The 144,179-nt window shown below is 36.8% G+C and overlaps 1 long non-coding RNA gene across 2 annotated transcripts; it reads right to left on the reverse strand.

The window, feature by feature from the left end:
* Positions 1-5,966: 5,966 nt before the first annotated feature.
* On the reverse strand, positions 5,967-95,976 carry LOC121012842 (uncharacterized). 2 transcript variants are annotated; one of them, XR_005782354.1, is made up of 6 exons: positions 95,875-95,976; positions 86,140-86,308; positions 76,557-76,692; positions 12,466-12,544; positions 6,471-6,504; positions 5,967-6,172 (listed from the first exon to the last, which is right to left on the reverse strand). It is a non-coding gene; the product is annotated as an uncharacterized LOC121012842 (long non-coding RNA). The 2 variants fall into 2 exon arrangements; XR_005782355.1 differs by lacking the exon at positions 95,875-95,976 and adding an exon at positions 95,766-95,846.
* Positions 95,977-144,179: the final 48,203 nt, after the last annotated feature.

Here is a 144,179-nt window from a genome sequence, read left to right on the forward strand (position 1 = left end):
GGCATAACATACTTATAAAAATCAATTTCAGAAGCAAAATTATGGCTGCCTTTTAACTCTAGTATTTTCTTTAGCACACTTTTTACAGAAATTGCGGTTTCAAGAATAATAAAAATAAACATTGACTAATCACAAATCTATTTACAAGTTGTGGGTATATTGTAGAACCTGAAAATGAAGTCATATTTTATTTTCATTATTTAAGGAATCAATATGCTGCACATAAAAGTAGAAAGTCCTGTTTTTTAGACAGCACATAAGGCAAAATCATGTTATTGAATAGAGATTTTTTAATCTTTTCCTTTCAGATCATGAAACAAATAGGATGTAAGGCTAGAAGGATGTTTTTCAGCTAAAGTATATTATTTTCAATAAATGGTATTGAACAACAAAGCGAATTGATGCTTCTGTGTTTCTGACTGAAGAAATTATTGATTATATCAAAGAAGGATTCTTGTAACAAGATAATCTTCTTTCCCTGTTGACAATAAATGAGCTAACAAGTCTTGTAATAGCTTTCTGTTTTTCTGCTTTCTGGTCATGATCTCATCTTTGCAAGGTGTGTCATCCTCTAGGAGAGCCTGCCTCATTTCCCAGAAGACCACAAAAGGAAGAAACCAGGTACTGATTTGTCTTTTATCATTTAGGGTTTGCTCAGGTCTGGTTTCTTCCAAAGGCACTTTAGAAGCAACAACAGCAACAGGAAGACCAAACCTCTTGCTTGGCTTTGGTTTTGTATTTAGAACTCATTCTTTTATTTAAAAAATTGCTACTTATTAGAGGATATTTAAATAAAGGTTCATTAATCATATTTGCAAAAATAATGACTGTTTCCCTGATTTTAAGGATCCTGCTTGTGTCCCTGGTATATTTACATTCTAAATAACAGTAGAAATATAAACGTAATAGAAAATATCTATATAATTTCGCTCTATGTAATCTATTTATTTATTCTCTTCTCCACTAACCCTGAGCCATTTGAGGAAAGACACTGTCTTTTTCTTCTTTGTGTCCATTATGTAATGAGTTATAATACCCACTCAATAGACTTCTATATACATAAAACCCAGTGGTTGAAGTTTATGAGGAGACAAGCTGTGGCAACTAGCAATACCACCCCCCCCCCCCCGCCACCATCCCCTCATGCACTATACTCCTGGGAAAGTATTTGTTTAGTGAAAAGGATATGGTCTTTTTTTTTTAATGTTTATTGAATTTTGAGATAGAGAGAGGCAGAGTGCAAGCGGGGGAGGGGAAGAGGGGCAGAAGAAGGCTTCAGACTCTGAGCTGTAGCATAGAGCCCGACGGGGGGCTTAGTCTTGGGAATGGCGAGATGACACGCTAGGCGGAAGTCAGACGCGTAACCAGCTGAGCCACCCAGGCGCCCCAAAAGTATATGGTCTTGAAAAGCAAACAGAACCCTGTTAAAATTCTAATGTAGACACTCATTGAGCAATTCAATCTCCTTGACCTTTACTGTTTTATATGTATAAAGCAAGGACAATACCTCCTATGTTATACAGGTGTTTTGAGGATTGAATGAACAAATATTCACACAGTGTATCATGATGCTTGCCTGGCACATAAAAGGCACTCAATAAATACTGATCCTCTATCTTCCTCTAATATCCCAGACTTATCCTCTTCAGACTGGGTCCTCAGCAATGTGTCAAGAGGGCCACAAAGCCACTGGATAAACATGATGGTCATCCTGTTGCATATGCTTTTCTGGATGACACATAATTATATTAATATAAAACATTTATTCATGGATGCATTTACTCAACAGATGTTTTTGAGCACCTGCTATGGAACATAAGTCTGCTGGGTACAAGGGATAAAATAATAAGATATGAATCCTCTAGTCCAGTGGGAAGGAAGGAAGGAAGGGAGGGAGGAGGGAGGAAGGAAGGAAGTTACAATTTTTGACAAGTACTGTGAAGGAAACAAAGAAATTACAGAGATAGAAACTAGTAGAAGGAGGGGCCAACCTCTTTAGACAGAGTGGACAGAGAAGTCTTTTAAAAGCAGTGGCATTAAGTTGAATAATGAGGAGACAGACATGGGAAGACTTAGGGATGAGCATTTGAAGCAGAGGGAACAGCAATGCAAAAGTCACATGACTTCTTCACATAAAACAAATTTCATAGTTGCTGGTTTAGCAATCTCCCTGTTATTTGGAGATTTTTGGTAAATATTTGGGAAGTATTGCAGCGGAGACTTTGAATGCCAGCTGCAAGATGTAGGAATGGCAGATAAAAATCACTCTCTTCCCCCCCTATATTTAAGTTAGCAGCTTGCAAAGCCTGTAACTAAGTGTTCAGAATAAACTGGCATTGCTCAAATATAGAGGGAAAGATTATGTAGCTAGATTTATATTGCTTATGTGGCACTTGCAATTCAGGATAGAGATTCACACTAAAATAAAATAAAACTAAGGTTCCTCTCAGCGCACGCGTGCTGTCCTTTTGCCTCATGTGGGCATACTGCAACAAAATGATAATTGTTCGTCTTTATACAGATAAAGGGACTCACAATTGTAAAACTTATTAAATTATTATAAATATACTGAAAAGCACTGGTTTCACTGAAGAAATATTTAGAGAGAGGATTAAGGTAGGTAAGTTTCTTGAAGGAGGAATAATTTTATCTTATTTATCTTTGTGTTGCTAATACCTTGCATAGTGCCAGAGACATAGTTGCTCAACATACACTTGATGAATTACAATGAAGTTATAGTTTCTAATTCGGATTGGTGAGGGATACCAAGACTCTCTCAAGCTCAGGCATTCATCATTACAATTAATTCCAGTGAAATAGAAAAATACGTACATTCCATAGTATTCATTTTTGCTTGCAATCATTGGGTTTGGCCATACTTTTGACTCTGTGCATACTCTGTATCTTCAATGCCTGTGGAATTCTGTTTGTGACAGATCCTTCATAACCTTGATAACAGGCCTAACAAAACGCCATAACACAATGAAGCTGAGGAGGCAGAAAGTAATTACAGTACTTGCAGAAAGGACGAATAGTTATGGCCACAAAACTTCTTTTGAAACTGTTCTTAGAGGAGTTATCCCTGTTGCCCTAGTGAAATTATGAAGAAAAAAAAAAGCAAGTTTTTTTTCAGAAGTGATCCTCTTTTCCTTAGGCTTTAAAACTGTTTTCTACATGGAAGAGAAATGTATTATAATCTCAAAGCAAAATATGTACAATATACGCTAAGAATAGCATACCAGTGCAAGAATCAAATATTTTTGATAGTGAGGAACGCTGGAATTTGGCTTTGCTATCCTATTTACAAATTTAAAGAAATGAAAAATAGATACAATGAGAAACTAAATTTAAAGACAGATTAAGTCAACCATAGCTGTATGAGTTAATTTTTAAAGTGTATATATATATATATATATATATATGATATATACATGTACATATATATGAACTTTTTTATTTTTTTACTTTTTTAATGTTTATTCATTTTTGAAAGACAGAGAGAGACAGAACACAAGCAGGGGTGGGGCGGAGAGAGAGGGGGATGCAGAATCTGAAGCAGGCTCCAGGCTCTGAGCTGTCAGCATGGAGCCCGACACGGGGCTTGAACTCACAAACCCCGAGATCATGACCTGGGCCTAAGTCAGACGCTCAACCGACTGAGTCACCCAGGTGCCCCTATTTATGAACATTTATATTCACTTTTAAAAAATAAATTTTCATTCCATTACAGAATCCATTCCATAATATGTACTATGTATTTCTATTTTGACTTTTTATCCAACAAGCACCAAAGGATGATAGGCATGAACTCAGAGAATTTACTGCACTGTTACCATAGTAAATGTTTTTTTCTTCACTAGGCTGAGATCTCTTGGTCCTAGTGGATAGTTTAAACTGTTTTAAAAAAGAGTATGGTTATCTTGTGACACTCTCTCTTAATCTACTAGTGAAAGCAATAACAATGACTGGACTTTAGGCCACATCATCATACCTCAGCTTTTCTGCTCAAGATCGCTATTCCATTGGGCTCCACATTTATCCCTTACCAGTGACTAAAACCACAGGAAAGCGTGGATCAGGCCATTTTAACACACAAGAAAGAATCATCAGAAGTCACCTTACAAGGGCAAACAATGAGGCTGGCTCACAGCCACATCCTCCTCCTATGTCATATTACACCTTACATCTGTATATATTAAGCAGCCACCAATATATCTTCCATCTGGCTGCCCTATTACATCTTTGGTAAAACATACAGAGAGAAGCTCCTAGATACTCCAACCAAGAAGCTATTATAGAAAGCAAAATTAGAAGCAAGGGGAGCCCATTCCATATTTTACAAATGTCAAGAAGGAGGGATCATTAAAAATTTTAATTGTGAAAATAATTTAATTTGAAAGATGAGATTGGAAAAAAAAAAAAGAGGACAACTTATCATTGAAACACCCCAAACTTATGGACTATGTTACATTCTCAGGGAAATTTGAATTAGGCTTCAAAAATTCTCCTCTCATTTACATGTGCAGAAAAATTGTTCTCAGACATCCTTCACCAATATTTCCTACTCCCAGAGTGTTTTCCATAAATATTTATGTGAGAAGTGATTTGACTCTTTTCTAGTTTCTGATGGCCTCCTTGCCTATTCAATTTTTTTTTTCTGTCAAAAATGACACCAGCTGGCAGAATTGATAAGCAGCTAAAAATGTAGTCTCTGGTAGATGGAACCCCCACTGTGTGATACCTGAATCGTAGATAAACTCCACATCCACACTGGTACTTTTCACCACATCAGAGCCACTAAAGCTGAACTTCCTCATTGGAGATTTGTTAGAAAGCTACATGTCATTTCTTTCTGGGAGTTGACCGTGTTGTTTTTCTATTTGCTCCCTTGACTATAGCTTTTACATGATGGAAATTATCCTAAGTTGGATATGCTTATGATAAAAAGAAAACAGATCTAACATATTCTAGTTATCAAATATCCAGGGGAAACACTTTGTCTAAAACTTTCACATGCTGTTCATTTGTGTAAATTTCTCACTTGGACATTTCTGGAGTGAAGCACTTTCTTTGCTGACGTGAACGTAGTATCGACTCCTTGAATTCGGGTTGGAATTTCAACACGAGAGGTGAAGCACAGAGCTTTCTACTTATGGCACAATTTACTATTGGGACACATTCACATGAACTTGAAAGAGGGCTTTGCTTACACTCCACTGAGGTGGCTGAGGGTTCAGTACTGTCAAAGTCTCAAATAAAGAAGTGAATATGGACAAAATTATGTATACTTGATGCTACTAGTATTTCGCAAAATAGCAGCGATAAAGTCTGTTGGTTTTAGTGGCACAGTTGCTGGGCCCCACTGTCTCACTAAAGACATTTTCATTACAAAGTTCCAGCCAGTCACTTTGCCTGGTGGTCCAGTGTAAGAGAGAGACTCCTTGCAAATCTCCCTAAGAGATAGAGCAGCAGATGACAATATCCCAGAGATCTAATGCTGATACTGATCCAATTTGACTGAAGCTGAGATCTTGTGTTTTTGAATAATAAACTAAAACTGGTTCTCCAACAATTAAAGAAAAGGGAGCATTAAAAAAATGGAAATAATGGGAAAATGGACATAATCATGGTCACCCAAACAAGGACAGCATTAAAGGATTATAATTAGTGGCATTATTTGAGAGGGTTATTTCCAAAACATGCTTTAAAGATATAAACTTAGAGAAAAGAAGCTTTAAATTTACATTTGAACTCCTCTAAAAGCATATAATCTTCAATATAAGAAGAAAAGTATAGTGGAAAATCACATAGTTTTTGAAGTGGTTTTCTTCTATGTACAAGCCTTTAAATGGCCATATGAAGTAAGGAAAAATGAGAAAGTTCAGAATGATGTGTCCACAATGACTGCTCAACTAAAAAAAAATACCGTTGAAATAATACAAACAGCTACTACCTAGTTGGTAAGAAGTGGTGGTTCAGGGAGTTGCCAGCTGTTATTTTATGTAGTTATTTAAATAAGAAATTAAGTAAAGTAAGGTGCAAAACATACTGATTTACACAGAACATTTCCAAATATGGAAGCCATACAAATAAAAATGGCTACCTTTCATGATTGTCAGGAAGACTCATCTTCTAGGCAGTTGTTTCCATATAGGTGTACTCTATATGGAATCTACAGTATATTTTCAAGATAAACACTGGTTCGACAAAGGGATTTCTTTCTGTGTAAAAACTATCTCTTCAAAATGAGGATTAAACCCATAATATGGCTGAATGACAACTAGCAGAAAACTAAGTGAACTGATCCAGTCTTCAGGATGTAGGACATATTCTAATTTAACCTTACACTGTGACTATCGATTATTCTGCAAAACTCGTGTCATGCTTAAATTTATAGTGATGAGGCAAGACTCTTCAAACAACTTTGATAAGCAAATAGAGTAAAAAAATCCTTCATCAAGGAGACTTACCTGCTCTCTCTTTGCTTCGTTTGCCAGAGAGCACCTGCAAGGAAAAACCACAACTATCTTAATATCTCAAAATTCCACTGCTTTCATCAAAAATGACATCATTAAGTTTGAAAAAAAAAACCCATCAGATTGTAAAATTAGAATTGAATGACCTCCAGAAATGAAAATAAAATTCCCACATGGGTATTAGGATTGAATGATTTTAGGCTGGACAAATCATTTGGAATAATAAACATAATTAAAATAGTCATTCACAAGGGAAATGTGTTTAACTTTTTCCCTCTGTATTTTGTAATCCTATGCATCCATTTAGTAGCCAAAAGAAGACTGAAGTCTAGTTTTTATCTTTTACTCTGCTGCCCTTGTGTCACCTCCTAATGCTAAAACCAGTCCCTACCTCACTTTCTCAGTTAACAGTCCAACAGCTAAGGCAGTTGAGCACTCCTCCTTTCTGAAATTTTATTTTTCTGGGCTTTTGTTCTCCTACATTGTCCTTGCTGTATTTTCTACCTCTCTAGCTGTTCCTTCTCATTTTCTCAGTGGGCTCTTTCTTTGCCTGTGCCCTTCTTATATGTTGATTTCATTTACTTTTGTTTTATTTTGTTTTGTCAGGCATTGGTCAGGGCCTTCTCTTCTCACTCTACACATTTTCCAGGGTGATCTCATCTACTTTCCATCCATATTTTGATAGCCTCCAAATTTATACCTCCAGCCCATATCTATTTCCTTGAGCTCCAGGCCAATAGAGGAAACTGTTATTGGACATCTTCACTGGGACATTTCACAGACACCTCAAACTCCATGTGTCCAAAGCTCAACATTATCTACCCCCCACCCCACCCCACCCCCACAGTCTCTTGCTGACCCTTTTTCTGTGTTCCCATCTTAGTGAATGGCTTCACCATTGCTATGGACTGATTGTCTCCCTGACCTTCCAGTTCATATGTTGAAGCTTAATCCCCAGTGTGATAGTATTTGGAGATGGGAACTTTGGGAGATATTTAGGTTTGGATAAGTACATGGGGGTGGATCCCCCAAGATGGGAGTAATGCCCTTAAGATGATGAAGAGCTCAGAGCTCTCTCTCTCTCTCTGTCATGTGAGGACATAGCGAGAAGACGGGCATTTGCAAACCAGAAAACAGGCTCTCACCAGACCCCAAACCTGCCAGTGCCTTGATTTGACACTTCCAGTCTTCAGACCTAGAGAAATAATGTTTGTTGTTTAAGCCATCCAGGTTATGGTATTTTTGTCATAGCAGCCTGAACTGACTAAAACAACCATCTACCCGGTTGCTCAAATCAGAAACCCAAGGATCATCCTTGACTCTTTCCTGGCCTTCTAAATACATTGTTGATGCCTATTCCCAAATCTTCCTTGAATCCATCTACTTCTTTTCATTCCTCCTTCCACCTATGAGCAACATTCAGGTCTTGCTTAGATAACTGTAATGGCTTCCTAACTTCTAGCCTGATTCTAGTCTTAGTCCCCTCCAAACTAGTCACACCCATGTGAACTTTCTAAAATACAATTTCATCAGGTCACTCTTCTTGAAAACTTTCAATGGTTCCCCATTAATCCTAAGAATAAATACAGTCTAGAGGTGAAGATCATACGCTTAGCAATCAGAATGATAGTAACTAGCCGCATGACCTTCAGACAGTTACCAAATTTCTTTGAACCTCATTCCCTTGTCAGTCATATGGGGTTGCTTTATGGAGTAAGTAAAATAATTCATGTGAGGTGCTGAGCAGCAACTGTGGCATGGAAGAGACATACAATGGATATTTGTTGATTTTTCTGAAGGAAATTCTGAAAAAGAGACCTAAATTTTACTGACTTTTTCAAAGCATCAAGTAAATGATACTCCATGGGAGTCAGGGATGAAAGAGGCAAACTATTGATGCAGTTAAAGCTTTGTCCTTGTTACCTCAGTTCCTACCTACCTTATTTTTTATTCTCCTTCTCTCTGTCTCTCTTACCTTATTCTATACCTCCACTTGAACTTACCCTGGATAAAACAAATCCACAAAAGAGTTGGTGATTGACAATAAGAAGAGTCACTTTTCCCAAGGATCTTCACATTTTAAAGGGTACCATCTGTAACCCACACCAACAACCTGAGATGTATCTTTCTTTCTTTTTTTCTATGCTCATATTATCATAAAAAAGTATATAAGCTCACGTACATACATACATATATTCACAAACACATAGGATTTTTGTCATTATTTATTAAAAGGTGATTATATTACCAAAAAAATAAAAATAAAAATAAAGGGTACCATCTGAGAGCAGACAACAAGTATTGAACCTCTAATGGTAAAATTTCAGACATGTGAGACCGAGGAGAAAAATCTCTCTCTACATTTCTCAGGTAACATCCACTAGGTGACTACTCACTGCTCTAAAAAGAATCCAACCTGACTATAGATAGCAGTATAGCATATTTAAATGGTTCTGACTTGGTTTGGAAGCAAATTTATTTAATGACTATTTGACTTGGAATAGCAAGTAGAATAAAATTAGAAAGTAACTTTTGTTATGTGAACATAATAAAATATTAAGAATTATTTTCTAAATATCATAATAATATTTAATCATCATACAAAGAAATAATCATCATAAAAAGAGACAAAGAAATAAATGATTTAATCATCATACAAAGGAATCATCATACAAAGAAATAATCATCATACAAAGAAATAAAGCAGAATTCAAGCTCAGCTGTTTAAAAACTCTGACTTATGACAACAATTACTGCAGAGAAATTTCAGCCTGAGGGCTTAAAAAGAAAACAAAACATATTCAGTATTCTTCCTCCACCACTCCTTGAGATTGAATGCTAACATAGCCACTCATACATTAATAACAAATAATCCTTGACAGAAGAACTGAAAGTCAGATTACCTGATTCCAAAATAAATCAATGCAACCCAGATGAAATAGGGATTCTTAGATAAAATAGACCATTTGACAAAAGTATGGTTGAGTATTATTTAGTCTTAAGTATAGAACGTTATTTTAAAAGGTATATAGAGTTTACGTTCGATAAATACATAAATTGACATGGAAATACGAAAAACATTAATGCTGAATGACATGATGAGAAAAAAGGTAGAAATTAAGTGCCTGAAATTAATGCAACAAAAGTTAGTGTTTTTGAAAACTGAAGATATTTGGAAGAGATTACTGAAGTTCCAAGATTTTAGATATATTTAAAATTGAACCCTTAACACATGTAACCATCTAAATAGTACATGAAAAGTTAGAAGTAGAAGTAGGGACACCCATTACCTCAGAAAACTGATGTGGCAAAAAATAAATATATCATATGTATTTTCTGTAATCCGTCAGTCCTAAACATTCATAAATGTGATGGTGAGCATAAATATCCTTATAGATATACAGCAATATTTTAGCATAGTAATTTCCACTAAAAACCACTAGATTGCAGGGGCCCAAAGGAGGAGGAAATGGGGAGTCATTGTTTATTGATGAAAGAGTTTCAGTTTTGCAAAATGGAGACAATTCTGGAGATGGAGGCGGTGGGGGTTGTATGACAATGTCAATGTACTTATGCCACTACACTGTACACTCAAAATGGTTGAGATAATAAATTTTATGTTATATACATTTTTTTCACAATTAAAAAAGACACATAAAACTCTCTAGATACATGCCTTCTATTGTAACTCAAACCCCTCTATTTGGAAACCCAAATGATAGGGTAGAAGCACTGTAGACCCTAGATTAGAAACATCACATGAACAGAATAGGTCTAAGATCTAAAATGTGACTAATGGACAGATAATAAAGGAACTGATACTAACTTGGAGACAGTTATTTATACTCATCTAAAGTTATCATTAGATTATAGTCAGTTTCAGAAACATAAGAAAGAAAAGGGGTGCCTGAGTGGCTCAATCAGTTAAGCATCTGACTTTGACTCAGGTCATGATCTTGTGGTTCGTGATTTTGAGCCCTGCGACAGGCTCTGTGCTGACAGGTCAGAGCCTGGAGCCTGCTTAGGATTTTGTGACTCCGTGTCTCTCTGTGCCTCTCCTTCCCCTCTACAAAATAAACAAATATTTAAAAAATTTTTAAAGGGGCCCCCCGGGTGGCTTAGTCGGTTGGGCGTCCAACTTCAGCTTGGGTCATGATCTCGCAGTCCGGGAGTTCGAGCCCCACGTCGGGCTCTGTGCTGACAGCTCAGAGCCTGGAGCCTGCCTCAGATTCTGTGTCTCCCTCTCTCCCTGACCGTCCCCCGCTTATGCTCTATCTCTCTCTCTCAAAAATAAACGTTTAAAAAAAATTTTTTTTAAACATAAGAAAGAAGGGTGCACTTGGGAGCAGAATGTGGGATAATGCCATTCACTGATGCCAGGTTAGTTAATTAAATGTCTCTAGACCAACAATGGGTTTTTTTTCTCTGAATATTTTATTCAGTAAGTATTTGTTGAGTGCTTTATCAATATATAGAAATACACATTTCTAGCATTATGCTGCATGTTTGACACTTTATCTCTGTTGTATAGATGGCTGGGGCAAGTAAATCATTAAAGTTGGAGATTTAGGAACTCTAGAACTGTTAGAATTATCTCATGGATAACTCATAGTAAATTCCTTTGAACTAAGTTGAAGAATCATTTGCCTCATTTGGTGAGATCTTCCACAAGGTATTAAGTTTTTAATACCTCTAAAGCCATGGTAATTATAAATCCATGTTCACATGGTTTAAGAATAACAACATTTTAGGAATTGTCTTATGATATGGCTGGATTTAAAGTGCAATTGCTGGGGCGCCTGGGTGGCGCAGTCGGTTAGGCGTCCGACTTCAGCCAGGTCACGATCTCGCGGTCCGTGAGTTCGAGCCCCGCGTCAGGCTCTGGGCTGATGGCTCAGAGCCTGGAGCCTGTTTCCAATTCTGTGTCTCCCTCTCTCTCTGCCCCTCGCCCGTTCATGCTCTGTCTCTCTCTGTCCCAAAAATAAATAAACGTTGAAAAAAAAAAATTAAAAAAAAAAGTGCAATTGCTTCTTGCAGCAAATTTACCCAGACACGTATCCCTTGCCCACATAGACAAATACGCAGATTAAATGAACAGAACAATACCAGATAACCATAAAAATATCCAGATAATTTTTATTGGGAGGCTATCGTCCTTGGGGCATGTAATGATCAATCAAGTCAATAAATACATTAACTACTATTGTCCAAGTTAAACTGAAAAGCTGTTTCAACACCTGCTGCTCCTGAAAAACAAAGGGCCCATTTGTTCCTAATGCTCTCATAGTAAACCTTTAAAACCCAAAGCAGCAGATAAAATACCAAAGAAAATAAACTCTTAGGTAAACATGTAAGCCACTTTACTATTTGCTCTTTACTTTTCCAGAATACACCTGCTGGTTTCAAACTCAATAAATAATATTCAGGGGTGACCCTGATTTAAACATTACAAAATAATGTCTAAGTAGCAATGAGCAAATAAGACTAATCACCAGATCACCATTAGAAAGTTGGTTTCCTTGGACAAATAAATACAAGAGATGAGTATTAAACACTGACTTTGGCCTAAGTAATTTAAGGCTGATTGACATTGATGTAGGTGAATTTACATCTCAAAATAACTTTCCTAATCTTCATGTTAGCTACCTAATAGGTCATGTACAAACTATATGCAAAAATGAAAGAGAAAAGAAAATATTCAAAGCATTAAGCTCTGCAATTCCAGAATCATTTCAAGGAGCCCTGCTAAGAGAGGTTCAACCAAAGTATCAAATCATGAAGAAAAAAAATGAATATGTAATGTTCCTTAATCACCATGTTAAACTCTCATTATTGACTTTAAATTTGAATCCAAAATATTCCAAGCATGGGCTTGCAGAGAAATTTCCCAAAACTCTTTATTTCTGATTTCTGCAAAAATTCTATCTAGTAGTTCTCAAAGCTATTCCTTCCCTGACTCGGCTTGAGAAAAGGCTGTAGGAACTCTTACTTGGTGAGGAATGTGGAGAAACAGAAGAGAATAGATTTCCTCACAATTACGTTTGTTATGAAAGCCAAAGAAAAGGCTGCTAAAAAGGATAGAGAAAATACATAATTTTAGAGCTACTGTTTATTTTTATTCGAACTTCTCTGCTTTCCTCTAGACCTGAGATACATAAAGTAATGCCTTTTTCATGCATATAAAAATCTCAATAAATCTTAAACATAACAGCCAAATGAAAATCTACTTTGCAGATTTAAAAATATTTTGGTCAAACCCATGATGTATAAATCTTTCCACTTCTAAATTTAAATTTTGGTATATATATATATATATATATATATATATATATATATATATATATATTAGCATTCACATATTTGGATAGATCTAGTAAGTAATACATAATTTCAGATGCTTAATCTAAATGCAAAAAAACCCCACCAGTCTTTACTGGCTCAGTGAGTCTAAAATGATGTTATTTAATAAACCATGGCATTTTAATAAGCATTCTTGACATCTGGTGTTAATAAAAAGGATTTTATATTTTATAGTTAACATTTAAAGAAAAAACATGACTGCAGTTTTGCTATTTATCACAGAGCACAGATGGCATAGGCCACATTTGGGTGGCTTCATTTCCTTCTTGATTAGTTTATATAAAGAGGCCACTTGTTTTCTCTCTTTCTGTGTATATTTTATATAAGTTTTGGACCAAGTCCCAGAAATGAATAAATGAAGGAAGAAAGGAATGCCTCAAATAAAAATTCATTTCTTAATAACAAAACTGATTATAGAATTTTCCTGGATCCAGTTTAGTTAATAAAGTTCATTTTAAACAATGATCCAAGGAATTTTACATCTGGATAAATATTTGAATTAAGTTTTCCAGAACTGAAAAAAAAATAAGGACCTAAAAACTTCCATCTTTCATACAACCATAGCGTCACTAGGCAAAGCTGACCAATCCTTTGATTCGAGGCAGCCTGTACCAGGAGTCTGTATGAAAGCAGCAGCTGAGCACAATGCTCCTGGGACAACCAGACTGGCATGGAGCCTCCAGATGTTCCTCTTGTCTCTGGACCATGAACCAAAAATATGGGTCTTGTCCTGCTTGCTCAGACTTCCTGTGTTCCTTCCTTTAGACCTTGTACTGAGTGTCCCCTTCCAACTTGGACATTGGACTTGGGCTGCCCCAGATTGACCCCAACATACCAGTTCCTGACCCTTTCCTCTAGAAGATGTCACTACGTATCTGGGAACATCAATGCAATACTATAATGCATCATATGAATTTTCATTACATTTTGTTAGAAAATTTGAAAATTAATGACTATACTTACACAAACATTTACCAGATAGTAATAACATATTATGTTATGAGTAATAATATCATGTTATGAGACACTCAAAGTAAAAAACAAAACTCTGACCGCAAATCCAATGAATTAATCTGTTAAAAATGGAGAAATGGCAGTATGAATTAATCAGCTCAAAATCAAACATTTTTTCTCCTTATTTAGTTTGGAATTATTTAATAATCATAAAAAATGTTTGGTTTCATGATTTAAACACAGATTTCCTAGCCAAGTAATATCATAGGCTCAGTGAGAAATACTTTGAATGTGTTGGCCCAGCTATCTAGCTTTATAAGAGGGCTGATTCACTCTAAGACAATTTGTGGGTGAGTAAAAAACTCCAAGATTTGATAATCTAGAAGATATAAGACATACACACATAAACTAACTAGAATGCTATTCTGTGAAGAATTTATTACAGTACATAATTAACTGACTTAGATAAGTGAGGTTAACATGTTTAAGAACACCTTAAAGTTAGTAGTAAAAAACTTTCACTACAATTGGGTGTGCTGTTGGACATCCAGTTGGATTAGGAAGAAACTATATTCTCAACTTGAATGAGATTGCATAGAAATGTAAAGATTAAATTAAAAATTGTGGACCATCTCTGATCCACAGTATCTAGGATCAGACTGGGCACATAACATGCTTACTCAATGCATTCTAAATAAACAAGTAAAGTGAACACTTATGTGTGTCTATATGAAAATATCTTTCTGTCCAACTACTATACTCAGTTTCATCTCTAACTTTAAAAATATTTCCCCCCATTAAGAAAGTTATGGAAAAGCAGGAATTCTACCACACCCCAATTCTGTACCATCGTAATCATAACCCCACCTCGCTTTTAGGTGTACATAAGTGAGAAATCAAAATCAGGAGTTTGGTCTGTCTGTTACCACATGGCCGGCCTCCTTGGGCAACCCCTGGGTTTGACTGCTTCATAGGCCTATTTGCATTGGCTTTCTGGTTTATTTTTATAGACCAGCACTGCCAGCTTTTACGATTATTCAAAAATTATAGTGGCATATTTTATTTAATGCTTCACTTTCTTTATAAGAGTGGTTTTGGGTTTAAAAATACGAAACATCTCATAAGCCTGATGACTTAGGCCGTGACATGTTCAGCTTAATATAGGCCAACGGAGAAAAATTGGGTCACCACGTTCTGGACACACAGCCCTGGAAAATGTCAGAAGTTGGATGGTCTGTTCTTCTGTCTGGCCTCAGCTCAAGTAACTTCCTGAATAAATCCTAAGTACTTTAAAAAACAAAAATGACTCTTAAGAACATATTTTCTTCTGAGTATGGAAGAAACACTGGTGATATTGGCTTTCCTGGAGCACCCTTTTCCTTCTGAATTTGAAAGTCACAGAAAAATCAATAGTTTAACAAAATGAGAATAAGAGATGAAATCTAGGAGATAATAATAATATAGTATCACTAATTTTGTTTGTGCTAATGGAGGTCTGGGACTTCAAAACTATTATGTATCAAAATATAATTAAACATCATCTTTAGACAAAAACACTTGTATAAACACTTTGCTGCATTTTACCACTAAGGGAAAGGAAGGAAGGAAGGAAGGAAGGAAGGAAGGAAGGAAGGAAGGAAAAGAAAGAAAGAAAGAAGAAAGAAAGAAAGAAAGAAAGAAAGAAAGAAAGAAAGAAAGGAAAGAAAGAAAGAAAGAAAGAAAGAAAGAAAGAAAGAAAGAAAGAAGTGGAGGGAAGAAGAAAAGGAGGGAGGGAGGAAAGAAGGAGCTAAAGAAAATAAAAATGGGGGAGGTGGGCTATTTGGTCCTGCTATTTGTTGAAAAAATGGTCTGAATTCTTGCTTCTCTGTTCCTGCAACCTCTGAATAAAGGTGTTGGTGAGTAGTGAAAAGGATGAAAGGAACACAGCAGGAAGAAGGAACTTAAAAGGCAAGGCTGATGAGTTTATGATATGAAACCCCCAAGCTAAGCAGACAGTCCTTGAACAACTACTGAATGACGCCTTTTTTTTCTTGTGTTCAGTTAATGCCTCCTCTCCTAACTTCAAGGGGTTCCTACTTGTGGCAATTATAACAATACACTACTCTGATCTTCTGCTCAGGGAGCTAATGCCCCCCTGGAACCACCACCCATTTAGTGCTGATGCTGCACTTCACAAAGGCTGTTCTGACCCAGTGAATGAACTTTGTAGGGGTATTGATATAGGCCCTTTCCAGCCGGGACACTCTCTATGGTCCCGGGGTCTCTATGCTCCAGGATTTCCCATTGGCCTGGCTAAGTCTTTCTTGGAACTGCTCTGTGGCTCCTTATTCCCTCTCTCCTCCCACTGGTATCAGACGTCCGATATTGTATGGAGGCTCTTCCCACATTTCCCTGCTCCCTTTCTCAATAAATCTCTTGCATGTCTAATCCTACTTGGTATCTGCCTCTTGGAAGAAATTAACTAAAATATTCACCTACTATCTTGCTTTTGTTTTATGGTCATAAGCAGGTATTTACAAACAGAAAAGCTGAAGCAAAGACAGATTTAATAAACTGCCAAAGAGGATACTATAACTCAATGGCTTGAGGCTCCTGATTCCCACAATCTTTGATTTAACAAATATTTATTGAATGCCTTCTATATGCCTGGTTCCAGGCCTTATCTTAAGAATAAAGAGCACTTCTTTGGGTGGCATGCTCATATTTGTGATATAAGATTGCTTGCTGCAAAGTGAAGAATGAATTGAAGGGGAGCAAGGGCAGATGAGAGGGGCCAGTTGGGAGACTGGTGCAATCGCCAAGGAAGAGATGATGGTGGCACGTGTGAGAACAGTTTCAGTGTAGATAGAAGAGATGGGGAAGTATTTCATAGGGAAAACAGATTTTTGATTCAGCAGGTATTAACCCTGGGCCAAGCTCTGGGCTACGCTCTGGGAAGACAGAAAACAAGACACATTCTTAATTGTCCAGAAGCATTTGGTTGACTTCCATTCAAAGATGTGTGTGTGTAAAGGATCTTTTACTGTACTTCAGTACCTTAAAGACCAAAGACATAATGGGAAAAAAGAAAAAACCCAAACCCTCCACCACCAGTATAACAAGAAGATGGCCATAAGCCTAAACCACAGACTATGAAACACAGAAGTCAATTACCATGGAAAGCTCCGCCAACATGAGGGCGCTGAGAGTGGCCCCAAACCTCAGACTCTGAACAGGATGCAGACTTCTCCAGAAATAAGCGTCACAATAGTGGAAGGTCTAGCCAATGATCCTTTGATTAGAATACCCAGTACTAGGCGAATTTGAGACAAGCAGGGAGTGCTCTTGTGTGCAGTTCCTTATCAGGGAAGGAAGGCAGGAGAAGAGGGCTCATGAGCACAGGTTAATGTGCCATATTAACTTCTATACCCAGAAGTGAATGAGGGTAAAGGACCAGGGGGAATAACCAATCATCAGATCTTAACACAAAGGTTTGTGACTCACTAGGCTTCACTCTGAATCAACCTTCCCTTTAGCATAGGGGTTGCATTTAGTACCTGCTGGTCAAATCCAGCCATTGCTTGTTTTTGTTCCATGAGCTGGGAATGGTTTTTATATTTTTAGGTGGTTAAAAAAATCAAATGAAGAATAATATTTTGTGAAACAAGAAAACTTCTGAAATCCGTATTTCAGCATCCAGGAATAAAGTTTTATTGAAACACAGCGATATTCATATTTACATGTTTTCTATGGCTGCTTTCAGGCTATTTATTTATTTATTACGGCTGCTTCCATAACAAAATATCACAGTTTGGGTAGCTTAAACAACAGAAATTTGTTTTCTCACAATTCTGGAGGCTGAAAATTTAAGATCAAGTGCTGGTAGAGTTGTTTTCTCTTAAGGCCTCTCTCCTTGGCTCACAGACCACCTTCTCACTATATCCTCACATAGCCTTTTTCCTGTGTATGCACATCCTTGGTGTCTGTTCCTCCTCTTTTAAGGACACCAGTCCTATTAGACTAGGGCCTCACATTGATGGTCTCATTTAACCTTAATTGCCTCCTTAAAGGCCCTATCTCTAAATACAGTCACATTAAGAGTTAGGGCTTCAACCTACGAATTTAAGGTATACAGTTTAGTCCATAACAGGTTACAACAGCCAGGTTGAGTAGTTGAGAGAAAGACTGTATGGCTTGCAAACCTAAAATATTTACTATCTGGTCCTTCACTTAAGAGGTTCTCCAAGAATATCCAAAAAATTGAGAGGAAATAACAGATTTGGTAACAGAGTATTTATTATAAGACAGCAGAGTCCTCGGTTTGTCCTCCACCTCAGTCTTAGGCTCATATTATTCTTTGAAATCAGTAGGTAATATTCAAATATGAGTAACAATCACAGAGGAACCACTGAGGGACATGTACAAAGAAACTCAGAAGAAAAAAGTGGAGAGGGGGTAGCAGATTAGGGTAGGAGGATGAGAACATAAGTGAACATGCATCTCAAAATAAATTACATGAAGAACTCAATAAAAATTCACAATGATCATTCTCCATCATTTCAAAGAAATTATATTCCACATGATCTTTTCTTACAAGTGTTTAAGCTAAAGAAAAGACATATACCTATTAAAACAATGTATTATGAAACCGCTTAAAAGCTAAGGCCTAAGCTTAGAAGAGACTCTCTTAGAAGAGAAACAGAATAATGTTGAAGATGTTAAAACTACATCTGAAGCCACAAAACTAAAATTAGTTTAGACAGAAAACACAGGCAGTAATTAGGCTTGAAGAATTTGAGAGGTGGAAAGTGATTGTGTACAGAGTATGAGGATAAATATGGAAGAAAAAGAAAAGCGTAACATACATAGAATTGGTGTTCTGGAGAAGAGAACAATAAGGACACAGAATTCAAATAGTAGCAGAAAAGTTTCTGAAATAAAAGAACAACTTAACTTTGCTACTTGATAGGACATACTGTGCTCCAGAAAATCTACAATGTCAAGTGTCAGTGAACCTGACTGATATTGCCCTTTAAACAAATCATATAGGTGTCTGGATGGAAACACTCGAACCAGAAAGCAATGAACATTTGTTTACAGAGGTGTTAGTAAAATAAAATGTGAGCCCCAAAACATCTGCCTGATCAAGTTGTTCTGTAAGTATAAAAACAACAGGTAGGATTGCAAGAATTCAAGGAATATCCAATGCACCTCCTTGAAAAATATAGTTTGTTAACAAAGACTACCAAGAGGAAGATAGAAGTGAAAAATCATCAGAGCTGGAGAAACCATGATACAAGGACAGGTAGTGGACACCAAATCCATTTAAATACAGAATCTAGGTATTTACACAGGCTTACATAGTTTTAGTTTTATAACTATAATTCACACAGTTAGGTTTTTATCCTGACAATGCCAAAATAATCATATAAAAACCATAATTCAAAAAGTGTGGGGAAGGGCATGTAAGGGGAGGTACAAATGTGATTTCCTTATCTTTTATAACAAGAGTTAGCAGATACTAAAGTTGAAATATGTAGTTTACAAAACCATAACAAACCCAATCACTTAATGGTTTTCATGTCTTCTATTAACTTTAAGGAATCTTTATGACCTGCTTTCTCACGTGTATAGAAACTTTTAAGGTTAGCAACTCCATTTCTCTCACTGGATTCTTTTTCTTACCATCAAATAAAATTGAACTATAAAAAATTATGATGATGATTACATGTAGATTTGGCAAGATTGCTGCAAACACAAAGAGAACTTTTCCATGAATTAGAAAAAGGCAACATCTGCTGAAAAAAAAATTACACAAAGAGGGTTCCTCTGGGTTTCTAAGTTACAAAAGACCCACCTTCCTCTTGATAGATGACCCCAGGATTTCAAAGCCTAGTCACTCCCTTGGAAGGGCTCCTCTGAGCAGGGAACAATCTACAGAGCATGTTTTATTATTATTATTATTATTATTATTATTATTAATCTCATGACCATTTCTTCAATTTTACAACTTTGTTGAGGTATAAGTGACATAGAATAAACTGGTAATTTAGTTTATGTATGTAACTATATATATCTATATGTATGTAAATATATTTACATAACTTATAATTATGCAATTATACACAATTATTACAATCATGCATTATGTTATATTGTAATTATTATGTTTTATCAGCAATTTATTAATATTAATTATTAGTTTATTAATTATACTAATATTATAATTATGCCATATTATTTATTTATATAGTTATATATTTAAAAACATATAAGTATATATTTATAAATATATAAATATTTAATATTTAAATAATATATGTTATATAAATATATAAATAAAAATATATATGAGATATATAAATATATAAAATATATATTTCTTTATATAGTTATACATTATGATGTATATATTTATATATACAAATTATATAAATGTATATTTATATAATTATACATTATGATGTAGTTTATAATTTGATAAATTTGGACATACTCACAAAGCCATCATCCCAAATAATTAACATATCTGCCTTTTGAAAGTTCCCTTGTCCCTTTGTAATCACCACTCACACTCTTTCCTGCCTCCTACCTCCAGTCCTCAGACAACCACTGATCTGACCATTATTTCATGTAGTATCTATTTTTTCTGGTTTCTTTTATTTAGCATAATGCATTTGAGATTCATTCGCATTGTTTTATGTACCAAGCTTTTGTTTATGGGATGCCTGGGGAGCTCAGTCAATTAAGCATCCGATTTTTGATTTCAGCTCAGGTCATGATCTCAAAGTTCGTGGGTTTGAGCCCTGTGTTGGGCTCTACACTGACAGTGCAGAGTCTACTTGGGATTCTCTCTCTTCTTCTCTCTCTGCCTCTCTCTCTCTCTCTCTCAAAAATAAATAAATAAAATTTTTTTTAAAAAAGAGTTCTTTTTCATTTTTATTGTTGAGAATTCCATTATATAGAAATATCACTATTTGCTTATGCATTCTTCTACTGATGGACAACTTAATTAGTTTTCAGTTTTTGGCTTCTACAATTAAAGCTGCTATGAACGTCCACCTGTAATTCTTCTTATTGATATTTTCTTCTTTTCTCAAGGAAGTGGAATGATGAAAACATGTGATATGTATGTATTTAACCTTTTAAGAACTGCCAAGCTCTTTTCCAAAGTGTACCATTTTACATTCCCACCAGCAGTACAGAAGAGCTCTAGCTACTCCAGATCCTTACCAACACGTGGAATGGTCAGTCTCTTTAATCTTAGCCATTCTAATAGGTATGCAGTGGTTTTAATATTTTTTATTTTAATTTGCATTCCCCCAATAATTAATGATGCAGAGTCTCTTTAATGTGCTTATTTGTTATCTCTATACTTACTTTGATGAAGTGTCTTTCAAAGTATTTATCCATTTTTTATTCATATATTTTTTCTTTATCCTTTTTATTTCTTTTTTTTTTTTTTTAGAGAGTGCATGCAAGCAGGGGAGAGGGACACACACACACACACACACACACACACACACACACACAGAATCTTAAGCAGGCTCCACACTCAGCACAGAGTCCAATGTGGGCTCAATCCCTTGGCCCTGGGATCATGACCTGAGCTGAAATCAAGTATTAGAGGTTCAACCAACTGAGCCACCTGAGAGCCCCTATTTGTCTATTTTTAAAATGGTTAGTTGTGGGGCAGCTGGGTGGCTCAGTCAGTTAAGCGTCTGACTTCAGCTCTGGTCACGATCTCACAATTTGCGAGTTTGAGCCCCACCTCAGGCTCTGTGCTGACAGCTCAGAGCCTGGAGCCTGCCTTGGATTCTTTGTCTCCCTCTCTTTCTGTCCCTCCCCTGTGCTCGCTCTCTCTCACTCTTTCTCACTCTCAAAAATAGATAAGCATTAAAAAATCTTAAATGGTTAATTGTATTCTCATTATTGCATGTTTACAGTTCTTTATTATTGATAAAAGTCCTTTATCAGATTAATGATTTGTGAAGATTTTCTTGCAGTCTATGGTTCATCTTTTCATTCTCTCAGTGAATCTTCTGATGAGCAGAGGTTCTTAATACTGAAAATGTCCAATTCATCAATTTTATTTTATAGGTTATCTTTAGTGTCATGAAATCCTTGTGTAACCCAAGGTCATAAAGATTTCTCCTGTGTTTCATTCTATAATTTTTATAGTTTTAGATTTTCCATTTCTCTATGATCCCTTTTGAGATAATTTTTGCATGTGGTGAGAGGTACAGACACAGATTTGTTTTTTGCATATGGACATCCAGTTGTCTCAGCACCATTTGCTGAAGAGACTATCTTTTCTTTACTGAATTGCCTTTGTCTCTCAGTCTGCCTTCTTTTGCATTACATAAATATTCTATGGTGTCATTTCATCTCCTTTGTTGGCTTATAAGCTATAACTCTTTGGGGTTTTTCTAATAGTTGTTGTCATTGATACAGCTCCTAGTTCTTGCTCTAGGGTTTACAGTCGTCATCTTTGACTTACTAATCTATCTATCTTCAAGTAATATCATACCACTTTATGTATAGTACATAAAATTTACAGGACTATACTTCCATTATCCCTCTCTTTTTGGACTATTACTGTCATACGTTTTACCTCTGTATCTGTTACAAATCTCTAAATACATTGATGTTGTTATTTGCTTTACACACTCAATTATTTTTAAAAGGATTAAAATTATTTTCACTTGCATTTCCCACATATTTATCATTTCCAGCACTCTTCATTCCTTTCTGTAGATCCAAATTTCCATCCAGTCTCATTTTCTTTTAGCCTGAAGAACTTTCTTTAATATTTCTTGTAGTGCAGTTCTGCTGATGATGAATACTTTTTTATGCATAATATAGCTGTTATTTTACTTTTATTTGAAAAATATTTTTTCTGGGCATAGAACTCTAATTTGACAGTTTTTCTTTCAGTACTTAAACACCGCTCCATTGGTTTGCATTGTTTCCAGACAGAAATCTGAGGTCATTCTTATCTTTGTTCCTCTGTATGGAATGTATCTTCCCCACCCCGGCAGCTTTTAAGATTACCTCTTTATCATTCATTTTAAATCATTTCATTATGATGTGCCTTAGTGTAGTCTTCAAATTTCCTGTGCTTGGAGTTCACTGAAGATCCTGGTTCTGGTGGTTTGAAGTTTTCATCAAATTTGGAAAATTCAGGTCATTATTTATTTAAATACTTTTCTGTTTCCACTTTCTCCTTCCCTTTGTAAATTCTAATTACCTGTATACGTGGATGCTTGAAGTTATAGGCAACTGACTTTTTTAAATAGATTATATTTTTCAAGGCAGTTTTAGGTTTACAGCAAATTAAGTATAAGGTATAGAGAGTTCCCACATACCCCTCTGTCCACATACCCACAATTTTTCCCACTATCAACATCCCCCAATGAAGTGGTATAATCATATAACTGATGAACCTACATTGACACATTGTTATCACCCAAAGTCCATAGTTTACATTGGAGCTCACTCTTGGTGTTGTACATTCCATGGGTTTAGACCAATCTATGACATGTGTCCACAATTATAGAGTTATACAGAATGTCATATAGTTGTAACCAAACAGCATGCAGCTTTCTCACATTGGCTTCTTTCACCTAGAAATAGCATTCAAGTTTCTCCCAGTTTTTTCATGGCCCAACAGGTCACTTCTTTTCAGCATTGAATCATATTCCATTGTCTAGATGTATCACAGTTTATTTATCTATTAATCTATTTTTACTATCTACTGAAGAACATCTTGGTTGTTTCCAAGTTTTGATAATTATGAATAAAATGGCTTTAAACATTCATGGGTAGGTTTTGAGTGCCATGAGTTTCCAACTCCTTTGGATAAATACCAAGAAGCACAATTGCTGGATGACAAGGTAAAAGTATGACTAATATTGTAAGAAACTTCCAAACTTCCTTCCAAAGTGACTGTACCATTTTGCATTCCCAGGAGTGAATGAGGGTTTCTATTGTTGCACATCCTCATCACCATTTGCTGTGTTGTTGTTCTAGATACTGACCATTCCAGTAGGCACATAGTGGTATCTCAGTTTGTTTTCACTTGATGACATAGGTTGTATGACATCTTTTCATATGTTTGTTTACCATCTGTATAACTTCTTTGGTGAGGTGTGCTCTTTCTTTTCCCCCAACTCTTCTTCTGTGTGTTTCATTTTGGATAGTTTTTATGTCTTCAGTTTCACTCACTGATATTTTCCTCGGTCATGTCTCAACTGCTATTAGTCTCATGCAGTGCATTTTTTTTTTTATCTCATTCATTACTAGAAGTTCACTTTGGATATCTTTTTGTATCTCTTATGTCTCTGCTTAATATACTTAATCTTCTAGCTTCATGAACATATGCAGTGTGGTTACAGTAGATGTTTTAATGTCCTTGTCTAAGAATTCTATTATCTATGACATTTCTGGGCCTGTTTCTATTAATTAATTTTTTCTCCTCCTTATGGGTCTTATTTGCCTGCTTCCTTGCCTTCTTCGTAATTTTTAATTGAATGTCAGTCTTGGTGAATTTTTCCCTGTTGAGCACTGAATATTTTTATATTCTTATAAATATTCTTTAGCTTTGTTCTGGGATGTAGTTAGCTTAGTTGGAAATGATTTAATCCTTCCAAAGCTTGCTGTTAAGCTTTTTATGTGAAATCAGAGCAGTCTTTATTCTAGGGCTCATTTTTCCCAATTATTTAAGCAATTTCCTTAGAGTATACTACCCAATCTCCTGAGAATTACAAGGACTTTTTTTTTTAACTGTGGCTGAAGAGAGCACAAACTATTCTCAGCCCTGGGTAAACTCTGGGATTGTTACCTCTGATCTTTTCTTGTGGTTCTTTCCCTGGGTTTGGGTAATTTTTTCACCAGTATGTGCTGATCAGTACTCAGCTGCAGATTTAAGGCTCAGGGTCCCCTACCTCCCCCGCCACCCTGAGGGGGCTCTGTCTCTCTGTGAAGTTTTAGTGTTGTCCTTTGGATTCTAGCTGCCCCGGCCTTCCTGTGTGGCCCAACACTGACTCCTCAAGTCAGGCAGACAATCAGGCTCTGCTTGGGTTCCCCCTCCCTGCACCTGCTAGAAAGTTTCCTCAGGAAGTAAACGGGAGCAACTGTCAGGCTCAACTTACTGATTTCCCCTTTTCTAGGGTTCACTGTCCTGTACTGCCAGATGACCCATGTCTGAAACCACTCATATATTTCATCTGTTTTTGATGTCGTTATTGTTGTTATCTAAAATGGGAGGGTTTATTTAGCCAGCTCCCATTATTCTATCTTAGCTGATAGTGGGAAGTCCCAAATGTGTTTTTGCAAAATTATTTGTTTCCTATCTATCTGTCAAGAGATTTATGGGATGAAGGTCAACAATATTAACGAAAGTTGTTTCTGGGTCATGGGGTTGGGCTGATATTTTATTTCCTTCTTTGTGCTTTTCTGGATTTCTTAAATTTTCAATATTGACAATATATCACTTTCATTTTTAAAACTAACCGCTGGCTCATTTCTCCAATAGAGCATTTACTATCCCAAATTAAAAAATAAAAATCACGAGCATGTTTATTTTTTTGCTGGATTTCTAAAGCATCCTGCAGAATCAACTAAAAAATGGTGAACAAAAAGAGCAATACCTTTTTTGCACTAAACTAAAATTGCCAGTTATATACTTTAAAACTGTGTTATGTGATCTGAAATCCTGGCAATTTTAAGCCTGCTTAAAAATGTAAATATGTATGATAGACATACAATGGCATGCTCTCAGCAATAAAAAGGAAAGAACTGCCAATACATGCAGCAACAAAGATGAATCTCAAGACAATCAGGATGAGTGGCAGAAATCAGACAAAAAAGAGCACATATTGAATAATTTCATATTTGTAAAATTCTAGAAAATGCAAACTACCTACTATGACAGAAAGCAGGTCAGTGGTTCCATGAGGATGACAGTAATGAAACTACCAAGGGGCGTGAGGAAACCTTCGGTGCGAAGGATATGGTCACCACCTTGGTTACAGTGTTGGTGTCCTGGGTTTATACATATGTTAAGGTTTATCAAATTATACACTTTAAATGTGTGCAGTTTATACGTTGATTATACCTCAATAAAGCTGCTTAAAAAACACTGATTTTAAAAGTGAAAAAAAATCCTGTGACGTGTATCTCTCGTAAATTCATAGAGAAGGGCATAAAGGATACATCAGGCACCTGCTCTGTGCCAGGCAGTGGTCAGTGCTGGTACTAGGTTTTGTCATCCAATCCTCATCAACCGTGTGAGGCAGGCATTATTATTATTCCCACATTTTACAAATGAGGAAGCCCAGACTCAGTGAAATTAAAGGCCTCTCAGCGGGAGCCTGAAATTTGAGCTAAGTCTTATTTCAGGGTTTTGCCTTTTCTACAGTAGTACAGGTCTCTTCCGGCTTTTTTGCTTACTAGCATCTTAAGTATCATCCACCCCTGATGGGGTGTTAGTTTGTAACAATACCCTTGCTTATCACGGGTTTTTGTAAAGTTATGTTATGGTTTAGGCTTTTTAGATTAGGATGATTTTTACAGACTACTCAAGATTGCGATGAAATATTTAAATATGTAATACTGGTTTTTCTTTGTTTACATGTGTCATGATATGCACATTTGTATGAAATTTAAAACCTAGAATACAGACATTTTGTAGGATGTCCAGTAGAATCATAAATAAATCTACCATGTAGACAACATCACATGTCCACCTTCTGTTAAAGTCCGGATAGTTTAATTAGCAGCCATCTCCTTGTAATTTGCTTTGCCATAGAATGAAACTATAATGATTTTTTCTAATTTCTCTTTGTGTTATAAACACAACCACAATAAAAGAAGAAATAAATTTGAATATTATTTCTCTTTCTGTTCCAGCCTACCACCCATTCTTCTCTGTCACAAACCTGAATGCTGCCTCATCTGCTCTATCACCTACTTCCCTGTCTATATATTCTGCCTTTTTTCCTCTGAACCTGTATGTATGTTACTCTCTCTTTCAGGAATGAAGTCCACCCTAAAAACTTTAATATTCTTTAAAGATATGTTTGAATGCTGCTTCAGCCCTGGTATCTTTCCTGTTCATCCTGACCAGAAATGATCAACTCCCTGTTCCCAATTCTTAGAATATTCATTGTCCAGACCATTCACTTAACTCTTAGAGACCACATACCACCTTATTAGTCTGCATACTACCTGTACTCTTTCACATTTTAAATTATGATTGGGCAGGAGTCCTGTTATACACTTCTATGCCTCTCCTTGTACCTAGTTGAGTGCCTTACCCTTAATAAGTACATGGGCAGCACGTTTGGTGAATAAAGGAATAAGGAAATGATTTTCAAGTCTCCAGAAGTGCCAAAGAAAGTCAGAGAAAGCAGAACCAGCTGCATAGAACTCAGTATGGTACAACAGAGATCTGGGCTGTGCTAACCCAGGCCTGGAGGTACAAAACAAAACAAACAGCAATGTGTGCAGCCACATATTATATTGTAGGATCCTCAGGCAACCTGGTGGGAAATTGTGTGTTATCCCTATTAGATGTTAAAATGTATGCATAACGATAAAGTAAGGTCAGTGGTTGTTTAAATACATATCAAATGGTGTGACGTCTGGAATTTACTTCAAAATGAGCTGAAAGAGAATAGTGATGAGACAAAACTAGTTTGTTGGTAATTACTGAAGCAGAGGGATGGATACATGAGGTTTTACTATACTAGTCTATAATTTTGTCTGTATATAAATATCTCAATAATAATTTTTTTAAAAAAAGATTTAGGGTTAAAAAGGTAAGATGTCTAGTGAAGCACAAAATATTCTCACTCAGGCAAGTCCACTATTTTTACATATGTGTCCCTCCAAAACTTATTTTGGATAAACAATAACACCAAGGTTCACAGCTGGAAGGAAATCTGTGTCCATGCCGCAATGCCCTTAAAGCCATAACTGAAATACTGGAGATCTGTGCTTGTCTGATTCTACTTTTGCATAATCATACCATATATTTCTTTATTCATTTAAAAAATGTGCTGAAGGCCTTCTATGTGCTAAATGCCACATTAGATGCAATGGTCCCATCCTGCTAGAAGTGCTCAGTCTAACAGGGAAGTCAGATTGCAGATAGTCACTAAAACCTTCCATCTTCCCTACTTTGGTAAAAACATAATCTCAAGTCAAAAGCTGGGGATCTGTCCTTGCTTCCTCTCTTTTTCTCACTCCATACATCCAATTCATTATCAAGTCCTGTTCACTCTACTTTCCCTCATGTCCTCAGTTTTCCTCTTCCATCCTGATTTCTACAACCTTCACTTCTATTTTCTTTATTTCTACCACTCACCATGATCTATCTCCTAGCAGTCTCCTAATTGGTCCTCTTGCATCCATTCCTGTTTTTCTATAGTTCATCCTCCAAAATAAGCTTCAAATGTAGATACATCGGATAACACTCCTCCCCATAGTTGGTTCCCATTACAATCAGGATGGAACTTACAGGATCTGGCCTGCAACAGTTCAAATGGCCTCCCTGAAGAAATGGCATGTGTTATCCCACATATGTGTAACCAGGCTGGTTAGGGGGGAAAGTCTGCCAATTATTTTCTATGTGACATATTATCCTTCCAAAGGAAATACAGAAGTACATAACCTGGCACTGCCATAACCAGATTCCTGTCAATCATTAGGTTAATATAGTTGACATTAAGGGGAAAAATGAGACTAAAATATAACTATAAAATTCCCCTCTTCTCTTAGCAAGCAATTTTAAAGTATTTTCAGACTTCCAGCCTCAAAATTATACCATGAAATAAACGTGCTTACTATTTGTTTATACTTTATTATGTCTCACCAAGCTTTAATATGCTTGCATACTGATATCATATAAAAATGTATAGGCTGCATAGAAGTTAAATGAAAATATCCACATGAAAACAGTAACCATAAACAAAAATACTGCTAACAAACAAGCTAAGTAAGGCTAGATAAGTAGCCTAATATTATATCATTAGTTGGTATTTCTAAATTGCTTTCAAAGAAGAAAATGCAGCATAAATGTAAAGTACTCTAGGAATCAGAAGACTTCTGTGAACTCGAAAGTCTTAAATACAAATTTAAGACAATCCAAAAGGGAAACACATACTTGTCAAGTCTTCCTGACCCCTGATCTACATCATAGCAAAAACAAAAATAAAAATTTTTCCAAGAGTAAAATCAGTGCATGGTTTGGGTAGCAGGTATTTTTATTTTCCATGAGTACACTAAACAGAAGGGAAACCTCCTCGTGAAAGCTTGCTATTCTGTAGAAAACTGGAAGGATCATATCAGAAGTTGATGTTGAAGTTGGAAGTCACATAAGTATAGTACAAGGACTCTCTTCTTAAGGCAAAATGAGGGCACTTATTAAAATCTGTCACAGGTCGGATATTTTTGGGTTCTGTATTCAGGCTAAGGGCATAGTAATAATAAAGAAAACCGTTTGGAAGTAGGTAAGTAGGATGATAGAACTTATCATGTCCAAGCACTAGATACTTTACATGTACCATCTATTTTAATCTTCACAACTAATGAGGTAGATGTTTTCAATATCTCCATTTTATAGATGGTAAATATTTTTCATACTATGAATGTTTTTGTCTCCTTAATCTCTGGGACTGATGTAAGGGTGTTTTTGAACTACTGTTCAAGGGGATGGTTATTAAGGTCTTTACATTCTAGTCACTTTTTGGAAAATTCTAATGAGTCATCAGACTTATGCAAAGCTAGTGGCAAGGGTGCCAGAAATAAGGGAAGTTAAAATGGTGCATTATCTTTTTAGCAACTGTTTTCAGTCACATTGGTTCTATGTGAATGACTCCCAAAAAAGCCAGCACCACCCTGAATTCTTCGTGCCAGCTATAATCCTACATCTCTAAATTCCTGAAGGACTCCCCTAAGTGGATACGCTTCTGGACATCTAATTCAATATTCTAAATCACAATTCATAATTTTCTACTTCTAGCCTACTTATCTTCCTTCATGCCTAATTGATACTAAAAACACTGATATCTCTACAGGCATTTGAAACATTTTTATCTTTAGCTTTGATCTCTTATTGCTTATTCCATTGATTCAGCTTGTAATACTTAGCAACCGTCTGTTCTTCCCACTCCCTGTGAGTAATTCTTACCAATAGAATAAGAGCAGAAGTGATATGGTAATTTCCTGGCCAAGGCCCTCTCTACTCTTCCCTTTCTAATTTTGCAGATGAGCCACGTGCTAACCAAAAATATATGCCTCAAACTAATATGCTGAGTCATCATTTATTTGGGGCATCTATTTGTTACCACAGCCTAGCATATCCTAATATACATACTTAGTATCTGTCAGGCATTGTGCTAAGCACTTTATATAAATTACCCTCATTTAATCCTCAGAATAACACTATGAAAAAAATGGGGCATCTAGGTGGCTCAGTCAGTTAAGTGTCCAACTTCAGCCCAGGTCATGATCTCATGGTTCGGTGAGTTCAAGCCCCACATCAGGCTCTCTGCTGTCGGCACAGAGCCTTCTTTGGATCCTCAGTCTCCCTTGCTGTGCCCCTCCCCCAACCTCAAAAATAATAAACATTAAAAAAATATTATAAGGAATATATTATTACTATTCCCCTATTACAGGAAACAAAACTGGAGCTTATATAGTTCAAGAAACTTGTGCAATGTCACAAGTAAGTTTCAGAACCAGGTTTAAAAGCAGGATTGCCTAATTCCAAGCCCCAATTTTTAACCAATACTATATGACCCCTTTCACAATTAATAAATGAACAATAATTTTAAGCTTCAAAGTTGAGGTGCCATTGTTTCTTTGTCTTGGGACCCTTTTGAGAGACGTTTCAACATTTTGGCTTATTGAATTACTGAAAGTCTAGTTCACATGGAATACCCCTCAACCTGAGTATTTGTAGGAATTTTAAAACTGAAATCGTTTATATTTCATTCAACAATTATTTAATGAACAATGTTCCATAGACATTGGGTACATGAATGGATATGCTGACAAAGAGGTAATATTAGAGCAGAGGGGATAGGAATATTTAATAAAGGTATTAGGTACACACGACAATCTGTAAGACAGCAAAATAATGCATTATTATTCCACTTTATGTAAGAGGAAATTGAGACATTTGGCTTAAGATTAGTCCAATCTTATATAATGAGCTAATGATAGGGACAGAAGTAAGACCCTAGTCACTTGACCACAAAAATCTCAAAGAATCTATTTCAAGAAGGGTGTGGATGAGAGGAGATTATGTTTATAAGACACTAGCTGTATTGTTTTTAAAGAGTTACTGCTAAGATAATCTTAAGATATGCATAAGGTTTTTAACCAAAAGCTTCTGTTATTTTTCATAGGAAAAGACAAAAAATATGAAATTGCCCTCACCATATAGTCATACAGAAAAAGGAAGAGATGTGCTCCTAGAGATGTGCCACAAAGATGTCTCTGCATGATGCAAAAATAGAAGCCAGTCATGTAGAGCAGCAGCACACAATTCCTGTGAATGCATTACAGAGATGGCTGAATCACAATATTTCACCCTTAGCTTCCAAGCACACAGATCAATTTAAGTAAATTCCCAATTCTTTTTTATTTGCTGGATTCACAAAGCAAGTTCTACTTCAGAATGGAAAGGAATACTTAATAGTCCCTCAGAGGGCTCTTTCCATTCTAAAATATACCATGCGTATGGCTGTGTTTCAGAAGTAATTGATTACCAAAGTGGATACATTCACCATCAGTCACATTAGGCTCCCTGCTTCTTTTCGCTCCTTGGGGAAAAAGCCATGTGACCAATTGATTTTTTGCCTATCTGCAATGCAGACAAACATATTTTCATTTCTTAAAGCAAAACAAAGTGACCTTCCTGAGAAATGTTCAAAGATCCTTTCAAAATGAACACAAATCCTTGCACTATAAATAAGCCACACAGCATTAGAGACACGTTTACAATTTTCTACATAGCTGAAAAAGGAAATGAAGTTAACTACACAGAAAGAATATTCTTTCATTATAAATTCTTTTTTTAAGTTTTTTTTTTTTTTTGAGAGACAGAGAGAGAGAGCCAGCTGGGGAGGGGCAGAGAGAGAGAGAGAGAGAGAGAGACAGAGAGAGAGAGAAACCAAGCAGGCTCTGTGCTGTCAACGTAGAGCCCAAAGTGGGGCTCGATCTCATGAACCATGAGATCATGACCTGAGCCAAGGTCAGGAGTCAAATGCTTAATTAACTGAGCCACCAGGTGCCTCCCCTTTTTTTTGAAAAAAATAAAAAAAAAAATACATCCTTTATATAAAGCAAATATTCAGAGGGAGATACAATATTTATGTACATGAACTCACTTCTAAAATAAAATCCTGGCAAATGAAATTACATAGTATACTTACCTTGTTTTTCATCAAATTATAAAATGGATGGTGCCTTTCTTTTCTATATATAATCCCCCTAAGAATGTGGATTTAGCCACTATTTAAAATAAATTAAAAGTTTTTAAATTTATTTTTATAACAAGTCTTTTTTCTATAGAGCTTGTCATCAGTTTGTAATTATTTTTCCAAAATTCAATTATAAAAAAGAAAAACATATGCCAGAATTTCACAATCTTGACACTATTGACATTTGGGGCTGGAAAATTCTTTGTCATATAGTGGTAGGGGGTATGGAGCCCCCCTGTCTGTTGTAGCATGTTTAGCAGCATCTGTGGTCTCTACCAACTAGACACCAGTAGTGTCCCCACCCCACCTCCGAGTTGTGACTTTTAACAACCCAAAACATCTTCAGACTTTGTCACTTGTCCACCAGCTGGCTGGAGGGCAGGGAACAAAACCACCCAGTTGAGATGCTGCTATGCAACTTAGCGCAGCTTTATTGCTCAATACCAGAAAGTAAAACATGCAACAACCTATCATACAGCATAGATGCACCTAGGAAATGCCCTGAACTATTCAGCTTTCCAATCCATTTAGGACATTGTAGAATCATGTGTATTTGAGGATGGGACCTGGGGCTCTTTAAGTGAAGAGGAAGTTTAACATTGAAAGGAATATCTGTAGACAAATTATTACTCATCCTATGGTTTCTCCATGCCCTTGGGGTCCCATTTAGTCCTGGCCAAGTCCAAGAGGATTGTGAAATTGTTTAGATTTTAGAATATCTTTGGCTCTTTCGTAGTTCAAAGGTATCTGGAAAGGCCATACTACTCCAAATTCAAGCAGCTCAGCTATTTCTTGAAAGGATCTGGCTTGGCCTCAGGGACTCTATTCATGGGTGATTTCTCCATAAACATACACTAAAAGAAAAGTATAGGATTTTTTTAAAAATAAGGATAAAAATACATAAGATTCAGAAGTATCTTTGGACTTGCTGGGTGGCTTGTTGATTTACAATTCATCAGGTGTGTTGCACATGTTAGGTACAGTTGTAGACATCAGGGATATGGGTCTGGTGTCCAGAATGCAAAGAACACTATAATTTATTAAGGCCCTACAATGGACCTTTATGTAATACAAAGTCCAGAATAGGTAGTGTCATCCACATTTTTTAAAACAAGGAACTAATACTCAGAGCTGTTAAGTAATTTACTCAGTTTTACAGAGTTTCTAAGTGTCAGAATTCACATGTGAAGTCATATTGTTTGATGTATTCTTAGACACACTTATAATTAGAAGAGAATGTGCTAACCACACCAATAAATATAAGTTTCAGCAATAATATGGAGAAAATGGAGGTTAAATCTGCTTTGGAGGGTAAGAGGTAGTTTCATAGAAGAGTGGGTATTTACATGAAACCTGTAAGGATAAGTAAGAGTTATTTGTCATCTCACATTTACTTGTTCCCATGCCCAAAAATAAAAAAAATATTGAAAGCCAATTATGCACAAAGGCACTGTGCTGAGAGTTATCAGGTGCTTCTCATATTATGGTCCCAGGACTAGCAGCATCGTATCACTGGGAACTTGTTGGAAATGGAAATTCTCAGCGAAAACCCCTGCCTTGTACCTTCTGAATCAAAAGCTCTGGGGATGGAGCTCAAGAAACTGTATTTTAATAAGCCCTTCAGGTGATTATGATGAATGTTAACATATAAGAAGCACCAAGCAATTCATTATATAACAGTTTATTAAATAAAAGGTAAATAAAGTTAAGGGCCACCTATGTGGTTCAGTCAGTTGAGCATCTATTGATTAAGGCTTAGGTCATGAACTCACAGTGGTGAGATCAAGCCCTACATCTGGGTCTGTGCTAGGCATGGAAACTGCTTGAGATTCTCTCCTTCTCCCTCTGACCCTCTCCCACTTGCTTGCACACACATGCATGCTCTCCCTCCCTCTCTCTCTCTCTCTCTCAAAAGAAAAAAAGGGTAAATAAACTTGAAATTAAAGATTTAAAGCAGAGTTTTGTAACAAGTGTGCCATGAATGGGTTATAGGTATACCAAAATCTTAATCTCCTTGGCCTCTGCAACCACCTGGTAGTTTGGGGGTAGCCAAAGCCCCAATTCATTACATCTACCTATGAGGATCCCCATTCATACACCCCAAAATGCTTTTAAAAACATCTATTTTCCTGAGTACCACAAGGTGAAAAACTTTGGAAAGCTCTGGTATAGACAAAAACTGCTGTCAAATTTCAAGAGAGACAGAAGACACTTTGGATCGAACTACTGGAACAACATTCTCTGGAGTGATGAAGTATGAAAGGGCCTTAAACTTGTCACATTCCCTCATAGTGACAAGTCACATTTTCTCTTCCCTCCTTAATCACAATAGCCCCAGTCTGGTAAGAGCCTTTCCTTTAATTAATTTAAATAAATAAACATAACAAAGATTTTAGAGGAAAATAGAGACTATTTTCATGATCTTGAAGAAGTAAAAGTTTTCTTAAACAGAGCACAAAGAGCATTCAGTGTAAAAGAATAAAAAATTGATAAATTTGGCTTTATTAAAATTTAAAACATTTGTTATCAAAAGACATCAAGAAGGGAAAGTCAAAGAATAGGAGAAGATACACACATAATTTATAAATACATATTTGAAAAGAATATTCTCATATATCTTACACAACAAAAGGAAAATACAGACCCAATAAAAAATGGACAAAATCCTTGAAGAGACACAAAGGAAAATATCCAATGACCAAAACACATATGAAATTATGTTCAATATTTTTGGTCAGCAAGGAAATGTAAATTAAAACCACAACGTGATGCCATTACGCATAATGACTGAAAGTAAAAAGACTGACAACAGCAAACGTATTTTGGTGAGATTCAAGTGCAAACTGGTATACAAAGAACAGCAGAAACTATTTGGCAGTATCTACCAAAATTGAATATGTATACATCCACTCCTACAGCACCTCCACTCCCAGATGGACTGAGAAATGTACCCATATGTGCTCCAAAGCTCTTGTTGTAATAGCCACAAGTTAGAAGCTACAAATACCCATCTATAGTAGAAGGGATAAATAAGTCATCGCATATTCACACAATGAGATACTATACAACAAAGAAAATGAATGAGCTATGTCTCACACAACAATTTAGATGAGTCTCATAAAAATAATTTTTAGTGAAAGAAGTCAACACAAAGGAGTGCACACTGTATTTAATTTAAAGAACAAAAACACAAAAAACCAATCTAATAAAAAAAACAATTTTATTAGAAGTTGGGAAATACTGGTGACTTTACATTGGGAATATAAACTTTCTGGGGGGCTGGTGATATTCTATTTCTTGATCTAGATGCTGACGCTATGGGTATATTGAATTATATCAAGGTGTGCAAAGGTATGTATCAAGGTAGACACATACAATGTATATTTTGGTTAAAGTACATATGACGCTTTATCAAAAAGCTTTAAAAAAGTGGACCAGGTAAATCCCTCCTCAAAGGTGATCAATCTAGACACATAAACCAGACATCTGTCCTTTTGCTGTACCTTCTCCTACACTCATTCCCTCCATACCTTTTGCTGATCAACAAATTCTTGGTTCATATTGTCAGTGCTTTAGTTCAGGTTTTAATTATTACTGCTCAGTAAGTAATTGTTGAACTATTGAACAAATGAATGAATGAATGTATGACCATGAAAGCCTTGTGTGCAGTTTCTTTTCCAATGAACTCTTGACGATGAAGCCAAAATGGTCTCTGGACAACACAAGTCTGATGACAGAACTTCACCATGAATTCCAGTTCCTCGGCAGTGCCTGCTCATCCGTCCGTGTCTGGCTCCAGTCTTCATGTCTAGGCCCACCTCTTGTCACTCATGTGCATGTACTGTTCTAGCCACACTGAAGGAACAGCAGCTTCCAGGTTCTTTCATTCTTGAATGTTTGCCCATTCTCCTTCCTCTTTCAGAATACCCCCTCCTCATCTAGCCAACTTCTATATGTTCTTTGTATTTTACCTTGTCATTATCTGACTGGGAAACACTCTTTGACTATCTCAAGTTGAATTAAGAGCTCTGTGCTCCAGCACCAATGCGTGTATACCTTTGCCATAGCAAAGTAAGCACAGTACTGACTACATTTGTTTGCTTGTTAGTGTCTCTTATTTCACAAGTAGAAACTTGAGGGTAGGGATCATGTCTTATCTCTGAATCGCTATACCCAGCATAGTGCCTGCTATACACAAAATACATAGAGGCATATTATTAAATAAATGACTGGCATTCCAAACATCACCATACCAGCATGCAATAACTTTTTTTTCTTTTAGGGGGAGGGTCGTTGGCTGTGAAAAGAAAGCAGAAAAATCAGGGAAGTAATTTGACCCTAGATAACTGATAGTCTGGTAAGGCAAACTATGCCTTCATTTCATTAACAACCTGAGCAGTGTGAAAATATTTATGGTCTGCTATGTTTTAGACACATCAACATTATTACTTAATCTTCACAGTGACCCTCTGTGGAAGGTATATTATTGTCTCCACAGATTATATATGACGAAATTTGAAGCTCAAATAGATTTAATAACTTGCCTGTACCAACTAGCAGGGTTTGGACTTCAACTTTTCAGAATACAAAGTCAGATAATCTTTCCTGATACTGGCACAGGCTGTTTTGGAGGCGCCATACTACTGAAATTACTGGTGAGAACCTCATATCTTCAAATATTGTTCCTCAGGAACCTCTTCAGGGACCTCCTAAAATAATTTTGGAAAACATACTTTTTAAAGTTGATATCCAAAATTTTTCAAAATGCATTTAAATGGCAGTGGAAGATGTTAAGTTCTGGCATACTGTAAATATTATATTTTATAATAAAACTGTGACACAATTTTTCCATGTGTCCAATGGAATTAAACTTATATAACCAAGTGGTTTCCACCATCACCCACTTTAAAAAATGAAGAAAAATATAAGGATGACAAATTGGAAAAAAATGTTAATATTCAAATATATAAAGAGTTTCTAAAGGTAGAGAAAGGTCTGACAATTCTTAAAAAATGGACCACAGAAATGAACACAGTTTCTAGAAAACTGGCGCATAATGCTTTTAACGATCTGAAAAGATGACAAGCCTTGCACATAGTAAGATAAATGCACATTAAAAGTATACTAAGGTACCATTTATCACCTATTAAATTAGTACACCTCTAAAAATTCAGCAGCATTCTCTGTTGGCAAGAGGAAAGAGGCACTGCACACTGCTGGTGGGAAATGCAAACATGGTACAACCCTTATGAAGAGGGGGTTGGCAATATCTGGCTAAGCTGTCAATATATCTATCCTTGGATCTAAAAATACATTTATCCCACTATCCCAAATATACTCAGGCCAAAAAGCAGAAGGACAGATGCATTTCCTGGGTTTGAGCATCAAAAAGAGAGTAGGGGGAACACAGGATAGATGCACATTGCATTACAGCATTATTTGGGTGGGGGAGGTGAACACTGTTATTCAACATAGTGTTGGAAGTCCTAGCCTCAGCAATTAGACAAGACAAAAAAATAAAAGGTATCTAAATCAGCAAGGAGGAAGTCAAACTTTCATTCTTCCCGGATGATATGATACTCTATGTGGAAAACCCAAAAGACTCCACCAAAAAACTGCTAGAACTGATCCATGAATTCAGCGAAGTTGCAGGATATAAAATCAATGCACAGAAATCAGTTGCATTTCTTTTCTTTATTTTTTAACATTTATTTATTATATTATTGAGAGAGAGAGAGAGAGAGAGCGAGCATGAGTGGGGGAGGGGCAGAGAGAGACAGACACAGAATCTGAAGCAGGCTCCAGGCTCCGAGCTGTCAGCACAGAGCCCGGCGTGGGGCTTGAACCCACAAACCAGCAGATCATGACCTGAGCCAAAGATGGACACTTAACCAACTGAGCCATCCAGGCACCCCAAAATCAGTTGCATTTCTACACACCAATAATGAAGCAGCAGAAAGAGAAATTAATGAATCAATCCCATTTACAATTGCATCAAAAACCATAAGACACCTAGGAATAAACCTAACCAAAGAGGCGGAAAATCTATACACTGAAAATTATAGAAAGCTTATGAAAGAAATTGAAGACAACAAAAAATGGAAAAACATTCCATACTCATGGATTGAAAGAACAAATATTGTTAAAATGTCGATACTATCCAAAGCAATCTACATAGTCAATGCAATCCCTACCAAAATAACACATTTTTCCCAGATCTAGAACAAACAATCCTAAAATTTGTATGGAACCAGAAAAGTCCCCAAATAGCCAAAGAAATCCTAAAAAAGAAAACCAAAGCTGGAGGCATCACAATTCTGGACTTTAAACTGTATTACAAAGCTATAATCATTAACACAATATGGCACTGGCACAAAAACAGACATATATATTAATGGAGCAGAATAGAGAACCCAGAAATGGACCCACAAACATATGGCCAACTAATCTTTGAGAAAGCAGGAAAGAATATCCAATGGAAAAAGAATGGTCTTTTCAGCAAATGGTGCTGGGAAAACTGGACAGTGACATGCAGAAGAATGAACCTGGACCATTTTGTTACACTATACAGAAAAAATAAACTCAAAATGGATGAAAGATGTAAACGTAAGGCAGAAAGCCATCAAAATCCTAGAGGACAAAAGAGGCAACAACCTTTTTGACCTCAGCCTCAGCAACTTCTTACTTGACAGGTCTCTGGAGGCAAGGGAAACAAAAGCAGAAATTAACTATTGGGACCTCATCAAGATGAAAAGCTTCTGCACAGTGAAGGAAAGAAACAATCAGCAAAACTAAAAGGCAACTGATGGAATGGGAGAAGATATTTGCAAAAGACATATCAGATAAAGGGTTAGTATCCAAAAGCTGTAAAGAACTTATCAAACTCAACACCCAAAAAACAAATAATCCAGTGAAAAAATGGACAAGAGACATGAATAGACACTTTTCCAAAGAAGACACCCAGATGACTAACAGACACATGAAAAAATGCTCAACATCACTCATCACCAGGGAAATACAAATCAAAACCACAATGAGATACCACCTCACATCTGTCAGAATGGTTAAAATTGACAACTCAGGCAACAACAGATGTTGGCAAGGATGCAGAAATAGAGGAACCTTTTTGCACTGCTTGTAGAATGCAAACTGGTGCAGTCACTCTGAAGAACAGTATGGAGGTTCCTCAAAAAATTTAAAAAAGAACTACCCTATGACCCAGCAATGCACTACTAGGTATTTCTCCAAAGGATACAGGAGTGCAGTTTTTATGGGGCACATGTCCCCCAGTATTTATAGCAACACTATGGACAATAGCCAAAGTATGGAAAAAGCCCAAATGTCCATTGACAGATGAATGGATAATGAAGATGGAACCAAGCATTAATCCTGCCTTTCCTATATGAATTGTACCAAGGCATAACCAAATAGTAGATGAAAGAAAGTTAATAAAAACAGAATGATTGGAATATAATAATGATCAATTAGAATGTGCTAATTCTGTATTTTACCATAAGCAACCCCTAAGGAAAAAAATGGATCTATGCCTCTCATAGCCCCTGCTGCTAACATCACAAAAAAAAGGGGAGATAAACAGATATTGGATGCTTCTTAACAGAAGAAGACAATGCCACCTATGAGGTAGTTTTACCAAAAAAATATTGGTAAACTATTTACACATTTAGATTCAGCTATCAATTCACAGGAAATACAGAGAACAAAAGAATATGTTAAATGCAATCATAATCATCCGAGTCCAGTCTATGAAACTCTATAGAACACACAACCCCACTTTTTCAACAAATAATTTGACAAGGAAAAAAAAATGAGAGAAAGAGAAAGATAGAACCTATAAATTCAGGGACTTAAGAGTCCAGTTCTAACGTGAGGACTTTATTTGGATCCTTATTTTTTTTTAAATGCCAGAAATATAAGCACTGACTGAATATTTTCTGATACTACATTTATTGGTAATTTTAGGTATAAGACTGATTTGTGGTTTTTTTTTTTAAGTTCTTAATAGTTACAAAAATATTTACTGACGAGTTGACACAATGATTGGATTTTGCTTCAAAATAATATAGGTCAGGGAGATGTGGGTGGGGATATAGATATTGATAACTATGGAAGCTAGGTAATGGATATATAAGGGGTCATTGTTACTCTTCTTTTTTTGTTGTTACTCTTCTTCCTAATCTTTTACATATTTAGAAATTTTCATAATAAGACAAAAACATCCATCAGTTGGAAATACTATAGTGTTTCTTTTTCTCCTTGAAATCCATTCCACTTACCCATACAAATTTTATCCTAATGTAAACAGACATTAATAAAAGCATTTTACTAATCACCTATTCATATTTCTGCAACAAAAATAAGTATACACATGTAGATTTTTGATATTTAAAAATTTTCTGGGAGTGATATGAGTCTAAATGTTAAAATCTCATCTCATTTTTTACAGTTTTTGATAATATACAATTGATTGAAATTTTAAACACAATAAATGTTAATAATTATCAAAGATAAAAGTAATATTTTATCTAAATGCATCATTTAAAATAATGTGTGGAAAATTTATGGAGACTTGGTTATGGAAGTCTTCATTTTTTAATTGTTCGTTTGGTGTACCAGACAAATATATAAAATGCAAGTAGGATCCAGTTTGAAGTTTGAAGTCTAGCCATAATCTAACAAAGAAAGGTTTCAGATAAAATTCTCAGACTAGTTTCTATTTTTTTAAATTTTCTTCTTCTTGGGGCGCCTGGGTGGCGCAGTCGGTTAAGCGTCCGACTTCAGCCAGGTCACGATCTCGCAGTCCGTGAGTTCGAGCCCCGCGTCAGGCTCTGGGCTGATGGCTCGGAGCCTGGAGCCTGTTTCCGATTCTGTGTCTCCCTCTCTCTCTGCCCCTCCCCAGTTCATGCTCTATCTCTCTCTGTCCCAAAAATAAATAAATGTTGAAAAAAAAATTTTTTTTTTTTTTAAAATTTTTTTCTTCTTCTTCTTCTTTTTTTTTTTAATTAAGCACATGGGAAGGAAGTACAAATCATATGGGAGGGAATAAGATGATAACCTTAAAGCTGACCAAAGGGTATAGCCATTGATCTGGGGACACCCTTGACCACCATTCTGATTAGAGTCTGAATTAGGATTAGTTAAAACCTTTCGAATGCATTTCCATATAGAATTGCCCCACTGGCTCTTCCCTGGCAAGACAATAACAGGATTCAGAAGTGAGTCAAGGTGGTGAAGTACTTTGGAGGTAGTTGGAGGGTTCTCTGATGACACAGAATCAACCAGAACCACCTAGAGAACTTTTAATAACAATACAATTTTGGAATGAATTTTAACTGTGGATGAAAATCTAGAACAGATGTAGATCTCTTAAGACTGTCTGGTCCAAACCAGGTGGCCTCAGAAGACATTTAAAAGTAAAATAATGATAGATATGTTATATATCAGGGCCCACTAAATAAATAATCAGAAAAAAAAGGAGGGAGAAAATTAGGGCTTGAAAATAACTGATAATCACTTTTGGCCATAACTCAGCATGTTTAAAAATAACTACAAATTATGGCTGTATATAAGGTACATGATTTTTCCTGGGAAAATGAAACGAGACATTAACCTATAGCAAGGGTATTCTCAGTGTTTGAGAATTACATAGGAATAAAACTACTGAAAAAAATTCCAATATGGTTAAATTCAGTATTTCACCACTAATTAGGAAGAAGTCATTTACAAGTGCAGGCTGGGAGCTGGAGAAGGAAAAATGAGAAATAAAGTTCATGTAGCCTCATAAGATAATACTTCAACAACTCAATTTATGTTCAATTTCAAAGTCTTAGGTCACCTAAACCTCAAAAAATCAGTTTAAGGAGACACTTTCCTCCACCTCTGGCTTTCTCTCTTTTTACCATTCATAACCTTAAAGACTACCAGCTGATACTTGAGACAAGCAGACTAAGTAAACTACTGCAATATAGGGAATGCACAAATGCACATACTAAAGAAGTGATCCCTATTATTCAAAATCAATTATTATTGACAGATTTATGAACTAAACCTAAGAATATTTTCTCCAAAATAAGTGCAATATTTTGCACTTTAATTGGTAAAGTGCAAATGCAATTAGTGGAAATGTATCTAGATTGCCTTAAATTAAATGAATGTGAAAAATAAGTAAATGATTAATAATTTTACTGTTTAGTTCTTCTGAAATTCAAAGGTATTTTTAATTACAAAAGTGAAATGGTCCGTGATCTTATAAAATGCTTTCAAGTGAGACCAGTTTAAAAAATAAAACATGTTTGCTTTTATAATATTTCTAACTTAACCAAAAATGCTCCAGGAAAATAAAGAATTATGTCCGTATGTATAACATACCCACAATGTTTGGTTCTGAAATATTTATAAAAATGCTTTGTTGACAGAAATTCCTTAGAAAATAAATAAATATTGATGTATTGAAAGAAGAACAATATAGATTATAAAACAATTTCCAAACCTGGAAAATTTCTTATGCTGTATGAGGGTATTGGGGAAATGGCTGAATGTCAAGAATTTCCTGAAAAAGAGCTCAGAAATCTGTCTTCCGAGGGCACAGAATGTCCATTATTCACTTCAAATGGAGTCAAATTACTTTTAATTATATGAATTTGTATACAAATATAAAGTACTATCATTATTACCAGTAGTTGAAATTTCATAAATCTTTCGATTTCAAATTATTGAAAGGACAAAACATGCAGAGATGCAAGAAGGAAATAAGGGTTAGAATAGCTAAAATATGATGAATTAATTGTCAGGTATATTTTGTTGAATTGGAAAAATTAAAGTGTGGAATGTAGAAAGTGTACCATTCAGAGTGCTAATTATGAAAAACACTTATTGTGGCCCCTTGACTGCCCTACTTATAAATCATGATCAAAGAGTTCCTCGGTGATTTCACTCACATTTTTTTTAATTTTTTTCAACGTTTTTATTTATTTTTGGGACAGAGAGAGACAGAGCATGAACGGGGGAGGGGCAGAGAGAGAGGGAGACACAGAATCAGAGACACAGCCCAGAGCCTGACGCGGGGCTCGAACTCACGGACCGCGAGATCGTGACCTGGCTGAAGTCGGACGCTTAACCGACTGCGCCACCGAGGCGCCCCCACCCACATTTTAAGATCAACCCTGGCCTAGAGCAGCTCTAAGGAAAAAAGATCGGAATCATCTCTTGGGATTTGGACCCCAGGACCCCAAAAGGGGACACTAATAGAAGGTGAATCAGCTTTGCAGTATAAATATGGTTGCCAGGCAGCAAATATAAAAGGGTTAGGGTGGGAACCACAAGAGGAGCATCTGCTTAGTTGGAAGCTTCAAATTCTTTGTTTCCTACATAATAATACTCTTCCCATCTTTTATCCATGATTGTTTCTGTGTATGGGATTTGCATGGCTTATGTCTTCCACAATTCTACCTACTGACACATCACTTAACTTCACCAAGGCCACTCCTCTCACCCACTAACTATTCCTCCCAAACACACACTCTGGCATTTTAATACAGCCTATCTTTTGTCTTCCAGAAAGAAAAGTATTAACATTTGGAAGAGTACCTCCACAGTGACCTTTTAGGACTGAAGTAGGGTAAGTAGTTCATTTTCCCTGGAAAGACTTCTTCCACAGAAGTAGTGCTGCTTGCTATGTTTCACCACTGGCAACCTGAATTTTCTGTGGGGGAACTAGTTATTCAAACAAAACCATTTTTCTTAACTCACCACTAGCCAGGAGTAACCATTTATTAAAACAATGACCTTTACAAAGTATAATATCAGTCTCTGTCATATTCTTTTACCTTTTACATCTTTGTAAACTTAGACAACTTAACCTCCCTAAACAGGATTTTGTCATCTGCAAATGGTAGACATTAATTGTCACCACCTCATAAAGTTATAGGGGGAGGGGGAGATTCAATGAAATAATCCATGGAAAGTTCTTGGCACTGTCCTAGCACAAAGTAAAGGAAATCTTAACAACTGCTGCTGCTGTTGCTATAGTAGTATAGTAGACCCTTGAACAACAGGAGTTTGAACTATGCACGTCCACCTAGACATGCTCCCATTCTGTGCTTATTTTTTTAATTAATGGCACATCTATGAACCCTAGGTTTCCAGTGTAGAAATCTCAGTAGCATCTCTGGTTGGACTTATGTAGCGATCCCACATAAACTCAACCAGCAAACCCAATTACTTCTGTGTCTGCAATGTCTCATTTCCAATATCTGATTCTTTTCTCCCCAAAAATCTCCAAAGCATCCCAATTACCCCTAGAAAATAGAATGAAAACTCTTTAGAATAAGATTAAAAGATTACCAGTAGTTGGCACTAATTTTTCTTTTGAACTTCAATCTCCACTATCTTTCTTCATGAACACTTTGCTTTTTCTACTGCTAGACATTTCCTGATAACGTCAAACACTTTCAAGCTTTTGAATCTTTGCTCATGATATTGCCTTAACCTGGAATATCCTTTCCTTCTTTCCATCTACTGAAATCCTACCAATCTTTTAAATTCAAATACCATTTTCTCTCTGTAGTCTTCTTTGATACTGGTTCACAGAGTAAATCGCTCTTTATCACATGGGATTTTGTGTTAACACTTATTTAAGGAGTTTAGGTCACACTTCCTTAAAATATTCTCCACCCAAATTTCAGACTCATATTTAATTGCCCAACAATCATCTCACTGGGTTAACCCTTGAGTCCATCAAATTTAATACGTCTCAAGTTGAATACATCCTTTCTTACCAGACTTGGTCTTCCTGCTGGGCTCCCAGTTAGAGAGAAGTCTGAGTGTCATTCTTGATCACTCCACCTTCTCATCTCTCACTTTGTCTCATTGATTCTAGCTTCTAAGTATCTTTCAAATATATTCACATCCCTTTCCCCACTGTTAATACGATGGTTCAAATCATCACATTTTATTGTTCAGTTTCTTCCTCTGATCAATTATTAATCAACTGATTAGAATTTCTAATAAAAAATCAAGTCTCAATTTAGAAAAATAAACATAAGTTATATAATCCATAGGTAGTCAATTAACTGTTATGGTTTTATTTTCTCTTTACACTTCCATAAGACAACTCACTATAATTCCTTCAGGGTATTATTGAAAATGATCTCTTGGTAAACCAAACTAAAAATTAATTTAGTGGTTTAGTGGTCAGACATTTGTATACTTATTTGTAATAAAGCTGAGAAGACATCATGTTATTTTTCATTTTCTTCCTTGGACCAATTTCTAATAAATGATTTAGAGAATTAAATGTTACTTTTATTTGTGTCAACTGTGAACCAATTAAGAAAAAACAGGATGAATATAGACATCTGAAAACAATTTCGCTATTAAAACTTCCTTTTACATTTCTTTTTAAAGTATTTAAATCAGTAGTTGAAAGTACCATATAATTTACTTATACAGCTTCTTCTAGGACCAGAATTGAATGTGTTAATTTTATTAATCTGAACAATGGTGACTTTGCATTTTAAAAACTCAAGAAACAGCCATGGGTCATAGGGCTAATCACTTCAACTTCTCTTTTCTTCATTTCTGCCTACTTTGCTAGTTTTCATTATTCATATGAGGATTCTCAGCAAATTATCAAACTAAAAATGTGACCTATCGTATTCCTTCTATTTGGAGGGTAAAAATAATTTTTGAGGTCAGAACATTGGTGAAAAGAAAAAAAATCAAATAGATCGATAACAAATTTAAGAAGGAACTTTGTGTTAAGCAAGGAATGGAAATGACATAAATAATATTACCCATTAAAAATACTGTTTTAAACTTTTAATAACTTTTAAATAATCATGACAATAATTTTATCTGATGTGTAAATTATAAATTATAACTTGATTTTAATTATAATTGACTTTAATAACAACAGTTTGTCTTATTTCAAAAGTTTGTGTTTTTTTGTTTTGTTTATGGAATTCCACATGTACCTTTGGTCTGGGAAAATCATTTCAAGTCATACATTGAAGGATGCCTGTAGGTATTAACTATGCCACCTGGCCATGTGACATGCTTATAATATACTGGAGAATTTGCCAATAGCAGATGGGCAGCCTGTTTGGAGTAAAAGATTAAAATGAAAGTTCTAAGCTGAACCTAACTGGTGAAAAGGGAGCAGACCTTGGAAAAATGCCAGATGTAAAATGGAAAAGCATTCCTCCATCGTATTCCTGGTATCTGGCACCACAGTAGGCATTCAACACATATTTTTGAATAAATGAATGAAAGAAGGCTGAGTCAGCTTAGAAGACATTAATTTGAAATCGGAAATATTAGTGATTTGATTGTCTAAGATCTGAGGAATCCTAAAAAACTTTGTTGAAAGAAATCCTAATAATTTATTAAAAGAGGACATACATATTCTAATCTGGAGAAATTTTTAAGTGTTTTGTTTTGTTTTGCTTTGCTTTTTTAAATCCTATGAAAGAATTTAGCAACAGTTCCAAAGAGTATGAAGTATTCGGTATATGAGTCAGTGATCTGTTAGTTGTAGTTAAATGCTAAAGTTGTACCTTAGAAATTTAAGAGCAAGGTCTAACCAAGCAAAGAACCTAGGCCCACTATACTGTAGACTTTATAAGACACAATAAAGGATCATTGTCTAAAAGCAACTTCTCATAGAAAAATGGTTTATAAACTTTATTTATACAGTGAAACTCCAATAAATAAGTTAAAAATGCGAATTTGGAGTCCAGCCCATTTTCTCTCTCCATGACACTCCACACAATCCAATGAGGAATCCTAGAATTCTCAGGAAGGAAGTTTAAAAACCATTGTATTAAGAGACTTTTAGAGGAACCTAAAGGCAAGAGCTCCTTCGGGTGAGGAAACGATTAGAGTTGGATGGTATAATACTATAGTTACCATTCACTGACTGTCTATGCTATCTCAGTACTTTATGGAGTTTATCTCATTGATGCTGAGTTTAAGTATCATAATACCTTTTTATAATGAGATGGCTGAGTCTCAGAGAGATTAACTTGCTCAGGTCAATCAAATGCTGAATACATCCTGTGCACGACAGACTGTACCAAACTGGCTGAAGTATGTCCCACCAAAGGAACCGACATCTGTTCCTGCATCATTTTCTGGGGTATTCTTCTTTTGTTAAATGAAGTTTTGTGACCCTGAGGGACATAGGTACTTATAAGCACGTCATATCTCCCAGAGACTATCGGCATTTAGTGTGGAGGCAGGGTGGGATACCTAAAAAGTTTACCATGATCACCTGACCTTTAGGAACCATAGCTTATTACTTCAACAAAACCTCACTGTGGAACCAACTCTCAGACCCCCACACAACTCATTACAAAGCAGAGCTATTGTCTGGGGCCTGACCCACCACATTTAACACTCCTCTCACCCTCCCACAAAGTCCCAGGATGAACACAGATATCACATGATCAGTAAAGCTGATTATGCATTTGTCAAAACCCCTAGAACTGAACGACACAAAGGGTGAACCCTAATGCAAATGATGGCCTTAGGTAATAATGTATCAATATTGCTTCATCAACTTTAGCAAATGTACCACACTAACACAAGATGTTAACTATAAGGGAAACCGGGTTGTTGGTGCATGTGGGGAATACTTAGGAACTCTCTGTACATTCTGTTCAATTTCTCTGAAAACCTAAAATTGCTCTAAAAATTAGACTTTATTAGTTTTTTTAAGTTAGTTATTTCCTAATATATTCAGAAAAAGAAAAGTTAAAGTCAAAAAAAATCCAAATCTAAGATTTACTCAGCCTCCTATCTCCTTAGCCCCCAAACCTACAGTTTCTACCACATTCACAGAAAGTGGCCCATGGTTGGCTGCATTGTCAAAGGGTAGGGCTTAATGGAAGAGGTCTGTGAGAGAATTAGGCTGGTGCCACATGGATGGCCTGCCTCTGAGACCTGAATGAGTTGGTGTAGGTTCCTCAGCAGACCTTTTTGGGTAAATCCAGAGAGACTTTAGGGATGCCGTATTCACCAGAATATCAGATTACCAGGGTTAACTGCTCACCTCAAAGGTTCCTTTACAACTGTGTCAGAAAGAGCTACAGTTCTTTCTAGAGCACTAGTCCTTAGTATAGGAACACCGCAGATACTTCCCATGTTGATGCAAATGCCATCTTTTCAGTGCCACATTCATCAACTACCCAATCCAAAACTGCAAACTCTCCACTTCTACTATCTCTTTACCCCCACTTCTTGTCTTTTCTTTCTTTATTTCCCCCAGTGCGCTCATTGCCATTCAGCATACTATACATTTTACTTGACTTTATTGTTTTCTTGCCTCACTAGCATAAGCACTAAGAGGGCAGAGATTTTGTTTTTACTGTTGTATCTCTAGCCTTAGAATGGAACCTGGCATTTAGTATACCTCCCATACATATTTGATGAACTGAATGAATGAATGAATGAATGTACACTCGGAAGAACAGAGTCTAATGGCAGCACAGACACTGGAACAGTAAGGTGTGCCAGGAGCCCAGGTTATGGGAACCTGAGCAGTGACAGCCCTGATGGAGGCAATTGTCAGAAGGCATGAAAAAGGCTTATACATAGAATCATTAGAGTTTAAGGGTCGCTGCTATACCTCCCCTGCTACTCTGCATTAGCTTTTGCAGTTTACTTTTGACACATTGCACTGGGTCACTGTCTACTACCAGAGAGAAGAACGCTGAAGATAGAACAGTGGTCAACAGGATTTGCTGATAGAACTGTAATCCCAGTAAAACTGAAAGGAGCTTGAGCAAAATAGCTTTTTGATTGAAATGGAAGCCTTGGTTTTTCTCCCCTATAGTTAGCAAAATAAGACTAGGTGGCCACTTAGGACAACAGCCCAACAGAGAGCTTATGTGACACACTCTATAGAGGTTATCATTTCAAGGTTTTCTTTGCTGCCACACCAGAAAAAGAAATTACTAGCCTAAGCCACTTAAACACAGTAGGAAACTTAAAAATAAATGCACCCCAAAAGGGTAGGAACTCTACTTAGGGTTCCCACGACAAATCTTCCAAAATCAACAGTGTGGTTTAGCTAAATGTTATCAAAGCTCACTAGCCATACATTCCCATGACATGACTCAGTGACTCTCTATTTCCTGTCTACACTTCCTTTAGCTCTGGACCTCACTGTGAGTTTGTATTTCACATGTAGCTATGCCAGATAGCTCTAGTTCAGCCTGTGTAGACCATAAAAAGTGTTTAGAGAATATACAACATGTGACAATAAAAACGGTGTAATTGTACCAGCCATTTAAAAAACATTCAGAATTCTATTACATCAAGTTTTCTCTGATATCACTTAAAACCTGGGAACAAAGTACTTCTGTTTTACATTAGAGAATTGTTATGGAAATGCTAACAAATAATATGAGCTCCTCTATACACAGTACTATTTAAGAAGCCCTCAACAATAAATGATAAATGTTTTTAAGGGCAGCATGACTTAAAGATAAAAGATTGAAAATCTTCAACACTGTCTTTTTGTGGATCACTTACTTTCTTATTGTGTTGAGTAAAATATTTTAAAATATCCATGCCTCAGTTTTCTCCCATCTTCTTTATTTTTTTTTTCTTAATGTTTATTCTTGAGAGAGAGACAGAAGAGACAGAGTGTAAGTGGGGGAGGGTCAGAGAGAGAGGGAGATACAGAACCTGAAGCAGGGTCCAGGCTCTGAGCTGTCAGCACAAAGCCTGACACGGGGCTCAAACTCACAAACTGCGAGGTCATGACCTGAGCCGAAGTCGGTCGCTTAACTGACTAAGCCACCCAGGAGCCCCAGTTTCCCATCTTCTATTCCCAAGAAATACTTGCTGTGTATACATTACTTTTGAATAAAGCCAGCAGGAAGGAGGAGGAGGTTACGGTTTCAAGTTGTTTTGCATTATTCTCCATCTTTTATACTTCTATAATGGTGATTTAAATCAATTTTGATCTTGGGCTCACTATCTTTCTACAGTTAGTATATTTTATCATTTATTTCAGGCAAGGATAAATGTCTTTGAAGCAAGTTTTAACATAAGAAATTAAGGGGCGCACGGGTGGCTTAGTCAGTTAAGCATCTGACATCAGCTCAGGTCATGATCTTGTGTTCATGGGTTCAAGCCCTGTATCTGGCTCTCTGCTGACAGCTCAGAGCCTGGAGCCTCCTTCAGATTCTGTGTCTTCCTCTCTCTGTGCCCCTCCTCTCAAAAAATGAATTAACCTTAAAGACATTTTTTTAAAGGAAAAGTTTAAAATAGCATAGTAAATATAATTCCATCCAAATTAGTGCTTATAATTACTACTATTAAAATTGTAATAATAATAATTATTATTAAATTATTTAGAACGATTTGTCAGTTCCTAAAATATGTTCATGGTAGAAACTTCCTTCTGGTCTTGCAGATTTTTAATCTGCAAATCTCTCCCTAACACATCATCCTACTCTATTATGCAATTTCCTTTCTTCTTACACAGAATATGAATATTATTATTCAAGTATTTATTTACATCAGACACTTGTGTCATATTAATTACTTTGTCTGAATCACCTGTATGTCCAGGTACATATAATAAGGTTTTAAATGTTAAGCAACCAAAGGGCTCCCAGGTTTGTTCACTCCATACCATACCTAGGACAGTGGTACATGTAGAAGAGTGCTTTTAAATTTCATAATGCTGCTGCTGAAGATGATACAGTTTCTATATACTGACTGTTGTTTTTTTGTTTTTTGTTTTTTTTTTTTAGTTTTAAGGCTTTATTGCAGTTATAATACATAGACGTTTCATGTGTCAAGTCAATATAACTATCCATAATAACTAATCAATACTATTGCTACTAACTTGCATTTATCCTTTGCAATTAGTACAATTTATATTGACTAACTACACCTTTTATTTTTTCAACAACGATGGGAGATAGAACATGGACCCAAGTCTACACTCTAGCACAGCAGTTCTTAGTATCTGAACCATGTATGTTTGGTGTACCCAAGATGCTTTCAGATATATAAGGAAAAAGTTTTTCTACAATGATACTAAACTATCATTTACCTTTTTTACTGTGTTGATATTTGGTCTCAAGGCACAAAAGCAGGTAAAAGTATTGGTCTGACTGTTGTGTTTTGTTTTTTTTTTTTTAATTTTTTTTTTCAACGTTTATTTATTTTTGGGACAGAGAGAGACAGAGCATGAACGGGGGAGGGTCAGAGAGAGAGGGAGACACAGAATCGGAAACAGGCTCCAGGCTCTGAACCATCAGCCCAGAGCCCGACGCGGGGCTCGAACTCACAGACCGCGAGATCGTGACCTGGCTGAAGTCGGACGCTTAACCGACTGTGCCACCCAGGCGCCCCTGACTGTTGTTTTTAAATAAAGAAGGTATATGAACCATTTTGTCTCAGTATCAAAAGGCACATTTTAAACTTCAATTTTTTAACTCTATAGTCTCATTTCAGGATAAATTTTGGTTACATGATAATCTACTCTGCTTTGTTGCCATTATCCTATGAGTGTTGTTTTTCCCAATTAAACAGATATATAAGAAACAGATGTTTTTTAAGAGCTGTTTGGGCTTATTTTCACACCAGACTTCCTTTGTGGTTATCCTTTTATGTCAAGAAAAACAGACCTTGGCTTTCCTTATTAAAGCTTTCAGTATATATATGTATATACACATATATATACATATGTGTGTGTATATATATATATATATATATATATATATATGCTTAGCTTAATTATAACAACCTCAAATAAGTCCCATCATATTCTGAAACCTTCAAATTTCCAAAATTTTTAATCTAATTCCTGCCTAGGAAAATCGACGTATGTTGCTGATGTTATGTGCTGGCCACCCAGACATAACCAAAAAATATACAGTCTACTTCCTTTCCATGAAGACTAAACGTGCAATTTGTTCTATGAATAATGTCAGTTGCCTTGAAGACTACACTCAGGCTGCATTTCATTTCCCCTATCAGCCAACAGAGTTACAGCTACCATTGTGTCAATGAGTATCTCATCTTCAACTACAGTCTAGCTTGGGTTTTACTACCTATTACCTTAGGCAATCTCCATATTGATAAAGAAGTGAGACAGGTCTTCCAAAACCTGTAGTAAAACATGTAGTAAAAACATGTAGTAAACAGGTGGGAATACTAGTTTGTAGTACTAAATCACAGCTCAACCACTGAGTCCCTCCTCCCATTTACCTTTACATTGATCTCTTTGTTTATCTTGTCTCTTCAATATGAAAATCTTTCAAGTTGATTTGATGGCCAAATTAGCTGATTTATTTATTTTATGTATCATCTGTTATCAAGACCATAATCAGTCTTTCCTTCTCTATTTAGAGCTAGCTGTCATGTCATGCTGTCACATCCACAATTAACAAGTATGTTGGACACTGTTGTGTCTTCTCATGGGCCCATTTCCCATGAGCCCCAGTCACTGTGGAGAGGATTGGATTTGGTGAAGATGGAGTTAAATGTGTGAGGGCTTCTTGGAATGTATAATCCTTGAAACTCTGAAATGATAAATGATTTGGAGCATATGTGGTTATTATTGTGGTTCTTTAGCTCATGTTACTTTAGTACCATGGGAGTCAAAAAAGTACACATATGCAAGGCTCTGTAATATGAACTAGAAAGTCCTTTAACCATATACATCAACAGCAACCAATTTTTTAGTAGTATAATATAAGTCATTAAAATAGTGTCTAATAAAAAAGAGCTGTGGTATCAACAGACTGATTTCAGGAAAACCAACTAGAATGCCACCGATATCTCCATATATGTGAACTGAAGTTTTAAAAGCATCTATTTCTTTGCAAACAGAGAATAATAACACATTTACTCTCAAGCCTTAAGCCAACATAAAATATTTACAAGAACAGCATACCAACTGATGTGCTTTAATTTGAGCAAGTTGGAATTATCCTCTGCTAAGTTTGTACTCCAGAGTAAAGTGCTATCCCAATGTTGATAAAAGGGTTATGATGGAAATGATATGGTGGGAGTTAAAATAGATCAAAACTCAAATTTCTCTGATCACTTTACTATAAGACTTCTTATAGTCCCTTTATTTCAGAATATTGTTGTGTATTTAAAAATCCAACATTTAAAAATATTTGCATTTTTGTGACAGTCAAGAGATAAGATGATAGGATCTCTACTATTATAATGAGAAAAAGATAAGATGGGCTTTAGGTAAAAAGATAACCAATAAGATTAAATGAGTCTAAATGCTTTCTATTAAAGGAATCCAAATAATACACATAAAATAACAATCTCAAATAACTTCCTTACAAGATGAAAAACAAATAATTCTTGTATTAAATAAATAGGAGTGCAAATTACAGAGAAAGATCATGAGGAATCAGAAGTAAATACTTTATACAGTGTGATCCAAAAGTTATAATATAAGACATTAATTGTGCCTCCTTCATATTTTCATACACAATGCTTCAGAAATACTAATTAATTGAGAGAGGAACTTTGAAATAGTCTTGAATTCTCCCTACTGCAACTAAACTATTTTGAGTACATTACAGTTCAAATCCTAGCACATGAATTAATCTCAGAAATTGTTTAGTCCAAAACACTTATTCTTATGAATGACAGAAGTAAGGCTAAGAAAAGTTAACTGATTTGAATGAGTAAAAAAATTTTTAGAGTGAAAGTAAGGACAAGCATCCAGGCTTCTTGAAACCTTGGCCACCCATCTTTTCAGACCAAATTATGAAGCCATTTTAATTTAACATTTAAATTTAATTATGCAATTTTTAAAAGAAAATAAAGCTAAGAATTAGAAAACCATTTGAGAAGGGAACTAAGATGGACAATTTCTCATAGTTCTGTATAGTCACATGTATGAAGATATTTTTTATCCTGTCACTTAGCTATGTTCCTTTTTAAAAATTGTTTTAATGTGTATTTATTTTTGAGAGAGAGAGAGAGTGCTTGCGCACAAGCATGAGTGGGGGAGGGGAAGAGAGAGAGACACAGAATCTGAAGCAGGCTCCAGGCTCTGAGCTGTCAGCACAGAGCCCGACGCGGGGCTGGGACTCAGGGACTGCAAGATCATGACCTGAGCTGAAGTCAGATGCTTAACCAACTGAGCCACCCAGGCGCCCCTGTTCCTTTTTAATTATTAGCCTTAACAGCACCTGAACAGAATATTTTAGAGATGATCAATGAAAAATTTTGCTTGCGGTTAAATAAATCCATTCCAGGTGCTCTTTGCCTTGTTATTTCTTCAGACACAATCGATTGAATGCTTGATGAAACCCTTTCTGTCTCAGACTGTGACAACTTTTTCTAACATTTTGTTTATATATTTAGCAGTAAAAGGACTCAAGGACTGCCAAGTATTAATCAAGTAGAACCCAGTACAGTAGGGAGTCTATCCTGAGGGGAACACCACTCATGAAGTCAGGCAGTAAGAGAAAACATTCTAACCATAATTCTAGTTTCTAACTACATGATATGAAGGCATGGATTTTCTTTTATCAAATTTGTATGACGAAGATGAAAAACTTGTTTTACGGATTACCAAATAATGCTTCAGTGTGAATGTTATATTTATAGGATGCCTGCTTGTTTAAGGATAACAGTATTAACTACAAGAAAAAATTTATGGTGTTAAAAAAAGAACTTGAAAAAGTAATGACAACTACAAAAGATTACCATGACACCACACTTCCCTTCTCTACCTGCCCTAATTCCCTCCCTAATTTTCCGTAATTATCCTAAAAAATAAATTATATCAGGAGGATGGAAGCAGTTGTTCCATCTGAGAAATTTCTAGAAAGGCCTTACTTCTGTGACAGTCCTTCGGTTATATCCTGCATCATGGTCTGCCCCAAAGAAAGCTGGCTCTTGGAAGCTGGGGTCTTCAGTTAGAACTGAATGCAGGAAGACCAAAACTCCCTTCCTGATGACCTGAATCTGTAATCAGTGCTTGTTCTTACAAGTATGGACTGGGGGACGCCTAGAGGGCTCAGGTGTTTGAACATCTGCCTCTTGATTTCAGCTCAGGTCACGATCCCAGGGTCTGGGGATCCAACCCTGCATGGACAGGCTCCAAGCTGAGCATGGAGCCTGCTTAAGATTCTCTCTCTCCCTCTGCTGCCCCGTCCACACACACACACACACACACACACACACACACACACGCGCGCGCGCGCTCTCTCTCTCTCTCTCAAAACAAACAGAAAACATGATTGGAGTGGGAAAGTAAATGGACAAAAAGAAGGAAATGAAAACTGAGTGCCCTCTATGTGGCAAACAGTATTAAGTTTCACATCTATGATATCATTGTATCACTCATCCAAAATGCCCTCAATTTCCTATGAGTGAGGAAACTGAAGCTTAGGAAGGTTAAAAATCTATCATCAATTAGTTGGTAAATGGTATAGTTGGAAAGCAAACTCGAGTTTCTCTATTCCTGAAAGACATTTCAGTATGTAATTAAATAAGTAAATAAAAATTCATACAGAATTAACTCACACATTTTTTTTAATGTCTATATTTATTTTTGAGAGAGTCCAAGCGGGAGAGGGGCAGAGAGGAGGATAGAGGATCCAAAGTGGGCTCCGTGTGGACACCGGCAAGCCCGAGGTGCGGCTCAAACTCATGAACCACAAGACGATAACCTGAGCCAAAGTCGGACGCTCAGACACCCAGGCACCCCTCACAAGTGTTTTTAAAGAAAGACATAGTCATTTCACAAGCATGAAATATCATATACAGTAGGACAAAATGAAATATTATAAACCCAAAAAGCTGTTTATGGTTTTGATAGATAGAAAAATATTATCAAAACATTAATATTACCCCTTAAAATTATTATTTTTTTTTTAAATTTTTTTTCAACGTTTATTTATTTTTGGGACAGAGAGAGACAGAGCATGAGCGGGGGAGGGTCAGAGAGAGAGGGAGACACAGAATCGGAAACAGGCTCCAGGCTCTGAGCCATCAGCCCAGAGCCCCACGCGGGGCTCGAACTCACGGACCGCAAGATCATGACCTGGCTGAAGTCGGACGCTTAACCGACTGCGCCACCCAGGCGCCCCCCCTTAAAATTATTTTTAAGCAACAAAACATTTTAAATAAAAATAAGACCATTTTTAAATTTCTCTGGCAAACAAGTGTGCTAAGGGCCAGTATCCTGACTTAATACTTCTTCTATTAAACTGACTTTCCCCCCTTAACTCTCAAAAGACATTCAGAGCACAGTATTTCAAAGCTAGTTTGACATGTACTGTCACAATGACAAAAATGACCGATGAAAATCAATGGACATGTCAAAACAGCAGCTCATGTTCATGGGTCCTTTTATGACGGATCTCAGTAAAATGTCTTTATTTCAGTGCTTACGAGAATAGCTGCAGCTCTCAAAGTGTGGCTGGCAGATCCCTGGGAGTCTCTGAGACCTTTCAGGACATTTGTGAAGTCAAAATTAATTTCTTTAGAAGGCTAAGATATTATTTGCCTCTTTCACTATATTGATACTTGTACTAATGGTGCAAAACCACAGAAGTAAAACTGTTCATGGTGACTTAGTACAAAGTGGCCCCAGATTATACCTGCAATCATTGTACTCTTCAATGCCATGCACTAGCAGTGGAAAAACAAAGCACAAGTTTCACCTAAGAGTGTCCTTGATGAAGCAGTAAAAATTGTTTTATTACATTTCAACCCTGAATATACATCTTTTAAATATTCTGTGTGACAACATAGCAAGGAAGCAGAAAGCATTTTCTTTTTTTTTTTTTTAACGTTTATTTATTTTTGAGAGAGAGAGAGAGAGAGAGAGAGAGAGAGAGAGAGAATCTGAAGCAGACTCCAGGCTCTGAGCTGTCAGCACAGAGCCTGGCTTGGGGCTCAAACTCATGAATCGTGAGATCATGACCTGAACCAAAGTTGGACACTTCACCGACTGAGCCCCTCAGACACCCCAGAAAGCACTTTCACTGCATAGGAAAGTATGATGGTTGGCTTAAGGAAAAGCAGGTACGATTGAGTTGCAAGCTGAAACAGAGGCTTTTCCCATGAAGGATTATTTTTACTTGAATGAACTGACAGACTATACTTATTCAGACTTGGGTATCTGACAGACATCTCAAAAATTAACAAAGTGATGGGGCACCTGGGTGGCTCAGTCAGTTGGGCGTCCGACTTCAGCTCAGGTCATGATCTCATGTTTCACGGGTTCAAGCCCCACATCGGGCTCTATGCTGACAGCTCAGAGCCTGGAGACTGCTTTGTGGATTCTTTCTCCCTCTCTCTCTGTCCCTGCCCAGCTCATACTCTGTCTCTCTCTCTCTCTCTTAAAAATAAATAAAACATTAAAAAAAAAATTAACAAAGTGAGATTATCACTTCAAGGAAAAGTGACAGTATTTTTTGCCAATGATAAAACTCAAGCTTTTAAGAGAGAGAATTAGAGTTTTGGAAAACTTTTATCTACCATTATAAGCTTGATAGCTTTCAAAGGCTACTGAGAATTGTGTGGCGTAAATGAACGTGATTTTTGGAAACTATACAATGAAATGTGTCAACATTTGGAAGATCTACATAAACCAACATTTTCCAAATGACCAAAACATAATGTTATAAAATCATGAATAAAAGATACATTCAAAGTCCAAATATGCCCAGTCAATTTCAATGTAACACAATATGAAAAGCTCACTGATACAGTTTCTGAATCTCTGAAACTACTGCTTGCTAGGTTTTGGTGTAGTATAAAAGAAGCCTACACACAATTATCTAAAAAGGCTATTAAAATACTCCTTCTTTTCCAACCACATAATTATAGGAGGCTATACTTTTTCATATACTTCCACCAAAACAACACAGCAATAAATTGAAGCAAAAGCAGATATAAAAACCCAGTTATGGGGCGCCTGGGTGGCTCAGTTGGTTAAGCATCCGACTTCAGCTCAGGTCATGATCTCACAGTTTGTGAGTTTGAGCCCCGCGCTGGGCTCTGTGCTGACAGCTCAGAGCCTGGAGCCTGCCTCATGTTCTATGTCTCTCTCTCTCTCTGCCCCTCCCCCACTCATGCTGTCTCTGTCTCTCAAAAATAAATAAATATTTAAAAAATTTAAAAAAATACATTTGTCTTCTATTAAGTCAGTCATCAGAGATTTGCAAAAAATATATTTTAAGAAGTGGCAAAGCAGTCAGTTTAAAATGAATCTAAAACTCTTCTCACTAAATATTTTTTTTTGTTTTGGGATATATAGTAATGTTTCACTTAAATATTCTAATTATGTTAAGTAATAGGCTTATTGTTATTATTTGTACTAATTTATGAAAAATAACTTTAAATTTCTGTTCTAATTCCTAATACAGAATTTTTTTCATTTCTAATATAGTAAATATCAATAGTTGTAACCCACATAAACAAAAGCTCTTTGGAGTCCTCAATAATTTTTAAGAAGAGCTATGGTGTCCTGAGGCCAAGATATTTATGAACCACTGTGCTTTAGAAATAATATGTTCAATAATTAGTTATATGATGGTATATAGCCAAGACTGAATTTTGTTCAGAATTTGCCTTCCTTTTTTTAAAGATGAGTTTCTCAATGTAGGAGATATAAGCTTTCTGACTTAGCATCTCTTCAGGAAAACCACCCACCTGCTATTTTCAGTACAAGTGGCTGGTCCTGTTCTTGGATCAAGAGGACATAAACAACTTTACCTGTCAGAGTACTGCAACCCCCCTGAGGAATGGGAAGATGACTCAGACAGGCCAAAAAAAGGAATCTCTGCATTTACAATTTTGGCTATGTTGCTAGCTCTAAGAATGATGCAAGCCCAGAACTGTGGGTGGATATCTTTGCTAAAAAGTAGGGAAACTATCAGAATGCAGCCAACACAGGAAGTAAAGACAAAAGGAAAAAAATGTGTCCTGATGACACTGAACCTCTGTAACCAACGTGCTTGAAGATGGATACATCTCTGGCCTTTCTGGTTATGAAAGACAATTAACTCCTTCTACTTCAGTGTTTATAAACCGGATTCCTATTGCCTGCACCAAAATGAATCTTAATACAGAATCTACTACCTGGAAATGGGCACCTAGGTGGCTCAGTCAGTTAAGCATCTGACTCTTGATTTCGGCTCAGGTCATGATCTCATGGTTCATGAGTTTGAGTCCTGCATCAGGCTCTGTACTGAAGCATGGAGCCTGCTTGGGATTCTCTCTCTCTTTCTCTCTCTCTCTCTCTGCCCCTCCCTCCCTCACAAGCACATATCCACCCCCCCCAAAATAAATAAATAAAAAAACATTAAAAAAAACGGACTTTAAAATGTGATATTAGCTCAGCTGAGATGAGGTCGAGGACTCACCCATTCCAGGTTAGGGAAAGAGTAAAAGCTATTATTTGATAGCAAAGTGTCAGTTAAAAGGCTCCTAATGTATCTTAGAACTCAAATCACATAATATCAAGGATAGAGTTTTTGATCAGGAAAAAAGTATCAAAATCTTGGAGGGTGTTGGCTCCTTCTTTCAGCCTTCAGAGAAAAGGACAGCCTGCAGCCTAATCTGGCAGTTGTGAAAGCAGAGAGGAAAAGGGATTCAGTCTTTCTTGAGAGTAGTCCTTTCTGCCTATGCCTGGCACTCTAAAATGGTCAATAGCAGATATACATGTGTCTTTTATGGTGGTAGATATATAAATATCTGCCCCTTGCTAAGGTCAGTGCAAGTAGAAAACACAATGGGAAAAGGGATGGAGATCCTGGTGAACCAAGGGAGCTGGAGGGTCATTTCCAAACACATCCCCTGACTAACAGAGAACAGTTACAACTGCTCCAGGAAAGCCATCTCCAGGACTCCTACCACTGGGAAGATTAAGATCTGCAGGATGTCAGCTCATGGTCTCCCAGTTTGGGCTCCAGATGGCCTGGGGGAGGAGCAGAGTCTAAAGGCAGATTGTTCAGAGGAACAAACAATGAGGGCTGGAACCAGAGTGGTGGGCCATGACTATACAAGAGTCAATCCAGAAAATATCCAGGAAATAAACAGCATGCCAGTCCTAGCAAGAGGTCCGATGGCATTGCCAGAGAAATGCCGAGGCTCACCAAACAGACCTGACGATGCCCAACTTATAAGGCAGATTTCAGGCCCCAAACCTGTACCAACAGCAAGGAGGAACTGCAATGTTTGTAGCTGTTAAGACGAAAGCCTCCCAGTGTGCATCTGCCAGGTGGCTATGTAGGACAATGGAAAGGGAGTAGCTCCCAGAAAGCAGTGACAGGCCGGCCAGATTCTTGAACAAAGAACTCCCTCCACTGCCAGGTCAGGTAGTCCTCGCTTTCTCTGTCCAGCCTGAGATGACTGCTATGAGACTGAGATCACTGTTAGTGGTTGCCTTTCTTCTCTCCCTTCGCCAAACGGAAGTTTTGTTGCAGCAAGTGTTTTCTCTCTGCCACTGTTAACTGGTAGTGTTAAACACAACATTTGGCCAGAGGTTGCCTGAACACGAGGAGCTAGTTTAGATATAACCAAGAAAAATATCATAACTTAGAGATTCTGGAATTAAAGTTGAAAAGAGTAACAGCCACCTCCCTTTAGAGTGGAGGTAGAGGAAATTTTCTTTGTATAGGTGTATTTGCATTCTATTAGCCAGGGCCATTTGGGGAATTATATAAGTGCCATAGAAGGTATATATGGATGCGGGGCAGCCAATGCGAGATGTAGTTAACCTGTGTTTTGTTCAGCCCCAAATCTCTTTGGGACACTATCTCTTCCCCATTCTGAGTCCAGTGGTTTGGGTGGGCTGATCCCATCTACTTGGTTCTAGGAGCAAGCACAGTCCCAGGAGTCTGGCCAGTTAAGTACTCGATTTCTTCAGGCATTGTGATTACGTCCAGGGATGGTCACATGATCAAAACCAGGCCAATAAAAGCTCCCCCTGGGACTTTGGTTGGAGCTATTGAAACTAGACTTTTTTGTATTTATTCATTAGGAATTCCAGCTGCCAGTACAGTACAAACACAGAAATATTGCTAGTCATTTTTGCTACATTGTGGGGAGAGCCTACCCAATAATGGAGCGAATAGCTAGTTTAGCAAAGCGGAGAGATAAGTAAAAAAGTCTTTATGAACTCCTGGATCTAGCCCTATGTAATGCTAGACAGACAGATTAGTTTTGTCTTTGCAAATTATTTGAGCCAACAGATATCTTTTTCCACTTCAATGAGTTTGAGTTAAGCTTTTGTCATTTTCAAACAAAAGAATCTTAATATACATAAGCAAATAAAGTGATTTTTATTTCATTTTTATTTTTTTAAAGAGAAATCATTGAACGTTCACCTAAAACAATACTTTCTTTTAAAAAAAAAATCACATGTATTTCTGGAGTCCAATATGTATTTGCTTCCTTAACAAATATAGCATGTCAGGAGAGAAGTCGTTAAGGATTCTGTAGGGGGAAAATCACTGTAACTTGATGTAGCATTAGAAACTAATTAAAGTCGCAAAAATCTGTTCTAGAGGATAATGCCCCAGGACAGAGTGATGAGAGCCAACCATTTATTATTTATATCCTACTTACATTCAAAAAAGTTTTGTGTCTCTTTGCCATAAAAGGCACTATCTAATAAAAAAAAAAAAAAAACACTGAAGCAAGTTAAAAGTCAAAATATCCAAGTTATAAAGTGAAGGAGAGGGTTGAACTAAAAATCCTAGGTTGAGTCTCTCTGCTAGAATCAAGGACAAAATTGGTCTCTGAGCTTCTGAAAAGGCAAAGCAAAATGGGTATTAAGAAGTTTTGTAGCATGGTTATCTTACTTAAAGGACCCACTTCATCAGAGAGAGATTATCTTATTTCTAACACTAAAGTCTAGAAATAATTTATGACCTAGCTCTTCATACACTAGCACTGAATAATATAATTGAGAGTCTTTAACAGAAGCTTCATAAGAGATACAGAAATATCCTTTTTATGGCTATATAGAAAAACTGACCCTTAATTAAAGCTCAGAGGCCCTTGTTAAATTATAAATCTGTGAAGGCAATTCTGGGGGGAAGATTAAAATAATGAAGCACACATGATCTGTTCTTAGTTTTGTGGCATGATATAGAAGCAGACTTTATAGAGTATTCTAGGTGAAAAGCAGATGAGAGTAGTATGTCCCTTAAGACCACTCCCCACAAATATCTGTTGATTCATAAAAGCTTATAATAAAAGTTATAAAGAAAACCACTGGAAACTAAAGACTAAGATCAGTAAAGGAAATTAAGTATCTAAAGCAGACGGCTGACTAAAAAGATATCTATGTGCACAAAGCCCCTATTAGGTGAGCAAAGTTTTATCATGAAAATCAAAGTCTTACTTGCATTCTTCCACAATGAGAATAAGAAGTATAAGAACATATAACAAAGAGCTTTTGGAATTCAGAGTCTTAGAGAAGAGACAGAGTCCCTGCCCTAGAGCAAAGAAAGAGTTTTTTTTGGTTTTGTTTTGTTTTTTGTTTTTATTGAATGCTTTTTATCATTCTTCAACCATAGCTTTAGTAAAGTTCTTGTAACCTTAGTCTAGATTTCTGCATGATCTTTCTCTCCAGGTTTCCTACTTGTGGATTTACTTCAATTACTTTCTTCTCATGATTTACTTTGACCATGTTGGTCAATTCCTCACAGGACCTACTGTATTTTTTAAATGCTCTAAAACACAAGATTGCAAGTTATGCTTACAAATCCTTCTAATTTATTTTACCTTCCTGTTTTTTATTCCCTTCATTTGTTTGTGTTTCCCATTCTACCATCCTTACTAATATCTCCCTTTTCTGCCTTTTGACTAGCCAGGGTCTTTTGGCCTATGTAAATATCCTCAAAATTTCCACAGAGGGCAAGGAACTCTCACTCATGCCCCTGGAGGGATTAGGAAGGAAGGAACACTTGGGGTCCCTCCTTCTCTCCCTCATTCAGTCCTCCCCTCTGGAGGAAGAGGGACTTATCTCAGAGGCTAGTAACCTATAGCCCAGGGCCTGTTTTTATACAGCCTATACACATTTACATGTTTCACATGGTTGGGGAAAAAAATGAGAAGATTATCTCAACACATGTCATATGAAATTTAACATTTCATGTCAACATTATGAGTTGAATTGTCTCCCTTAAATTCATATGTGTAACTCCTCATACTTCAAAATGTGACCTTAATCTGCAAAAGGGCCATTCATTGCAGATATAACTGGTTAATACAAGTTATACTGGAGTAGAGTGGGCCCCCTAGTCCATTATTACTGGTGCCTTACAAAAAGGGGAAATTTGGACAGAGCTACGCTCACAGGGAGAATGCCAGGTGAAGATAAAGGCAGAGATCACGTTGATGCTTCTACAAACTACGGAATGCCGAGATTGACAGCAAACCACCAGAAACTAGGAGCCAGGCATGGAGCAGATTCTCCCTCATGGCCCTTGAAAGGAACCAACCCTGCCCACACCTTGGGCTCAGACTGCTGGCCCCCAGAACTGTGAAGCAATACATTTCTCTTGTTTAAGCCACCCATTCTGTGGTACTTTGCACAATAGTCATAGAAAACTAATACAACAGCCATCCTAATTTATTTATATGTTAATATAGTGTTGCTCTCATGCAACAACAGCAGAGTTGAGCAGTTGGAACAAAAACTCATATGGCCTCAAAGACTAAAATATTTACTCTCTAGTCCTTTACAGATACAGTTTGCTGATTCCTGACCCAGCCCATTTTCCTTGTATCTCTCCTTCAAGAACTGTCTGCTGATCTTTTGTCAACCCCTCTCTCCCACAGAGAGGTCTGGAAATGTCCAGCTGACCTTCCTGTCACTAGTAAGTTCTGTTCAGGATAAAAGTAAGGGGTAAATAGGAAGGCAATTTGGGGTCCAAGGCATGGTCTACAATTTAGCCTTATCAGCAGTAAATATTTTATTTTGATCTCTTTCTGACACCTGTATGTATTTCTCAGTTGGTCTCAATCTGGAAGAGAGTTATGAGATTCACGGGCGTCCACAAACCTCAACTTCTTCCTCCTCATAGCAAAAGAGTGTTGGAAATCTCATTTCCTTCTTGAAGTCTCTCCAAAGAGGAAGTGAGTTCTGATTTATTTTTTAACCTGGCCATATCCTCTCTGGATATGCAATTCTCATGACTCATTCTTAAATTCTAGACCACATAAAACTGCTTACACTAATGCTCACACAACTTAGATGCTTTTTTATGCTAAAACATTATGTATTTATGTAAGTATCTGGATGTCCTTTTACAGAATAGATCTAAGTACTATCATCTCCCTCACATTATAAACTCCTGAGCATGTTTTTGTTGAACTTAAGGTCTGGTTTTTTAACGACCAGCACAACGCTGTGCTAATTAATGCGGTTTCCAGCATTAATGAAGGAGACCCTACTAATCCACTACCAACAATATTATTCAGGTAGATTCATGAAGAAGAGAAGATGGAAAAGACTGACGATAATAGCTATGTAATTTTAACCACATTTCAAGCACTAATAAAAATATCTAGAAATATAAGTGAGAAAGAAAACTCAGTCTCTAGTTTGTCACCCATAGCTTGTCATTTACTCAATGAACCCATTGATATATATGGAAAATGCCCATTACAAGCAAATTCTGACATCCTATGGAGGGAGAGGCATGAAAAATAGTAATATAAAATGAACAGTTGGTAAAAGGCCTTGACAGGCAGAAAAATCTGGCTTTGAGTCAACAGATGTGTACAAAAGGTAACTGAGAAAATGGAGTTTTAGGGAAAATTGGTCCAGCAGCTGTGAATGTAGAGATATGAGCTTGATAACCTAAACTATGGACCTGTCTGGCCAGAGGGAAGGAAGGCAGGGGAAGCCAGCAGAGTCTGTTGGCTAGAGAGATCTAAGGATTTTCAGGGAAATAACTCCCCCAAAGGCAGGCCCGCTGTGTTTAAATTCAATGGGGCACTGCTGGAGGAACACAACAGTTGGGAACAGCCTGGAGCTTGTTACCTGGACATTTCTCTGGCTCAGCCTCTGTGGACCTCTCAGGGCTAAATACAATAAAGAGGGAATAAACGTGAAAAGGGCAGTTTCCATTAAGACTCTGTTGAGGGCAGTGTTTAACAGCATTTGTAACAATGGAAGCTGGGGGTGAGGTGGGGGGTGGGGCAAAAGGGCACTTCCCCACTCAGGGGTGAACCCTGCAGCTGGAGTCTGGGCTGCACCCTGGAACAGCCTGGAGCTAAACCAGGCAAACGAGAGAGCATAACATTTGGGCAGCCTCAGTACCTTAGGGTTTCAGCTGCTTCAGCATATGCGCAGTAATAAATCACATCATGGATTCCAAACTGGATCACAAAATAATAAAAGCAGTGCCTGCCACCATGTAACCAGCGAATCCAACTCACAAACATATGTGAACTCCTCCCCCGCCCCCTCTCCTCCCTCCCCAAGATTCCTAGGGGAAAAAAGACCCTGAGACTCCTGGAGCTGGTTGGCAGAAATCGTAGAGTCGGGGTTATAATAAATGGAAGTGGAGACTTAAAACCTGCTCCAGGTTGCATGGCTTGGAAAACACAACTTACAAAGATGTAAAAGAGAAGGGAATATGGTAGAGAGGCAAGCACTAGAGTGCTAATCCTGTTCAATATCTCTCGTGTGACCTTGGTCAGGGCATTCAGATGTTCTGGGCTTCAGATCCTGTATCGAAAAAGTGGAATCTTTCAAATGTCCTAACGAGGTTATTGTGAAGCTCAAATGGGATCTTGTGTGAGAAAACCCCAAACTTTAATAAAGTGGCATTTTTTAAAGTTTATTTATTTATCTTGAGAGAGAGACAGCGTGCACGAGCATGGGAGGGGCAGAGAGAGAGGGAGAGAGACAGAATCCCACAAAATGAACTGTGAGATCATGACCTAAGCTGAAACCGAGAGTCGGATGCTCAACTGACTGAGCCACCCAGGTGCCCCTAAAGTGTCATTATGTTAATTCTAGACTATTGCAGAAGAGGCTATTGAGAAAAGGTTGTGACTACACCAATCCCATTGTCACCTGATATAAAAATGTTTCTGTGTCTTCCAAAGTGATTTTCCAAGTAACTTTTCTTAAATACACAATTGTCTCAGAGAAACCTAAAGCTCCTTCACATGACTGATTTTAGGAGCATCCGTGTATGTCTGTCTACTCCAAGGGGACATACCTGGGAAAATGCAGCTATGGCTGGCACAGGAGAAATGAAGGACAGAAAAGTCTTTTGGGCATAGAAAGTGGAAACCATAAAAATCTTGGCCTTACCTTAACATTTCTCAGAGTATAGGAGAGTCAGTGTGTGATCTCATTGGTAGCAATGGTTCTACTGGGAAATCTTAACTTTAAATTGCCTGCCAATCTTTATTTTGTGTGTCTAAGAAGAGCCATTTATCACGTTTATGAAGCCACCAAAAGCCCACATTAAGAGGGAAAAAAAATAATTATTGAGCAGTACATGCCCTCACACTAAATATATAATGAGAGCAATGGTCTGAAGGTTCTAAAGATGGGTAATAAATGTTTTGATAAAACAAGTCTAAGATTGCCCCCAACAGAAAGACAGCCCTCCCTCACCTCCACTAACTCTCTGATATACACCTGGGGGTGGGGGCAAGTTTCTGACATTTAATAATGTCTGGGGTGATAAAATTTTCCCTGGCAGCTCATCTTTATAGAATAGCCTTTTCTTTAGCCAATAACAATAACCCATGTATGTATAGGAGTTTCATAATTAACAAAGCACTTCATATAGATAAAAATTACTTTACTGCAGAAAGGAGATTTGGGGGTTCTCTCAAAATCAGGTATGTCATTATGCATATTAGATTCAGGATGTCTCTTTGCCCTTTAGATTTATACATTCATGGAGTTTTTAGTCACTGCCTTTGGAATTCACCTTTTCTTCCTGTCTTGCTCTAGGGACAGAGTTGTTTCTCAGACTTACCTTAAGAAAACCAAGACCATCTGTGAATGAACGCCAAGTTCATCCTTTAATCCAAGTAGAAACTGATCCCTTTACAACTTCCTGAAGTCTCACTCAGTGAACCATACCATAGTCATATAAATATGCCCTTCATCAGTCTATTTGTTGGGAGTAACTGTTCAAAGTTAGGCAAATCTCTTAACTTTCTCTCTTTCTCTCACTGTCTTCTTATTGCTTTCCCTAACTTCGGTTCCACAAGATTATTTACTGATTATTTATTTATAATAATTTACTCGTAAACAAATATATAAATGGTTTTGGTTATCATCTTATCTTTCCTCAGGGTTTATCACCCAGGGCTGCTCTAACCACATGTGGCTATTGAGCACCTGGAACGTGGCTAGTCTGAATGGAGAGATGCTTTAAGGATGAGATAACAGCAGATTTTGAGACCTTAGAACCCCAAAGAGAAAGCCATATTTTATTGATAATTTTTGTGTACTGATTACATGTCAAAATGAAAATGGTAACATTTTAGATATACTGGTTTCAATAAAATATATTATTAAAATTAATTACTTTTACCTGTTCCTTTTCCTTTTTTTTTTTAAGTGGCTGCTAGAAAATTTAATATTACCTAGGTGGCTCACATTGTACCTCTAGAGGCAGCACTGGCCTAGAGCTTTTACCTTTGCAGCCTAGGTCTTTCTCTAAGCCCCACCCCCACTCCCAATCCAAACCAATCTCCTGGCCTATTTTCTTTTTTCATAGGCACAAACATCCCTGCTGAGCTAACAACTCTTTTTGATTACACCTACCGTAGCCAAAAGAATTTCTCAGCCTGCATATGTTGGGAAATAGGTACTAGCACTCATAACAAGTATGCTGGCCCTGAAGTTATTCCATTAGAAAGAAAAACAAATGTTTTTCTTATTCTTGAAATGATGTCTGGAGACAAAACAAAGGAAGCAGAGCAAGACCAGAATATTCACAGATATTCCTGCTGGTCTTGGAAAGCAAAACCAGCTTCCCAGAAAATTACATCCAGTAAGACAGTGCTACATGGAGTGAAACAAATTTAGTCCTGCTATTCAAGGAGTGCATAAAGGTTCCTCTGAGAGTGTGGAGTTAATAAAAATGGATGGTGAAACCGGTTGTATTTTTCTTGAAGGAAGTTCATAGGCAGTATCAATCCAGCCCAAGGGAGCAATGGGCTGAATATTTTCCAAGTGTTTGACATAAACAGCAAAACTTATTCTCTCCATTGTGGTTTGCCATTGTTTTTACACTTCCGATATTTTTACAGACAAATCAATCCATGTACAGACATGTTTACATCAAACCACTGTTAATCCCTGATGTATTCAAACTTGATTTACAATGACCAGAATTTACAAAGAACCACCTACCCTGTCTCCATGCCCTCTCTACCTACTGCCCCCTCCTGGCCATGTTTTCTTCCTCTGGCCTCAAGTTCTGCCTGGGACTGGTTAAAAGCTTTTAGAGAATGAAGCTTTTAGAGAATCAGTGAAAAGGTGCCTGTGGGAAAACAGAAACCATTTAGGGGCTGATCTTCCCAGTCCTGCTACCCCACTTCGCACCCCCTAGCCTCTGAAATAGCTTCCTGTGCATTGCCTGATTTGCTTTTATTTCACTGTGTTACACTACCAGAATTACCCAACCCCACCACAGATTTATTTGGTTTAAATGAGAATCTTTTAAAAATGCAAATATTCCTGAGAGTGTTAAAGGGCTTTCAGTAATTTACACATTAGTGTGAATTTATTCAATCAAATTGCCTCTCTACTCTCCTGTGATTAGCAGCCCTTTCACTCCCTGTCTTCCTCAGAAATAAGGACAGAAATCTAATTCCAAAACAAAGGATTAGAAAGCTGCCTACATGTGGCTACTTCTTAAATATGCTAAGATATTAACATTTTAGCTGCTAAAAAAAGTCATGTCAAGTCTTTCAAGACATTTTATTTCAGTGTAGCAAATTCATTGTGCTCTTCCTTGTAGTGGAACTGCCTCTTGGCAGTAAAATGATTTGAAAGCAGAGAGCTTTGAGGAAACTTCCTTTCTACTTCATGGAGTTAAAAGGTGGGGTGGGACATCAGTTTAAGGTCCTATGGTCTTAGCTGTGGGGAAGAACATTTCATCTTTGGTTATAGGTCTTTAGAGGGGGACAGGGAAGACAGACTATGTAAATCAGGGGTCATAGGCACAGTTCAGCAACTCACCCCTGCCACTCACTCTCCAGGAACACTTGTGGAATTTCTAAAGAACATGCATTTCAGGACAATGACAATTATGACCAGAAATTCAGTCACTTCCTCACTCTGTATGTCTTGATAAAGATTTTACTGGATATTCAAAGTCTTTAGGACCCTACTATGTTGTTTATGGACCAAGTCCATTTACAGTCTAATCGGATCCCACCTGTGACTTGGGCCAACCCAGCATCCTGTCTTCCACGGGTCACTTAACATCACAACACATGCCTAACTCAATAAGCCACAGAAAACAATTCTTGATGTCTACAATGTTCTTAATTCCTGTCCCAAGTTCATAACACAAAAAATCTTTGCATCCTAGTGGAGAGACCTTGAAAATTTAGGAAATCATTATTTATCCAAACTTCTTGTAGGAGATGATGCATTAGCAACATTTCTAAGCCTCACATCCAGGCAACCCAACACAAAAACAGCAATCCTTACAAGGTTCTACCCAGAGTAGGCACTCAGTAAATATTTGCTGGGTGACTTGTTCAATTTGCTTTAAAATTCACTGTGAAATGTCCACCCTGTTTTACATGCAAATGTATTTCTTTCAGTACCATCTCACCATAGATATCAAATCATTTGCAGTTACCATCTGGTACATAGCTTTGGCACATGCATATGTGCTACACAGGTCTGTGGAGTAGAGAATTTATTACAACAGTTGATGCTGTTATCCACTCAAGCCTTAGAGGAAATGTGTATAATCAATAAAGGCTATAAAATAAACCAAAATGAAAGCTCTGACTTTTTCAGATACACCATGCTTAAAATACTTTTTAACAATTCAGAGAAAAAACATTCTTGGTTGGTAGCTGGCGGGATTTCATGGGCAAATACATCTAGTCAGGGCTTTAAGAATGCAGTGGCCGCATACGGCTTGTGACAGCATATTTTTAATCACACAACTGGGCTGCATTCCTGAAACAGATGTGTACAAACGTACACAGACATGGCTCTGTACGTATTAGCTCTGGTAAATACTCTCTAAATCTGGAGGCGACAAAAGGAAAGACCTACACATTCTAGAATAGTCAGGGATGACTTAATCATGGAAGACAACAGAAAAAACAGCGCTTTATTCTCTAGGATATTACTTTAAAAAAATAATGTATAGTCTCTATTTTACATGTGCTAGACCAGTGTTTACATACAGATAATTTCTGGGAATTACAACCTCAGCCTCATTTGTTTCCCTGACAGTTGCTGCTATGAGGATATATTTCACAAATTCTTCTCATCCCTTTGACCATGCAGAAATCCTCTGAGATTCCCCACTGTGAATCCCAAGCAGGAATCCATGCAGTAGTTATGCTGGAAATAACTGCAAGGAAGAAGTAATAAGAGGCAGGATACGTACCCCCAGCATCACCACCCATGGCTTCTCCTCCCCCCCATTTCTTAGCTACCTTTCTACCAGCCAAGGTGCAGGATCACGTGCCCAGTCTCTAGCCTTGTTCCATCCCAACTCAGCACCCCAGTTGTTTCTTAACTCCTCCTTAGCTTCCAGGAAACTCACTGAACCTATATGGCCTTCAAAGTATAGATAAATACAACATGAGACCCACCACTTATCTGTGTCTTATCTCCCTTTAACACTCTTTTGGGAAAAATAAAAAGTACTGATAGGAGGATATTATGTGGAGCCCCTTTTCCCATTATCTCTTTCTTATAATTTCCAATACAAACCCTTAGAAAAACTGTGGAGGGAAGAGTCGTCCTTGCTGAAACTACTCATTTCTCATCAGGCAAGGAATAAAAGAAATAATAGTTGAAAGCCAAGAAGGCAGCAGTGGAAACAGCAATGTGCTGCCCACATTCTGGTGGTCTCAGGAGAAAAGAAAAGAGATGTAACCAGAAATCTGGCCAGGTGGAAAAATCTCACAATTCCTCCGAGATAGAAAGTCTTTTCCCCTTACAACTCTTCAGTTCTCGACATCCTAGAACCCCCTAACTTTTTGTGGTGTGAATGTGTATCCATCTTCCTTTCATTATTAAAACCCTGCCACGTTAGTCCAATTGTGTCTCAGTGGCAACTCCCGCCACTACCCCTGAGCAGAAAGGAGACCCTACGAGTAAGAATAACTGGAACACACTATAGTGTGAAACACTGTATGAGTGCCGGCCCTTTTGTCACTATGCTAAGCACTTAAGTTCTTGAGGTAAGCGGCAGCCTGCACTTTAAGTTGCTTCAAGTCCAATGAAGGGGGAAAAACAAAAACATACATAGACATTATTAATGTAATAAGTGCTAGAAGAACAGGGCCCTGGAGACTGAGTCTTAAGAAGCTAGTATCGTTAATCGGCGTGAAGAAGACAGGAAGGGAATTACGGTTAAAGGAACAACTGATGCAAACACAAGGAGTATGAGATGGATCCCAAAGCAGTTCGACATGCACGGAACACTAGTGAAAGGTGGAGGAGGTGAGAAGAGAGACTGCAGAAGTTGGCATGGCTAAACCGTGAGCAGCTTTGTCTAACATGCCCAGAAATTTGATTTTCTACCAAAGAAAGTGTGAAGACGTTGAAGGGATCATCCATAGAACAGAGACATGATGAGATTTAACTTTATAAAAGATCATTCTGTTTGCATTTTAGATAATGAACAGGGGTATTTGACATCAAGCCCAGGCTAACAGGCTGCATTTCAGGTGACAAGTACCTGACTCAGAGCAGTGGCATTAGGGATTCCAAGGGGATGCACTGACACATCATTAGAAGTGTAGACTAGAGAGAACTTGGTGACAGTGACTGTGAGTTTAAGAGAGAAGAATGAAACTAGGCTGACTTGCAGGTCTCTGGCCCAAATGATCAGCTGACTGAAAAGTGCCTTTCACGGACACAGGAGAAAATGGTAAAGTTCAAGACCTGACAGAGTTTGAGGTGCATTAGACATGCCAAGACAGCCAAGCAGGCACAAGAGTCTGAGTTCAGAAGGAAGAAGGGGATGCAGTTACAGATGATAGAGAATAAATCCTATGGAGCTGGCCAGCCCACACCCCCTGATTTCTGCCCTTCCCAGAATATAATGCCCACATCACTGTCTTACCCCTTCTACCTGCCCCCCCCCCCACCACGTGTCCAGGAAGTAAACACAAATCAAGATGCTCATGAGTCACTGCCTTCAGAAATGTACCCAACTTGCTCTCTGAAGTTGAGAACAGAGAGCCAGAATAACCCCACATTTTCAAATGGTAGCTGTTTGGGCTTGGCTTTCTCTTAAACACCTCTCTTAGCCTTGGCAACCTGGCTGTCCAAAGCTATGGCTTGGCCCCATGAACTCTTTATTGTTTCTGTCAACCTAGCCTAGACCATCCCCTTAGCCAAGCAATAGCCTGTGCTAGCCCAAAAGATGTTTTTATAAACATTAGGAAAAAAACCATCCTCTTTGGTTAGCATTCACTATCTCAAGGACTCATAGTGTAGTATCAGAAGATAGCTTTGTGCTAATTAGAAAAGGTGGGCCTTGTGCAAGGCATACCATCTGTGCAGCTCTGATCTGGCTTTGGACTGAGCTATCTGGCTCTTTGGTAAGAATACGTATGCCCAGTGTAAATCCTAAACAGTTCTTGTGTCTTACTTGCAGCTACCATCAACAGCTTTTACGCTTCACTTTTCCCCTAGGCAAGTGAGACCTGTGAGGAACAGACATGAATAATCCTGCCAAGGTAGAAGCCCATATACCCAACTTCAGTCGGCCTCTAAAAGTATATAGAATTATCCTCTACCCTCTGCATAGCATAGGCCTGTGGGAAACATGCCTTGACTAGGAAACGTTTTGCCCTCAGTATTTGGCAGCCAGGGCCATGTTCAGAAATGAGCACATGGACCTCATGCATGTTCCACAGGGCAGTGAATTTTATACATCTAGTACTTTATGGTTGAAATTCGGTTTTGCGGGCTAGCCTGAGCAAATAAGAAAAAGATAACATGTCAGATGAACAAATGTACATTAGGCTGCCACAAATTTATGTGGAAGGATTTGTCTCCTATCTCTGAAGAAATTGGACATTGGCAAACTTTCTCTCCTATGAAGTCTCTGACTTCATGATATATACAGAGGAAACAGAAGCTGGTTCTTTAGAAAGTGTTCCCTAGAATAGGGAACAGAGAGGGAAACTTCTAGATTACACTGTCCATCTACCTAAAGATTCACAGATGTAACAGCAAAAGCAGTTATTCTACCAAGCTGGCCCCTGCTTGCATGCTCCATTTATTAGTGAACATCTTAGAAGGAATGCCCAATGGCATATATTGGTAGTGAAAACAGATTACAGAAAAAGATTTTCAGAGCATATAAATATTCTTGTATTAACATCTGAGATTATATATGCCTCCGCTCCCCACTCCATGTCAGTAACAATTGACTGAGGACTCAGATTACAATCTTGTTCAGAATCGGCCAAAAAAATAAAATACTCCCAAATACTTCTTACCTAATAATTTACAAAGTTACCCTATCCTGAATGAGCTAATTTGGAAATAAATTACCTGTCCCAGGATAGTTAAGAGCTTACTGTAAAAACAAAGTAACAAGAATGAAAAAAACTAGAAAATCAGCTAAAACAGGTCCCAAATGCCTCTTTGATAAATTACATTCCTTTAAGAGGCAATAGGCAATGGAATATAGCATCACACTAAAACTACTGGCTTTCCTCTTTTTAACTTTCATTGTTAATCTTAAAAAAAAATCAATTAATTTGTAATAAGCATTTTCTTCTTGAGCTGAGGAAGTTTCTGAGAAGAAAGCCTTATATAAAAGTCTACACTATCTATGGGGCACCTGGGTGGCACAATCAGTTGGGCATCAGGCTTCGACTCGGGTCATGATCTCATGGTTTGTGGGTTCGAGCCCCGCATCGGGCTCTGTGCTGACAGCTCGGAGCCCGGAGTCTGCTTCTGATTCTGTGTCTTCCTATCTCTCTGCTCTTCCCCTGTTCATGCTCTGTCTCTGTCTCTCTCAAAAATAAACATTAAAAAAAATTTTTTTAAAGTCTACACTATCTCTCATTCTTCACCAAAAAAGAAAGAAAATTTGGATCATAGTAAATATAATTAAGCTGTACTACACGTTTCTTTTCCTTTCTTAGAAAATAAACCTTACTTTTTAGAGCAGTTGTTTTAGGTGCATTGGAAAAATGAGCAGAGGGTACAGATTTCCATATGTCCCTGCCCCCATGTATGCAGCCTCCTCCACTATCAACATCCCTGACCAAAGTACTAGATTTGTTACAATTGATGAACCTACACTGATTCATCATTGTCTCCTGAAATCCCTAGCTTGCCCTATGGTTGACTCGTGGTATAAATGTTGTGGATTCTGACAAATGTATAATGACATGTATCATACACCATAGTTTTCACTGCCCTAAAAATCCTCTGCTCTACCTATTCATCCATCACTCCCCACTAACCCCTGGCAACCACAGATCATTTTACTTTCTCCCTAGTTTCATCTTTTCCAGAAGGTCATATAGTTGGAATTATACAGTATGTAGCCTTTTCAGATTGGCTTCTTTCACTAAGTAATATTCATCTTTTTTCTTAAAGGCATTATAAAACTTTCCCAAAGCCATGTATGTTGGTATGGCAAAGTGAGAAAGAGTATGAAGGCTCACACTGAAGTACTAATTTTGCCCTTCTGGGCAAGTCACTTACCTTCAGGTCTTGGTTTTCTCATCTGTAAAATCAGGATAACATTAATACCTATCCCACTAACTTTATGATGTTGTGAAGATCAGGTATCTCTTCTTAAAAAATGGAGGTATTAACGTCTATGTTGTAGAGCTATTGTATGAATTAAATAGGCAATGTGTGTGAAGAGCTTAGCACCACACCTGGAACACATTACATATTTAATAATGGTAGCTAACCATGCTATTGTTATTATAATGTATGCTAAATACTTTTTATTTGACCTTTTAAAAACTGTTCTCTGCTTTTTACCATCTTGCCTGTGGGGCACAATTTCTAAATTGAGTACTCCTCTCTCGGATTTCCTGATGAGATCAGCCAGCAGGAGGTCCCAGAGGAGGTTAGAAGTTGGGAGTGAGAGACAGGTCTTTACTTCTGCACCTCTTCTCCGTCAGGCTGTAGTTTGTTTGTGACTGCTGGGCAACCAGCTTACAGTTGTCTTCCCTTAACCCTGACCATCCCTGTATAAGCAATCTCTTATATTATCCCTTGAGGTAATTTAGAAAGTTTCTGCCATTTCCTGTCAGGAAGACACATAATGTTTGCCCTTCATATTTATTGGCAAAATCATTATTTTTTTTTAACATTGTAAAGCAGCCAAGGCATTGTAAAATCGAGAACCATATGCAACTCTACAAAATCTTGCAAGTTATTATGGACATCCCTCTATATCCAACATAAATGGTCAGGATTTATGAAATGTACTTTTAGATTCAATTTTAAAAGTGGAAAAAATTATAGAGATTTGGGAAAAAGTTATAAAAGTTGTAAAATATCTATGAGAAAGGCTGGTCAATTTTTCCTCATTAAAATATACCAAAAAGTACAACAACAACAACAAAACATCCCTGGGTATTATTAGTTAGCTTTGTAGCGCAAAGACAACTATTTAAAGTGTAGTTAATGTTTGTGGCTGATGTTTCACAGATGTGTTCCCCAATTTGATACCTCATTTCTGGAACCAGGGTAGGATATGGACCATCCCAATAGGGAAGACTTTTATAATAATAGTTCAAGAATATTTTCAACTGCAGCAAGAATTTTCACTAACAATGAAGAAATTAATTGAAGTACATATAATCCTCCTCTGCTATGGCTCTACGGATTGCAATGAACTAACCATATTACCTTAACAAAATCACTGACTGCATTTTTTTCCAATTCTATAAATATTAACTATATATATATGTTTATTACAAATCATGTTATAATGAAAAACAGGTCAGCCTTAATGCTAAATTTAAAACAAAAAAGTAATAGAGAATGTGCGAATGTGGTGCTGACTTTATTGCATGAATGGGACATGACACTCCACCCAGAATATTCTGTAATAAAGCTACTTACTTTAGGTTTTGGTCGAGCTCCAGTTGACATCTGGTTTGGCACACCATCAAGATTCTCGATGTTTCCAGTTTTATTTCTACAAATTCCTTTCCTCTGACGATTTTTTTTAAAGCTTACTCTTCAGGTTTATAGAATTCTGCAGAAAAAAAATTTAAGCAGGTTATTTTTCACATACAAAGAATTATTCCTAGGCAATAATTCATCTAAATTAGTCAATGAAATCCATTTAAAAAAAAATAGTTTTGAAAATTAACATAAACTAGGAGAATATTCCTAAATATTAATAATTTTTCCAAAGACATTTATGCTTAGGATCAGTGAGATCAGCCTAGTTAAGCCTAAGAACCTTCTGTAAATGTAAATTTATAAACTGAAATTACTTTTGATCTACCAAGGTAAAATATAGTACTATATTGGCATATTATAAACTTTCTAAAATGTAAAACCAAAGGTTTTATTTTTTTATTTTTTTAAATATTTATTTATTTGGGGGGAGAGTACAAGTGGGGGAGGGGCAGAGAGAGAGGGGAACAGAGGATCTAAAGAAGGCTCTGCACTGACAGACTGACAGCAGTGAGCCCAGTATGGGGCTTGAACTCACAAACCTGGAGATCATGACCTGAGCCGAAGTCAGATGCTCAACTGACTGAGCTACCCAAGGGCCCACCAAAGGCGTTTTGAAAATGGAAATATGATGTGGCTCATACACAGCCACATTATTCCTTTAGGCTTTACGATCTCAGTTTATGTATTTTATAAAGTAGGGAGCAAACTGTAAATTTATATTTCTGAGGGTTAGCTACAGAACTAAAATTACTAAAAACATATTAGCATAAAGAGAATCCTAAACTTTTCAGATACAGTAAAAGCCTTTTTCTAGAATACTGGGTAAATTCTCATTGAATTGGACTAATTAAGTTTATCTTCGTTATTTCTTCCCATTCCTTGCAAGCCTTCCACATCTCTCTAGGGCCAAGTTCCTTATTATAATTTACCTAGAAGCTTCTAGTGCAAAGTTTTAACCTGGTCTATTCCCTCTGGAAAAAGTATCAAATTTTGCAGAAGTATGAAGGTTAGAAATGTGAATTTTTCATTTAACTAAAATTTTGCTCATTGATCATCAGGTTGTTTGGGGGTGGGGTGGATAAAAGATCTAGAATAAACAAACTTTATTGAATTATATATGAATGTAGCACTGCCAAATACAAGCTATATAACCTTGGAGTTAATATGCTCAAATCTTAATTTATTCACCTGTAAAATAACACAGGCATTTATTGAACACTTCTTTGTGCCTGGCATATTTGACCAATGGTATGTGAGTACGTAAGAACCTGCCAAGTCTAAGTGGAATCATTAATTCTCTTGATGCTTGCAACAACTCCCCTGTGGGGAAAAGAATTGACTATGATGATGAGAATGATAGGGATATGGTGATGATAATGGTAGCTAATATCTGTTTGACAGGCACTGTTATGTGTTTTATATATTTACCTTTTTAAAACGATTCGTGATGTGTTCTTCACAATGAAAATTTACTAACTCAAAAATGTGTCCTACAAGGGTTTGCAGGATATAGAAGAGTGTGTACACACTTCTGCCCATGAGGAAAGGCCATGCAGAAACTACTTCAAGTCCACAGTTTTAAAGGTATGAATTATTAAATTAAAAAAAAAAAAACAGCAACAAATAGGACTATAATGAACAGGCAGCCGGGGGAGCTGACAATACAATGAGTTAGCCATTGGGTTGACCAATGAGTGCTACACTTTGCTGATTACGACTAATGTCTATCTCTGCCACTAGTGTAGACAATTTGACAGATGCCTAGAGCAACACTCACTGTGGGCTCATTTGTAAAGTGAGATGATGCTGGCAGCTATTTCAATAGGCTGCAGTGCACTGCACGAAAGCCTCTTAAGTGTTGTTGCTGCTGTTTTCACTCAGCAGGTGGGGACGGTCTTCTTTTCCTTTAGGAAATTAGGAACTATATCTTATTCAGGAAAAATACTAACATTTGCTGACAGACTATTAAATACAAGATCCCATGTATGATACTTTCACATATATTACTTCACTTTCTTCTTCCCACCAACTCTGTGAGCGGGGTCTTATTGTTCTGATTTTATAAAACAATTTGTAAGGAGAATAAGTTACTTGACCAGGCTCACATGGCAAATGAGAACACTTAGCTCTCTTGATTCTTCTCAGTGCTTTCTCTACATCCTCATATTTCTCTTTGTATGCTTGTCCAGCCCCAAGTCTACAAGGGCCTCTTCTGTCTAAATCCCATCATAGCCCTTGTTCAGGTGGTTAACAGGCTTGGGCTCCCCTAAGCCTTGTAGATGATGGATACCCACAGAGATTAAGGATTGAGGCTGAATCTGCAGGAAGGAATTGACCATAGTAACCCAGCAGCTTTTTCGAGCTCCCAGGCAGAGGTAAGGCCACTTACAGCACTTAGAATATGTGCTAAGGCACTTTATATTTTTGACACTGTTATAAATAACATCCTTTTGTAAAAAGAAAAAGGATTTTCTAGGTTCTGTAATTGGTATATAGAAATTCAATTGATTTTTCTTAATTGATGTTGTATCCATAAATATATGTAAGCTCTTTTATTAATTTTATATATTTGGGGGTGTTGTCTTTGTACTCTTAAATATGGGACCAATGATACTTTGTTTCCTTTCCATTCCATTGTAGTTTGCTTTCTTTCATTTTCCTTATTACTAGTCTAGGACCTCTAATCAGTGTTGATTAGAGGTGCTAAGATAGGATATCCTGATCTTATTTCTGATTTTAAGGAGAATGCTTCTGATACTTCTCCATTTAAGTGTGATACTAACTGTATGGTTTTTGTTTTTGCTTTAATCAGGCAGTTCCATTCTTGTGATCAAAACTTTCTACATGAAAGAATGTTGAATTTTACTGAATGCATTTCCTCCATCTATTAAGATAATCAAATTTTTCTTCTTTAATCTTCTAATTTATAAATCATACTAATCTTCTATGAAGTCAACCATGCATTCCTATACTATATTATCAAAGTACCGTTCTAGTCTTTAAAGACTATTTATCATAATGACTCTCAGAATTTATCAAATTCCCTTAGGTAACTGGACATATCAACACACTATACTAAGATATTTACAATTATTGTTTTTAAAGTTTATTTATTTTGACAGAGAGCATGCATGCACATGTGTGTGAGTAGTGGAGGGGCAGAGAGAGAGGGAGAGAGAGAATCCCAAGCAGGCTCTGAACTGACAGCAGGGCTCAATCCCATGAACTATGAGATCATGACGTGAGCCAAGATCAGGAGTCGGACGCCCAACCAACTGAGCCACCCAGGCATCCCAAAATATTTACACTTATTAAACCATTCTTATATTCATGACATCAACTGTGCTTGGTTGTGATAAGCAATTCTTTTTAATCTTATTTAGTTCAGTTAGCTACTGTTTGCTTTAGTATTTTTGCATCCATATTCATTTTTGTTCTCTGTCAAGTTTTTGTATCAAGAAGATGTTAGTTTTGTAAAATAAATATGGAATCTATGCATTTTTACAAATGAGATTCAGAAATTTTATACTGCATGAGAATTGTCCATTCTTTGAAAATTTCAAAGAATTCACAGGGAAACCCATTTGGCTCTTAGGGGTAGGTACTTTTTTTTTTTTTTTTTTTTTTTGAGAATGTGTTTAATTTATCCCATTGGCTTTTGGTCTATTCTGGTATGTAACTCCTGAGTTCTGATGATACATACTTTAATATAACATTGTCCATTACAAAGTCTTTCAAATCTATTAGCATACCCATGTGTACTCTTGTACTTTTAAAGTCATACTGGGGCGCCTGGGTGGCTCAGTTGGTTGGGCGTCCGACTTCGGCTCAGGTCATGATCTCGCGGTCCGTGAGTTCGAGCCCCGCATCGGGCTCTGGGCTGAGAGCTTAGAGCCTGGAGCCTGTTTCGGATTCTGTGTCTCCCTCTCTCTCTGCCCCTCCCCTACTCATGCTCTGTCTCTCTTTGTCTCAAAAATAAATAAATGTTAAAAAAAATAAAAAAATAAAAAAATCATATTATATATGATATTATAGCCTTCTTGTTCCTAATTTTATTTATGTTATTTAGTGGAAAGAGCCTAGATTTATGTTAGACAGACTCAACACTAAGGCAGACAGGTAAATTCATTTGTTAGGTCTCAGCTTAATCACTAGAGCCTCTGGGAAACCTTGCATCACTCCTAGATGTTTCTATAGATTTCCATACTTCCTCTATCAAAACATTTGTTTCTTAGTATTATTGTTGTTTGTTTAATGGGCACCTTCAAAGTTAAACTGTAAGCTCTATGAAGGTAAAGACGAGGTATGTCTGGTTTACCATCAAACATCTAGCATTGTCTGAAACAGAGTAAACACACCGTAAATCTTTGTTTGAATGAACAAGTAATTGTTCCGATGTTTTACTCTGCCTGTATCTTCCATAAGACCATAAGTTTTAATTGACTTTTATAGCTACCATACCAGAAGACCAGAAGAGTGATTTAAAATGCCACTCTGCAGCTAGAGTGCAGGTTTCAAAGCTAGGCTCTGCCATTCACTAGCTGTGTGACTATAAACAAATTACTTCACCTCTCTGTACCTCAGCTGCCTCTCTGTAAAACTAGAAATAATAATGCTGTACTGTAGGGGGTTTATATATGCAAAACACTTTAAATACTGGTACACAGTATGTGATGACTTCATGATAGCTATTACTATATTAGTAGATGACAAGTAAATGAATGGATAAAAGTATAATGAACTTATAAAAATAGGGAAAATAATGATCATATTTGATCTGCCTCTTGGTGTTCTGAGAATCAAGTGATAGGAATTTTAAATAATGAAAACTATTTGGAGTGTTTTATTAGAACCATTACAAATGGAAACCCCCACTGGCCACACCAAAGAGAACTGTTTTCTTCTTTGGAAAAAAGTGACAAGGCCAGAGAAATATTTAATAAGGATTTATTCCTATTTGGAGCAAAAAATTGGAATATTTTTCTTAAATTGGAATTTTTCTTTTGTATTTTAGCCTCTACAATAATACAACTAGGTTATGTTAAATATGCACTTTAAACAGTTTAATTTAATGTTTTCATTTTTATTTTTTTATTTTTATTTTATTTTAGAGAAAAAGAGAGTGTGAGCAGGGAGGGGGCAAAGGGAGAGAGAAAGAGAATCTTAAGCAGGCTCCATGCTCAGTGCAGAACCTGACACAGGGCTCAATCTCACAACCTTGGGATCATGACCTGAACCAAAATCAAGAGTCAGATGCTCAACTGGCTGAGCCACCCAGGTGTCCCTAATTTAATGTTTTTATAACTACCACCAAATACCTAAATTAAAATTTTTCTTCAGCCTTGATAACTCTTTTGGAAATAACCTGATTTTCCAAATATGTTTTCTTTCTAGATCTTTATTTATTACTTTCTGTAGTTCATACATTATTCAAACAATGCCTCATCATTTGTTTTTCTCCTGGACAAAGAAATTTTAAAATGCTATCCTTATCGTCATTCTCAAAGGTTGCCATGTGTACATATTGGCCCTAAAGTATGAGACTTCACTGATACAATAATCTTGAATATTTTCTCCTATATACAACTGAGTCATGACATAGAACTGAAAGAAACCAATAAAGAAATTATCTTCCTAATGTGTGCCAAAATTTCATAAAGAGCTTAAGAAAAAATGTCTAAGATATTTGCAATTATGCAAAATACCAGTAATTGAAGTGATGTGGCTTGTTGACTGTCCAAGCTTAGAGAGATAAAGAGAAAATTATTTTACTCGTTTTGCTCTTTTCAGAATAAAAGAAATAAAAATTGAAAGAGACAGATAAATAATCTTTTTCTTTAAAAAATTCTAGGACATTTCTACAATATAATATATAATATTCCAATGTTTATATATTATTTAAAAGTACAGCATGCCATTCTTTAATTTCCTCATTTGCAAAGAAGAATCTTACCAATTAACTAATTTGGAAATTGAAGATTTTTACATTTAATTTTTTAGAGGACAGCACATTTATAAAGAAATATCCATATTTCCAAACATTTAAAATATTTAGTGTCCAGCTGCAACAATAGGCATAAATAATATAACATCAGTTTTTGATCCCAAATGTAAATGAAGTGAGCCAAAGGTCAAAGCTATGCATAGACTCAAAGTCACCTTTGCCATTTATTTTTCAAGTGATAGATGTGTTCTGTATCTCAAAAAGAGAAGCTTGTGTAATTAACCTTCAGGGAACATTAAAAACACAAAGAAGAAATTTAAGCACATGTGAAAATTTTCTTGAGCTGAGCTAAAATAGTTTATATTGAATTCATTTTTGACAATGTTTTTGATCCATTCTTCCTATAAATGGGACTAACTTACTTATCCTGCTAAATTAGACTAAGAAAGACATACTTGATTCCAGATCCATCTGAGAGAGGCCTTCCAGTTTTTCATATTCCTGCTGCTAGACACAAAATTTTTCTTCTCTATCACAATAATGATAACTACTACTTATTTAGCGCTTACACTAAAGTGTAGCAAATTTACAGTGCTTACGCTGAGTGTAGCAAAAGGAGGCTACTCTTCAAATTCAGGTCATGCTTCCTCTGCTAACCGTTGTGTGACCTGAGCAAGTTACTTGAGTTCTCAATGTCTCTGCCATCTCATAAGATTAAAATGGGGATATTAATAGGACCTACTAATAGGATTTTATCTACTACTTCCCATTTTGTTTTTTAGCCCACATTTTATCAAGATATTGTTAGGGCTTCAGGAAGCCAGAGCTCTAATTGTGTTATAACTTCTATGAGAGTTATGACTACACCCTTTCTGATGGATCAAGTACCACAGAATAGTCCTTAGAGACCCAACATGTACACACTAAGAAAATGTTAGTGCCATGCTGATTGAGGAACCTGAATATCTCTTTCAAATCCCTCCATGGGATCTGTAGAAGATGGATATAGGAGTGACAGAACAAAACATAAGATGTGAGAACATAGACGATTCATGATGACATACAGTTCTACTTAATGTAGTGACATATAGGGCAAGCTTCAGAAGTTTTTTTGGCTTTATTTATCACTTGTACACAGTTGATTGTAGCATCCATATCCTTCCCCTGTCCCCAGTGGCTTCCTTAGGCAAAGGATCTTTGGAGCCATTCCATTCATTCATTCATTCACTCATATGCCAAGCACTATCCAAGCAAAATGAATGTATTTTCCTGAAGAGCTCTAGTCTAGGGAGAAGGAGCCATGTAGACAGATAATATTACAAGGATTGAAACCAAAGTATATACACAACAGTGTGGGAACACAGACAAAACAACAAATAATTCTGCCTGGGGAAAAGGAAGAATTCATAGAGGAAATAACCTTTAAACTGAGTTCTGAAGGAAGAGTACTATGTACTGTTTCAGGGGAAGAGAAGCCCAAAGACATGAAAGCACAGAAAGAATACAGCATATTTAAAGAACATTGAGTTTTATCTGACTCCCTCTGATGGGAACTGGTGGATAATGGCAACAGATGATGTATGAAACTGAAATGGGGGTCCCCAGATAAGAAGCCGCATATTAAGGAGTTGGGACTTTTTTCTGTAGGTAATCAGAACCCTGTGGGTTTTTTGTTGTTGTAGTATTTTACAACGGAGAAAGTTAAACAATACAGAGAGCTAAACAATAAATACCAAGGAGTTTAAGATTTCTCTTATGAGTTCAACACTCCCTTGCCTCTGCTCCTTCTCTTTTTTTGGAAATGCTTTTTAAAAACAATGTCTTTATTGTAAAATAGAGAAACAGAAAAGCACACAAACAGATGCATGCCTTAATGAATTACTCAACTTTGAGGAAGCTTTTAACCAGCATCAGGGCAAGAAGTAAAACTTTGCCATAACTCTGCCCCCTCCCCCAATAAAATCTCCCAATATACTTCATACTCTGTTCATTCCCAAAAGGAACTGTTATCCTGACTTCTACAGTAATTATTTCCTTGTTATTTTTCATAGCTTTATCAGTCAAATGTGTATCCCTAGATGCTAAAGTTTAGTCCCCTTTATAAATTTTTTGATATCTTTGAACTTTCTTAATCTATAATTATTTCTGTCAAATTTCTCTGTTGAAAAACCCAAGTTTTTTGTACACTCTGTAGTTTTCCACAGTCCGAATTTGCAAATTGCATGCTCAATAGTAATTTCAACATGTTCCTATCTTGTTTTTCTGAAAATCAGAATGTGAATCAGATTTGGATTCCATCCCTTTGGTATGACTCTTGGTAGTGCTGAGTGCTTCTATCAAGAAGTATATAATATCTGATTATCTTTTTTATGATATTAGCAGCTATTAATGCTAACTAGCTGTATTTATGAATTCATTGAGGGTAGCAACACAATTATATTTTAATTATTTTTTCATTTACCAGTTGGAATGTTTATAGAGGAATGTTTTCTTCATTTATTATTTGGTTACCCAGTGTTACAGTTCTTTTGTCTAAATGTTTGAGTCTTTCACTTCATTACATATTAGTTTTCAAGATAGTGAACTGGTTCCCTATCATCTTCTAAAAATGATAAGTTCTTTTTAAGAAAAATATCATTATGAACACATGGATTTAAATATATTTGATGACTTTCAATCCAGCAATTATTCCCATGATTAAAGTTCACAGTGTTCTACCTTTGTCCAATAGGGAATTTTTCAAGTTGGTTCATGAGAACTTAGTAGTATTTGGTAGCTACCTAGCCATGAAATGACAAGCTATTCTAGGTTCATCTTGTACATTTCGTCCTCTAAATCTAGAATTAGAAACTTCTTCAAAAAGCTCTGATTTCATGGCACCTGGGTGGCTCAGTCAGTCAGGTATCCAACTCTTGATTTCGGCTTGGGTCATGATCTCACAGTTTTTGAGATCAGGCTCCGCATCGGGCTCTGTAGTGACAGTGTGGAGCCTCCTGGGGATTCTCTCTCTTCCTCTCTCTCTACCCCTCCCCTGTTTGTGCTCTTTCTCTCTCTCTCTCAAAATAAGTAAATAAACTTAAAAAAAAAAAAAAAGAAACTGATTTCTTTTAATGAGAAATTGTATTCCAAGAACACATTCCACACAATGGGATAATTATTGCTACCGTCTTGATCATTCATTTCTAGTTGTTTTCAACAGGGAGACAGAGAGGTGCTTCAGGAGTTCATACTGATAGTTACAATTCAAATTTAGGATTTACAAAAGTTGTATTTAATCTCTAAGCTATTATATTTGTTTATCCTTCCTTCTACATGAGAATATTGGTTCCCAAGGACACAGAATTAGAATATCCCATAATAACTCATTTGTTTTTAGCTCATATAATACACAGAATAGTCTCAAAATAACAATATTAATACTACCACTACATGAATACTAAAAGCACTTAAAAAATTTTTTTCTTGCATATGCTGTTCCCAGTTCTCCCTCCCTTCTGACATTTTTAGCATTATATACTATACTCTGATTCTCTTAGCCTTCATTTAGTCTTAGTCCTACTAAGAACTACATACTTAATGCTCACCAGTCCTTCTGTCGATGTCCCTCTGGTCATTAGGCTATCTGAAGCTCAAACTCTGACAGATCTTTCAGAAAAAGCTGAAGATTCCCTGGCTTTTTTCACTTCAAAGTCAGTTTCACTGGATACAAAATGCTTGGCTGGCATCTTCTTTACCTGAGAATCTAAAGGAAAGAAATGAGAGAATCTTATTGTCTTTGAACATAAAATGTTGCTCTTGAAAAGTCTAACGTATATCTACTTATAATATCCTATAAATTGTGTGTTCCCCCACCCCCAAAGTCAAATAATACTTTGTTTTTCTCCTAAACCTAATAATTGTACTAGAATATCTTTGTGTTAGTCATTCTGGGTTGATATTCTTAGGTGCATGATGAGTTCTTTCAACATGTAACTTTAATCCTTTTTATTTCAGAAAAGTTTTTTTGAAAAAAGTTTTTAGCATTTCTTCTAATCCCTTCATTTAATTTTCATCTTCTTTTGTGGCTTTCTTTTTTAGTATCTTTTAAGAAATTCTATTTTGAAGTCATAAAAACATTCCAAAAGTTTTCAAGCTTTGACTTTCACTCTTAAGATCATAATACACCTGAAACTGAGTTTTGTGTATAGTGTGATGTGTGTACACAATTCTTGTCATGAAAACGTAAGAGAGAAATTTATGATACTTGGGTTTATCAAAAAAGTTGTACTTTTGAGCAATTGTTTCCTTGTATCTCACGGAATTATGAATTAGTCTGATTCATATCTGGCGTCTAACTCAGATAAGAAGAATGCAAAGTGTAACAGTGTCCATGTTCACTTAAGGCAGCAACTCACTGTACTTCTATGTACAGCTTAGCCAAGGAAGGACGAGTGTTTTGTGTGGACCAAAATTGTGTGCACCTTCCAGATGAAGAATCCAGCCAAAAAGACTTTAAAAAGGACTGCTTTGCCCAAGAGATATACTTAAGGGAAAGAATCACTTTTTTTGAGAACCCAAAGGAAAAAATCTGGATGAGGTGAACTCATCAAATGCCTGCAGCTAAGTGTTGGTTGAAGGCTAAAGTAACCAGTCAGGAAAAAGCCTCTTGCTGGAGATTCCAGGCAGAGAAATTTAAGGAGCCTGCTTTAAATAGTAAAGCCTTAAGAATGCCGATTCCAGATTGTTACACTACTGGCCATGTAAACCTGGATATTTTTCCCCAATCTTTTCAACGTTGTTCCACCCTGGAGGAAAGCTCTACACACATTAGGCCCTTAACAAAATGGTGGCTGTCATTATCAGTGCCTTTCTTTACTATCACAGTCTGATTACAAGGTATTTTCCATTCGATTAGTACCAATTATTCTCAAAGTTCCTAAAAAGGAAGGACATATTTTATACTTTCTTTATATTCATCAGAAAATTGGAAAGAGCTTTGTACTTAGAATTTGTCAATAATTATCTACTGGTCAATAAGTAGAGGTAAGTGGAGTTAAAACATTAAAATAGGAATGCTTTGGGGCTGTCAAGAAAAGCCAATCAGCAACCCTGAAATAGTACCTTTTGTTAACCTAGTCAGCTTTTCACTTTTTCTAGTCTCAGAGTTCTCATTATCAATACAATGTCTCTTTATTTTACATCTTGGAGTCTCCTACCATAAAAGATGAGGCCTTTAAAAATTATATTATTTGGGAGTATCAGATACTCAAGCTCAATGATACCCAAATGTCTTCACTGGATGATGTGCTATTGTGTGTAAAGTTGCCTCTAAGCTGTGTAAGTGTTGTGAACCAAACAAGGAGAATAATTGAAGACAGTGGAGAAAGATATTTTACTTGGATTTAAATATAATTCCAAAGATAGACTTTTGAATTCAACATTTTTAAAAAAGTCTCTTGTTCTTAATCATTTAATCATGTAATCTTTGTTTTAAAGATTTTTGAAATCTGGGGTGTCTGGGTGGCTCAGTCAGTTGAGTATCTGACTCTTGATTTTGGCTCAGGTCATTTTGGGTTCCTCACTGAGCATGGAGCCTGCTTAAGCTTCCCCCCCGGCCCCGCCCCCCCGCCCCCTTCCCCCACTCACATGGGCTCTTAAAATTAAAAAAAAAAAAAAAAAAAAAAAATTTTTAAATCATATTGTTTGATTTTTTTTTTTCATGCATTTTTTTCAGCCTCAATTTTGGGATCATGTATGCTGTTATGTAAGCAGAAAAGAACATTTCCTTTTCTAATATATTTCTTTTATACATACAACCCACTGTTGAAACACTATTAAAAATGGCTATAGAACATTTCAATGGTCTTTGGAGATATTTACCCCCTGAATCTAATTACTAAGTGCCTACTGTAAATACCACGAGGGTAGGGATTGTGTCTGTTTCAATATTACTTTATAAAAACTTAATTTTCTTTCATTAATCTGTAAACTATGATCATCTACTATCCAAACTATTCATTACAAATGAAACAGTACCCCCCAAAACAGATAGTAGGGAAAATTAAAATGCTTTGTTTTTTTGACGAAAGAAGACATCATTCTTTTTTAATCTAATAACTTTTTCAATTTCTGGATAAAATACAAGAAGTGAAATGGGTCATTATTATCAAATAAATCTGAATATGACTAACCAAAAATAAAAACCAAAGTAAAAAATGCACTAACTGGAAATTTTAGCACCATGTGAACATTCATATTGATGACTTAAAAGCAATTTAGCATAGATAACTAAATATTTAATCATGATAATGATTATTTATGATTTAAAAGCAGTTGAGGAAGAGTTACATGGAATTATATTTGAACTATAACAATTTCAAATTAATACACTTAAGTAAAACACGTTTTGTATTTTAAGTTCTACCAAAGAAAACCAAAGGCAATCAACTAAGGATATAATTGATTTTTAGTAATTTAAAAATAAAACTTCAAGAAGCAGATAATTGGGAGATTATCAATTATCAATTTACTGTTTTAATTTTAAAAATAATTCAATTACATGAATTAAAGGGATATGACAAAGGGCTGCTCCAAAGGAAGGCAGGGTAGAGAGGTACTTCTTAGACTATATCAGTTGTTAGGTTCTAATATCAACTTTATTTAGGACATAGAAAGTTTATATTCTTTCTCTTATTACGAAAGCTGAAGTAAATATTTTCCAGTCCTCAATGTGACTATTTGTGTTTTGGGAATAAAGGAAATGCTGCACCCTTGTTTATGGCTTCTTCTTATAGCTCTACAATAATCCCATTCAGAGCAGTAAAAGGCACATTTGTTTTACTGTTCCATCTAAGCACATTATAAAAGGCAAGATGACTGTCAGAAAATCTATACTTAAACTACTAGATTGTAATAGGACTGAGCAATCCCTTATAGAACACATAGGGGTCAGATTTAACACTCCAGCCTGACCTCATCATGATCTGGAATAAGAGCATTTGGTGATTTTTAAGACATTAATAGGGCAGGGTTATGGGAAAGCCACTCTAGACTTGACATTTAATTTTCTGTGTGTGCATATAAATAAATTTAATATGTGACTGTTCCAAAAGAATTACAAATAATTCTAGTTTACCCAATTACAGAATAGATACAATTAAATGTGAAACCCGATTAATACAGTTAAAGAACTGGGAACAAAAATGTGGAAAAAAACTGGTGAGGCAAGACAAATGATGAATTAGAGTACTAAATTGTATTGCCATTACTTCTATGCACATGTATTTCTAAAGCAAGGAAATTGGGAAATTTAATCAGTGGAACATAATTTGAGTAATTCTATAGTCCATATGTAAGAATGCTTTTTTATTTTATCTGTTCCAAGCTACATTTATTTATAGATTAGTAGAATAAAAACAAACCACCATATAATAAAGGAAATCAAAATCAGAAAATAGAATATTTTATTTTGAGTGGTATTTTCTTATGACAGGAGAATCTATTGGATCTGAGAATCTTATGTTATTACCCAGTCCATATTTATTGCATAACTATTATGCCCCCTTGATAAACCAGAAATTCAGTAGGTAGACCTTAGAAATGGGTATGAGAGTTGACATGATAAAACCTGGGCAAAGTGTTTGTATTCAAGGGGTTTACAGCTGTGTCAAGGCTAGAATAATCTGAAGAACAAGGTTAAAAGAGAAAAGTCAGCAGATAGTTTTTTACAAACATTCTACTGTAAAATAAACTGGTTTTCTTCTCTAAAGAAAGAAGAAAGCTCTCTGCCAGCACACCAAACAGAACTTCCCAAGACTTTTGATAACAGCCTATTCCTCCAGCCTCTGGATGAGTCAAGCTAATTATTAATATGCTAAAGCCAAGCTCCCTTTCCATTGTGTCATACACTTTTCTAAGTGAAACCGCCTCACTATAATATTCTATTGGTTTGTTAGTAATAAAATTCCCTTGGAAATGACCCATATTAGAGCTGCTTTATATTAAATTTTATTCTAAGTTAAACTCTATCAAATTTTATTTTAGGTAACAAAAACTATTTCAGGATTCATTAAATAGCAGCAAGAGAACAAAATCACAAAGTCTTATACTTGAACCCTAAGGGTGATGAGACTGTTTCGGAACAGTTCTGACCAAGGCTTCTAATAAAATGGACAAGCTATTTCTACATATCTGTGAGGCAAGTTGTTTCATAGTTTCTGCATCTTAGTGTATTAGTGTAGTGTTCAGTATTTAATAAAAGGTCGATCACGTGATTAACAGAAATCTTAAAATATTATGGGGCTCTGAAATACTGCTGCCATGTGGACAAGTTATGGCTGACCAGTTCCTCCCTGAAATCTATAGAAATAATTTTATACATAAAAATAGAACCTATCATGTATCAGACACTTTGCAAATAGTATCTTTTTTTTTTTTTTTTGAACCCAACAATCACCCTGGAAAGTAGACATCTTGTTTTTCAAATTAGAGAAACTGAGGCTTAGAAAACTTAAATAACTTACTCAATTCCTCCTTGCAAGAAGTGGGGAGTCTGGGACAATGTCCTGCTCATACCTATGCACTCATACCTATGAGCACACCTATGAGCTGTTGGACAAAGTTGTGTAGAATTATTGCTTGAAATTACAATAAGAAATTAAATCCATTTGCTGTCTGGGGAGCATATATTCCTTTATTGCTATCTATAAAAATAAAGGGATGTATTTCTTCTTGCCTGACTGCAATATATGCTTGTATTATAAGAATACCGAAAGCAACAGAGTGAATTTACAGCTACAGCACAGTAGTGTTTGGTTTGTGTGAAAACAGAATGACCTGGGCCCCCCGCAGGAGGAGCAAAGGACAGAAGACATAGGTAGGCAAACTCTAAAGAATAGGGTAGTTTCCAGGAACCCATCTGTGGCAAGGGGGTATCACTTCCAGGAGGCCCTAGAGACCCATCCAGAAGCAAGACAGAAAGCCACTGGTGTGTCCCCTGGATTGTTTCTGGTATTGGGGGACAAGAAACAGTGACTGATAAAGAAAGAGAATACTCTTTATTAGCATCACTGAGACTCTCAAATTAAAAGGGACTTCCACTTCTGCCAATGATGGACTTCTTTTCTTCACTTTTCTTCTCCTTCTTTTTAATCAGACCCATCCTCTCAACTGTGAATAACTCAAAAAGCTGTGTAAAAATACAAAAGGGATCTTTTTGATGGTTTCTTAAAGAGGACAGGAGAAGGTGTGGAGAAGTCTGTCCATATTCAACTGTTCTTCCCTTTTACCTATTTGCCAATTTAGAAGCTGTTCCTGAAGCTGGGAAGTCACTTAGAAAGTGGTAGTTAAGAAGTAGAGAAGCCAAGACTAGCTTTCAGGAATCCCGTGCTTCTGAGAAAATAAAAATTGGAGTTCAAGGACAACCAATGAGGAACGGCCTTTAAAAATACCTCAGGCTTGGGGGTTCCAGTCAGTTAAGTATCCAACTTCGGCTCAGGTCATGATCTCACAGTTCCTAATTTGAGCCCCACCTAGGGCTCTGTGCTGACAGCTCAGAGCCTGGAGCCTGCCTCGGATTCTGTGTCTGCCTCTCTCTCTCTTCCTCCCCCACTCTCGCTCTGTCCCTCTCTCTCAAAAATAAAAACTTAAAAAAAAAAACCTTTGGATTTTGGTTGGGACACAGAAAAGGGCCATCCTAGGAGTAAGAAGGGACCTGAAATAGACCAGATCTAACAGACTGAAAACCATACAGATTAAGGTACTCTACCCTTGGCCTACCTTTTTAACAGAAACAAAAGTAAAATCCCTTACGGAAGTAAAACCATTGTTTAGAGTCTAATTTTTTCATAAACAAAGACAGCATTCCATTAAGAATTTCTGGACATATGAAGAAACAGGAATAAGAAAAAGTCACTAGAAACAATATCCACAGATGATTTAAATATTGGAGTTATGAGGCACAGACTTCAAGATTTCACCTAAAAAGTAGAATCTTTAAGAATCAAGTAAAAATTTAGGGGCTTCTGGGTGGCTCAGTTGGTTAAGCATCTGACTCTTAATTTCAGCTCAGGTCATGATCTCACAGTTCCTGGATTCAAGAGGAGATAATTCCAAAATAACAATAAAAAGCAGGCTTGGAATTCTCTCCTCTCTCTCTCTCTCTCATGCTCAAAATAAATAAATAAACACGAAAAATAGAGAATCAAACGAAAATTCTAGAACTAAAAAGTATAATGACTTAAAACTGAAAATCTAAATTCAAACAATACATTTATAATAAATATAAAACAAGAAATGGGAGAAAATTTAACAATATATGTGCAAGACTTGTATGCTGAAAATTACATAGAGAAATTAAAGACCAAGATAAATAGAAAGATATGCCATGATTGTAGATTGGAAAACTGAATATTGTTAAGATGTCAATTCTCCCCAAGCTGATCAACAGATTCAACAGAATCCCAATCAAAATCCCACCAGGTTTTTTTAGAAACAGAAACACCAATTCTAAAATTTATGTTAAAATGCAAAGGACTCAGAATGATCAAAACAATTTTGAGAAAAAAGGATGTTGAATAAGTTGGCATAAGGACAAATACTTTTCAATGGAACTAAGTAGATATTCAGAAAATCAGACAAAGATGCCAAAGTAATTCAATGGGGGAAAGGATAATCCTTTCAATGAATGCTGCTGGAATAACTGGATTTTCATTTTGAAAAATATAAATATCAACTCCTACTGTTATACCATACAGACGAATTAACCTTCGACAGGTAATAGGCTTAAATGTGTTAATTGTGAATATTAAAAATATAATAGGATTTTATTTACAACTTTATGCTAATGAACTTTAATATTTGGATAATATCTACAAATTCTTAGAAAAATACAACTCACAAACACTGCTCTTCAAAATACATTATTAAGAAAATGAGAAGATAGGCCACAAACTGGTAGAAAAATATTCACAACACACACTTTGGCAACAAATGTGTATAAGCGGAAGGGGAAATGGAGAGGTATTAGAGGCTACAATGTTGGTTATACAAGATGAGTAAGTTCTAGAGATTTACTGTACAGCACAGAGCTAACAGTTAACAATAATGTATAATATACATAAAGATTTGCTAAGAGGGTAGATCTTATGTGAAGTGATTTTATCACAAAATAATAAATAAAATGCGTGGGAGGAAACTTTGGCAGGTGATCAATGTATTTACAATAGACACTGTGGTGATAGTTTTGTGGATGTATGCTTCTCTCCAAACTGATCAAATTGTACACACTGAATACGTACAGCTCTTTGTATGTCTTTCATAATTCAATAAAGAAAACAGCAAACATAATATATAAACAACTCTTACAACTCAATTATAATACTCCATTTTAAAAATGGGCAAAAGTTTTAAACACACTTCACAAAAATTAAATTAACACCTATACCCACTCAAATGGCTAAAAGTAAAGGTTAACAGCATCAGGTGTTGGCATTTGAGAGAGACCTTTTAAATGAGATTAAATGAGATTGAGATTAAATGAGATTAAATCCTTTTAAATGAGACGGAAGATGTTTAAAGAGTACACGTGCAGGTAGAGTAGATGCTAGGAGGCCAGAATTCTTAGCTTAGACTCACAATTTTAGTTTTTAAGCAAGTATGAGTCAAAGTCATTGGTTGAGGAGGCAGATGGTAACTTGAGAAAGGAGGAGGAAGAATGGAGTATCTGGTTTCCAGAAGAAAGCAAGGTAACGAGAGAAAAGGAGCTGGAGGACTAGACACAGTGGAGAGCCTATTTAGGTGTGAGATCACTGTTAGTCCATCCGATTGTTATGCCGTTGAGTGTAAGCACATAAAACATAAATGCATGAGTTCCTACATGAGCAGGGTTTTGCAGGCAAGTCGTAGTGAGGGACAAGAGTTGAGTGAGGTATTTGCAGACAAGTGATGTAAATGTCACTATTTGTGACTATAAATAAATTAAATTGATTTTTTTTTTTTTAACTAGGAAGAACTAGGTTAGTGTAAATTACTAATGGCGGCAAAATGAAGCACTCTTGCAACTACATGTTTCAACTACCCAAAGCTGAAACATCTAACAATAAGAATTTATTCCTTACTCTACACATTCAGGTTGAGGTCTAAAAATGATTTTCCCTCACTGTCTAAATCAGTCTCTTTCCACATCCATCACATCTTTGCTCTTTCCCCTTCAATGTTTTCTAATATCTTCCACTATGTTTGTTTTTAATTTTCCTGGACTTCTTGGTTCCTGCCTGTCCTATTTCTGGTCCTTCTGGTGCTACTGCAATATTGCCCACATTTCTTTTCTTGGTTTTTCATAAAAACGTGTCATGGCTCTCCTCAACCCTCAGCTTTCTTTACACCTACTACCAAGACCCCCCCAAGAGGGTTTATCGAAAAACAGTAAGTGTCCTCATATGGCTACTAGAGACAATCTAACTTTCTAGTATTCCTCGGTCCACCTGTTTCTCCCCGTATATCCACTTAAGTCTCTATTCCTTTTGCTCTGGCTTTCACAAGTACTCCGTCTTATGTAGGCCACAAAAAGAGCTCTGAAAAACGTAGATAAAAGTTTACTAAAACTGAATAAATTTGTCACTTTGCAGCTGACACTTCTCCAATCTAAAATTAAAACAGGATGGACACATTTATTTTTGCAACGTACTTCATTGTTTCCATGCTGCATCTAAAAACAAAATGAAACTAGTACACTCTTCACTAGTTACTATGGTTCATCCGTGAAAGCGGTTTACCTCTACTTTGCAAAAATGAAAAAAAGGGCAGAATTTTCCTTTGTAACGATTTGTACAAGCAGCCTTACTTTAGTTAATGAAGTATGATAAACACTAAGACTACACCACAAGATGCACAATAATTAAATTGTTTACACTAACAAAAACAGAAAAATAAAGCCGGATGGACTTCAATTCTTGCTTAGTACTGTTAAAAAGCAAAAGCACTCTTCCTTAAGTAACTGTTTTGGGTTCCGCAGTAATAGTCTATTTGCCTGCGTTCCTTTCCTTGGGACCGCCTCATGATTGATGCTTAAAGAAACAGTGGGTGGATCACGCCGGATCAGACATTTAGAGGAAAAGTCTGATTTAGAGGGAAAAGCTGGGTCTATACCAGCACTGGGACCGCGCCCAGCAAACATCTAGCTCACTTTAGAGTCCAGAGGAAAACACAGCTCGAGTTTTTACCTCATACACCATTAACTTTCCACAGAGAGTTCCAGAAACCTGACTCACAGCTAGAAACCCAAACCCTGTAGGCGGGAGGGGAAGAGGAAAAAAAAAAAAAAAACCCTACTACGTCACCACTTCCGCCTCTCGCCGGGCCGCAAACGTGCTAAGATAAAGACATTCACGCCAGTGACGACTACGTCCCCAAAGTGCGCATGCACACGGCGAGACCCCGCCCCTCCGCGCTCTCCGCCTCGCGCACCCGCCTAGAGAGGCGCGCGCACCACAAGGCCGCCCCCGCTGGCACCGCCCCGGGCTTCCGCCCCGCGGCCCGACGGTCGCCGTTCGGTTCCGGTTCTAGCCCCGCCCTCACGCGGGAACTCTCCAGAAGTCTTAATATCCGGGACCAGAAGCTGGCGCCAGCGCGCATTTCCGGCGACAGACACGAAGAAAAGGATCCGGTGACGCGTCTTCCCGTCCCCCTAGCCACCCCGACTCCGGCTCTCGGTGCGGCAGCGCCATCTGGTGCCTTGTCTCCCACCGCCTGCGGAGGGGGAGCGCGCACCTTTCTCTCCGAACCTTCCAGAGAAATCGCGACCCCAGTGTTTCTCTCTCCCGTCCCCCGGAAGGGAGGGGCCCGAGTCTCCGCCCTGCGGAGTTCCCGCGCAGGAGGGACTTCGCAGGACTTTGAAGCGGCTGCCGCTCGTAGGAGTGTCTGTGTATTTACAAGATGGAGAGCCAACAGCTTTCTTTCTCTAGTTTTAAGCCCAGAAAAAGCGTTTTTCTTTTTACGCTTCCACATGCCTTGTTTCTGAGCAGCGTGAATTTCTCAGTGTGTCGGGAATGGGGTCCTCCATTTCACACTTGGTGGGAAGATGGCTCAGGCGTTGTGGCTTCCGTTGGCCTCTGATGTAAAAGCTTTTGTTTCCTTTCACGTATTAAGGCAGTGTTGTAAAAGCGTGTAGTGTGTGTGCTTGGAGCCCGTCCAGAAGTGTGGAAGTTAGTGGGTAATTTTTATTAAAAATAGGCTAGATTCGGGGCACCTGGGTGGCTCAGTCGGTTGAGCGTCCGACTTCAGCTCGGGTCACATCTCACGGTTGGTGAGTTCAAGCCCCGCATCAGGCTCTGGGCTGATGGCTCCGAGCCTGGAGCCTGCTTCCGATTCTGTGTCTCCCTCTCTCTCTGCCCTTCCCCCATTCATGCTCTGTCTCTGTCTCAAAAATAAACTTAAAAAAAAAAATAGGCTAGATTCACCCACTTCTCCTGAAGCTAATATTCCACTGTATGTTAACTAACTAGAATTTAAATAAAACTTTAAAATTAAAAACAAAACAGGATAAGGAAATTTTGGGAACTTAGTTTCAGAAACACTCAGGCTACGTATAGATTTGTTTGCATGGCGTACTACTTTTTGATAACCAGAGAGGAAAAATAATTTCCCTAAAGTCAGCAAAATGGTGGTAAAGTCGTCCCTGATAATGAATTCTTACTTGAAAACCTAGATTTCCCTGGAAGCGTGTAGGCCTGGCGATATTAGGTAGCTAGCATGAGATTGTTTTCAGTGTTTACTGGAATGGTGTTTTAACGGAGTATCAAACTATATAATGAAAGTGAAATAAGTTTCCTTTAGAATTCGTATATTAGCACCTGCTAACTTGGCTGCTCCTCTGTTTCCGTCTATAGCCGTGGTTCTTAAACTTGGGCATGCATCAGAAGTCCCTGGAAGGCTTATTAAAACATTGGTTGTAACTTCTGAGTTTCTAACTGGGAACAGGTAGGGCCAGAGCTGGATAATCATAGGCTTGATAAGTTCTCCGGTGAGATTTAAGCTGTTGGTACAAGGACCACACCTGGAATAATTTGGAGTTCAGGACTGCTTTGTCATTAATGCTCTTTGCTATTGCAGGAGAGATAAGAGATAATGATGATATTAGAACTGGAGAGATGTGTAGGCCTTTGACCCCTTTGCTGGAAAGTAATAAATTAAGCCTTAGAACCGGGAAAGTTAGATGTAAATGAATATTCCATTAAAGCGACTAATATATATGTTCAGTATATGATCATGTGATAGAGGGTGCTCTAGCACCAGGTATACTAAATGTTTCAGTTATTTTGCAGTAATTTCTGTCCTTCACATTAGCTGTTAAAAGTAAGTCAGAAATTACTAAAATTAAGGACAAAATTGTTCCAACCACCATTCTAATTGTACCCATTGGAAGATGCCAGGGTCTTTCAGCGGCCTTTTGAATCTCTCCAAGTTCCCTTATTTCTCCTAATCCTTTACCAACCCCACTTCACTTCACCCACATCGTGCCATTTACAAATGGACACAATGCTTTCATTTGTAAAAATGGCCCTCTCATTAGTAAAAATGGCTTTATCTCATCTTCTCCGCAGTCCTTTTCCTCTTAATTCTGTCACATCCCAACTCTGCCATTGTGTTTATTGACCCTCACACAGTATAGTACACGACACACTTTTGTTCTTGCTCCTAAGTGAAATACAAATCGTTAGACAGGCTTGTTACGGTCATAGCTGAAATTATTCCTAAAATCAGTAAAAAGTTTGGGATACTGTAGTGTGACTGCCTTTACTATAGAAATTATTGATATAACCTTGATTTGTAAATTAGTATATCTAAAGATGAACAAAGATAATTCAAATGTTGCTTTTGCAATAATGTAGTAAGGTTTTTATGAATCAAAAACAGTAACATCGCTGAAGTGATTAAAGGAATGAATTTATTGTAAACTCAGGAATCCATACTGTCTAAAATATAAGTAAATTATCACAAAATTAGATCAGTGAGGTTGGTCTTCATGTGTTTTTATAAAATCAGATATTAATCACACGTTTTCTTTGTGTGTATTTTAGGTCCAGATTGTTTATTTTGAAGTCGGTGTCAGACATTGGGTTCCTTAAATCAGTTTTGTCTTTGTTTTTTTTATGTTTTTAACATTTATTTTTGACAGACCAAGCACAAGTTGGGGAGGGGGGGAGAGAGAGAGGGAGACACAGAATCTGAAGCAGGCTCCAGGCTCTGAGCTGTCAGCACAGAGCCAGACATGAGGCTCGAACCCACAAACTCTGAGGTCGTGACCTAAGCCGAAGTCGGAAGCTTAACTGACTGAGTCACCCAGGCGCCCCCAAGTCAGTCTTGTTCTAAAGCAAATTCATGGGTTTTGAGGGCCCTCCACATGGAAAAATGTAAGGCTCATTTTTTGATACTGACATATGAATGAGCCAATTTCATACATTCATCTTTACTGACAACTAAGTGCTTCTTAGTTGTAACCTGCTGAATGAGTTATTAAGGCTTACCAAATTTGGTATTCATAGACTAAGATTATTGCATTACCACAAATAACTGAGGATTCTAATTTAGTACTCCACTCAGTTGTGTGGTGCAACCAACTCCTGGCAACTTTACAGACTCTTACTTTATATGCACACATGCAGGCAGTTGGAATTTCCATAATGTTCAAGAAGGTTGCTTTCCTGCCAGGGTATCATCAGTGCTATATTGAGATGTGTTAACTGTTCTTAATTATTGCTATTATCCCACTAACTACCTTTTTAGAATTATGTGAGGTTTTATATTTGTGAGTTGTTCCTGTACTTTTGTAATTGCCAGGTGCGTTCATTTGGCTATTGTCTACCCCTCAATTTTTAAAAATCATTATTATTTTGTTCACTGGACTCCAGTCCTTTCTTTTCCCTTTTAGCATGAATGAGCCTCCACCAGAAAAAGGAAGAAAGAAAAGAGGAAAAAAAAAAAAAAAGGTTGAGAAAACCTGTCCTAAAACAATGGTATTGCCCTAACAGTCCTTGTAATTTTGTATCTGAGTCATTATTGATTAACCATTTAAACCAGGAAAGGAAAGGCACATGTTCTGTGACTCATTTTAAATGAAGCTTGTTATGAATTCACTCATGATAAAGAGAGGTGTGATGTAAACCCCAACTATTCATTAGAAATGCTACCTGTTGTATTTGGGGAGCATTATTAACAACGCTACTTTGTTGGCTAAATGTAATTAGTAATTTGTGACATTTATTTATTATGGCTATTAACATCACCATTTATCTTGGCTAATTTTGTCATTAAGCATCATGTGAGATGATGTAGTTTACTTTTAATCAAGGACTGGTGGAGTTTGACATAGTAATTAAGACTCCAGTGCCAGATTCGCTTTCAAAAATATTTTCTATTAATTACTTTCCGGTTCCATTTTGTTTTTTTATCTTTCCTCCTACTTCCTAAAAACATAGGGCCACCTGGGTGCTTCAGTAGGTTAATTGTCCCACTCTTGATTTCGGCTCTGGTCATGATCTCACGGTTCCTGAGGTTTAGCCCTAGCGCGCCTGGCTCTGCGCTATCAGCTTGGGATTCTCTTTCTCCCTCTCTGCCCCTCCCCAACCCTCCTCATGTTCTCTCTCTCTCAAAATAAATAAAATTATAACATTTCTTAAAAAAACACTATAATAGATAAATGGATGTATAATGAGCATCTGTGGAAAGAAGCATTTCTCCAAGGAGAAATTTTGAAATAAGTTGATTCAACTCTTCCAGTGTCTTAACTATTTCAGATATCCTTTTATCAATATTTTTGCTACAATCATTAGCCTTGTTAATACTTTGGATTTTAGCCTAATGGTACTGATACTCACATTTTTACTTCATATTGAAACCTGTTTTTAGTTCTTTGTACACTGGCAATATATAATACTTTTGTCAGTCATTAGTAGTTGAATCTGGGAAGCCTTATTACTGCCTTTTCATGGTATTTGAGTTGCAGTTTTTAGGCTTTCTAATCTTTTGGCTTGTTGTATTTTAAATCTCACTCAAACTGTCTATCATTTCTGTTAAGTTATTCTTTGGAAATAAATTTGAATTAATTGTTCTGCTGTATTCATTTTAATGGCTGTCCTCCCTGATGGTGAGCTACATTTGTTACTATATTGTTAAAATAATAAAATTTTTGGTTTTCGATCCACTTAAATAGAAGCCTCATATACTGGACATGTTTTGATGATAATTGATATAATTTGATATAAGGATAAAATATTCTTTTAAAGTCGTGAGTACTGGGGCGCCTGGGTGGCGCAGTCGGTTAAGCGTCCGACTTCAGCCAGGTCACGATCTCGCGGGTCCGTGAGTTTGAGCCCCGTGTCGGGCTCTGGGCTGACAGCTCAGAGCCTGGAGCCTGTTTCGGATTCTGTGTCTCCCTCTCTCTCTGCCCCTCCCCCGTTCATGCTCTGTCTCTCTCTGTCCCAAAAATAAATAAATGTTGAAAAAAAAAAATTTAAAGTCGTGAGTACTGATGCAGATCATACATTTATTATAATAGCACATTTAAAGCCCTTGACATTTGATATGGATAAAATATTTTAATATCTAAGTTTGCTATACTAATTTGAGCAATGCCAATTATTGTAATACTTTGGAAAAAGCAAAAATATAAAGGTATTTTTATATGGCTTTTAAATACTACCACAACAGCCATTTTCCAGTAGATCTTTTTCAACTGCTATGGTAAACTGTTTTATTATTAATATTTCAGCCATGTATTGATTAGAATTAGTCATTTACACTACTGAATTAACTGTATGTAGCTCTTCCTCAGTAGTTTTGGTGCTTTAGTTATATATAGTCATTGTATCAACTCTACTATCTTAAATGTGTTTCTATACCAGATGAAATGCAGTCCCATTAGGCAAATTTCTTGTTACTAAACACTTTGTATTGACTACAATAATCTCTCCCCAACAATAATTCCTGCTGTACAAATATCTACAGATTTGGATTTGCATACTTGTACTTTTTCCATTAATATGAGAATTTAGGATACTATATTTGCAAACAGTAATTTTTCTTGAGGATAATCTTTTTAAGGCACATATATATAATGTATATATATATAATATATATACATTATATATAATGTATATATATAATATATATATAATATACATTATATATAATGTATATATATAATATATATTATATATATATAATGTTTATTTATTTTGAGAGAGAGCGAGAGCATGAGCAGGGGAGAAGCAGACAGAGAGGGAGAGAGAGAATCACAAGCAGGCTCCACCACCAGCATGGAGCCTGATGCTGGGCTTAATCTCAAACCGTGAGATCTCACAAACCGTGAGATCATTACCTAAGCCAAAATCAAGAGTCCAAAGCTTAACCAGATGAGCCACCCAGGCACCCAGGGGATAATTTTTTTTTAATTACAATAAAAGCATGGGATATTGGGAAGAGAAAAAGATAAAATAAATAGAAAAGCAAGTGTATGTAGATATCTTTGTAATGTAACCTTGGGAGAAATATAGGGAACTGAGGCAAAGTAAACTAAAGGAAAGGAACTGAAACACGTCAAAGCTTTAGAGATAGAGCAATGTTCTGCCATGGTCATTTCTGCACCAGTATTAAATTATCTTAAACATAAAACAATGCATTAGAAAAGATTTGAAGAATGTCTTCTAGTATACTGGCATTTTCTTCCAATGTCCTAACTAAATACGGTAATTGAATAAAAAAAAAAAAAAAAACCGAAAACAACACTGATCATTTGGTAGAGATCCAAAGAAAAGTACTTCTTACAGTATATTTACAACAAAGCAAAAATACATTCATAAGGCATTTTGAAAATTGAACAGTGTAGATTATTACTGTTTTAAAAATACCGAAAATTTCAGGAGTTGATTTCTTTTAGATTCATTTTTACTACAGTCCCCTAACCCTGCTTTACCTGCATGTCTTAAATACTTAATTCCTATTTTCTCTTACAATTACGGTATTTGGGAGTGGACCTTATCATGTTGATAACTAATGCTAAGTGAAGGGATAAAGTTAAAACAATTCTAGTACTTGATAATAATTATAAATATTGAATGTTTATGACAATGCCATAAATAAAATATGCCTAAAAATATTGTGTATAAAATAACTATTTTTGTTTGAAGTAAAATATACGTGTATCAAATAAATTCTAGGGATAACAAAGTAATCTATGTAAAGAAAGCAAAACTAAAAATCAGAAGATGAAGATGAGTATCTAATCTCTAGAAAAGAAAGGACCTTTTTTAATCACAAAAGTGATCAGAAATCAAAGGAAAAGACAACTGATAATTCTTGCTACATAAAAATGTTAAAGTCTGTGTGTTAAAATTTATAAAGTAAACTAGAAAAAAATGTCCTTTGTCAAATCATTTTATTTTTTTTTTTTAAGTTTTTTTTTTTCAACGTTTATTTATTTTTGGGACAGAGAGAGACAGAGCATGAACGGGAGAGGGTCAGAGAGAGAGGGAGACTCAGAATCGGAAACAGGCTCCAGGCTCTGAGCCATCAGCCCTGAGCCTGACGCGGGGCTCGAACTCACGGACCGCGAGATCGTGACCTCGCTGAAGTCGGACGCTTAACCGACTGCGCCACCCAGGCGCCCCTGTCAAATCATTTTAAAAAATTTAACATATTGGCTAATTATTTTTCTTTTTGTAGTACTAGTACTTTATGATTTCTCTATAATGAAATGACTTGTGTAAGTTATAAAAAATTGTAAATTGCTTAAATCCGCTCACTAAAAAGTCTCTTGGAGTATAATGAAATAAAATCCGGTGGTTTACTACTCATAGAGATGCATGTAAGAATAATTCAGAAAATTTACCAATGAAGCAGTGAGCATCTTTAAATCCTACTAAAGAATGCATCAGTATTAATATTAATGTCAGATTAGGTAGAATTTGTGGCAGAAATCAGTGCATAGGATAATTTTAAAATAATACGGGGCACCTGGGTAGCTCAGTCAGTTGAGCGTTCCAACTTCGGCTCAGGTCATGTTCTGATGGTTCCTGAATTCAAGCCCTGAATAGGGCTTGCTGCTGCTGTCAGGTCAGAGCCCCCTTCAGATCTTCCGTTCCTCTCTCTCTCTTCCCCTCCCCTGCTCACACTCTCTCTCTCTCTCAAGATAAAACAAACATTAAAAAAAAAAAAAAGTGCAGATGTTTAAAAAAAAAATGAGTTAAAGTCAGGAGAAGTGAGACTTTTGGAAGTAGAAAATAGTATTGAGAAAAAGAGGACACAGCAGGCTCAGAAAAACTGATTAAAGAATTGGAAGCATTTCTTAACATGGAACCATTGGTTGAAGAAAATCCAAATGTACAAGGCGTATCACGACATCCATGAAAAGGACTAAAGTCATTTCTTTAGTTGTGGACTAAGGAAAATGTGGTGCCCAACTCACAAAGTAATGGCTCAGGTGAGTGATTTGCTTGTAGGTAAAGTTTTGGAAAATCAAGTCTTTCAGAGAATAGCAGAGTAAACAACTAAACTATAAACTAGAGAATCATCAGTCTGCCACTTTAATATACATCTTATTATACAACTATTCGTCTATTCTCAATTACACAAAAACAAATGATGACACTTAGAACTTTTAAAACATAAGATGGTAGAATATCTATAGCAAAGGCAGCATACCTAATTGATCTATTAGTCACCAAGATACCTCATTAAATTCTCTAAAGCAGAAGCAAGCAATTAACATTCTCACAAAATGAAATAAACCAGGACAATGAGTCTTATAGTGTGGACCCCAGTGAGACTTCACATCATCTGGGAACTTGTTAAAAATACAAATTCTAGATCCCTGCCTCAAGCCTATTGAATTAGAAACTGAGAGTAGCACCTATGTTTTAAAATTTAAAAATCAGTGTTTTAACAAGTTCTCCAAGTGAGCCCTGCTAAAGTCTGAGAACCACCAAACTAGATAAAGTAATGAAAATTTAAACAAAAATCCAAGATTGTTGAAATTAAGAAATAATCATAATTTCAAAAAGGAAACAGGTAATGCAAAAACAGATTCCTATGAATGCTACCTATGAAGCTCTGTGCAGAGGCACAGTGCTAGAACCTTGGGGATATTAGTGAACAAAGGAATAGAAATACAGCCCTCACTGAGTTTTCATTTTAATGGAACTATGTAATACTGCTAAACTTAAATTCATAGTAATTTTTTAAATTTATTCTGTGAGCAAGACTAATCATTTTATTAAATACTTATAAAATTAAAAAAAAACAGGAGGACTAGTAAAAATAAAAGCAATAATAGAAAATGCATTAGAAAATAGGAAAAAAGTGAACAAATCACAAAATAGTAAATTTGGAAAATCCCAGTAAAAATTAGAAATCATAGAGAAGTTATAACATGTAGAAAACATTTGTTAAATGTATACATATTTATCACTGTCAGTTTTTAAAATTATGAAGTGGATAATTATAGGAAAAACAAAACTACTTAAAAGTTTAGCGATATTCTACCCATAGCAAAAAAAAAAAAAATTGTTTCAAGTTATCAAATTAATTACTTCCCCCAAAGGCCTTTAGTTATAAATGGTGCTGATGAAATTTCTTATCCTTATGAGGAATAGATAGCTCCATATGTAGAACATAGAGAAGAATATGGAAAGTTACCCATTTCATTTTACTAAGCAAACATAACCATCCTACCAAACTCTTAAAGCATGAAAAATTATAGATGTCACTTGTGATTATGCATAATATTATGAAATAGACTTAATATAATATATTAAAAGAGTAATTTACCATGACCAGGAAGTATCTATTCTTTGAATGTAATTATGATAGTTTGCATTACTTTTCACAAATACCCATTCTCCCTTCACCAGACTGTTGAAGGAGTATGTTCCCCACCTCATTGGCATTGGGCTTGACCATGTGGCTTGCTTTGGCCAATGGAATCTGAATGGTTGTCAGGTTTGCCATTTTCAAGCAGAAGCTTTAAAAGCAAGTGAATGATTCATTTCAATCTCTGTGCCTTATCCCTCTACTATGATTATTGTTGCCTGTGCATCCTGGACACAGGAAGAAGACAATGGGGCAGATCTATAATCAGTCTGCAAGCAGTAACAGAGGCAATCTACAGCCTTAATGTAACATGTTTGTCTTACACTGTAAGCCAAAAAGATTTGGGGGTTATTTGTTACTGCAGCAAAAGCTAATACAATAAAGATGGTTCAGTATGGAGAAATGTATTGATATCACATTGTATTAATAGATAAAATAAGAAAAATCTTTACAATCATTTCCATTAGATTTCCAAAAGTCATTTAGTGAAATTCCATACTTATTTTTAAATCTTTTTTCAAAAGTGTGACTTAGAAGGTTAACTCCTTCATATGTTAAGATGTCTCTCTCAAGCCAGTAGCCGTTTTTACCTTATTTAAATATAAAATACTAAGTCATTCTTTTTACATCCAGATAAAATAGGGGATTCTGCTTTCACCAATTTTATGCTGAAATGCCCTACAAATTCTAGACAGTATAAGCATGTGATACATGTGAACATGTGATACACCACTTGCACAATTTTTGCTTTCCATACCCATAACCTTGAGTTCTTCTAGTTTTGCAGCCTTAGTCCCCAAGCATGGAATGCTTCCATCAGGGACAGAAAAAATTATTCCATTGAATTGGAAGATGATACTTCCAACTGGCAATTTGGGACTCCTGTATCATCAAACCAATATAGAGAGAGAGAGATGCAGCAATTAATCTATATTCCCAACTAGAAATTGATTAGAGACAAAAAAAAAAAAAAAGACCACATTTGCAACCTAGGGGATTCTCAGGGGCACATCTTATTACTTTCAAGTCCAATAGTAGAAGTTAATGTAAAACTGTAGCAACCAAGGAAAGGCAGAACAATTGAGGATACACACCCTTCAGGAATGAAGGTTTTGGTCATTCAGGAAAAGAACTCAGAGCAGTCAAGGTTTTGGAAGAGAGTAAGGGAAAAACAGAATGGGTAGTTAAAGATGAAATCCATAGATATCATCTACAACCTTGAGACAATTACAGAAACGACTATATTAGCTGTGTATGTTTTCTCTCTTCTTGCTATATGCACATGTTTACTTATATACCATTTTCTCCTTCTTTTCTTTATTTTATATACAAGCTTTTAGAAGCTAACACTATTGTCTTTAGGTAACAAAATATTCAGTGAAACTGTCACCAACTTTAAGGAGCTTTTATTGTAGCCTGTGTTGGACATAACTGTTGGGACTTGGGACTATGTACCTCCCAGTTTTTGGGAAAGGGGGATGGCTTCTTTGCTTGCAACATGGATAACTGTATTTTGTTAGTCGGACATATATTTTGTTGCTATAGAGAAATTCAAATGTGTGTAGAAGGTTGCATATGGAAGTGAATGGCCAAAGGAATGCAATGTGCCAGTTATCAATATATTGCTTCTCAGTTCCAAATTCTCTTCCTTTCCTGTTTGATGAAAATGCATTTGGAGCCCTTAATTTTATTTTCTTTGCCAACTGGCAATAAGCTTTGTCAGGAGAGGGTGCTGGGAGGAACAGTGCAGGAAGAAGGGGTTTTCCTTCTTAGGTAGGACCCAATGGATCCTCATGCTGCCTGTGTGGTTTCTCCTGCTCCCAGCTCCTGCAGTGGAGGCAGCTTTTTCCAGCATCCATCTCCTGCACTGCATGGCAATGAGCAGCATCCATTGGCCAGCCATGCCCCCCAGCAACTGTCATTGGGCAGTTTTGTAGGAGTGCCTTTGGGAAGATGCCTCCTTATGAAGAGGTTTTGCCAGCATGCTAGAGGGAGGTTTCCAGCAGGTTCTGCCCATGCAGCTCCACAGTGACTTCTCTGCCATTCAGTGAGCCACTGTCATGCCTACTCCAACCAGATCTAGACCTCACCTGTTGGATGCGGGGGAGGAGGGGAGTCTTTCTTAGATGCTCTAATATCAGCTCTATATGTATAATGGTTTCTTCTTAGTTCCCTAGTCCTGCATTTGTTGAGAGTTCCATTTACTTTTTAGGAGTCAATACCCCATTACTTGAATACCCACCTCTAGTTGATACTTCTTCATATTAAATTTGTTCAAATTACTATATGGCTTTTCTCTCTTAGTGGTATGCAACCTGAAGAACAGAAAGAAAAGTGAACAGAGTCTCAGAGACCTGGAAGACACATGAATATACAAAAATGCACACACTGGGAGCCCTAGAAGGAGAGGACAGAGATAGAAGAATGTGTGGGTTAGAAAATGTGTGAAGATGATAAGTACTTTCCAAATTTGACGACAAACATTAATAAACATATCCAAAAAGCTCAATAAACTCCAAAAAATATTAACTCAAAGAAATTTACATCAAGATACGTTATAGTCAAACTGTTGAAAGACAGAGAGCATCTTGAATGCAGCAGAAGACAAATGACTCATCACATAACAGTGGGACCACAATAAGATTAAAAGCTGACTTCTCACCAAAACTTGAGGCCAGAAGGCAGCAGAATGACATATTTAAAGAAAAAAAAAACTGTCGACCAAAAATTCTATATTTAGCAAAACTACCCTTCAAAAAACTGAAGGGAGAATAAAGACATTCTCAGAGAAACAAAGACAGAATACAAAAGAAATAATAAGGAAAATCCTTCAGGCTGAATGGAAATGACAACAGATGGTAACTGAATCCACATGAAAAAATAAAGAACACTGGAAAATGTAATTACATGGAAAGATGAAGAGGAAACTTAAATACATATTACTAAATGGAAGAAGCCAATTGGAAAAGCGTATATACTGTATGATTCCAAGTATATGATATTCTGTAAGAGGCAAAATATGAAGACTAGAAAGATTAGTGGTTGCAGGCAAGGTGGAGATGAATAGGCAGAACACAGAGATTTTTAGGGCAGTGAAAATACTCTGTATAATATTATAATCATGGACTTATGTCATACATTGGTCCAAACCCATAGAATGTGCAACACCAAGAGGGGACCCTAAGGTAAACTATGGGCTTTGGGTGATTATAATGTGTCAGTGTAGGGTCAACCTTGGTAATAAATGTACCACTCTGGTGGAGGATGTTGGTAATAAGGGAGGCTAGCCTGGGGGGGGGGGCCCCCTGGGGTATATGGTAAATCTCTGTACCTCCCTCTCAAATTTAATTTGTAAACCTCTAACTTCTCTAAAGGATAAAGTCCTAATGTGGGGGGAAAAGGTCACTGCATAAGTAAATATAAGGACTGTATAAATACTTACTTTTGTCTTTTAACTGATTTAAAAGACAATTGCATAAAACAATAATTACAAAACTGTTATTGAGCTTATATAATGATATGATATATGACAATGATAACATTAAGGGAAAAGAAATATACCTATGTTGCAGCAAAATTTCTATATTTTACTGGCATTAAGTTATTAGTCATCTGAAGTAGATTGTGATTAATTCTAGTAGGTTGAAATTAATCTAGTAGATTGGTTATTTTAATGCCAAGAGCAGCTACCAAGTAAAAACTGAAAAAGTCTTTAAAAATGAATTACAGTGATAGACTAGGATATATCTATTTAACACAAATGAACACAGTTAAAGAGGAACAGAAGCCAAGATGATTTGAGACATATGGGAAAAAAACCAAAATAGCAGAAGTCCAACTCTATCAATATTTTCATTACATGTAAATAGATTAAATACTCCAACCAAAAAGCAGAGATTGTCAGGCTGTATTTTTTTTAAAAATCCAACTATATGCTGCCTACAAGAGACAAGTTTTAAATTAAAAAGACACATATATACTGAAAGTTAAGAGAATTTAAAAGATATACCACACAAATAGGAACCGTAAAAGAACTAGAGTGAATATACTGATATCAGACAAAATATACTTGAAGACAAAAAAAAAAGTGAGATAAAAAGGGATATTTCATAATGATAAAAGAGTCAACTCAACAGGAAAATAAAACAATTATAAACGTATACATACCTAACATATATCCCCCAGGTACATAAAGCAACAAATGACAGAACTGAAACGCAATACAATTGTAAATGGGGACTTCAACACTCCAATCTCAAGAATTGACAGAACAACTAGATAGGAAATCAGCAAGGATATCTTTTATATCCCTTAACACTTAACACCAACAGCCAACTTGACAAACTGACCCCCACAGAATACTCCACCCAACAAAAACGAATGGACATTCTTCCCAAGCGCACATGAAACATTCTCAAAAATAGAGCACATGCTAGGCCATAAAACACATCCCAAGGTACTTAAAAGGCGTGGAATCATATAAAGTATGTTCTCCAATTGTAACAAAAATAAATTAGAAGTCAGCAACAAGAAGGAAAATCTTTTTGCGGTGTTGGGAATGTTCTAAGACTAGATTGTGGTGCTGTTTGAACAACTCTATAACTTGTTAAAAAATCATTGAATTGTGCACTTAAAATGTAAATTTTATGTGTAAATTATACCTCAATAAACCTGTTAAAAATGAGTGAAAGAGTCGATATTTGCCACAGCAGCAACAGTATAAACTTTCAGAATAACTTTAATGACAAATATTTGTGGCCTAACATGAATAAAAAGTGGAGTTTTGAGAAAACAGTAGAAACAAATTAGATAAACAACACTTCTGTATGTCAGAAACACACATTTCAAGGATTCACTTATGTCAAAATTACCTTATAGATTTAATGCCATTCCAGTTAAAATCATAAGGAAATTTGGGTTTGATTTGTTTTCAAAATTATTTTGTTTTTCGAAAAAAATTTTGGTTTGTTTTGTTTGCTTCATTTGACAAAATCATTCTCAAGTTCATCTGAAAGGTTAAACACATGAAAAATGCTTAGAATAGTTTGAAAGGAAGAGAAATGAGTTACACAAGTGACACTGGACATTGAACCATAGTTTTCAGCTATGATAATATAAATATTATAACACTGATGTACGAAAAGAATGTTAATTGAACAAAATATCAAAGAAATATAACCTTTTATATGTTGCAGTGCATATTAAAAGACATCACAACACAAATGGAAATGAATGATTCAAAAATTTTTGTCGATATAAAGAGTTGAATTAGACCTGGCCATTATACTCCTGGGAATCTCTTTTATGGAAATAATCCTAAAATAGGGCGAGGAGGAAATATTAATTGTAGCTTTATTCATAATTGTTTCAAAATTTGAAAGAACCTAAACCTGAGTAAGGGATGAGTTAAGATAACTTTAGTTAACTTACAACTCACAGGTAAGAATATTATTAAAATGATTATAAATAGCATGTCATTATGAGATACTGCTTGTTAAATTTTATGTTATGTTAGTAAAAGTATATAAATGGTATGATTATAACTACATAAATGTAACAAAAATAACTGTGTAAAGTGAATAATAAGAAATACACACACCAATATGTAATTGCACACAGATTATAATTTTGTGTCTGATTGTAGTCTGAGTAGAATTTTTTAGATTCATTTATAATTTGCAATTATGAAAATAAGCAAACATTTTTATTAATTAAAAGTTTTAAATAATGGTATCAAAATTTAAAAATTCATAGCTAATTTATTTTTCAAAATTCATAGCACATGTTTTTTAAAAAAGATTTCTATTACTAAGATCTGAGTTGTATAATATTGCAGGTTTGGTGAACATGCCAAGTGCTTATTCTTTTCATTATTTTATGTGTTTCAATTATATCATCTCTACATGATTAGTATTAAAGAATACTAATAGACATTTAATTGTATTTTAGACATGTAAAAATTAAATTGGGGTAATAGTAATACTGATATAGGGATTAATTAAACAAAATACTCAGGAAATATAACTCTGTTAGCCTCTGATTTTGGCAATGAAATTTCAAGATTGTGTGTATCAAAATCATGGGGCTCCAGCCCCATAGATTCTGGGTGAGATGCTGTTCTGCCATGTGTTTCTTGAACGCAATGATCATGGTAGTGATTCCAAGGCAGCAATTTTCAAACTTTATCTTGTATCAGAACCACAGAGAGCCTATAATTCCATCACTTACTGTCTATGTGATTTTAGATAAGTTATCTAATTCTCTATGTCTCAGGATCCCCCTGCGGAGAGGAACTGAGGATAATAACACTGCCTTCTTCATAGGGTTATTATGATAATTATGTGAGTGAGTACATGTAATGTGCCTGGTACTATATATAGTTAGTACTGAATAAATATCTGTTATCATTATGCTAATGGTCTGTTATTATGAAGGAAAGATAACATACACTTATGAAAGTCTGTCATATTAGGAATTCTACTGGGCACATTAAAGCTATAAATGTAATATCATATTTGTCTTTCATATTCACTCAGTAAGTTAGAAGTAGTCATACCCGTTTTAGAGATGGGAAAAGTGAAGGCCAGAAAGGTTGAGCTGGCTGGATGTGACTAAGAAAAAAATTGTGGGGGTGGCTGGGCAGCTCAGTTGGTTAAGGTCATGAGCTCTCATCGTTCATGAGTTTGAGCCCTGCGTTGGGCTCTGGGCTGGCAGTGCAGAGCCTGCTTTGGATTCTCTTCTTTCTCCCTCTCTCTGCTTCTCTCTCTCTCTGTCTCTCTCTGTCTTCCAAAAAAGAAAAAAAAAAAAATAACACAAGAAAGACCTATGGTTGCAAATTCCCCAGAGAGAAAATTAAATAACTTGCCAATAAACATTAGGATTAGGATAAAAATATATGTGACTTATTACAAAGACCCTCCCAATGGCTTGCAAATTTTAGTGTGCAAACTTTAAAAGTGCACCTGGGTTTTTCTGGATTCATCTCAGGATCTTCTGATGTGGTAGGTCTGTGATGGAGCCCAGGAATCTGCATTCACAACAAGAACCAGCACCCCCCCCAACCCTTCCTAGGACTGAGGCTGGTGATTTGAGGACCACAATTTGAGAGACTAGCTAGTGTTCTGAGGTATCTATGAAGGATGTAGTAAAGTAATCACAAAAGGCTTCAAAATGGGCTTAAGGTCATGTGCAGTGAGCTAGTATCTGAATTGGAATTAGGATCTAAGTGCCGTGACTCTTAATCCATTGCTCTTTAACGCACCAGGACCTCAGACCTGGGTTTTCCCAGCCCAGCATCCAATCAGCTGGGCCCCAGCCAACCTTCTGCAGGGAAGAAGACTTGTCAATTTTTAGGCAGAGGCCAGACCAGCAAGGATATCTTTTATATCCCTTCTAGAATTCTAGAAGAATTGTTCTTTTGCATGAAAGTTCTGGAAAAGAAAAGAGTTGTTAGATATAAACTTTTTTCCCCCTGAAATTTTGTTGTAATTGGAGGGTTTGTTTTGGCTATAAATTTCAGTGCCCTGGTTAACTTCTCAGTTCTAATGCTAGTCTCTACTCTCAGTTGCCGATCAGCCCAAACAAGTTCTCCTCAGTGCCCGCACACCCACAGACAGATGTTTCTCAAGACTGCAGAACTAATGGAAAAAGCAGAACTCTGGCGTCACAAAACCCCAGCTGCGTCTTTCCCTGCTATTTCCTAGCTTAGTGAACCTGGACAAATTCCTGATCACCTCTGAACTTTCATTTCTTTACCTAGAAAATTGAGAAAGCAAGATAGAAGTGCTTCCATCAGAGTCATGAGACTCATTACAGAGTTCAGGTAAAACAGCTTTGCTCATTAGTCTGTGGTATTCATTATTTTATTTATTTATTTAATTATTATTTAAGGTGTTGACTTCTTGATCATTATGTACAGTAATGCCTTTGTCTTTTGTTACAGTCTTTATTTTAAAGCCTATTTCACCTGGCATTAGTATTGCTACCTCAGCCTTCTGCTTCCATTCAGTCTTTAGTTAATATCAGGTCCATTTTTGTAGTCTGGTGCTGCTGTATTACTTGTTCCTGAAGCCCCAGACCTGGAGATAATCATTTCTTGTCCTCAGAAACATACATGACGGGACAATGGATGTGTGGCTTTCACAGACACAGGGCTTCTTCACTGGGGAAGCAAGGACTGGCAAAAGTAGTAGCAAATGAAAGCTAATGCTGTCCTGTTTTCTGTTAAGACTGGCACTCGGCACAACAGAGTGGACTTTCAGTATATCAGACTTCGTATGAAGAAATTCATGAGGAAATGGAAGTTATAAAATCAAAGTGATATTTAATTGTTCTTTTAGAATAATGATGTTTAGATATTTGGGTTTTTTTTTTTAAGAAGAGAAAATTAAATGTAATAGGTGTACATACGGGGAACCCACGCAGACATGAAATCCTTGATGTTTAGAGATTTGTGAAGAATGCTGCCCATGCTTGTTCACCCTCTTCCTGCTCCCCTCCTTTCCTTTTTGCTTCCTCGCTCTTATTTCTCACTTACTTATTGCCACTCTAGAAATAACAGTTTTATAAAAGGAACTGTAAACATTCTGGGTTTATGGTAGGGTTATGAACTTCTACATGCTTAAATTATCTTCCTGATAATGAGCCAGAGACTCGGGTTAAGAAAGAATATGATTTCTTTAAATAGACATTGGGTCATTCATCATATGAAAAGATAAACAGATTTACCAGAGCAACACCCAACCAGATAAAATTCTCCTACCTCTCGTGCTGGTCTGTAGGGAACAACAGGCCTTTATGATAACTTTCCTTTATAATAATTTCTCCTGTTTCCTTAATACTATACTTTGATATTTATGTAACATTTAGGATATATATATATTATATATAATATTATATATTATATTATATATATAACATATTATATATATAATATAATAGCATATTATGCTAATTGCTATATATCTATATCTATGTCATATATATATGTATACATGATATACATGATACATATATATATATATACATGATATATAGCTATATATATATAGCTATATATCTATATCTGTCATATATATACGTATATATATGTATACATATATGACATAGATATAGATATATAGCAATTAGCATAATATATTGCTCTTTTAGAAACTTAAGTAAACTGAAGATTATTTTTAAAAATTCAAACTTCACTGAGACATTTTAATGGTTTGTGATTATTTCCAAGAAATGAACTTGCATTTGGTATTCTACAAGAAAAAAAATTATTTTGAGTCTTGTAGCCATTAGTTTTGCAGTGATCTTATTCAGGGAAATTCTTGCTTGCTTTTTTGAACCATATGAAGAATTCAAGTTCCTCATAAGCTTAGTATTGTATCATTTATTGTAGCTCCTTCAGCATGGTAATTGTGTGTCATTTATCTTCATGATCTCAGGACTAGCGTTGTGTCCAGTGCTACATAGTAGGTGCTCCAAAAGTGTTTTGGGAACTGCTATTTTTGGTTCTTTGCTGCAGATTCAAAACAAGAAGCTTTGGGAAGGTTATTAGTTTTGTAAAAATGATTTAACTCTTTCTCCTCTCAACCATTTTAGTTCTCTGGAGGAACTGAAGTAAGCCAGGGTACAAGCCCTGCTTCAGAGGAAAGTAGGTATACCTATGGAGGGTTTCTTCAGAGGCTATAAAGAGTTTGGGGAGAATGAGACAGTGACATGACCACGGGCTCTAAACTAAAGGAAACTGTACAATCACAAGAGTCTTGTTGTCTTTGGGTCAGAGCATTCTCAAGTGTGGGTATCAGGGGAGCACAAGGGAGTGAGCCACTGTGTGATTTAAACTAATAAGCATTTTAAAAGAATAAAAAGGTCAAGATTTTAAAAGGCATCTACACTAAAAACTTTGCAGTAAAGATTAAAACACAATTTCATTTGTAGTACAGAAACAAAGTAGAACTTTAAGAGGAAAAAGGATACGGTTTCCAAATTCTAACACTTTTTCACTCATAATCTTTCTATACATCACTTGCCTGCTCTGTGACTTTGGGAAGGGTACTCCTCTATGCCTTAGGTTTTTTATTTGTAAATTGAGGATGACAGTTATGGTACCTGCGTCACAGGATTGTTAGGATTAAATCATTCAGGGGCACCTGGGTGGCTCAGTCAGTTAGTGTCTGTTGATTTCGGCTCAGGTCCTGATCTCACTGCTCATGAGGGTGAGCCCTGTGGCGAGATCTATGCTGACAAGGCAGAACCTGTTTGGGATTCTCTCTCTTCCTGTGGGATTCCCTCTCTGCCCCTCTCCCACTCTCTCTCTCCTTCAAAAATAAATACACTCAAAAAAAGAAAACTTGAATAAAAAAGTAATATCCCTACTAATCTATATTTATATATTTTCTTTGAAAATGTGGCATTGTTGCTAAGATACATATTTCTCAGCTTGCCTTTAACTATTTGTGTTTATTTCTTAAAATTAAAAAAAAAAAACACTAGCCTATCTTTATGGTAGAGAGAAAAAAGGGAGGGAGGAAGGATATAAAGAAGGAAAGGAAGGAAGAACATAAAAAGGAATACTAAGTCGTTTTGTTTTGTTTTGTTTTGTTTTGTTTGGCAGAAAAAGATTAAAAATTGTGACTGTGCTCATAAGATCATAGTACAATCATTTTTCTCACTTTCTGACTTCTGTTGGACTATATGACCTGTTAGAGTCTGAAAATGAAGGTAAGTGAAATAAAAAGTATCTCTCATGTAATTTTTTTTAATGTTTATTTTTTGAGAGAGAGAGAGAGAGAGAGAGAGAGTGAGTGCACATGCAAGCAAGTGGGGGAGGGGCAGAGAGAGAGGGAGACAGAAAATCCGAAGTGGGCTCTGAGCTGTTAGCACAGAGCCTGATGTGGGGCTCGAACCCATGAACCCAGAGTTCATGACCTGAGCTGAAGTCGGACACCTAACTGACCAAGCAACCCAGGTACCCCTCTCTCATGTAATTCTTAATACTTAGTCTGTTGAATAATAAAAGGTGGTTGTTGTAATAGTCTGTACACTAATATAGACCCAGTGCTGATATCAACCAAAGAATTCACTCACCAAGTCATTTGTGTGGAAATTAGCACATATCCTAAGGATTAAAAACAATAAAATGTTGGGGCACCTGAGTGGCTCAGTCAGTTAAGCATCCAACCATTGGTTTTGGCTCAGGTCATGATCTCACAGTTTTGTGAGTTCAAGCCCACATTGGGCTCCATGCTGACAGGACAGAGCCTGCTTGGGATTCTCTCTCTCCCTCTCTCTCTCTCTGCCCCTTCACCACTCATGCTGTCTCTCTCTCTCTCAAAATAAATAAACTTAAAAAATATTTTTAAAAAGCCAATAAAATGTTAAATGTTATAATAGTTGGCTATTTATGTTTCTAGGCATCTGACAGGCATGTTACTCCCCTTGGAGACTCCTGGGGAGTCTTAAACATGTTTAAGAATCTTGTCTTTCCATGTTACCTCCTTAAACTTTTTCTTCTTCTTTTAGTTTGTTATGAAGTTCATAAGTTTGTAAGGTATTAATCCAATTAACTTAAAAAGATTTTTCCTTTTTGTTCTATATTCCTCAAAGATAGGTGTGAGCTATGCATGAAGCTGGAATCCTCAGTGTTGTGAATTTAGTTCAAAAGTTGAAAAAAAAAAAGAAAAAAAATGGTCTGTACAACTTATTCTAGAGTTCAAAACCTTTGCAGAAAACCTGAACATGTTTTGTCACACTGATAAAAATTATTTACTTGAATTCTTTTATTCTGTTCATTTTACAAGTTCTGTTTACTTCCAAATTGCAGATATTTTCCCCCTGATATGTGTAATCCCTGTGATTGTTAGAAATACTCTATCTTGTTATTTTTAAATTGCATTGCTGAGACATGTTTCTCTTCCTTCATTACATTTGTCTTTTTAAAATGTCTTTTTTGTAAGTGACATTAGATGGGGGTTACAAATTGGATTTCAGTGATCTGTGCCCCTGTACCTGACTGAAACACTGTCCTCTACCTTGATACACTTCTGAAACAGTGTATCAAGTTTAATGCCATGAACAGCCACAAAACTTCAGACAGCTCTTTAGTTTAAATCTTCCTAAATTAGTTACTTTTTGGAGCTACTTGCTTATCCCTGGCAATCCCAAAGCATCAAAATATCATACGGTAATGCTTTCTTGTACAGGACAGAGATGATTTATGGCATTAGTCTAACAATTCCAAAGGTGTCATCATTTAATAATTACCACACACTCAGGACATTATTGTACCACATGATGTGACTAATGCTCTGTCCTTTCTGTTTAGACCACAACCACAAATCGAAAGGTAACACATTTGGCCTTCAGTTTTCTCAGTCCACTTCAAAGAAATGGTCATCCTTTTCAACTTTAGCAGCTTAATATCTCACTTCAAAGTTTTCAAAATATTCCAGAGCTGAGGTAACATTTCCATTGTTATCTGAGGATAATAGATTTATATTCTTGAATGTTATTTGCTTCTGGACTTAATTTCAATGTTTTCTTCTATGATACAAGAGCCGGTGTAAATTTGGGACTTAATGCATATGAGTGGTAATTTTTGAAGATAAAATATTCAAATATAGAGACTTAAATCTTCACATTAATTTTAGTTATTTCCCGACTGCTTTTTTTTTTAACTGAGAAAACTCTATCATCCATCTTTTTTTTTTTTATGACTATGCCCTCAAGTGACGCTGACTTCTATTTATCCTTCAATGTGACTGCCTATACCTCTTCATCCATTTTTCTCTTTGCCTAGAACAACCTTCTTCCATTCCCATGAGTCCATTGTCTAGCCAACATTTAGGCCCAGATCAAATGGTACTGCCTCCATGAAGTCTTCCTGAATTTTCCACAAAAAATAATGGCTCTTTTTAGTCTGAAATTATATAGTACTTTATATAGATTTTCAATATCACATGCTTATTAATTAGCAACACTTTTTAAATGCACACCATTTAATTCTCCAAGGCCCAAGGATCTCATCTAATCTATCCAGGAGAACCAAATTATCAGTCATTTGTTTGTTGAATAAATGAACTATGCAGATAGCAAAACAATGTGAATTTTGTAGGTAAAAGAAAAAATTTACCTGAATTTGTTCATTTAAAAAAAATGAAACCATGTTTTACAAATATGCTATGTAATATTATTAAAATACCAATTAATAAGTCTAAGTAAAATTATATAAATTTTAGAGTATTTCCTAGAGTGAGAGCTGGGAGTTGAGAAGAAAAATAAAAGCCATGGAAACCCTTGTCATCAAGGCAAAATTATATTGAGCATCAGCTGTTGCAGGAGCTGTTAAGAATGTGGTAAGATACTACTAAGGGTTTTTCACTGTGGTTTACCAAAATAAAATAAAATAAAAATTTTAACTACCCTTGTTGCTTTTGGTCAAACATTTTAAAAATATTTTTTAAAGGTGCATTTTGAGAAAATATATAATCTACTTGGTGACTTAAATTTTTTTAAACATTTTTATTTATCTTTGAGAGACAGAGACAGCACGAGCAAGGGGCATAGAGAGAGGGAGACACAGAATCCAAAGCAGGATCCAGGCTCTGAGTTGTCAGCACAGGACCTGAGCTGAAGTCGGATGCTTAACCAACTGAGCCAACCAGGCACCCCTCTACTTGGTGACTCTAAACAGAATGCTTGGGCCTCCTACCCCAGGAATGGAGAGGGCATGAGCACATCAATTGCCCATAGGCTCAGGCAAATTTCTCTGCCTAGTATTCTGTCTTTAAAAGGATCAAAAGATGGGGCGCCTGGGTGGTTCAGTCGGTTGAGTGCCCGACTTTGGCTCAGGTCATGATCTCACAGTTTGTGAGTTCAAGCCCCGCATCAGGCTCTGTGCTGACCTCTTGCTCAAAGCCTGGAGCCTGCTTCAGATTCTGTGTCTCATTCTCTCTCTGCCCCTCCCCTGCTCACGCTTTGTCTCACTCTGTTTCTCAAAAATAAATCAATGTAAAAAAAAAAGGAGCAAAAGAATATGTCATAAATATGTCATAGATGTGCATCATTATTGTCACTGACATCAGCCAACAGCTCTTCTCTTGTCTTTTCTTCTCCACCTAATAAACTCCTTCCTGTTTCTTCATCCTTCAAAGCCCAAACCAATGCCACCTGCTTTGGAATGCTTTCCCAAGCTAAATGAATTACTTTCTCCTTTTGTGATTTTAAAGCACTTGGACTTATATTTGTTATGGAACGTTCCACAATATTTATGCCTCCTCATCTTTTCTAACTGCCTGGACTCAAGAGACTATGTCTGATTTTCTGTGCAAGTCCAACCACGAGAAGTTTCTGGCACTTGTGAAGATATTGGACAAGCAAAGAAATTCCCCTTTCATTATGACCAGAGCACTTCGTCTTAGGATAGACATCGTGTTTTATCATTTTTAAAGTTGCTCTCACTTTCATTTCTACAGAACCTACAAATAAGAGGCACAAAAGATCACATGATCAAGACATGGTGAATAAAGCCTTTTCCCCTTGCCTCCTGAAAATTATTAGCCCAAGTCACTTGGGAGAAGGGAGAAGTGAGTCAGACACACCCTGATTCCCACTGGAGGTTTTTCATCGGATTAGGCAGTAGGAGCGGCCACTGTCCTCAGGTACCACCTATTATGAGGAAGTCCTTGCTGTGTCCGAATTCCATCCTTCCGTGGTCTATTTCTCATTTTATCTAGCTTGCAGCAGGCCCGTTATCACCTACCATATTGATAGGTTCTAGTATGTACACTAAATAATTTTGCTTTATGGCCTTAGGTGTTTTCAGCTTCTCAACTGTCTACTCTAATGGATGACTAACTTCTTATTCCTCTACATCTTAAGCAAGCCACTGCATGCCCTTTCGGTATCCTCACAGCGCAATTCTTACACTTTCCTGCACTCATTGGCTTTTCTTGCAAACTTTCTTTAAGCTTCGCTTGGTCACTTTATATTGCTGAAGCAGAATGTTTCCACCTTGCCTGGTATCTACAACCCACCACTATACTGTTTGCTTCAAGAGAAAATACTTTTTATAAAATTCCTGGCAAGTATTCTGATAAGAATAACAAACACAAAATAAAACTGATGATGGCTGAATTTTAACTGGAGAGCACAGTTAAAGAATGATGGCATATTTGTGAAAACAGCTATTAGTGACCCAGGGAAAATTGAATCTCAGTACAAATAATAAACAAAATATAACTGATGGCAGCTGAAACCGCACAAGGCAGAATCTGTTGCAGACTATACATCAACAGAAAAATCAAAGTTGGGTGATATTTAGTTCATAGAAAATGGAATTTCATAGACATAGTGGCCAAAAGAGCAAATTTACAATGGTGAAGCTATAACTGAGAAAACTTAATATGGACAAAACTATTCTGGGAATCAAATCTTCATGTAATTTATATAGGAAAGTGATAGTAACAGACCACTTCAGAAAAATAAAAAGCAAAGTGACAAAAAATGAACATGCTTCAACCACATTGTGTAGAGAATGGAGCTATTGGTTAATTTAATGAAATTTGCTATGGAATATTGTTTTCCTTACTGTCAGCATACTTATACTTTCTTGAAACACTTGTAATTATAAAAACGCAGGGTCAGAACATCCCCAGTGTCAAAGTGCCCCATGTGCATCTTGTGACTGATGCCCCCCCCACCCCTTAAAATCACAGATGCTCCTCTTAGACATCTGTATGTAAACAGGGCCAGACGTCACTATGTTAAAATGTATTTATGGGTTTGCATTTCTTCTTTAGGAAATGAAGAGAGGAGAGAGATTTTTGTTCTGTTTACAGATACTGGCATTTAGGGATTTTGGGGGTAGCGTCATTTAAATGAATAGTTAATATATTTTAAAGGATGAGGTGGCAAGGAGAAAACAACGGGGAACACTAGATTTGCTTTGCTAAATGAGCATTATTAACTTCCAAGCATTAGTCCTGAGCAGTCACTCCTAATCATCTGTACTGTGAACGCTTAGCAGGGTGGGTATCTCCCTGGGGACTCCTGCTGTTTGCTTTGGTACTTCCGGTGAATGTAGATAAAAACAAAGAGGGAAGTTCCGGCTTGTGGAGAGGGTAGCAAACAGGTACAGGCTACCTGTGGTAGCAAGGCAGGTAAAACATTACCTAGCTCACCAGGGCCTAATGACTTCTGTAATGTTCTGTAAGGCGATTAGCACACCCTTATGGCAATTATTTGTTAATAAAATGCTGGAAAGAAGAGCTCTGAAACTTTCCTTGAATATTTCTGTCATAGAGATATCAAACATTTAACAGATGTAGTATAGTCCCAGAGGCAAGTTATCAATTTAATTTCATTTGTGATCCAACCCAACTTTGGTATTGTGGTGTCCCCGGTCTGCACAGAGCTGCTCTCTGCCACCAGGCACTAAATAATTGAGTAAGAATTAGCTTCTTGGCTTGTGGGATTTATCAGAAAGTCCAGATATGAATGACTGGATTAAAGTGAATGCAATCAATGTGTAACGTTGTCTATTTACTGTATTTATAAGGCCTCAGCATAAATTACAGAATTTACATGTTGCTCAGCATAAATCACAGAATTTACATGTTATATTTATCCAAGGAAGATTTTTCAGCCCACATTTCAGAAAGACTTATTCGATTATAGTTGTATAGATATACACATACACAATCCATTTAATGATGAGTTGTTACCTAATTGCAGTAGGATTGCTTACACGCACAAAAGTCAGAGTAAGAATAAGAAATACATTTGAGTTTTATTTTGGGGCAGAATTATTCTAGTGATTTATTAAGCTAAATAATTGAGTTTTCCTGTAGGTCTGACTTATCGGTTTTTTTTAATGACCAATAACCATTACTCTCCTAAAAGAAATAAAAAATATAATAGTTTAGGAGACAACAAATATGAGACTGTCTCTTTGGGAAGATTACTCATTCTGATTTAATTGACTGCAAATAGCACAAAGGCCAAGTTTATTTAGCATTTGGTCTAGAAAATGTAAACCTCAGTGCTACTTTCCATTTACATTCCTGTTAAAAGTGTAAAATGGTTGAATACTTTGAAGAGAAGTTTGGCAATATTAAATATGAGTTGTAAATATAGGTAAATGTCACGACATGAAGAGCTTATGCAAATTAATAAGAAAAAAAAAATCTCTGGAGAGCCTTCCCTAAGCCCCCTGCCTGGGCTAAATTTTCCAAATAGATAAATTATGTATAATTAAAGGAGAGTCTTTGCTTAATTATGGGAGTGGTTTTAAAGAAATTTTAAGGACTTAATAATTTTATATAATAATTAGGCATGAAGTAAAGGTAAAAGGGCATTAAATGAGGAAAAAGTGAATAGAAAGATTCAACATGTAGAGGTGATATCTCAATTGGAAGAAAGGTTAAAAAAAAAACCTGCACCAGTAAGGAAATGATAATTACACAAGTAATTCATTAGGAATTTAAATTGTAATTTATTTACATTATTTGACTTTCAAACTATAATATATAGTATAAATTATACTGTACTATATTTATTTGGGTTGTGATGAAATGGCAACAGAGTGAATCATTAGCTAAACTTTCAGACAAATATTAACTTTCCTTTTAGTTAACAGGTTAAGACACAGATAAAACAAAGAGACTGATGCTTGTTTGTGCAATAAAATTGCTATTCACAAAGGGAAAAAAAGAGAGAGAGAGAGACAGAAAGAGAGAGAGACAGAAATGAAGAAACAGATTCTTGACTATAGAGAACAAAGTGACGGTTACCAGAGGGAAAGAGGGTGGGGGGTGGGTGAAATAGGTGATGGGGATTAAAGAGTGCATTTGTGATGAGCACCAGGTGATGTATCAAAGTGTTGAATCACTATTTTGTACACCTGAAACTAATATAACACTATCTTTGAATTATACTGGAATTAAAATAAAAACTTAATAAAAAATGAAAATTGAAGAAAAATTGCTGTCCAAAGAAGTCAGCACGTGGCTATTTCTCTCTCTTTTTTTAAGTTTACTTATTTGTTTTTGAGAGAGAGAGAGAGAGAGAGAGCACAGGCAGGGGAGGGGCAGAGAGAGAGAGAGAGAGAGAGGAAGACAGAATCCAAAGCAGACTCCAGGCTCTGAGCTGTCAGCACAGAGCCTAACATGGGGCTTGAACTCACCAACCATGAGGTCACGACTGAGCTGAAGTCAGACACTGAGCCACCCAGGCGCCCCCAGCACGTGGTTCTTGCTAAGCATAAGTTTAGAGTGATGAATATTCTGTCTCAGTGTCTCTTTTGAAGCTAGGCCCCCCGTTGGCACTGTGCATCAGCAAAGGGATCTGTGAAAGAGCTGACACAGGAAGTCACAGTCCCTAAAATCCCAGCTACTGGTTCTCAAGTGCATGCTGGATCATTTGAGGATTTGACTTTTCTGTCAGTTGGATGGTAATGCCATTGATGCTTGAAAAATGAACAGATAATTTAAATTTTATAATTTGTTACCAATTTTACCCCCATATAAAGCCTTACTAATGATCGTTTTGCCCTTCACTTTTCTTGACCAGAGTATTATAACGTATTTAAACTGAGAAGGTGGAGGGGCTACCCTTCAAACACTTGTAGGAATCAGTCCTCGCCATTAGGTAACAACTCATCACCAGATGGACTGCTCTTTTGTTCACTTTTGTCCTTACCTAGTTTGTTTCCAAAACTTGGGCTGAAACTCTCTTCACGATGCAAATCTTTTGTGCTCACTTTGGGGGAAAGCTCCTGACAGGGGTTCCTTTACAGGTGTTTCCCAGGGGGCAGTTGTGGGAAAATAACCCCTAGCCCCCTTCTTTTTTTCTGCCAACGCATCAATGAGGCAGCTGTCCCCTCACATATCCTGAGTTCTCTGTCAGCAGCAAGGGTTGTACGGTGATGGTTGGCAAAACACATTGTGCTGGGTTTTATTCAGGGTTTGTTTTGGATTTTTCTCTGAAGCTCTGACTGCTTGACGTGTAAAGAGACACGGCTCTCAAGGGAGGAAATAGAAATATTATCTTCTGCCCCTATGGCGGGAAAGGATGTGCTCCCATGACTCGCCTCTTTTACATCCCTCACGATGCTCAAGCCGCCAGACATCCTGAGAGTTGGGGCCATTGTGTGGCACCTGGCTGCAAGAGCTTCCCTCCCTGAGGAGGAATGCTTTGGTAGAAATTCTGGCTCCCGTGGATTGGCAGGAATTCCCAGGGTGGAGTCTTGTAGCTCCATCTGGACACACTTGGAGGTTTTGGGCATTTAGCGGATACATCAGGAGAAGACATCTGCTTCTCTCTGAAGAGTTGATATTCCATGCTGATGAATTTCACGCATTAGAGGAGGACAAGTAGAATTAGCTTCATTTTTGGTTCGTTCGGCAATTATAATTCACGTGACATTCTGTCGTTAGCACGCAGGTGAGCAACTCCTCACAAAACAAACCACAAACTCAACTTATTTTAAGCCTATTTTACTTTTGAGAATACGTGAGAAAGAGCTAATGTAGAGAGTTAAAAATTTAGTGTGACGGTTGTTTTACTGCTTGTATTTTTCTGCATACCTTATCTTATGTATTAGTTACATGACTCAAATACCCAATGCTAGGACTCAGAGGGACTTGGATGGTGCTTCCTTCCCTGCTCTGCCAGCAGGGCCACATTCTTGCCCCATTGTGGCCAGAAGTTATTCCACGTTCAAGTTCACCAGATCGCCAACAGAAACGAATAGGTTCTAACGTGGGCAGTGGGCCCTTCCACCTTTTTCCCTTCTTCCGCGGGATGAGGATGCTATGCAGGCGTTCTGAAAGGAGGTGTGACCTGCCCTATAGCAGGTGCCTGCCAGACACAGAAACAGCACACTCCCCTTCTGCAATAGGACTGGATGCTGGGAGAAAAAGATTTGAGTGGACCCGGAAATATTCCTCTTCCGGGTATAAGACCACATGGGATTCTGAGAACCAGGGAAATACTGAGAAAAACTTGGTGCCAGTGCAAGCATGGTTAAGAGAGAAAATAACAAGGGGGGATTTTAGACCAATGTTCTGAATGTTCTGAGCACCTGAAGTTACAGCGTGCTCGGAAACATCAAAGCCTAGTAAATAATAATTGAATTGCACAGCAAAACAGATATAAGGAACTGTATACTTGCTCAAATAAGCAAGCAAGGTGCTGGATCTCTCTCTCCCTCTCTCTTTTTCTCTCTGTCTCTCCCTCCCTCCCTCCTGCCTTGCCTGCAGAGTAACATCCTAATCTTTAATCTTTAATTGTCTAGGGTTTCTCTTTCTGGGTACCAGATATTCTTTCATATGATACAACTTTTTCAAATGGCTCTGGGTTACAAACTACTTTTCAAAATATCCTCTATACTGTTTTATAAATATAAACTTTAATATGCTCAATGGCCCAGGACATACATCCCATTTCTACATTATTATAACAAAAAATCATGGCTCTGTGGCCTCTGCTCTCTTTCCCAAGTTATACCGTATAACTTGGTTAGGTTAGGTTCCTATAGTGAAAAGTGGGGGATTTGGGGATCCTGCCTAGTTGCAAAAATAGTCTAGACTACAGGGGCTCCAGACAACTTCTGAGAAGCCTGGATAAATGCATTTACATAAGAAAACATCTCAGCTTATAAACTGTAAACATTAAAAATATAAAGTACAATCTATATCTATGTAGAAAAAAAAAGTGTTATAATTTGGAGTCACATAAAGGTTAGAAGTCCCTGACAAATGTGTGCTCTAGTTAAGTATCTGACATTGTATATGCCAACTTATTTATTTCTTAAATGTCTATGAGGTCAATACAACATTGAATCAATGCTTTATATATACACTACATTCTAAAGAGGGCTTACTGGTCAATTTCTATTGAATAAATAATTTGTATTTAAGGAGTTGCAAAAAAAATAACTGGAAATACCATTATCTCTACTCTTGACAATTTTCTTATGTATTTTCCTAACTTTTTATTACTCTAAAATAAAAGCCATATGCACAATATATCTATGCAGATTAGCAATTTCAGGCTCTTTTTCAAAAATAAATTAAATAAAAAATTTTGCCTCTTGATCTATTTCCTACTTGATTGCTTCCTGGGCAGAATGCCCTGCATAGGTATAACAGAAAAAAAAAAAAAAATCTGAGGGGATCTGAGCCTATAATGATTTTATGTAACATTTATCAAACAGCTACAAAAAAATGTAAACTATAACCCTTTGTAGAAGTTTTATATGAAAAAGAAAACTAACAGGATAAAAGAATCCTAATACTGACTTTTGAACCAATGTGAAATAAATTTAGTTTCATGGAATTATACACAATTTACACAATTAAATACATTACACTTAATTTTTCATTTATTGGTTCATGTTTATTAGTTTTGCTTCCCCATCGTTTTGTAATGCCTTTGAAAGGAGGGACCTAATTTTATAAAAGGCAAAGGTATCAAGTAATGAGATTCATTTTTATGTGTGGCAAATGGAAATATGTCATATTATATTATAATCATGCATCCTATATTTAGTTCATCCTGAGGCAAATAAACAAACAAAACAGCACATATAGGAGCTAATGTTACTTAGGAATAACAATTTTATTTCACCAAAAGCAGGTTAAGCTCAATTTTTCCCAGAGCTCTTAAAGGGAAAATACATTAGTATTGATCCCATTATAAAATATGTAAATCATTATTGAAATCTCTATAAGATTAGAGATCTTAAATGGCTGAAAGTCTGGGTGTACTTGTTATATACAAAAGCCTTGATTTTCCTCAGGTTACTGAACATCTCCAGTGACAATTAGATTGTATTATGGTGACAGGTATTAAAGTTTTGTTGGTCATGTTTTAAAGTAAATAGGTATTCTGGGATATGTTCTATGGAGCAAAGGTAGATAATCTATGAACTATACCTCAGAAGAACACCAAATATTTTAACTGATACATTGTTCCTTTATTAGTTTAGTTGGTGAGACCAGATTCAGAAAATACCGAGATTTAGGGCACCCTCTTGGCCTGGCTGTACCTTTTTACCTTACCACAGTGCTCTGGTATTTAATATTAATAAATATTAAAAAAAACTTTGCCTTTTTCCATATTTCATATCAATGTTACAAACTTGATGGCATTTTGGAAAGAAAACATGTTACTGGGGAAGCATTTGCTTTTTATTTTATTTATTTATTTTTTTATTTAAACGAGTTCTTATTAATGTTTATTCATTTTTGAGAGACAGAGCATGAGCAGGGGAGGGGCAGAGAGAGGGAGACACAGAACCTGAAGCAGGTCCGTGCTGTTGGCACAGAGCCCAACGCAAGGCTCAAACCCATGATCTGGGGGATCATGTCCTGATGCTCAACCAACTGAGCCACCCAGCCACCCAGAGCAGCACTTGCTTTTAATGGTGTGTTCACTAATTATGGTTTTCTGCAGCGCACTCAGTGAAATGAGACATGGCACCACATCCCTTCATGCACCAGCCCCCCACATGCCTCTCATCCAGGGCTCCCCAGTCTTTTCCCATTGGTTAGGCAACACTCATGGTTTTTGTCACATCCCTGTACCTCCTATAATATTATTTATTTAATATTTTTAAAGACAATTTTTCTTTATTTTTTTTAATGTTTTAATTTATTTTTGAGAGAGAGAGAGAGCACACGAGCAGGGGAGGAGCAGAGAGAGAAGAAGACACAGAATCTGAAGCAGGTTCCAGGCTCTGAGCTGTCAGCACAGAGCCCAACATGGGGCTCAAACTCAAGAACCATGAGATCATGACCTGAGCTGAAGTCAGACACTTAGCCGACTGAGCCACCCAGGCACCCCAAAAGGCAAATTTTTAATCTGTGACAGAACATAATAGATGAAAGCACAGATCATCCCAGAGGAAGGACTTTGGTCTCATCTTTATCCAGAAGATTTTGACATCAATGAACCACTTCTAATATTTATAAGATTACAGGTTCCTTTAAATTGTACCAGACCAAAAAGATTATTTCAACTTTACTTAGAGATATGGAAAAATAATGAATGAAAAATCAATAAAATATAGTTGAGACATATTTCTAAACTTGATGGAGTTATTTACGTAGGGATGCAGACCCACCCAAATAGCACAAGTTGTTACATTTTCTATCTAAAACCACTGTTTTCACAGTGATGGTACATATACCTCCCTATTTTGTGTACATAAATATTTGCCATAACACAAAAAAACAACCCAAAGCCCTAATATGGTATGTCTAAAGTATAATTTATTAGATAAATTATTTTAAAATGAAAAATCACCATTAATTTCAGGTTTACTCTTTGCATATATTGCCATGTTGAATGTTTACGTGACTTTTTAGTGAGATTATTGTCTGGTTATTGTCTTATATATTAAATACTAAATAGGAATTCTACATTGTAGTTTGTAAAAATACGGACTTCCAATATAACCTTTGATGACTGCCTTCTCTTGTTTAGTGCTACTATGACAAATGAAAGCTTCGATGGTAAATATTAATTAGAGCAAGAATGAACTAGCCTACACAACGTGCTCACAACCACCCCTTCACTTTTGCCCCCACCCTGTGTCCAGGCCATTTCAGCCCATTACAGCTTATATGTGCTTGGTTCAGTGGCTTTGTGCATTATGTTACCTAGCTTTAACTTAACTAACCTTCACATAAGGGAGACGTGAAACAAAAGGATGCTGTAAAGAAATCAGCAAATGCAGACAACACTGAGAATATAAGCACAAGTGGAGAAGAGTATGTCTGAATGGCCCTGCTCCTTGTTCTACTATGAGCTCTGTGTCAACTCCATTAAGAGACAAAAGTCATCTTATTAGTTCTTACAAGAACTAGTCCAGCTACTTTTTGAAATTTTCAAGAAGACAGTCTTAAATATGCCTTTTTATCTATTACCATTGACAAAGGACTTCACTCTTACATTCACTTAGCTAATGACAGCATAAACCATCAAAATTAGCCAATCACTTAGGGGCACCTGGGTGGCTCAGCTGGTTAAGCATCCAACTCTTGGTTTCATGAGTTTGAGCCCAGTGTTGGGCTCTGGGCTGACAGTGCGGAGCCTGCTTGGGATTCTGTCTCTCTCTCTCTCTCTCTCTCTCTCTCTCTGCCCCTCCCCCACTCACAGTGTCTGTCTCAAAATAAATAAATAAACTTTAAAAACAAAAAGGTCTAAAACAATTAGCCAATCATTTAAAATATTATTTAGTTCCTCCTTAATTCCATTCTTTTAAAAACTTCTATTTTTATGCATATTTTATATTGTATATAATAACTAGTAATAAATGGTATAATATGTAAATAAACACATTAATATATGCTGGAGATATATTTTTAAATGTTTTACTAATAGGGATATGCTATCAAAAATGTTCATAGGGGCGCCTGAGTGGTGCAGTTGGTTAAACGTCCAACTTCATGATCTCACAGTTCGTGGGTTCAAGCCCTGTGTTGGGTTCTGTGCTGACAGCTCAGAGCCTGGAGCCTGCTTCATATTCTGTGTCTCCCTCTCTCTCTGCCCCTCCCCTACTTGCACTCTGTCCTTCTCTCTCAAAAATAAATAAACATTAAAAATTTTTTTTAAATGTTTGCAGAATATGGGTAGTGGGTTGGCACTAGCAGTTTGTCTTGTTTTTCTTTCTGAAGTAACTAACATTCATTCCACATCGATCATATCAAGGATTTAGTTGCTCTCAGTTTTTTAAAGAGGTGACTAATGTGTATATTTTGATAAATTCTTTAAAAATCAAGTGTCAAACGAAATTTCAACATGTTGTATATATTTGAGTTTAGCTGTCAAACTTGCTCATCTAATCTGTACAACCAGCAAGTTCATTTCAGGTAGGTACCAAGAGTTTTCAAACTAATCCCACTGCCACCTTCTCCCTGCTGCTTTTCATCATAGGAAGAAGGAGTATAGAATCTTGTACAGGAAAAACCTTAGATGGAGCTGATCATTGCTTTAAAATACAGCTCATTCTTAGGATCCAAATAAAAAAAAAACTTACTGGGTGATTAATAAAACTATGTGGTTGAAACATTTAGAAAATAAGAGATTTAGATTTTAAATGAAAATGAATAAGGAATATCAACTATTTTAATTAACTTAGCACTTTATGGCTTGCAAAGTGCTATAACATTTTCATTATCTACTATGTGTCTATTTTTTTTTAAGAAAAAAAAGATGTATCTATGGGTTTAGAAAAATGTAGGAAAAGCTTACATTTGAAAAGTTCCCCAAAAGCTATTTTTTTTAATTTTTTTAATGTTTATTTATTTTTGAGAGAGAGAGAGAGAGAGAGAGAGAGAGTACAAGCAGAGAAGGGACATAGAGAGAGGGAGACACAGATTCTAAAGCAGGCTCCAGGCTCCAAGCTGTCAGCACACAGCCCGATGCGGGGCTTGAACTCACATGCTGTGAGATCATGACCTGAGCTGAAGTCAGATGTTCTACTGACTGAGCCACCCAGGCGCCCCTTTTTTTAAATTATTTTTTAACGTTTATTTATTTTTGAGAGAGACAGAGACTGAGCACGAGCAGGGGAGGGGCAGAGAGAGGGAGACACAGAATCCAAAGCAGGCTCCAGGCGCTGAGCTGTCAGCACAGAGCCTGACATGGGACTCGAATCCACAAACCATAAGATCATGACCTAAGCCAAAGTCAGTCTCTTGACCGACTGAGCCACCCGGGTGCCCCAAAAGCTAGCTAATTTTATTCACTGAGTTATTATGATTTCTTACTAGTATGAGATTTACATATTTACCAATCCTTTCTTTACTACAGCTGAGCAAATAGTTGACCAACCCAGTGAGCTCTGGAGCAAAGGAATTTATATACTTATTTCTTTATCCCTGTGCCAGCGGCACCAGCATTGAACTCAGAATCTGGAAGAGACAACTGGACTTCCTCCCCCATTGACCAAAATTCTATATTTTGGGGGATAGGGAAACAGATAGAAAGAAGGCCACAGCACCCCATTCTGAACTGCTATGCTTTTGCACATGCCATTCTTTCTACCTAGGATGCCCCTCTCCTTCCTTGGTAGCCACAGCATCTAATGCTCAAGCAGAATGATGTGGACACAGCTAATAGTGCCAAAAAAAAAAAAAAAAATCAACATGGGACTGATATCTTCAGTGGCTTGAGATTGCAGGTCTATTTCCTTTTTTTTTTTTTTTTTTTAATTTTTCAACGTTTATTTATTTTTCAGACAGAGAGAGACAGAGCATGAACGGCTGAAGGTCAGAAAGAGAGGGAGACACAGAATCTGAAGCAGGCTCCAGGCTCTGAGCTGTCAGTACAGAGCCTGACGTGGGGCTCGAACCCACGGACCGTGAAATCATGACCTGAGCGGAAGCCGGACGCTTAACCGACTGAGCCACCCAGGAGCCCCAAAGATGGCAGGTCTATTTCCAAAGTATTTTGATTCTACCACAGCATCTAGTTCAGTCGGAGCTTTAACTCCTCATTGAATGAATTAATGAAGTAGTTAGTAGATTAATATTATTAGATCAGTTAAGATAACACATTGTTTCTACACCAATTGGCTATTTTTTCTTCAAATATTTTGAATTATTGTTGGTGCCACTCTTTTGATGGTTGATAACTGTAATAAATCTGCTTTCAACTGGCTAATTTTCTCATTAAGAAAAATAAAAACTACATATCAGTTATCCACATTATTGATGGTCTATTCCTCAAATGTTTTTCTTCACAGTAACAAAATTGAAGGGAATTTAGAATCTTTTTCACCAAAGGTAGGATAAAAAGCAATACAGTGTGAGAGATTTCAATTAGACATACGATAATATGGCTTAGAGTTACAATCTTCAACATAGTTTGATGGGATTCAGTGGAATCTTCTTTGGAAGGCACTTATAAAAGCATTCTTAGTGATTTTAATATTTTAATGCTTTAATTGCTGGTTTAAAAACATCACCTGTCTGATGGCAGCTGGAAGTACTCATCTTTAAAACAGTCCCTTAAAATGCTATTATTCAATGAAAACAATAGCCAGCATTTGTTCAGAATTTCCTATTTTACAAAAGCCCTTTCAAATATATTTTCTTATATAATCTTTATCACAGTACTGACAGCTATGCATAATTATTTCCATTTCTTTAACCACAGAAGCAGATTCTTGATTAAATAATTTGCATAAAGTACTACAAGCATGTGCAGCACAGACCTTGGATTCAAACTAATCTAAACCAGATCCACTGATGTTTGTTTTGATCATGACAGAGGTGATTGTGATGGTGACAGCCTCTAGTCTACAAAACAGTAAGCTCACAGAAAGATGGACTTTCACTCTTTAAAGTGTTTTAACCTCATTATAAATATTACACTATAAAATATAAATTGTTTCACACTGTTGCATCACAAAAACAAAGAAGTTCATCAGGTACTAAAAAGGGAAGAGATCTGTGCATTTTCCTATTTGCAAATTTTACCTTCAAAAACATGAGGGAAATTATTAATACCCCGTAATGCCATAAAGCAAAAGATGGTAAATAATCAGAGTTCTTGATAATAATATGAGCTCCTGAATAGAGAGCCCACAAAGAAACCGACACAAATGTAATCAATTGATCTTTGACAAAGGAACAAAGGCAATTCAATGGAGAACAGATAGTCTTTTTAACAAATGGTGCTGGAACAACAGGACATCCATGCGCAAAAAAAAAAAAAAAAAAAAAAAATGAATCTAGACAGAGACTTTACACCTTTCACAAATATTAACTCAAGAACAATCATAGACCTAAATTTATTTTTATTTTTTTCAACGTTTTTTGTTTTTTTTTTTTTTAATTTATTTTTGGGACAGAGAGAGACAGAGCATGAACGGGGGAGGGGCAGAGAGAGAGGGAGACACAGAATCGGAAACAGGCTCCAGGCTCTGAGCCATCAGCCCAGAGCCTGACACGGGGCTCGAACTCACGGACCGCGAGATCGTGACCTGGCTGAAGTCGGACGCTTAACCGACTGCGCCACCCAGGCGCCCCGACCTAAATTTATTTTTTAAAAAAATTTTATGTTAATTTATTTTTGAGAGAGACAGAGAGAGAGAGAGACAGAGAGAGACAGAGAAAGAGCACAAGCAGGAGAGGATGAAAGAGAGAGAGGGAGACACAGAATCCAAAGCAGGCTCCAGGCTCTGAGCTGTCAGCACATAGCCCGATGCGGGGCTCGAACCCACAAACCGTGAGATCATGACCTGAGCAGAAGTCAGATGCTCAACAGACTGAGCCACCCAGGCACCCCTCATAGACCTAAATTTAAAATGCAAAACTATAAGACTCCTAGAATATAACAGATGAGAAAATCTATGCAACCTTCGTTTTCACAATGACTTTTTAGATGAAACATTAAAAGCATAATTCATGAAAGAAAATATTGGTAAGTTGGACTTCGTTAAAAGTTCAAAACTTCTGCTCTGTGAAATACAGTGTTAAAAGAATGAAAGGAAGGTTTAAAAAAAAAGGAATCATGGGGCGCCTGGGTGGCGCAGTCGGTTGGGCGTCCGACTTCAGCCAGGTCACGATCTCGCGGTCTGTGAGTTCGAGCCCCGCATCAGGCTCTGGGCTGATGGCTCAGAGCCTGGAGCCTGTTTCCGATTCTGTGTCTCCCTCTCTCTCTGCTCCTCCCCCGTTCATGCTCTGTCTCTCTCTGTCCCAAAAATAAATAAACGTTGAAAAAAAAATAAAAAAAAGGAATCTTTGCAAAACATGTATTTGATAAAGGACTGGTATCTCACATCTACAAAGAACTCTTAAAATTCAACAATAAGAACACAAACAATCCAATTGAAAATTGGCAAAGAATCTGGGCAGAATCCTTACCAATGAAGACACACAAATGGCAAATTTTTATAAATCCATAAAAAGATGTTCAATATCTGTCATCAAGGATTGCAATGAAAACAACAGGTTACCAATACACATCTATTAGAATGGCTAAAATCTAAAGCACTGACAACCCAGTGCTGGTGAGGGTGTGGAGTAAGAGGAATTCACATGCATTGCTGATGAGAATGCAAAATGGTGCAGTCACTTTGGAAGACAGTGTGGAGGTTTCTTACAAAATGAAATATACTCTTTTTTTTTTTTTGAAGTTTATTTATTTATTTATGAGAGAGAGAGCATAAGCAGAGGAGGGGCAAAGAGAGGGGGAGACAGAAAATCCCAAGCAGGCTCCACACTGTCAGTACAGAGCCCGATGTGGGGCTTGAACTCAAAAACTGTGAGATCATGACCTGAGCTGAAATCAAGAGTCAGATGTTTAACCAACTGAGCCACTCAGGCACCCCAAAACATACTCTTACCATATGAGCCTACAATAGTGCTCCTTGGTGTTTGCCTAAATGAGTTGAAAACTTAAGTCCACACAAATACGTGTATGCACATTTATTTTAGTTTTATTCATAATTATCAAAACTTGGAAGCAAACAAGAAATCCTTTGGTAGGTGAATGGATAAATAAGCTGTGGCACATCTAGACATGGAATATTACTCAGTGATGAAAATAAATGGGCTTTCAAGCTATAAAAAGACACAGAAAACTTACATAGATGTTGTTAAAATGAAGTAAGGCAACCTAAGAAGTCCACATACTGTATAATCCCACTCATATGATATCCTGGAAAAGACAAAAGTATGGAGACTATTGAAAGATCAGGGGTTGCCAGAGATTCAGAGAGAGGGATAGATGGATGAATTGGTGGAGGACACGGGATTTTTAGGGCAGTGAAACGATTCCTTATGATACAGTAATGGTAGATATATATCATTACTCATTTGTCAAATGCACATTATGTATAATAGAAATGGGAACCCTAATGTAAGCTGTTGACTTCAGTTAATACTGTTTTAATATTGACTCATCAATTGTAACAAACATACCGCACTAATCCAAGATGCTAGTAAGGGAAATAGACAGTGTTGGGGGCAGGGAAGGAGGGTGATGAGATATACGGGAATTCTGTACTTTCTGCACAGTTTTTCTGTGAGCCTAAAACAACAAAACACAAAGGGTGTGAAGGAGGTAAAGAAGAATCAAAGGAAGGAAATCACCTTGATTCAAAGCCAGCTTGGCTCAAATTTTTATCTTTACCTATAAGCAAGCTAGACTTACAGTATCAGGACTTCAAGATTAGAAAATACACATACCTATACACTTCTCCGACTCTCCCAGGGAAACACAAAAAAGGTATCAAAATGATAATAATTAAATGGATACTTCTTAAGAAGCCCAGCTTTAATATTCTCACAAAAATTGGGACGCTTGGGTGGCTCAGTTGGTTGGGCGTCTGAATCTTGATTTTGGCTCAGGTCCATGACCTTATGGTTCGTGAGTTCAAGCCCCGCAATGGGCTTGAGAATCCCTGCTTGGGATTCTCTCTTTCTGTCTCTTTCTGCCCCTCCCCCACTTGCACTCTTTCTCTGTTTCTCTCTCAAAATAAACAAAAACATTAAAAAATATTCCCACATATTCCCAAATATTATAGTTCAGTGGCTGTAAGGACATTATTTACCTTCTTCTGTTTAATTTAATACTTGCTAACCAAATTCAAATACGTAGGATTTGATTTTTTAAAATACATCATAAACATGAGAAAATTTTCTGGACAATTAATGGACAACTTTTTGGACAATTAGCCTTTTCATCATGCCCGTTTTCACCATAATTTAGCTTTTGAGAACAGAATGATGATTGTCAGACTATTTTAGTATTCAGTATTTATCGATCCATTACTAGAATTCTGGTCTTAAAATATGACAGTCATAGAAGAATTTCCCTTAGACAGTCACCCAAAGCTTTTCCCATCATAATCCTGGAGGAGATCTATGAAACTCTAAATAAAAACCTTTGAAAAGTTCTCAAAGTGTTTTTTTAGAGTGCTATGAACTCAGTGGGCACAAGATCAATTCTATAATTTCTTTCAGTAGTTATTATAATAAAATAACCCTATTCCATCCTATATTAAAACATAAGGGTCAGGGTGCCTAGGTGGCTCACTGGGTTAAGTGTTCAACTCTTGATCTCAACTTAGGTCATGATCTCACAGTTTATGGGTTCGAGGTCCACATCAGGCTCTGCACTGACAGTGCGGACCTTGCATGGAATTCCCACTCTCCCCCTCTCGCTCTGCCCCCCCCCCATCCCCACTTGTGTGCACATGCTCTTGCCCTCTTTCAAAAATAAATAAATAAACTAAAAAAAATAATAACAAGGGTTTACCGACAATATCCGCTTAAATTTGTTAGGCCTCAAAGAGATTTGTTGTCTGTTGCATTGTCAAACTGGCATTTCAATTTACTATTCATCCTATTTCTATATACTGTACATAAAATCAAACTATAAATATTTAATAATACAAAGTAACTAATTTATTTTACACAACTCAGGAGGAATTAATATTTTTAAAGCTAACGCATTTCATGAAGAAGATAACACATACCGAAAATGAATGATTTGATAAAGAGTTGTATTTGATTTCAACAGTACTAGGCACATACATATTAATGGCTGCTTGTAGAATGAGAGGCTGAATGAATGAATAAATACATACTCCTAAATTTAACAAAACAATAAGGGAAACTTACTAACATTTACCCAACATCTACTGTGTACCAGGCACTCTTTGTACCTTATCATTTAACAACACAGCCAACTATCATTACTTAAACAATTGCAGGTGAGAAAACTGAGTCTGAGAAGGGCTAAGTAATTTGTCCAAGGTTACACAGCTATTAAGGGGAAAAGCTGGGATACATATCTTGAATGTTTTTGACTCCTACTCTCATGCTTTTATTTACCAAACATTGCCTCTGAGAGATGAGGACTGGAGATCTGAACATCTGAAATCATGACATCCTCAAACATCCTCTCTTCTTGACATTTTGCCCAAAAGAAGAAGGTAGAATTAAGAGCATGCCAACAGTTCTTAAAATATTGCAGAGGGCTCTGACTTTCCCACGGTACAACACAGCAGATATACTACAGAATGTCCAGAGTGCCCTGACATGTACCCCAAACCCAAACTCTTTCTCACAAAAGTTCCTGATTAAGCCATGAGAAATATTTTCATTTTCACAGAGAAACTTGTAAACCTACATTTGTTTCTGACATAGAACAGAGGTGAAATTTTGAAAGAAGAGGGATCCTATTTCTTATATCCCCTAACCAATTTCAGTTTCTACCAATTCTTCCAACTTTTCTTGGAAAGGTCAGGGTAGTGGGGATGAACAGAGAGGTGCTTTTTTCAACCCAGCCTCTTCTAACCCTCTCCCTCCTGCCCTGAAGATTTTCTGTGAGTGGTCTTTTTGGGACACTGTTCAAAACAAATTCATTTCATAATGACATAATGGAAACCAGGAAAATGGTTTCACTTGCTTTGTGTTTTCTTTTGCTACTTGGAATTGGCATGATCTGCAGAAGTCAATAGGTTTACTTTACAGAAATTGTCATTGTCAGTCAGCTTCACTAATTCATTAACCCAGTGATAATCACAGATTTATCATAGCGAGAAAAGGGGCACATGGAAACAAACACTATTAACGGTGTGAACCTTTGAACTCTGATGAACTCATATGTATAAGGGTTGAAATTTTATGCCAAGCTCAAAGGGATAACTATCCTACCAAAGTAACTCTGACTCTCAGACCAGAATTTTCTATTGTCCCAGAGTTACCCACCCACCCACCCCCCTTTGTTTGGGGACAGTTGACATTTTTGATACACTGTCATTAGAAGAAAAGGGGCATCGTTAACCTTCTAACAACATTAGAGGGTTTCCAGTTCTCAGTACTGCACTACTTACAGCTGGAGAACATTCCCAGACATGCTGACACAGTTCGACAGCTGGAATAAGGTGTCTTGACCCAACATGCCGACGTAGTGAAAGGGCCAGATGTTAAATGAACACAGGAACCAGTTATCTGATCCTTTTGGTCCCGCTAATTTGTTGGTAAACCAGATGTCCAGAGTTGTGCAACATATTTGGATGAAGGATGGCCACAGTAGGCTCACGAACATGTGTGAATCCTACACCTGCGTTGCCCCTGTGGGACTGCCCTCTCTCCCATCCTACCTTGAGTGAACCTGCTCTGACGTTAGTTCTCATTTGAGATTCTTGCCAAGCACACAGAATCCTGGCATGTGACAGCAGTGGTGGTCTGCAATTCTCCCTATTTGTCAATTTCCTTATAGTTTCAGACACTTTCACTGCAGTTAAAATCTTGTAGCACTAAAGTCTGCATCTGCAACTATTACCCATCATTAATGGAATTACATAAGACCTCCATGTCTGGAAGCCAGGCCTCATGTGAATTGCTGTATCGCTGCCTCTAATTTTAACATCAGTCCTGCAAGATAAGCAGGATTAGTTTCATTTTGAAGACTGAGAAACAGAAACTTAGATTAAAATGTTTTTATCAAATCCCTTATAAACAACTCCCCATATACTTTTAGGTTCTACGTCTCACATGTTCTAATAGTGGCTGGACCTTAAACATTTCTTCAGCACTCTTGACTCTGAATTGTTCTTCAAACTTTTCCCTGTCTAGACCAGTGCTTCTCAAATTTTAATGCATATGGGAATTACCAGAGTATCTTATTAAAAACGCAGATTTGACTCAGCAGGTCTGGGTTGGAGCCTGAGATTCTGCATTTCTAACATTTTTCCAGATGCTGCCAAATGCACCTGATCCCCAGACGATAGCTTAGGAAGAAGGTTTCTAGAACCATGCTTTCCAATATGGGGGCCATTAGCTACATATGGCTATTAAGCACTTGAAATACACTAGTCTGGATTGAGATGTGCTGTGAGTGTAAAATACACACCAGATTTTGAAGACTTAGTCTAAAAAGGAAAGTGTAAAATATCTTGTAATTTTTTATACTGGTTACACCTTAAAATAATATTTTGGATATATTGAGTTAAATACAATGTATTATTAAAATCAACCTTACCCATTTCTTTTTTAGTTTTTTAAATTGACTATTAGAAAATTTTAACTTGCATATGTGACTCACATTGTATTTCCATTGGACAGTGCTGCTTTGGAGAATCCTCTTAAATCTTTTCCACTTGTTCAAATGTTATTTACCTTCAAGAGCTAATTCAAGTCAACCTTCTCTAGTGTCTTCCTTGTATTCTCGCTTCAGACAACCTCTGAATAGGTGGCCTATTTATCCTTTAGCACATATGGTCTTGTGTTGCTAAAGGTCACATACCTACATTGTGCTGACTAAGCAGTGAGTTCCTGAAATTCCAAGCTTATATAGCATTCTTCACTGTATAAGATTATATCTTATTCCTCCTTATATTGACAGCCTCTGGAGAAGTACTTACCTTCTAATAGATTCTTGATGATGACCACTGAATAAATTATGAACCTGAAAGGTCTGCTATGACTTTGCATGCCTCAACGTGCTTAGCACACTGCATTTTAAAAAGGAGGGCCCACAGTAAGGTATGGGTCAATCCCAGCCAACCTTAATGTATTGATCACTGTGTTCTTGGGCTATCCTACCTTCTGTCCTCTCTGCTAAGGGAATTCCAGTAACTGTAATAGAAACCTAATCAAAACATAATTAGGAAGGCAAACTACTGTAAAAAGCCATCCTATAATGCATTCCAACAAGAGATTTGGGATTATCCGCACCACTGGTTTCCACCTTCAGGATAATTAAAAGTTGATTGAAAGAGAATTGCTTAAAAACAAAGAAGGTGACTGCTTCTCTTTCAGTACCATGAGGAACTTGAGAAAGCTGTTGGTTAGAAGTAAGGGGCAAATTCCAAATGCTATGTCAAACAGGATTTAAGAAGCATTTACTCATCTTCAACTTGAGATTCCAGGATCACTGGCCCCTAGTATTAAGTGTAATGACCAGTAAATCTTCATTCATTCACTCATTCATTCATTCATTCATTCATGTATTCATGCATTCATGCACTAATTCATTCTTCACTCGATTGTTCACTTAACCCACAGGGACACTCCTTCAATAAGAGACTTGCTGAACACCTATAACAAGCCAGGTCCTGGTGACCCCAGGATTCATAACACAGTCCAATGCAAGACTCAGACACATACAACTTCTTAAATAAAAGGCAATTTCCAGAACATTCTCTCGTCCTACTGTTTTCTGAACTAAATTTGGTAATTTGTTGTACTTTTCTGACCATTCATTCATCAGGGTCATTATGTAGTTGGCAAAAAATACTTTTAAGTCCTCAATGCATTTTGAAAGGGAATTAAACGTATCTAGTTCTGAAGATGCTTTTAGGGCTTAAAATTATTTTTTCCCACAATGCAATTAAAAAAAAGGGAAAAAAAGGTCCTTGGCACTTACGTAAGGGAGCAATATTATGGAAAAGAGTCCCTTAAAATTTAACATCTGTGACTTTTATAATCTAATTAAGTTTGGAATTTTGTGTTCATTTCATTTTTAAGACCTGTCTAGCTCCTATCAGTAACATCATCCTTCAAGAAGTTTCTTACATGTTCTCACTGCAGTCCTAGGGCTACAGAGCTTCCCTGCAGATGTATTCGGGCAAAAGCCATGTCTCCAGAACTCTGCATTGTCATCACATGCATCCATTCACCTTGACTTCCAAATGTGAAGGTCCAGCTAATGGTTAGTGTCTGGAGTAACACTGTAGACTTTTTACTTTAAAAAACTCTCTGTGTTCAAACTTCACCACGGGGCACCTACATGGCTCAGTCAGTTGAGTGCTGCCTGACTCCTGATTTCGGCTCAGGTCATGGTCTCACAGTTTGTGGATTCGAGCCCTGCATGGGGCTCCATGCTGACGGCGTGGAGCCCGCTTGGGATTCTCTCTCCCTCTTTCTTTGCCCCTCCCCCACTTGCATGTGCGTACGCTCTCTCTCTCAAAATAAATAAATTAAAACTTAAATATATATATATATATATTTATATAAACTTGACCTTATTTATGTTTAAAACAAGGGATAGAATGCCAATTTGGAAACGCATTTTCAATAAAAATGTTCATTTGCATGTGCTATATGCATATATCAGTGGATGGTGGTGGGATCATATATCCCCTACTAGAATATAAGTTTTGCCGGCGGGGGGGGGGGGGGTGTGCAGGGACCTTATCTTTTTCCACACTGTCCTCAATAAGGCTTTCTAAATTGAAATGGTATCTATGACAACATAAGTGAGGCATGACAGAAGGGAGAGGCATTTGTATTTCTAAATCTCATTCACCACTGTCATCAGAACAAATTTAACAGTCTTTCTCTCTGAGAAAAAAAAATAATCTACTTGATATCCCACTGTAATCACATTCTGTGAGAAAAATGATTCCGGTCATTTTTCTGAAGCCACACACGGCTGTGTGTATGAGGAGCTCCCTGTAGCTAGGCTCCACATATGACAGTCATTAATCTAGTGATGACATTGGAACAGGAAAAAATTAATTCCTTGCCCTTAGATAGATGGAGGGAAAAAAAAGGAAACATAAAATCTATTATTTGGACAGCTTTAAGCTCTGACCTACTTAAGAAAGCTAATGCAATAGTGATGCTCATTCATTAATTAAAAGTCTGAAAGTATGCATTTTCTATTAATTGTGTACTTTATATTCATATTACACATTAGGCTTATATGTCTATATTACTAATATTAGCAATTAAAGATCCGTCAGCAGCCTGCTCTTCAGCAACATGGTCTTGAATCATAGGAAGCCAATATCTGGCATATAATTTGTCATTCATGCTGATTTTTTTTTCTCCCCAAAACTTAATCAGCATTAGTTCACTGTATTGTAGTTAAACATCAGCAAAGCCAAATGGTTTGATGTTTTTCATTAGCTTTAAGACCAGTGGATAGATTTTAAAATTTGGCATTAAAAGATGAATTTTTAGTTATTTTGCATACAGATCAATTTTCCTTTGGCATTCAAAAAATAAAAATCAAGAAATGGTACTCAAAAAATAAATTTGCATCATCATTTAAGTCATTGTGTTATGTGTTATGTTTAAACACTTGTTTTTGCCATCATTTATTCCAAACCCTCAAAAGATTATTTCAGACCTGAAATCTGGAGGGGTTGGGATCATGATCAGAAAGAGACCCTATACTGCTTAGGAGATTGGCAATGAAAGAGAATTCTATAGCCTCATGCCCTTGGGTCAGGGATCAATTGTTTATAGGAGAATGGGAGATTCTGGACCTCAAAGAGGCAGTTGTGGGTCCAGAGAATCTAACATTTTGGAGCCAGAATGTTTTTTTGAGGGCCTAACATTTTTTTTTTAAATTTTATAAGGAGAACAAAGAAATTAAATACTTGCCTAAGAATATAGGAATTGTTAATATGCAGCTCCTGGTTCCTCCCCAGGCCAATTTTCTGGCACCAGAATACATTGCAAACTTAAGAAAGTTAACGCACTGAAATAGTTTTATTTGGCAACAGAAAGTCTTAACATAATTCAGTAAATGCTTATTGAGTACTCTAATGCAGCCCTAAAGCACCAGCCCTTTCAAAGAGTTCTTCCCATGTGCAGACTGGAGTGGATCAGAAAGAGGAAGGCTGAATTGGGGGTGTCGGAGCTCCAAACATCTTGGGGAGAGGGTGGAAGGCCAGTGGGACAGAGGCATGGTGATGGGAGCTATTAGAGGAATGGGAAGAGGTTTAGGGATGCTCAGTGGTACAAGGGTTCAGCATGTTAGGGCTGGGGCTCTGATATGTGTGTCTCTAGAAACTATGGCCAATGACTTTCAACTAGATTGAGAGTGATTCTTTGAACTTTAAACTCTCAGGACCTAACCTGAGCCTTTCCATCCAGGCTGCACCCACAACCTCCACATTCTCTCTTCTGTAATAATTAGACCCAGCTGATATCCATCTACAGAATGAGCCCCATGCCAGTCTCGCCTAATAAAAAAGGATTTAAGAAGCCATGCTCAATTCTAAGGAGTCACAGCATAAGTGACTACGTTTTCTTAACTTGAGCTCCAAATACCAATAACAGTTTCTCCCAGGTCCTGCGATGAACTTATTTAAACTACCCCCTCCCAAGAGTCCCAGAGACTTATCCAGAGCCCCAGTCTCTGGATAAGATTCCTATGTCAGGAATCACCCACCCAGAATGTCTCATGGGAGACATGGGAGGGCCACCTCCCATACCCAAGGTTGACAGAATCCCCAGTGGCAGCTGCCTGAGTGCTTCACGCAGCACCTGCTTCTAATTCCTGTAATGTTCTCCCACATAAACACCAAGATACCCATTACGTTCTGAGACTCATAGAAAAATCATGGGCTTTTGATTCAGCAAGCCCTGCCTACCAAGCACCACTGGAGGTATCGTCTGAAGTCCTATCTCTGCCAAGGCTCTGTCTACCTTAATCATCTCATTTCTGGTTGCACAAAAGCTAAAATAACATCTAGGACTATGATTTGCTAAAACAGTAAAAGTTAGAGTTCTCTTTTCTCCAGACATTACTAAAATATTAAGATTGTTTTAAATTAGTTTTTACATTGTAGTAATATATGCATAACATAAAATTTACCATTTTAACCATTTTTAAGTGTATAGTTCAGTGGCACTAAGTACTTTCAGATTGTTGGATAGCCATCATTACCATCCATCTCCAGAACTTTATTAACTTCCCAAACTGAAACACCGTACCCATTAAACACTAACTCCCCATTCACCTTTCCCCATAGCCCCTGGCAACTGCCATTCTACTGTCTCTATGAACTT

Source organism: Herpailurus yagouaroundi, unplaced genomic scaffold (assembly GCF_014898765.1).
Source record: "Herpailurus yagouaroundi ecotype Mexico unplaced genomic scaffold, PumYag 197, whole genome shotgun sequence".
Lineage (NCBI taxonomy): Eukaryota > Metazoa > Chordata > Mammalia > Carnivora > Felidae > Herpailurus > Herpailurus yagouaroundi.